The 144,179-nt window shown below is 35.0% G+C and overlaps 1 protein-coding gene across 1 annotated transcript; it reads right to left on the bottom strand.

The window, feature by feature from the left end:
* Window positions 1-59,211: 59,211 nt before the first annotated feature.
* MAG1 (Calcineurin-like metallo-phosphoesterase superfamily protein) lies at window positions 59,212-141,408 on the bottom strand. The gene is made up of 4 exons (XM_089803481.1): window positions 141,231-141,408; window positions 140,737-140,893; window positions 111,347-111,484; window positions 59,212-59,767 (listed from the first exon to the last, which is right to left on the bottom strand). Exons 2-4 carry the CDS (start codon window positions 140,866-140,868, stop codon window positions 59,474-59,476), a joined length of 564 nt encoding a protein of 187 aa, XP_089659607.1. The 5' UTR covers window positions 140,869-140,893; window positions 141,231-141,408; the 3' UTR covers window positions 59,212-59,473.
* Window positions 141,409-144,179: the final 2,771 nt, after the last annotated feature.

The following is a 144,179-nucleotide window of genomic DNA, read 5'->3' as shown; positions in this document are numbered from 1 at the left end:
TGGCACAAAATTTATCACTCGACACTTGTATGCTTGAAATTTACTTGGTCATTGTTGAACTCGACTTGTATAGAAAATACTCAGTTACCATACAATTGATGGACTCCTATAGAGCTTGGTGCATACTTGCTTATGTAGATGAATCGGCCTATGTAGAGTAGCTCAATTGTAGTCATGCCCTTCTAACTCTACCTTGTAAATGACTAATTGTTTAACACTAATAGAAAACAATAGTTAGAGATACCGACTATCTCCCCCTTTGAAATTAGTGCAAAAACCACTTTGTCATATTTACATCATTACAAATTCAATCGAATATAAGTTCTCCCCCTAAGTCGTATGACTTATGCCAAAAATGAATAATAAATAAACAATGTAAAATGAATATGAATCCATTTCCTCTTTTTCAAATATACTTTCCCAAATACAATCCTCCCTTGTTTTTGAACATTTATGTCACAACTGCTAGGGTGGAATGGGTGGAAGCAATCCATATTTTTCAATTAATGTCTTGTGAACTCAAGTGATCATGGGTAGTGCATGATCCCATGTGGTTCTTACTACTCCCAAAATGTGATTCTGTAGTTGTAGTCTTGTAGCTAAATTAATTGAGTTGCTAGCCACTAAAAGATTATGATCTTCTTTGATAAGATCCTGGGCTAATTGTAGATCCCTTTGCATGACCTCCAAATAAGGTATCATCATTGCTTGAATAAAGATCAATTTGGATCTCATGTTTCCATCAACTAATTGAAGCTTGGCCAATGTGCCTTGAGAATTCAGTAGATTATTGTAATGATCTATGCTAGATCCTGCTAACTAAGAAATAATGTTGTAAGATCCCTTCATCTAAGCTTGAATCTGATTTATTTTTGTCTAAAGATAACTTGTGACTCTTAGCATGTCTAAAAAAATGTTGTACCTTTTGAATTAGTTTTGTCATAACCTGTATTTTCTCTTGCAATTGCACTTTCTACTTAGCAATGATTATGAAAACTTTTTCCACAACCTTATTCTCGAATCTTCTTGCAAACCAATCCATCATATTTAATTTGACTCCATATTACTAGCATTGACTTGTTCAACAATGTTTACAAGCTAGGTGATGATTAGAGCTCCTTCATAAAAGTTTTGTATATCAAAAGCATCAGCAAAAATGTTTTCACATCATAGAGTACTTTCCTTTGCTTCTTCTCTCTTTTAACTCTTTTTGTCATTTCTTCTTCACCAAAACTTCTTGTAGCAAAATGGTTTTCTCCAAGGTGAGATTTGCCAAGCCCAATTGTAGCATCTCAAATATTTCATCCAGACTAACTTCAATATCTGGTGAAGTATCCTTTATTGTTCTCTTTTTTCTCGATGAAGGAGTGTTTTTGGTTGGCACTTCTTTGAGAGTTGGTGGAGGAGTTTCACCACTCGGCCATGCTGGTGCATCGATTCTTGAGACAATAATGGTTGCACTCAATTAATCTCTACTTATTCCTTTGTTTTCCTCAATATGAGGTGTTCAAACAATCTTACTATGTGCACTTGTTTCTTTTGCCTCAATTCCTACCTTTGTATCTATGACCCTTGATTACTTGACCTTTGAAGTGTCAGGGGTGTCAACATGTACTAGTGGCATGATTCCTTTTGGACTCAACACACCTAAACTTTCTCCATTGTTGTAATCATCTTCAATGTTCACAGTTGTTTCTGTCTCTACTTCCTTGGTAGATAATCCAAAAATACTCTTCCAAAGCAATTCATCTTGTTGTGTTAAAGCTTTCATTTTATACTGTGAGATCAAAAAAATTCTATATTTAGGAACAAATTTGATCCTTTACTTTACCAAAAATGTGTCATGTTGATTATGGGATAGATCAGGCATAACTCTAACTAATGTGTTAGTCCCTGTCTTTTTCTCTTCTACTTCTACCTACTACCATCTTCTTTCTAATCTCTCAAATAAATCCTTAGGTTTTTTTTTTCAATTTTACTAGGAGATAACTTATGATTAGAAATCATATCCACCATAGCCTCCTCAATTTTGGTTTGGTCAGCATTATCCAATGTGTCTCACTTTACAAATCTATAATTAGATAATCCTAAAGATCCTTGTATATTTTCACATACCTCTTCAATAGATTTAGATAGCCCTTTAGGTGGTCCTCTGACCAATATCCTTCTCTTTGTTCTAGGGGCACTCGGCTCAATAGTCTCTGCTATTCTCTATTTTGCATACTTCTTGGCACTAGTAGTTGCCCTGGTCCTTGGCTTGTTTGGTGGTGGAGAAGAGAGGGGTGTCAGTACTGGGTTCTTCTTGGTTCCTTGAGCCTTCTTGCTTAGTAGAGTGAAAATAGCTAGGGCTTTACCCTTGTCTCCTTTTGTTTCTTCCTCTTCCTCATCACCATTGTCTTTTTCTTCATCCTCTCCAAGAACTTGTGTTTACCATAGTGGTTTCTTTTCCTTTCCTAGGGTGCCCAATTTTTCTTCTACGTCTTCAATCATTCTTTTTTGTTTCTTCTCCTTAGAGGCTATCTTGATATTTATAGTTATTCTTTCTTTAGCTCCCTCATATTTCCCATAAGGTTCAACCTCAGTGTCTATCTCTTCTTTCAATAATGCAACAATGTTTGCACTCACTAGATCACTATAAATTCCATATTCAAAAAATTTTAACCAAGCCTTCATTGGCTTCACTACCTACACAAATGTGTTGTATGTATCTACAAGAAAAAAGATCATTGTAATACATTGTGACCAATTCTTCAGGTATCCTCATCCTCATTTTCATGCTTTTCTTAAATTCATCAAAATAAGCATCCATAACATTTTCAAAATTTGCTCCTAATTAAGTAATGTATTTATTTATCTATCTAGCCATTGGTTTTTCTCGTTCCCAAACAATATCACCAACACCAGGAAAATAATTTTGGATATAAAAGTAAATAAATACAATGAGGGATCCAAACTTACACATTGAATTCTTTTATTTCCTTATAGATGATAGATTCTCTTCCAATTGTACTTTTTGTAGCTTGACGAGATCATATTCATGATCTTTCATCACTATCTTCAATGCTTGGTCCACTGTCATACACAACACAGTATTTAATCTACTTGACTAGTAGAATTTGTGAGCTATAACCCTCTCTGCAAATTCAATTAATTGATCATAAATTTTTAAAATGGTTAGAGCTCGTCCATTCTACTTGACTCCTATTTTGGCTTCAACTTCTTCAAGACTCAAGCATCGCATGGTTTTCTTCTTATCTAGGGTTGGATAGCCTGTGACTCTATGAACCATTTTCTTCAAGATCTCCATGGGTTCATTTTGTAACCAATACTTCATTTCATAGATTCTTCTTAGAACAATCTTAATCCATTCGATCTTGAAATTCTTTGGGAATTCTAGGGCACAAGTTAACCCTTTCCTCTCAACAACTTTATAATCATCATTCAAGATTCCTTCATTTCATAACTTTTCATATTCTTCTTTGATCTCATAGTCTCCTACTTCTCTAATTTTACACATGTAGCAACTCCTAACATTGTGGATCATAATAAATTTGGGTGGTATCAAGGATAGCACACCCATTGAGTCTCCTTTCATCACAATTTATGGGATAGCACAAAACTTTGGTGGAGGACAAGCATTACTCTTCACCAGTTGAATATTACTAACCTCTTGACTCATTCTAATTGTGGATAAAGCTTCAATATTTATTAGTAGGCTTTAAATTCTCTTCTTTCACCTTTAAATTACTTGACATGATTCAGATCTTCACTTGTTCAAGCTTCTTGTCCAAATCGCTATTGAAATCTTTTGCTAGTCACTCAAATCATCAAATTGCTATATGCTCTTGAAATCTATATGCAAGGTATGAGATAATGTCTTCAAAATTTGATATATACCTTCTTTTGATCAATTTAGGGTTTCCATTAATGTTGTGTACTTAGGTAGGTAGAAGCTAGTTGTCTCGGTCGATATTGGTGACTTTTGAACTAGGTCTTTATTTTACAACTCAATTTCTTCTATGTCACTCAATCTCTACCATTTTATTTTGAGGTTCTTAGTTTATGTTGAATGCTCAATCAACATAAAAAAAATTATTGATGCAAGAAAATCCTTTATAAATCATTTCTTATACATCTTTATATATGTAGATATGAACTTTGGCACATTTCATGTAAGGAATTGATGTATGATATATCAATTAAATATAAGTTCCATACATACCTGTCTTGCTTAGTTTAAGATGACATGATCACCTTCTCCATTGGATTGGGTCACCTTAGCTCCATTTGCTCCACTATTTCCACTTTTTGTTCTCTTTTTCCATTTTTGATTCATTTCCTTCTTAATTTTCTCAATGCTTACTTTGCCTTTGCCTTTGCCTTTTGTTTGATTTGTTGAATGTACTTGAGTCCTACAATTCTTGCTTAGATGTCCAAACTTGTGACATTTGGAGCATGCATTTTTAGGTGCGTTATTGTTCTTTTGATTTGTCTAGTAAATTTTTGTCTAAGATCTACATTCGTATGCTCTATGCCCATACTTCTGACAATTAGAGAAATATCCTTAAAATCTAGGTGTAGCAGATGCATTCCTCATTCTTGAGCTACACTCATGTATTTGATGTCCTTATTTCTTGTAGTTAAAATAGTAATAAGTAAACTTAGATTTGGGATTTTACATACCATGTTCGCTTCAACAAATGTTTTCAGTATGAACAAGTTTTCCACAGTGATAGCATGTTGGTTTATCCTTTGATTTTGCATTTCACAGCTCTTCATTCCTGTATGATTCACCTTTCTTAGTGCATGAATGTCCTGACCCATCAGAATAGCTAAATGACTTCATAAGTTCTTCAAAGTACTTCATTGCCTCTTTAGGTTTGTTGAATCTCTCCATAGATTCTTTTTTAGTTTTTAGTTCATTCTTTAGTATGTCCTTCTGTGATTTGAGATTTTCAATTTTCACATCCTTGTGATTCAATTCCTAATTTGCAAGCATTAGTTGAGTCATCATGTCCAATTGTGTATTTTTGATCTTCTACACATTTGATATCATTCCTTCAAGTGTGGTAGCCTTTATTCTTTTGTCTTCCTTATCCATAGTCCTATCTTCTTCATCTTTCTTCTTTTGTTTAGTCACTTCACATAATCTTATTGATTGGATTTCACATAATCTTATTTCTTCATTCAAGATTTTGTTCTTTTCAAGTAGATCTGTAGATGCTTTTTCATTTGGATTGATTGATTCAAACATTCCTTTAGTCTCAACTTCTTCATAAGAATTTTTTTTTATCTAGATAGCAATTTCCTTTCTCCTTTTTAGGGAATCCTTCAAATCCTATCTTTCTTTCTCAAATTTCTGAAGTATGAGTTGGATTTTATTCACTTGATTGTCAATAACCTTGTCCAGTTTCAAATCCTCCATCTCCAAGATCTAATCCCCAATAGTTTAAGGTTCTCTTAGAGAACTAATGCTCTGATACCAATTGTCGATTAATGGAGGTATAAATAGATTAATAAGATACTGAGTGGGTAGGGTGAATCAGAATCTAAAGCACTTTTACTTTTCATCAATTCATTCATACATTCACCAGTTATTCTATGCATGTAAAACATGTAATAACTAACTTGTTGTATGATGTAAATCTGATCTATCACATGCATGAAAATAAATACATAACACAATATTTATTACCCAAAAACTCTCCAAGGTGAAGGTAAAACTAGGGTGGGGATGATTCCCACAAATATTCACTATTACAGTAATAAAGTTAACCTATTATGGTTACACTATTCGATCATAAAATATGATCTACCCTATGAGGGGTCTTCCCTATTAAAAGCTTAAGAGACTGCTAGGTCTCACCTTGTTAGAGGATTTAACACTTACAACAAAACAACTTGGACCCTATTAGGATATTTACAAAGATCTGTTAAGACCACTTTGTTAAGAGATTCACAAAAAAAATTTAACACCATACACTTTCTTGGCTCCTATAGAACTTGGTACATACTTGTTTATGTACATGACTTGGCCTATGTAGAGTAGCTTGGTTGCAGTGATGACCATCTCACTCTACCTTGTAAATGATTAAGTGTTTAACACTAATAGACAACAATAGTTAGAGATACCAACATATTCTTCTTCAAATGAATCATAACCTCACCTCTAACATTCAAATGTTTATGTCTCTTCCTCTCTTTTTTTCTATTTATATTTCAAATTACCATCCTCCAAAAAAAATTCACTTCCTCATGCAAAGTCTTCATGAAATTTGCAAATTCCTTAGCTTCAACATTTCTTTTTATCTCAATGTTCTAATCCCTTAATTCAGCAGTTCCCTTAAGATTCATTCAAGTAACAATCTCAAAAGATGTCCTCTTGGTGCCCCTATTCACATAATTATTATATGCGAACTCTAATTGTACCAAAACCAAATCCTAATTATCATTCTTATCCCATACCAGACATCTCAACAAGTTACCCAAACTTTTATTCAACACCTTAGTTTGTCCATTTGTTTGTAGATGAAATGTAGAATTGAACCTCAACTTTGTATTCAACTTCTTCCAAAGTGTCCTCTAGAATAACTAGTAAACTTAGTATCTATATCTAAAACAATATTTTTAGGCAACCATTGCAATCTTATCACTTCTTTAAAGAATAATTCAACCACATGTACTCAATCAGATGACTTTTTACAAGGTATGAAATGAGCCATCTATTAAAATTGTTCAACAACTACCAAAATAGAATCATTACCTCTTTGAGTTCTAGGAAAACCAAGAACAAATTCCATGTTGATATCTTCCCAAGGCTTACTAGGTACAGGAATGCTGTATACAATCCTAAATTGTGACTAGTTCCTTTTATTGTCTGACAAATTCTGCAACTTCTAACCAACATCTACACATCCTTTTAAATCTGAGGTCAATAATACCTATTTCAAATTAAATTTACTATCTTATCAATTCCAAAGTGTTCAACAAGTGCCCCACTATTCTTCTCCTTCATGATGTTATCTCTCATAGATCCTCTAGGTATACACAACTAAATTCCCTTAAATAACATATCTTCCTAAATGAAATAATAAGTCCACTTATCTCTTACCATCTAATCTTTACAAGATTTCCAAGGTTCTACAAAATCAAGATCAGTTTCATACAAGTACTTCAAATCATCAAAACCAAGTACCTTGACTCTCATCTCTATCGGTAAACTCCTTCTTTGGCTCAAAGCATCAACAAATTTATTTGACTTTCCATGCTTACAATTCAATGAAAAAGAAAAGTTTTGTAAATATTCAACCCACTTCATGTGTCTCTAATTCAACTTATTCTAACTTCCCAAATACTACAAATTTTTATGGTTAGTGCCCAAATATTTAGGAATTAAATAATGTCTCCATTTCTTCAAAGCTTGAATAATACAATAAAATTCCTTATCATAAACTAAATATTTTATCTTATCATCATTCAACTTCTCACTAAATAAAGCTGCAGGTCTTCCCTCTTGACTCAAAATAGATATAATAGCACTTCCACTAGCATCACATTCAACTTGAAAAACTTTACTGAAATTAAGCAAAGCTAGTTTAGGTAATTCTATGACTTTATGTTTCAATGTTTCAAACTCTTTTGTGCTCCATGCATCCATTTGAAATCCTTTTTATCCCCTGTCATAGTCTTAATCATAGCATTACAAATAGAACTAAATTTTATGATAAACTTCCTATTAAAAAAATTGCCAATCCATGAAATGATTTAACTTCTCCAAAATTCTTAGGTGTAAGCCAATCAAGAATGATTTTTACCTTTTTAGTATTTGTCTTCTATCCATTAGTTGAAATTACAAAACCAAGATACACAATCTCTTCCTTTAAGAATAAACATTTCTACAAGTTAATTATCGGCTTCTCCTCTTTCAATTTCTGTAATACTTATTTGATATGCTCGAGGTGGTCTTCCTTAGGTTTACTGAATATCAAAATGTCATCAAGATATAAAATCACAAATTTACTCAAAAATTTCTTTAAAATTTCATTCATAATCCTCATTAAAGTACTTGGTGCATTAGTTAAACCAAAAGGCATAACCAACCACTCATACTAACCCTCATTAGTCTTAAAATAAGGCTTCTATTCATCTCCTTCTCTAATTTAGATATGATGACATTCACTTTTCAAATTTAAAAAAAAATTAAATACTTCACTCCACTCAAAAAATACATTGTCACCCTTCCTAATACATTGTCACCCTTCCTAGGAAAAGAAAATATATACTTCACTATTATCTTGTTTATAGCTCTAGAGTTAGTGTACATTATCCATTATACATTATTTTTAGGTGCTAATACTGTAGGTATTGCAAAAGGACTCAAAATTTCTCTAGTTAGACCTTTCTTAAGCAATTCTTGCATGTGTTTATTTAAATTAGTATTTTCAAATCATGTTAACCTATGTAGTGCTTTATTAGGAAAACTAGCTCCATGAATCAAATCCATACAATGACTTGTTCTTATTATAGGAGGTAAACTATCAAGTACATTATCAGAAATAATGCCTTGAAACTTCATCAATAATGATTCAATCTAGGTGCTTGTTCTAGTTCATCTTGTTTCTCAGCATTTCTAGGAATCAAAGAGAAAAAAACATTTTATTCCTTCACATTTTTAGCAATTTGATTACCTTCAACTAAACATGCTCTAATTGTGGTACAATGATTCTCATCAGGATTTTATACCAAAGGAAATAGTACTTGTCTCTTTCCATCAACCCAAATAGTATATTGATTCAATCTACCATCATGAAAAGCTTGTCTATCATACAACCAAGGTCTACCCAAAAGAATATGACAAGAATACATGGACATAATATCACACAAGAAATCATCATGATAATTTTAGAAATATAATTCCATGAAGATAACTATAGGGGGGCAGTGAATCAATTATCTAGTTATTAAAAAATTATCAACCTTAATAATCCTTAACCATAATAAAATACACATACACGAAAACCCTAGTGAGGATGGTACCCACAAAATGATGTACTAATATAAAAGTTCATTGTAAGAGGATACATCCTATTAGGATTCTGTGAAATACATTCAATACATATCAGTCCCTATTAGGAGACTTTGAATCCCTATTAGGAGATTCTAATCCTGTTAGGACTTGTGCCAACCTAGTTTAGAGTTATAGAAGGCAGAAGGGCCCAATTTCCAAATAGCTTCAAGGGAAAGATCACTAAACTCATTGCCCAACTAATATCTATATTATTCTTTGCAAGAATAATATAATGAACTATACTTGTACTCTCCTCTTCCTCTATCCTATCAACCAGACCAAACCTCTATTCTAATCTTCAATGCTAGATCAACAACTTTGTATCCAATAATCCCTTGGATTGCTTAATCACATTTATCAAATACTATGCTTTTTTTTGCTTGATCTAATTTTTTCAATATCACAAACAAGAAAAATATTATTTCTTTATACCATGTCCTTAAAATAATTACTTGAGTCAGCTATATACCTTTCTCAATTAATTAAATAGGTCCTAAATAAGATAAATACTTCATTAACTCAATCAACACTCAGTAACCAATAATTCTTTCACATGTGCAATCTACATCTCGTGCACTTAACCATGTTACCATGAAGTTGTCTTCTTCCTATACCTAACTGTGCATATCATTATCCTACCCGTATTAAAAGATATAACATGATAATTACAAATTGCTTCTTACATGCTCTATTTTGGAACAATCTCCGCCAAACATTGCATAACTTAAACCTATCTTCATATATGTTCTTGCGTACTTAAATATGTACTCAAGACTCATAGCATAATATTCCCACAACTATGCAATTCTCCAATTGATACCAAATATTTTTGATTTAGTGCCTCACATGTTTGTAGTTTCTACCTTGTTATATTTTGATCTAAGAGATGTTTGTTACTCATATTATTTTTACATTTGAGATGACCCAATGATCAAGTGTTATACTTTGATTTCCAGTATCATGCATGTTAGATTACTATATTGTTTAATTGATCATATATGCATGATGATGCCCTTTTTCAGATGACAGTATGTTTTATGATGATATCTAGTATCTGATATTTGGACATATCCTTTGATTACATTTATATGTTGGATTTTATGCTATGGTTATTTACTTCATTCTTTCTTTGTGATGTTTTATGCAAAAGTGAGTGATGTAAATGGATTATTTTAGTATTATTAAATAAATGGTTAAATTAGGTCATTTAATACCTTTATTTCTTCAGCTATGTTACTATTTGCACTTGCACTTGATCATGTGTTTTAGTGTGTAGGGTTTATGTCCCTAGCAATGGCATGTGGAGATCCACGGGAATTCAAATAGGGCTCATATTTACTTAAGTGGCACTATTTAAGACAGTGAACCAGAGGAAACTAAAGTTTCTTCAAAATGACAAGGAACTATTCAAACTCTTCAAATTAACTCCAAAAAACTTAAATACATAACAAGAGTAAACACCTCAATGCCTCACATTAATCCATTCAAAGTCTAGATGAAGGTAAAAGTCTCTATGTCATACAAAATGTTGTGTATTTCCCAATAGACACCATACAATCTGACAACTAACTCCCAGATTAGGATTTTGCTAACCTTAGATATGTCAACCCCTCATGTTTAGACCCTAAGCTTAGGGTTAGGACTCCTTCAGAGCTATATCCAAGATTTTAGGAAATGTTGTCATGACAACTTTGCAAATTTGCAAAGTTGTTATGAACAACTTTACATCTTTTTGCAATTTTACATTTCTACTATCCTCCCATGCACAATTTGACCCTAATCACATCATATGGTCATAAAAACACTTAAAAACATCAAATATATAATTGTCACTCCATTTTGGAGACTTTGTCAACCTTTAGCCCATGTTGACTTTTCTAGGACTCGACATTAGACTTACTAAAAATAGACCATAAGCATGACTCTGAGAATTCCTATCTACAAACACACATCACACCTCACTTAGGACCTTATCAATAGTCCTTATTACCTTGGCAGTTGGCTAGAACCACCTATAAGACAAATGAACTAGAATATAAACAAGACCCTAGGGTGCTCCTACACCACATTGGTAAGGGTAGATGATGTGAGAATTTGTATCTTACAAATAGTGGAAAACTTATCCTTATTTAATTATTTTGTGTAACACCCACTTATAACCAACCAATCTATGCTTGGAGGGGTGTGTCTCTTTACATCCTTGCAAGATATAAGATGGGATTCAAACTCATTTCAAGGGGGGATTAGACAGATATTTTTATATTACAATATTATCATTTACAGATTACTACAATTATAGAAGCCTTAATAACATTCTATCTAATTGGAATAAGAAGGAGAAGATCATCGATTGACATCCCTCATTCCGCACCAAACATGTAACAAAACAACATTATGTAGGAATCTAGAAAAAATATTGTCATTGATACTTTCCTTCTAGATTAAAACCATAAATAGATTCGCTCTTTACCTAGAATTACTCTCACATGATGGAGAGATGCTTTCTTTACCCTACAACCTTAATTTCTCATTCAACTCTATTTCTCAATACCGTACAACCAAAAAAAACAAAATCATGATCAATTAGTGTTACAAAAGATGTTGAAAGTTTCAAGATATGTTCCAGTTGTGTCGCATTGATGAGTGTGCTATATGCATATTAGGATCTATAGTATTATAAAAACTTCTTTAAGAAGACTAAGATCATCATGTTACCAATATGGTTGCAATTAAAAAAGATTAATTTTAGTGAATGAAGGCATGACACATTTCAACAAAGGAAACAAAACATTACATTTAATAACATCAAAATGTAGAATGTAGCAATAGTCAAAATAAGGAAATCGGCGATAGAACTACAATGTAAATAGTGAAGAATCATTGTTTGTAGCCACTTAAGAATCCATATATCTTTGGTTTCTCTCTTCCCCATCCAAAATGAGATTCAAGCACTCTGAATCGAGAATGCATCTGCAACAACATTCCATATGCATGGACAATAGGTGTTGCTGAAAAAATGCACCACATTTACATTGATGACCTGTATCAAAAATGCAAACATGTTGCATTTTTCAGCCCCACCTGATGTCCTATGCATATCAATTAAGATTTCATATTTAGCTAGAGCCTCCTTCTACATTTCCTAAAACCAAGAGATTGACACGGTTAACATCTAATAATATCTCCATTAATTTGGTCCACTCAAGCATAATATTTTAATTTTTCTTTGAAACATAAATAGTGAAGGATATCCAACATATTAATTGCCAACTTCACTTGAATATATTCTCTAATAAGATCAACTCATAGATAGAAAGAAAAGTTTCTAATGCAGATGCAATGAAGAGTTTAAGTCTTGCTTCAATTACTTTAGATAGCTACGAAATAGAAATAGAAGACAAACAAATTATCAATATTAATTGCAAGATTCTCAAAAAGGTATGTAAAATCATCATAGATTCTAGTTACATTCAATGTGGAAGATTTAACAATGTATAAAGGGCCCTAAAACTGACTTCAAGAAGAGAGGAATCAATCCTCAACTACTTACCCTTGTTTTCCCATAAGAATTTCTTTCTTTGTGGGGGAGAATGGTGTAGGAGCACCCCAATTTTGGCTTGAAAGACTTAATTTTGGGTCATAGATATGGAATAAGGGTTTCTCAGTTAATAATCTCATCATCACCAACCTCAAAACTAAAGCAATAGTTATTTAAGAGATCTTATTGGAAAAAACAAGTACCTTCCCATTAGAAGCTTCAATAATGACCCAACTATTGGGATACCTAAACAAAACCCAACATATGAAAGAAAGTATTTGGCCTAAGTTAGTCAAAGAGGAAAGAATAGATAAGATAAATAGTGCATTGATGAAGAAAAACAAAAAGAAGATTGAAAAAGGGATGTTAACATTCAAGAGTGTCTGATTAGCAATGAAGAAATAAAGAATTTTGTAAAAAAAATTAGGAGTATCATATAGTCAAACCAAAACAGATGAAACAAATTAATATGTCAAAGAACTTAATCTCACGGATGATCACTAGGAAAATGCATTTATAGGAGAAAATATTAAATAATAAGAAATAGTTGATACCAAAGTGGAAAAATGACACATATCTATTCTGCAATATGAAAGTGGTTCAGACCAAACATCATGGAAGTTTCCAAATGTTGAAAGGATTCAAATAAGGTTGTGGGAAATATAAAGTATCAATTTAAGTAGCATGGCAAGGATCTCAAGTATTTTGAGAATGCCATTTCCCCTAATTTGTCCAACTATTTTGTGAACTATGACTATTATTACGGAGTTTTATAAGTCACCATTATGATTAGGTCTCCTATTATTCCATGAATTTAAATGAGATGAACCCTCACATTGGATGGAAATGGATTTTAAGTTTTTTTGAGTCCTTGTGTAGAAAATAAATTAGCATACTATCTTGATTGTGAGAGTGACAGCCATAGTAATATATTGATTCATTAAAGGTCAGATACATATGGTTGGGAACAAAACATTGTGATTGACCTTAAATTGCATTAAGGTTATTTATTGGTTTGAAGTTTTCATTAGGAAGGATTAGATCCTTTCATGTGTCATTTTTATGCCACAGTTACAATATGACACTCAAATCAAATTGCGAAAAGAAAGAGCCTTTGGTTCCCACAAAGTTTGTGCATTCAGTTATCATGTTTGAAAGGGTGCAAGGAGAAAATCTGAATCCATATTGAGAGTTATCAAGTTGATTCAAGGGTTGAGAATTAGGTGAGTAGAGTAATATTATCATGAACTACCTAATAGGCCTTCTTGTTATTGTGATTAGTGAATGGGATAGGAGTCGATGTTGAAATCTGATTGAAAAGATCATTGTTGAAAAAGTAAAGAAGAGAGATTATTGATAAAGAATGTTTTCAATCATTGTTTTGTCACTGATGTCAAACTTGCCATTTTCTAGAATGGAAATTTCTTATAAGATCCAAGTACTATCACTTAGATGATTGATGAGGAGGATTTAATCAATAAGATGTAAAAAAAGCACCTAAGGGAAAGGTTGAGTTATGGTTTTGTAATGAAGTGCAAGGATCAATTAAGATAATGGTAAAATGATGTATTGAGAACATACTTGAAGATGAAGAGGTTGGCCACACTTAGAAACTTTAGAAGAATAAGTTGTAATAAGGTTGTCTGCAAAGCTTGACTAAATTCATCAGTGGGAGCTCAGCAAGTTAGTTCATGTCGAGCAAATTATCAATAAGTGCCAAGCAAATGCAAATTCTAGTGTGTGCCAAGTGGAACAAAAGGAGCCGAGTGAAACTAAAGGTGTCAAGCAAGTTCATGAGCCAAATTAGACATAGGTGTTGAGCATCAGTAAAACTTAGTTGATGTCGAGTGAATCCTTAGTAAATGTTGAGTAACATAGTTCATGCCAAGTGTCAAAAAGAAAATAGTCTCAAGCTACTGCATTATTTGAAAAAGGCAAAGATTCACCAAATCTGAGCTGACAAGTTTGTTACCTTATAGTTTGTGAACCAGATGGAAGATAAGGATGCTTAGCTAGTGGCACACAATTCTAGGAGAACCATTTTTGGGCAAATTCAAGAGGATTCTACATGATGATTCTAGAAGAAGAAATAAGAGAGGGAAGAAATGGGTGGGAAAACTATGCCAGACTTCTATTTAAGAAGTCATAGGTCATGAAGCAAGAGGTTGGTCAGAGTGAGAGCATGAAGTGTTAAGAAGAAGACATTGAGAAGGAAGAGAATTCAGAGACAACTTCGATAGGTGACCATAGAGATGATTGCATTGGCATAATGAGCATGGAAACTCAAGGAGACAAAGCTTGAACAGAAGACAAGCTGTCAGAGTTGTAGAGATTGAAAGCCAAGCAAGTTTGTTAACTAAATTGTGATCTGAAATCTCCAAGTTATGTTGTGAGTTGTATTAGGTCAAAAGCCCTTATTGTTACTCTCTAACAATTGTAACAGTTAGAAAAATCCTATGTAATTAGGTTGGTTTAATAGCCATGTTGTAAATCCTTTAACAAGATGACATTCCAAGTGAATGTTCTAAAGTTCTTTTTTAACTAGGCTCACTTCTAACAGGGTGGTTGAAATCCCTTAACCAGGTCACATTTAATAGTGTGTTTTGTAGCCTTTAATAGGATAGGCCTTTCATAGGGAATCACTTCAAAAGAGTGAGAAAGGAGTATCATGTTATTGGTGGTTTTTCCCAAATTGGGTTTCCACATAAATCACTATGTCATGTGTTGATCTTACATGTTTTATTTTTGCATGTCAATTTACAATAACTTGCTAGGATGAATGTTTAAGCTTGGATGAATGGATAGTTTAAATGGGCTCACTATGCTTAGTGAAAAAGTTTCATTAGGGCATTTGGACCTTGCATAACTAATTCACCCCCCCCCCTCCTCAATTATTCTAAAACATTTCTAACAATTGGTATCAAAGCCTATTACTAATTTGGTTTTAAGGTACTAGAAGCAGAAAAGATCAAGATGCCCAAGAGAGAAGTTCCCAAGCTCAACAAAGACAATTTCGCTACATCAAAAACTTTAATGAAGCTGCATCTTGGATCCATAGGTGATCATGCACAAACCTCAATAGAAGTGGAACATGTTGATCTAGTCGGTGCCCCTAATATAGAAGATATGAAGAAAAAGAAGGAACACAATCAGGCAATGCTAGAGATTGCCTCTGCCCTCAACTATGTTGAATTTGATGACATCAATGGATGTAACTCTACATTCACAATGTGGAAAGCCCTGTCAAACATTTATGGAGGAGATCAAAATGTCCAAAGAGAAAAAAGAGAAACCCTCAAAGGAAAGTTTGATGACATTAGAATGGATGAAGGTGAGAACATTGCCCAATATGCATCTAGAATAAAGGAAGTAGTAAGTGCAATAAGAAGCATGAGTGGTCAATTGGATGATGATACTATTAATATTAAATTCTTAATAACCTTATGCTATTAGAGTATCATCCATTCAAGAGTTAAGATGTGTATGAGGAAACAATCTAAATTTTGAAGGTATAGTGGGAAGACTTACTGGATTTGAGTTATCCAACTTTGATAACTACAAACTTGAGAATGTTGAATTTTCTTTCAAGGCCAAACTATTTTTGAAAGATATTGAAGAAGTGAAACAAAAGAAGAAAGAAAGAAAGACAAAGTAAACATCTAGTGATAGCAGTACAGATGAAGAAGATGTGGAAGAATTGGAAGCATTATTGGCTAAAAGATTTCACAAAGGTAAAGGTAAATTCAAGGGTAAGCTGCCTATCACTTGTTATAATTGCAATGAACTAGGACATATTGATGTAAGGTGCACACAGAAAAAGAACTACAGAGAAGGCAACAAACACAAGAGTAGAAGAGATGATGATAACAAAGATTACAAAGACAAAGGCAAAAAGTGCTACATTGTTGAAGAAGAAGATTCTGATGAAAATAATGATGAGGTATTCTATGTAGCCATGAAGGATTAGTTAGTAAAGAAGAGCCAATAACACTAGTAACATGTGCAAAAAAGAATGATAGATGGATCATAGACAGTAGGTGCTCACATCACATGACAGGAGACAAAAGTAAGTTTGTTAACTTTACTCAGTATGATGGAAATACTATTAGATTTGGAAATTATGCTCCATGTCAAATCAAAGGAAAAGTTTCGATTAAGCTTACAGAGAAAATTTCATGTGACAATGCATATTATGTTGAAGGATTGAACTAAAATTTGTTGAGTGTCTCACAGTTAGGCAATGTAGGATGCAAAGTAGAATTTGGAAACAAAACTGCCAAAATCTATGATATTGATAGAAATTTGATAGGAAAAGGAGATCAAACTAGAAGTAATATATTTTACTTAGATATAGAAGATGTTGCCTATTCTATTGTAAGATTTGACAATGTGTGGCTATGGCATAAAAGGCTATGTCATGTCAACTTTGATAATCTAATTAACATCAGCAAAATGAAGAAAGTTAGAGGTTTACCCAAACTAAAGAAGCTAGAAAATACAATGTGCAAACAATGTCAGCTAGGAAAGATGACCAAGTCAAGTTTCAAAAGCAAAACCTATACTTTGAAGGAAGTACTAGAGTTAGTCCATACTAACTTATGTGGTCCAATAGAAGTGCAAAGCTACAAAGGAGAAAAATATATAATGTTGTTTGTTGATGACTATTCTAGGATGATGATTGTTATGTTCTTAAAGCAAAAATCTGATGCATTTCAAATGTTTAAGTGGTATTTGGCCAGGGTTGAAAAAGAAACAGGGAAGAGTCTGAAATGCCTGAAATAAGAAAGAAAGAGGAGAGTTCACATCAAATGAATTTGAGACATTTTGCAATGACAAAGGAATCAAGAGACAAACATCAACTCCTAGAACTCTGCCACAAAATGGAATTGCTGAGAGAAGAAACCAATTAGAGACTGTGCCAGAACATTGATGATGGAAAAGAATGTTGCTTTGAAGTACTAAAGAGAAGTTGTAAGTATAGTTGTCTACACCTTGAATTGAGTACAAATCAAGAAAGGTACTAATGCAACTCCTTTTGAGTTATCTTATGGTCACTCACCCAATTTAAATCATTTCAAAGTATTTGGTTGTAAGTGATATTTTATAAAAGATTCTAGAAATGGAAAGTTTGATGCAAAAAGTGATGAAGGCATTTTCCTTGGATACTCCACTAGAAGTAAAGCATATAAGTGTTTAAATACTAACACTAACAAAATTGTGGAGAGTGCAAATGTAAACTTTGATGAGCATACGGACGTTCAAGTTGAAGAATCCATTAAACTAGAAGAATACAGAACCTTTGTATATTTCTATCAAGAAATGTCTGTTAAAGAAGAAGTTGTCAATCAAGTTTTGAATTAGCAATAGGTTTCAATTTCAACCGAGTCACAACTAGTGAATGTTGAGCTACATTCAAAAGCTAAGTTGTAGAATAAAGAAAACATTCTAACTTTGAAATCAGTACACATGAAAGAGATGTAGAGCCACCTGAAAGAGATGTGCATAGTGATTTTGAAGCTGAAAGACCAGACATTGAAACAAGAACAGAACCAAGGTTATCCAAATATGTAAGAAGACATTACCCCACTAAAAAAATAATTGGTGACAAGGAAGATAGACCAATGACAAGGAACAGACTAAAACATGAATCATGTCTACTGAGCAAAGTTGAATCCAAAATAGTGAATGATGCACTACTAGATGATGGCTGGTATAAAGCTATGGAAGAAGAGATTGATCAGATAGAGAGAAAAAAAAACATGGACTTTAGTTCCTAGACTTGTTGATAAGAATGTGATTGGTACCAAGTGGGTATTTAGAAACAATCTAGATGAAAATGGTGAGATCACAAGAAATAAAGCTAGATTAGTTTGCAAAGGTTATACACAAGAAGAAGGACTGGAGTATGGGGAAACATTTTCCCCTATTACAAGAATGGAAGGAGTGAGAACTCTACTTGCATATGCTACCTACAAAGGATTTAAAGTCTACCAAATGGACGTAAAGTCTATTTTTTTGAATGGTATACTGGAAGAGGAAGTCTATATAGAACAACTAGAGGGATTTGTTGATGAAAACAACAAGGATATGGTTTAAAAACTAAATAAAGCACTCTATGGTTTGAAACAAGCACCTAGAGCATGGTATGAGAGACTTCACAAATATTTTGTAAAAATAGGATTTGAGAAAATAGATGACAATAGAAACATGTGCATCAAGGAAGAAAAAGGTAAAGATATTTTGATATCTGAGATTCTTGTTGATGATATAATATTTGGAGGAAAAGATGCCCTATGCCAAAACTTTGCTGATCAGATGAAACATGAGTTTGACATGTCAATGTTTGGAGAAATCAAATTCTTTGTTGGATTTCAAGTACATCAATTGAAGCATGGCATAATTGTGACTCAATCAAAATATATCAAGGAGATACTCAAAACATTTGGTGTAGAAGAATCAAAACTAGTTAGTACATGGACATAAGTTATCTAAGAATGATGAGTCGGCTGAAGTAAACCAAACAATGTATAGATCAATGATTGGAAAGCTATAATATGTTGTACACACTAAACCTAACATTGCATTATCTATTGGGATAGTGGCAAGATTTTCTACAAACCCAAGAGAAAATCATCTTATGGTTGTAAAGAGAATAATGAGGTATATGAAAGGGACAGATGATTTTGGTTTATACTACAAGAGGATGAAAAAGTTTGATTTGAACACCTACACTGATGTAGATTGGGAAGGTAATATAGATGACAAAAAAAGCACTAGTGGAGGAGCACTCTTCTTAGGAAAAATATTAGTCACTTGGACTAGTAAGAAGTAAAGTTGCACATCACAGTCCACAGCTGAAGCTGAGTATGTAGTTGTTGCAATCAATTGCACCAATATTGGATGGATCAAGAACCTATTGAAAGGTATGAAGGAGGAGATAACTGAACCTATGATACTCTATTGTGATAACACATGTGCCATCAACATATCGAACAATCATGTGATGCATGCCAAAACAAAGCATATTGTAATCAAGTATCACTATGTAAGAGAATTGGTAGAAGACAAGCAATTGAAGACCGAATATGTCAACACAATGGAACAAATTGGTAACATCTTCACAAAACCATTACCTAAAGATGCATTTGAATATCTTAGAGATAAGTTAGGGGTGCTACCCTTAACCAAGGCTGGTTGAGTAACAACATGATTTCCCTACATCAAATGAGTTTATTGTTGAAATGATATAAGTTGATGCAAAGGATACTTACTTTAGGTTTTTGCTGAAGTAATCAAAGTACCAAAATTCCAAATAAGTCACAAGCAAGGTGACAAAGGGAGAAATTGGAAGTTCTTGTAAATGCTACACTTGCATGTTAAGATGTTGAAACAATTTGTCTTTGGCATTGTTGTCAAAGAGGGAGAAATAGCAAAAACTAATCAAATGTAGTGATCAAATCTAGAAGAAAAGAGGGAGAAATAGTACAGAAATAATGAAGAAGGAGAAATAGAAAAGAAGAAATAGCACAGAGGGAGACATAGTAGAAAAGAAGCATAAACAAAGAAATCAAGATGACAAATCTAAGAGGGAGCAGCTCAAAGAAATTAGTATGTATCAGCAAAGAGGGAGATATCAAAGAGGGAGATGTGAAAGTCAACAAGTTTTCTTTTTGGCATTTGACTTATTGTTTTAGCCTAATTAAGCATTTTTGTTAACTTGGTTGATCAGTTTAGTTTGGTTTTCCATCAATGCCAAAGAGGGAGATTGTTGAAATCTGATTGAAAAGATCATTGTTGAAAAAGTAAAGAAGAGAGATTATTGATAAAGAATTTTTTTAATCATTGTTTCATCACTGATGTCAAACCTGCTATTTGCTAGAATGACAATTGCTTATAAGATCCAAGTACTATCACTTAGTTGATTGATGAAAAAGATTTAATCAATAAGATGTAACAAAAGAACCTAAGGGAAAGGTTGAGTTATGGTTTTGTAATGAAGTGCAAGGATTAGTTAAGACAATGGTAAAATGATGTATTGAGAATATACTTGAAGATGAAGAGGCTGGCCACACTTAGAAACTTTAGAAGAATAAGTTGTAATAAGGCTGTCTACAAAGCTTGACCAAATTCATCACTGGGAGCCAAGTAAGTTAGTTCATGCCAAGAAGATTATCAATAAGTGTTGAGAAAATGCAAAGTCTAGTGTGTGCCAAGTGGAATAGAAGGAGCCAAGTGAAACTAAAGGTGCCAAGCAAGTTCATGTGTCGAGTTAGACATAGGTGTCAAGCATCAATGAAACTTAATTGATGTTGAGTGAATGCTTAATAGATGTCGAGTAACACAGTTGATGTCAAGTGTCAAAAAGTCAATAGTGTCGAGCTACTGCATTATTTGAAAAGTCAAAGATTCACCAAATCTAAGCCGACAAGTTTGTTACCTTAAATTTTTTGAACCAGATGGAAGATAAGGATGCTTAGGTGGTGGTAGGGAATTCTAGGTGAACTATTTTTTGGGTGAATTCAAGAGGATTCTACATGATGATTCTAGAAGAAGAAATAAGAGAGGGAAGAAAAGGGCGGGAAAAGTATTCTAGACTTCTATTTAAGAAGTCATAGGTCATGAAGCAAGAGGATGGTTAGAGTGAGAGCATGAAGTGTTGAGAAGAAGACATTGAGAAGGAAGAGAGTTTAGAGACTCTACTTCGATAGGTGACTACAGAGATGATTGCATTGGCATAACGAGCATGGAGACTCAAGGAGACAAAGCTTGAAAGGAGGACAAGCTATCAGTGCTGTAGAGACTGAAAGCCAAGCAAGTTTGTGAACTGAATTATGATCTGAAATCTCCAAGTTATGTTGTAAGTTGTATCAGTCAAAAGCCCTTATTGTTACTCTCTAAAAATTGTAATAGTTAGGAAAATCCTATGGAATTAGGTTGGTTTAATAGCCATTTTGTAAATCCTTTAACAAAGTGACATTCCAAGTGAATTTTCTAAAGTCCTTTAACCAGGCTCACTTGTAATAGGGTGGTTGAAATCCCTTAACCAAGTTACATTTAACAGTGTGTTTTGTAGCCTTTAATAGGGTAGGCCTTTTATAGGACATCACTTCAGAAGAGTGAGAAAGGAGTAGCATGTTATTGGTGGTTTTTTCCAAATTGGGTTTCTACATAAATCACTATGTCATGTGTTAATCTTTCTTGTTTTATTTATGCATGTCAATTTATTGTAACTATCTAGGATGAATGTTTAAGCTTGGATGAATGGATAGTTTAAATGGGCTCACTATATTTAGTGAAAAAGTTTCATTAGGGCATTTGGACCTTGCATAACTGATTCACCCCCCCCCCCCCCCCCCTCCCTCCTAGTTATTCTAAAACATTTCTAATAGTTTATAGTTCATTTGAATTATCTAATTTCATTGGGTGCTTCATGAGTGGAAGTGAAGTGAGTTTAAATGTCTATGGGATTGGATACCCTAATTGCATTCATGGAGGGAATGGTGAATTTGCTAGATCAATTACCATTGCATAAAATTGGGATCTCCATTACAATGATCTTCTTTAACCAATGAAGTAACACCTTCCCATGGATCATTCAAACCATACCATCATCCAATCAAGATTGTTTGTAACATATAAATAAAGTGCATCACACTTACTAGAAATTGTATAAAATAAATAGACTAGTTAGAAACAACTTATATTGATGATGGATAAGAGTTAATCAACTATAATAACATCTTATAATTACCTCTCACTTTCCTCAATCTACCTTTCCCCATCAAGTACTCCCCTTCGATTCTTTTAATGGAGTTGGGATCCCAAAGGCTATCTACATGGATCGTTGATGCAAACTTGGGAATATATATTAACTAATTTACACAATGGTCTAGTATACCATATATCCCTCAACCATTGAACCCTTAGGATGTGCTCTTTGTTGAACCAAGCCCTTCAAAATTTTCAAGTGTCTCTCAACCATCCACATTGACATAGTTAGTACAAGTCCACACAATTCAATCTCCTCAACTAGATGTATGAGGTACTATTCTTATGCATTGAAAAAAATTGAAGGTAGACACTTTGCATCTCACAGAAAAGTTGAGGAATTTTTCTCTTCCAATGCTTTATGTTTTTTTCATCAATTTATTTAGATGACAACCACCTAGAAGATATTCATCATGCAAAGACATATTAACAAGACTCTACAAAAAATTAAACAATAAATTATAGAAAAAGAAGAGCAAGATGCAAAAATAATATCTATAAAAAAAATCTAACAAATAACACTTCTAACCTCATGTATTTCCTAAGGTCATATAGAGGTAGAATTTACATAATAATAAGATGATATTTTTAATATATTATAAAATAAAATAATGAAAAGTACATAATGTTTTACAAATTTATTGTAAATAGAGAAGAACGTGACTTACCTTGATGAAGGTATGTCAATCATGTGTTTTCAGCCCTAACCCAAACTCACCTTTCTTTGATATGAGACTGCTTGTTTGTAGAAAATCCTATGGGAAATTTAGTTTTCTTTTATGATTTCAAATATGGCATTAGTTTTTTTATGCATTAATAACCAAGGAATGACACTCGTATTAATCCAATTTCCATTGTTATTTGATTCAAGGAAAAAATTCAATGCATGATTGGATTCATAGATGTCATTACAAATTTTGACTAATTTTTATTTGTCACACCTTCTATCCTATTTTCCATTGTGTCTATGTTACATTCTTTCCAATATGCATAGCATCAAACAAATGCACAATTTAGAGGTGCTCATAGTAAGGCAACCTACTAAATTGTATAGGATAGCTTTTAAGTCCTTTTGGAAGTTTTTCATCAATGCCTTGATGACCTTCATGAACATCAATTACATCATTACTAAACAAAAGATAGTATCAAATTTTAATTTCATACAAAAATCAGCATCAAATGGAATGACATTACCTCAATAATTCATTCTATTGTATTTTAATTTGCATATGTGAGGTGTCATTCTTCATGGCTTTGATGTTGTCTCTTCTTTTCCATTGAAAAAGATGTTTTTTAGTAATTTGATACTTATGATTTTTGTGGAGAAAGTGTCTATGCTCATCAAATACCTATTTTCCTAAACTTTTTGAATGACGAGATTTCATCTTTGGACCACAAATTGGACATGCAAATTTTCCTTTGTCTAAAGATCTACAAGATCATGTATAATTGGATGACATTTCTACTAGAAGATTCATATTTACAATTATCACATGCAACTTAAACATACAAAAAAAATGTGTTAGCACTATTACATACCAAAAATATGTGTTAACAGTTTTACATATCACAAAAATGTGTTAGTCCAAGGGCATCATGTATTGTCCATGTAAGCATTTCACAAAATTGAAGTTTTCTTTTGTCAATTAGTCTAGAGATGTCATACATAGTGACCCCATTCCATAACTCCAACAACTCATCAATAAAGGGCTCAATATATACATTCATATATTTCATTTTGTACTTACCTAGTTAAATGAACATAAACAAAACATAATTATTATGGTCATTTTGATACTGTGTTTATAGATTAATTTAGATGACTATTAAATGGAAAAATATTTGGTACAATCATTGCCAACATTATGTGCTCCCTCTTTACAGACATTCAAGGAGGAATAATATTGTTACTAACAAAAATAGGCCAGACTAAGTAAACATATCTCATCTTTCCAAATGGATTAAGACCATATGTTGCCAATGAAAGCTTCAGATTATGAGGTTCTTCTTTAAATGCTAGCCACCTATCTTCTATGTCCTTAAATGTAGAACCATTCATAGGCATTCACATAATGACATCTTGACTTCTATCGTGTGCATGGTAATCCATAAATTGTGCCAAGCTAGTGCACCAGAATAATCATTGCAGATGTGAAATAATGAAAATGTACTGAAGAACCTTGTGAGGTACCTTTTTGGTTATTTGATCTAATCAATATCTACTTATGTGACAATTGGGCCAGTGTGTTGCAAATTCATGTTGTTTATGATATACAATATGATCATTGGGACATGCATGTATTGTTTGATACTCAATTCCAATATCTTTCATAATGGTCGATAATTCTCGGTAAGAATGAGGTAGAATTTTTGGTGGTGGTAACAAACACTCGCCTATCAACCTATGGAGAAAAATTGTTGATATAAAAACATTAATGGTATGCTAACAAAGAAGATGACAAAAATGACACTATACCCTATCATACATGAGATTGCTACATTGGATATACCATTCATAACCTTGAAGTTTATCAACAATAATGCAGTGGAGAGAAGCGTTGTTTGGGAGCCTTGGTACATGGGCTCATATGCCTTTTTAGTTATAGGTATATTAAGGTTCTTCACGTCATCATCATTAGGTGTTACTATCATCGTCTTCATCATCTTCATCAGTTGCACCAATAACATCTTCTTAAATCCTATTCTTTGACACATTATCAGTTGTGCCAATACCAACATCTTCAATTGTTTTCTCTACCTTAGGATCATCTTCTTTCATGGAAGCATTACCTTCTACTTCGATATTCACACCTCCATGTTCCACCAGTTCAAAATCCACATTCACCAAAGGACAAAAATATTTTCTGCCTCCAATGTGATCATGTTGCCTACAATGTCTCTAAGTTGTTGTGATTATAATTCTTTGATTCTTTAATCCCTTGCATTTTTTGCAAGTACAATAACATTTTACATCACCTTTTCTTTTGAACTGAGACCACAATCTAGCAATTGTCACCCTATATTTTTCTAGGTTCATATTGTTATGCATGGACTTTCTTCACAGGCAAATAGTCCGGCTATAAAATTGTATCAAATATAAACATACAAGCATTAATAGCATCATGTATATAATCAAAAATAATTAAATAATTAAATATTACCATCTCTTTAGTAAGGGTGGCATCTAAATAAATCAAATGAATTATATTATATTATATATATAATAAGAAAATATTTCATTAAAAAAATATCACTATATATATATAGATCACAATGGCGCAACAAGAGACAAAATATATATTCATTGTTGAATCCTAAATGAATGAATGATTAGAAAATCTAGGTGGAGGCATAGTTTATAACTTTTAGTTTCCCTTCCATTCCCCCAACTCAACAAAAGCTTCCATTGTGTATCCCCCTAGTTTATCTTTATCATTAATTTATGTTTATGTAAAGAGGAGAGATTAAAGAGCCTATGGTTAGGACACCACACCAAATCTACAAGTTAATTGCACAAGCTACATCTCCAACCATGAGTACAGGGAAGGAATTGCATATTTGTAGTAGTGAATTTGAGAAGTAGAGAGTAAAATGATAGGATTAGTAGATTCATCATTATATGATTCAAATTAATCCAAACTATGAGTTATCATGAAATTAAGGCAATTTGATACATGGATTGTCAATATCCAGTAATGACAACCACAGATTAAATTTCATAGCTTTACTTATTTATATTGGGAGAATTCTATTTTAGTCATGAGGTACCATATATTTCTTATAGATGCTACAAAACATTTGGCTTGATTTAATGTTCATGTAACAAGATAGTAAGATCTTGTAGTAATGTCATTCTCATTCTTGGGAAGATAGAAGTAGTAAATTTGAGTTCAATAGCGAGAAAATTCTTAGTTATTTTTTGTGAATAGAGAAGGTTATACCTAATCCTATATTGTACCAGCCACCTTCAAGTATGGTGTATAAGGATAGTTGTGGATTTTTTGAAGAAACCTAAGAAAAATAACTAACAATGGTAGTGATGGCTCAAAATCGTTATTTCCTCTATGTCCCCCTAATGACCTATAATATTGAAGAGATGATGTCTCAAATGTAGTAGGCATTTTTTTAAGGTACAAACTACGTAGAGCTACACATTGATCATCTTTAAAAAAAAAATCCTCATGTGGATTTACCCCTTGTAAAATATAGAAATTTGCATGTTATTGTAACTTATAGGTATACGTTTTTATAAAATAGCATGGTTTATTCAATATAATAAATCAATATTGATGTTCGGAAAAAGAAAAAGAATATTTATAATCAAATAGGTCAATGGGTTCAAAAGTATAAAAGTTAAGATCACTCATAAGGATTTCACAAAGAAACTCCAAAAATGATACAATGCCTAAAACTAAAATATTGATTGTTCTATTTTGTTGAAGAAAATAGAGAAATCACTCCAAATCAATCAAGTTAGTGGAATTAAAACTAAAGCCAAAACTAGATGGAATGTGAGGATTGTTATCTTAAATGTAACATAATTTTTTGTATAGAATCTTAATAATAATAATAACAATCCTGTAAGAGATTCCAAGTTTTTTTTGAAGTGTTTTAAATGCAATAGTACTCTTCTTGACTACTTTTGTGGGGTAGTGTACAATCCATTATTGGTCTATGATCAATATAAGAACTTAAGTATGATTGCAGTGGCATAGCATGACTAATAAAGGGTAAAATGGTGCTACAATCTGGTAATAGTGCAAAGGAATTGCATATTTGTAGTAGTGGATAGGAAAACTAAATATTCTCATTTCTTCGTAATTTATGATTTTTTTTTTTGAGAAGTGTTCAGATTCTATAGTCTCCCTCATACCATTTCTAGTGATAGGGATATGTTTATCAACATGTTATAGCAAGAGTTTTTTTTTTTTGGTAGGGAAAGAATTGACTCCTAGTACCAATTATCATCCTCAGACAAATGGGCAGACCAAAATTATGAATAAATGGGTTGGATGGTTGTGTTTGGGTGAGTATTGTTATGATACTACCTATCACATGGCTATTGAATATCTTCAACTAAGTCATTGTACAGATATGAAGCTTTGTCATTTATAGACTTGGCCTTTGATGATAGAAAAGTGCCTCAAGATAAAGAAAACATATAGTTAATAGTACAAATGTCATATGGTTCGAGGTGTCAAACCTCAAATAGGGCACAAGTCAAATAGGATGCATGTCATATTTGGCATGTGTTGGTCCCAATTCTAAACTAGTCAAAATTTGAACTTTGATATAGTATTCAATATCTTCAAGATGAGCCATCATATGATTCAACTAATAGATGCAAAGTCATATTTTTCATGATCCATATATATATATATATATATATATATATATATATATGAAGGTCATTTAGATGCACATTCTTGACACATATAGGAAATTGGAGAGAAAGATACAGTTTCAAAAAAATTAAATATCCTAAATTTCTCATTGGCATGTTCCAAAACTTGTTAAAACACTCAATGATTGTTAGTGCTAATGATAGGTGGTGGTAATGAACTTTCACAACTTTCTTCAAAGAACCAATAAGTATATATGGTCTTCATCGAACATTTCAAAAGATTTTAAAAGTGGTATAAAGCCCAAAGGAAAAGATGAGTTGTCAAAGATGTTAGAGGCACAGCCCAAAGAATTTGAAAAATAAATATACTCTAAGTAATGTGTTATTGTTACCAGATTACAAAACTTTTGAAAGTTTGTTAAAGACTCAACTCAGCCTTCTTATATCAATGAAAGTGCAACATCATATATGTCTTAAAATATCTATAAATTATTTGAAATACCAATTGTAAAGTGGTTGGTTTGATGATATTCTTAATGATGTTCAAGATACAATATGTATATGCATTGCTATTCTTAAAATTAAGAACATTTTTACAGTTATATAGGATGGAAAATTCTCACTAGGTCTTCAAGCCATCATGATTGAACTAATGCAACCAATATCAAATATAGATGCAAAATTTGTGCCTTTGTTCCACAATAATTTCAGCTTTTTGGTCCCCTTAGCTAGTATTGATGAGAATTTTTTTTAACAATTGAATTTTAGAGTAATAAATTGGTGATAATGTTTTTAAGTTCTAAATTCTTCATGACTTCTCATTTTGATACCAAAGATCAGAATGTATCTATTGCATTTCATCCTCAAATAACCTTTTTAACATGACCAATTATGAATAAAAACTTGCTTTGACCATTTTCCATGAATTACATCAAATTTGAGAAGGCAAAACTTTTTGGGTAGTTCCTTAGACTTTGGATTTGTTTGCAACTTGACATGTTTTTTTTCATTTCACATTTTGTTACAACAATTTTTGCATGATTGGGAAGACAAGGAGTGCAAGAAAATTTTTGAAAATTGTCATCAAGCTCTTCTAAAATAAGGGAAACTGATATTGGTATATATTGAGAGTTTGAATGAAAGAGAGGAAATGTATATATTCCTATAGTATTAAATATCCCATATTACACAATCCTTTGTTCAAAAAGAGAGGAAATATACATCTTCAAATGTAGAAAAGACAGAGCAAGAACTCTCTTATTGCTATCTAAAATTTGTCTAAAAAGACCACCAAGTACCTTATCAAATTGTATATTCCTTTATGAATGACTTGTGCCCTATTAAAATAAAACATAGAACAATAAACGAGTCAAATAATATTTGTGCCCTTATGGATATACTATAAACTAGTCAAATAATACTAGGAGCAGTGATATGTCTCACCTAATATTGATTTGTTGTGCTTTGAATTTGATTAAACCAAAATATGGATTGATTCCATAGCCAAAAGATCAAACCCAAAGAATTGTCATAATCTTCCATTCGAGCTAGTTATTATTGCAAATTACCCCTGCTCTATTGAATCATAGATTAGGGTTTCTTGACTAGGAACCACAAAAAAATCCCTTACCTAATTGGTGCATGCATGTAGCTGAACCCTCCCACCCACAATCTTTCCAAAACAAAATGAAGTGTTTCACTACTTTTTTATTTATATCTCCGCAATGTCAAAATTTTGACAACAAACTTAAGTGTCAATGAAATTTCAACAAAAAAAACTTATGTGTCATCAAAATTTTGACCTTATCGGGATCATATTAAAAAAAAGTGAATTTGACAAGCCAAATTGGCCTGCCATCAAAAATATTGGTCGAAAATGGAAGCCTAATGATATGGTTTGTCTTTGTAGTTCCACTTCACAAAATATCATAAAATTGTTCTTCTCTATTGATATCATCAATTTCACATCTATATATTACATACAAAGCATGCATATAGAAATAATAATATTAGAATACAATTTTCTTCTTTGTTAAACAAAAGAATAGCCTTTGTACCCAAAAATTTGATCTATCAGCCTTGTGTTGCCTTACATGTTATCAAATATTCAAATTAGCTTTTTCCACTTGACGGTTAACATCTAAGATTTCATCCCTACCTTTTTAAGTAATCATTTTGATAAGACCAAATAATTCCTTAACCAAAAGCTCAATACTCTATCAAATGCCCTATGTCATGTTGTTATACCAATCACTGGAAATCCTTCCAGTACTCATGAAAAACTTAATAAGAACTTTAGTGGTCTTAAAAAAATATTATATATTGTGTATTATATTATATTAAGATTTCATAACCTAATATGCTTCCTATGAAGCTCGGAAAACAAAATTATATGCATGTTCCATGTTTACTAGTATTATACTTAGACAATTTTTTAAGTATACTTACTCCATACTTTATTCTGACTTCTTCTATCTCAAAATTAATAATATGTAGCCATAAATGGCATGCCTAATAATTACCCTTAGCCAAATTTCCAAAATCCCCCTTTGGCATTGATGGCAACATATGGAAAAAATGGTGAAGTATAACAAAACATCAAAATTTGTAAAATTGTGGCCTTGTGAAAATTTCCAAAAAAGTGGATCATCTTACATTCATTATATCATCAATATATACTATCCTCCCCTTTGATGATACTCCTATATCTATCTTGCTAATAACATTTTGCTTACGATATGCATAATAAATTGTACATATTACTTGCATTTTTTCTCTCTTCCCCCTTTGACATCAGACAAAGGTGAGTCAAGTCTTATTTACATGTCAAAAGTTGGTGTTCTCTTCTCCTTCCTTAGGTTGGATGAGTGCTTAGAAGTTTCATACAATCATAAAATAATAACTCTTCAAATTTGCAAATTCTTCATCCTATGAAGTTTTGAATGCATCTTCTATGTTGATAAGTCCACACATATCATAAGTTGGTAACTCAGCTTTAGTATAAGAAAATTTCCGATATGATGACTTAGCCTCCAAAAGTGTAGCTAATTGCATTTGTAACAAATCCATCTTTGGTTTCATATGGTCTCTAAGAAAATTGAATCTCTTCAATAGTCTTTCATTTTCATGCTCCAACATTCTTAACTCATCATTTTCCTTTCCTATCCTCTGATCTCTCAATTATTTTCATATCATTGTTATTTATTTTTTCAATCATATTCTCAATCACATCTTTATTATCCTTCATTTATTTGGTGGTGGAAAGGGTGTACTTGTGTGCCTTACCACATTCAACATACAATTTAGTACCCTCTGAGATACACCTTCTCATCTCTTTGATGCAAACATCAAGTACAGTTAAATCACTTTTGATATCACCACATATTATATTAAAAAGTTTGGCATCATTTTTTATTTGAATTTTTATTTTGGATCCTCCTCAAGAGTTGAAAATTACTTATATCAAACTCTTATATCAGTTTTTATGTCTTCTTTTCAACATCCTTCTCAGTCATGTGTATGGGAAATGGAAGTGTGCTCTATATCTTTTTAACAATTAACTCCAACATCTTTTGAGTATTCTCAATTTCCTTGATTTCTCTGTCATTTTGTTGATTAAAAATTTTGATAATTAAATATAATTTTTAATTCATGTGTCCTCTATGATCAAACTAGTAACAACCTCTATCATATTTTCAGTTAGAGCTTCAAATGGAGATTTTGAAGTACTAGTTATGTCCTACCCATCTCTTTTGCAGGAGTCTACAAAATTTTAAATTGAGTTTCCTTGCATGCCTTCTCTATTCTCTTTCCTATTTCATGTCTCTTCTTTGTGACCTCCTTCTTCCTCATCTCTTCTTCTTTCTTCTCATCTTTTGCTTACGTCTCTTGTTCTACAACTTCAACTATTATATCATTTCTCTCATTTCTTTCCATCTATTCTATCAAACTATTTTTTGTAGCCTAAAAACTTAGTGAAAAAGTGATGTTAATTGGTTGTGACCAAGAAAATAAGGGTGTTCCAAGTGATTTCTTACCCCACAAAAATTATTGGTCCTAATGACCATCATTTTCCTACTCTTCTTTCTCTGCCATTTGATCATCACTTTTATAGTCTTCAATGTTGTCTATGACCAAATTGCTAATGTTATAGTCTGATAGGTCTTTGAATGGACTATCTAATGTGTCAATAGTTATTGGCACCCAAGAAATGTTCAAATTTAGTCATGTCATGGTACTGACATATTGTTTTGTATTAATGTTTTGACTAGTAAAAATAGTAGGACCTTAACTAGGTGCATCATCAACTATAGGTTGCAATTCTGTAGGTTCACTAAGTACTTTAAGTACTACTTATTTTGTCTCATTGATGATCTCCTCATAAATTCCTCCCATGATCTGAATAGGTTTGGTTTCTTCCATAGAAGTGGCTCTAGTTTCTTTAAAATATTTGTAAATGTTCATCATTCTTTACTATACATAATAAATGTTCAACATTCTCCCTTATCTTTTTCTCTTCCTCCATTGCTCTTTGTTTCTTAGCCTCTAATCTATTGTAAATCTCTTGTAGAATGTTTCCATGAATATGAATAAAACATTTCTTAAGCTTAATCATACTACTGCATTTTCAAGTTGTCTATTTTCATTAGGATCATATAGATCATAGTGTTTGTTCAATTGCTCCAAGTTTCCATCATCTATGATCATACTATTCATTCTTATGATTTTAAGTTTCCAACCTTTCATCTCCTTTCCATTGCTACATTCAAGTTTATCAAGATATTCAGTAATCTTGCCTCTCATTTTACATTTCTCTATTGTTGTTCCTATTCTTGATTCTTTATGCCTTTGTGAAAAAAATTAAGTTTGAGCTTCTTAGGTCTTGGTTCTTAAGCCATCTCCTTGACTCTATTAGTCTTATTGGGTGTTTCTTCTATCTTTTCTTCCTTTATCTTTTTCACCAAAATTATTGTAGGTTTTCTTGCTATAACGTATAGTTAACTTCTTGTAGATCTCCTTGTTGATTATGACTATGGTGTAGTATATTGAATATTAGTAACCTTTACCTCATCATGTTACTGTCACGGTTGCTACTGTTGGTGTTTGATCTGATGAAGAGGTTATAGCTATAGGAGTACTAGTAGTTGCCTCAATTGCAAGTGACTTAACCAAAAGTATGTTTGATTGACCATTAGCTCTTATTTGTGCTACTATTTTATTAGCTTCATTCCACTCTTCCTTAGTCATTTTAGAGTCTTTAGTCATTTTTTCAATATTCTTTTCCAATTTCTTCTTAATTTATCAACTTTATAGTTGATCTTTGACTTCACTTTACTACTCATAACTTCACCATCATGGACATTCTTCATATCTCTCTAATTTAAGAATTGTATTTGCATAATTATCTAATATGTGTTCTACTAAATTGTATCCCATATTCAATATAAAGTTGTCCAGTCTCTACAGCCTAGATGTATGTATGGTCAATTTTTACCATAAGACATATTTCATCTTTGTATTTTTCTACCATTACTTCAATATTTTTGAACCTCTTCTTCGTCTTAGTCTGAAAATACTTAACCATTTTTTATATATCCTTTGTTATCCTTTTAGTTGGCCACTTCGTGAAGTAATAAGTAACTAATTCCATTGTTCATTTATCAATAGTCCACTCATAATTAGGCATACTTGGAAACCTACTCATAACTTGAAATAATAAATGGATTAACAAGGATTCAAATTTGAAAGGTGTGTATTTGTTCTTCTTAATCCTCTCAATGTTGTCAATCAATTTTTCTCTTAATACCTCACACATATTCAATTTTCCTCAATCAACAATCATCTTATATGCATAATGAATAAATTAAACTAATATAGAGTTGTACCTTGACCTATAACTCATCTTGTATCTAGTTATTTTTCTTATCAAACTCACATTAGTTTGTTTAATTTGATCCAACCTCGTGTCTCTTTCATCCCAACTAGATCTTTAGTTAACTTCAACTAATTTCTTAACCTTCTTATAAATTGGTACACTTCCCTCATTTATAAAACTAGTCAATTTATGGATTAATTCATTGGTTATCATAATTAGAATATCTCCTACCCAAAATATGTCATCATGAACTCTACTAAGTACTATTCTTCTCCATTCTAACTGTTCAAACTCCTCATAAAACATGTATTGTGTTAGTTTCAGTTGACCTAAATGCTCATAATATTGTTTGAATTTTATTGTATTCTTATATCCCTCACCCATATCCTTTTGAATATAACTATAACCAATTGACTCAAATTTGTAGTGAATATACATGCAAATATCTTCAATGTGTAAAACCCTATCAAAAATTTGCAAAAAAACTCTCACATGATCATATCCCAAAGACACAAAAGAGTGCTTCTTAGATTGATATCTAGGTATTTCCCTTACATAACAAACAACTAGCGTAGCCATGTCTTCAAATATATTTCAAATGCAAAGAAATTTATGATCTCATAGATGAAATACCTCTACTTCACATTTTAGGGCTTTATGGAAAATCACTTCAAATGCTATGAATTTGCTTCTATTTTTTTCTATTATTTGTTTTCACTTCTTTATCATTCAAATGGTGATTAATCTATACAATTTTAACCCTTAAATCCTCTCAAAATTAGATCTTCAATTAACGTGCATAAGAAAAAAGTTTGTCTTCATATTAGTAACCTTCAAATCTTTAGCAACCTCTCATATGATCATAAAAATTTATGTAGCACTGGATGTAGTTCCATAATATCATCCCATGCTAATGATAACCTTGCAAAAATTAATTCCACCATCTTGTTGTCTACTAGATTTTAAGTGCAAAATCCATTGGTTTTGTTTAATTAGAGATAGTTCATATTGGTGTATAGGGTTCAATACTTGGGATTGTTCCCATGTGGTCTTTTGATGAATATGTTTTTCTTTTCCACCCATGTTTTAGTATTTTATTTTGTTCCTTCTCTTACAAATTTCTTATCAATTCTTTCTACTTTCTTCTCATTCTCATTGTAATCATTTCTCAAATTGCTCACGTTCCTTCTTGTATTAGGTGTTCTCATATTCTATGTTATCTTATTAGGTGTCCTCATGTTGTTGTTAAAAACAAAAACATTGTTGTATATCCCAAGTTATTAAAAATTTGACATGCCATAACTTTGTTTCCATAGCTTGGTCCAAACAGATTAATCTACAGTTTGTAATCTCTTGCAATGTGTCCAATCTGGTTTCAATTGTGAGACAAACTCTATTGGTAATGATGGTCTTCATTCCCAAAGGTGTACTAGTTGCATTATTATTCAATTCATGCATTCTCATATTTAATCTTTGATTAGGTTTTCTACATTCACTAGATCTATGTCCATAAATAGATAGATTATAACAATAAGTAGAAAAGGGTTTAGAATACTTACTTGTGCAGTCCTTCTTCATGTGTCTAGGATGATTACATACAAAACATCTTCTATTGAATTTTCTAATGTTAATCTCATATTTTTTTTGACATATGAGGGACAATATACTTAATTCATTTACTTAGTTCATGCCGAACAAGTAATACATGTTGAGTATAAGTTGTTAGTTAGTATATGTCAAGCAACAGATATTTAGTATGAGCCGAGTAACTAGTAAGTGCTGAGTCACTCAAGTGTTAAGCCGATAGTATGTGTCAAGCTATTTTGATGCCAAGTGATCAGTGGATGTCGAGTCATTCAAAAGCTGGGTTATAGTATTGAAGTTATGGTTGATGTCAAGCATCAGGGACTTCAACTGCCAAGTTACACAGTTTTTACATAGTTGTTTATAATGGCACAAACTTCTATGTAAACCATTTTTGGGCTGACTTAAGGATTGTTTTACAATCTTTGATGATAAGGACAAATCTTAATTGTGAATTCCTATGCATTACATGCATCCAATCAGAAAAAGGGGAGAATTAAGTTGCAATATGGGTGAATCACAACCATTAATTCATACCTAATCTAAGTCACCTAGGTCTTCTTAAGGAGGAAAAACCCTAAACTTTTTACAAATGCTTGAGGAGAATTGAAGAGAGTTTGCATGAGCAAACAGAGCATTCATGGTGACTAATATGTTATGAATTGAGTTACATTGTAGAATCAGTTAAAGGAGAACAGAGGGAAGGAATCAAAAGATAGCAGAGATGCATCTTATCAGATAGGATCAAGTACACATCAGTATAGAGGTGATCTAACATCAAGCAATAGAGTGCTAAACAAAGGATCATTGCTAACACATTTTAACAGGTGAACTAGTTAAATCTCCTAACAAAGTAGTCTTAACAAGCTATTGTAAATCCTTTAATAGGGTGCTTACTTCATTGCAGTTAAAGTCCTCTTACCAGACACACTTCTAACAGGGTGTTGAAATCCTTTAATAGGGTAAGATCTAACAATCTTGCAAGCCTTTAACAGGGCAAACCTTTTATAGGGTAGATCATGTTTCATGGTCAAACATTGTAAGCTTCATTGGATACAATTTATTACTGCAGTACTGAATATTTGTGGGTGTCATCCCTATCCCAATTTTACCTTCTCCTTGAAAGGTTTATGGGTAACCAAATATATTCTGTCATACATATGTTGAATGTATTACTTTCATGCTATGGAAGTATGTGTTTAATTTGGTATTTCAATTTATATGCATAGATTGTTGTAAGGAAACTTGGCAATAAAGAATATAACCGTTTCCACATAACCCATAATAGATCTTAAATAAATACGAAATTAAAATCCACATGCAAGAGAATAGACAACATACCCACAAAAATTGTGACACAAGATATACCCTGGGAAACCCTCATTGAGGGAAAAACCCAGCCTCCAAAAGCATCCATCACCATGTATTATTCAGCAAAATAACCATTTTCATACAACCATGGAAGCCTTCATGGCCATAGCCACAACCGAGAAAACTATGTGAACAAGCATGAATCCACACATCCCATGCCATGCTTTCAACCTTCACAAATGCTCCCTTGGCTAACCTGTCAAGCCTTGTCCCGCTCGACTCTTGCCTTTTGTCTTCTCCTTGTCACTCTCTCTCTCTCTACAACAACTACCCCTGTGGCTGCTTATATAGTAGCAAGTCCCACAAAACCACTAAATGGTATTACATAAACCATGTGCTAAAACAATGTGCTACCTAACCCACTGACCCCACATTTAATATTGGGCATTTAATTCTTTTCCCCAATATTAAATAATTACATAAAATATTTTCACAATGTTAAAATACAAATCATCAAGAATATTCCATGGGAATCTTTACATGTTGCACGTCCATCTAGGCACAACATTACATAACAAAATAAAACAATAAAATAACAATATTATGCAATGTGTGCAACACCTATTATCTCAACAATCTCCCACTTGTTGTATACATTGCATAGGGTCAATCCGTAGCCACATAAATGAACAAGGGAACAATCCCTCCCAGCACATCCACCATCATGGATCAAAATAGACCAAGTGCTCCATCCTGGTACCTACAACAAAATCAAAGTATCCAGCATCTCGAACATGAATGATCTTACCTCCTATTATGCCACTCCCACTGGACATACATAGAAGCCATCCAAAGAGAAAACCACCCAACCTGTTGCATTAGAAGATCATAAAATCTTGTACCAACTGAAATTCCAAGCACAAAAAAACCTGATCCAAAGGTAATCACATGAATCCGTAGTTGTCAAAATATCCATAGCTGAAATAGCACCCACAGAAAAGTGCCAAACCCATCCAACTATCCATACCTCAAAGGTATAACAAGTGAATCTCATATCATCGACATATCCAATCTATAACCTGCAATCACAAGCCTCAAGAGCAATATCTGCCACATATATACCAAGAAGCTCCCACTGCAAAAGATAATGTCAAATCTATAACCAATCCACTCACAACATCTCAAAGAAGTGAATCCATGTAGTATCAAGGACATCCACAATACATAAACTAATATCCTGCAAGAACAACTCTCATAAAAAGTCTCCAATGCTCTCCCAAGTTCACCACAACCAACAGAGGAAAGAGAAAGAAATAACCATGTCATCTCTCACATGACATACATGAGCACAAACCAGTGATCACAATCTCTAACCAATCTCAAATCCAATGTAGGCAAAATTGAACATCCAAGAAGATAACCAAGACCGGAGAAACCATGCAAATCATAACCTGTATCATGTCCTTCTACACACACCTCTAGATGTAAACTGTGCAAGTATGATATCCTCCATTAAACCCCAACAAGAAGCCTCAACAACACCCAAAGCATACCATCTAACTAATCATGGATGTAAGCCTCTCACAAGAAGATCAAACTCAATAAACCCATTCCTAAACCAAGGAATAACCATTCCTAATCCAAGGAATATGCCCAAATATAAAACCATCTCCCAAACTCAACCAGCATAACAACATATGCAAATGGAGATAACCAATGCTAAACCATCTCTCAAATGAACCCTCCAAAACTAACTCATGTACCATAGCTCAAGATCCATATCCATGAAAGACAAGCATAAATATAATGCAACTGAGAGAAACAATGGGCTATACCTCTCAAGTAGAAAACCGCTGAGTAGACCAAGAGTGGGGAATGAGAATGCTCATCAAGATACCCAAGTCTCTAACCAAGACTCATCTAAGAACAATCTCCTCTCAAGTCCATATTAGGTGACTGCCCCTCGGACTTCCTGCTGAAACCATCAACCGTCCCAACAAATACCTCTCTAATCCAAGAGAAATCAGCGTCACCACCGTCTCTAAGTATCCATGAGCACCTGTAACCAATCAATTCATGCAAACTCCAAATGCAACATAGCAATATCATGAAGTATCCAGCTTATGATCAGTGTACTCAATACCAAGAAACTAAACCAAGATCAATGTCAAAGTTCCAACCATGGCCTCAGGAACATAAACATGACAACATGATCTTACCATCTCAACTAAAGAGATAACATGCTCCATATGAACACACCATAACATGTCACAACTCTAAATGTGTATCAAGAGTATACCATGACATAATAATGAAACCATCCTCATACCAAGGATAACATGCCAAATAAAAAAGCATAAACCACACCTTTGCCAAGAACCCTGTGAGTCCTCAAGATGCAACCATCTCCACACACCATGAAGAAAAACCATCTCTACATACCAGGAAGAACCAAACCTACACCATCTTGTAGTGCTCTGAATTAGCTTTCCAATGCCTATAAGAACTCTGAAATCCGATATTCTGAGAGAAATTTATGGCCATTTTACTAAGACAGTCTTTTTACCATTTTCAGTACGATTTTTCATTTTTAATTTTTTCAGTGACGAAAATTCCGACGGGATTAAATTTGACGGCCATCATGGGCTGAAACCAAAAAACTCTTCCATTTCCTCTAAACATGGCCAAACTAGGGCATATTATATATCAAAATTTATGGAAATGTTGACCTGGATCCAATGCTGAGGTCTATTTTTACCCAGGAGGTCATTTATGCAAGCTACCCCCCAAAACCCTCATTTAAATGAAACATCCGAAAAATCTTTTTGTCCAACAATTTCACATGCCCAAATCTTTTAACATCCCATCATAATAGCAAACCCAAAACCCTCAGATCTGCAATAAATCATTCATATATCTTGCCATTTCTTTTATCCTCTCATGCATTCCCATGGATTCAATCTAGGGTTACAATAATAAAACCATAGCTCTGATACCACTTGTTGGGCCCATTTACCGTTGCACCAAAAGCCATGACAATTAGTGAACATGGAACACCACATAATTAACCACCTGTGGGCAGGGGAGTGCGTTGCATCACCCAAAAATCTCCCCCTCGATGCGCATACCAGGTGCTTACGCGGGTCGGGAAGGCACCGGGGAGATTTGAACCCATGACCAGGCCAAAACCAGGCTCTGATACCACTTGTAAGGAAACTTGGCAATAAATAATATAACCGTTTCCACATAACCCATAAAAGATCTTAAATAAATACGGAATTAAAATCCACATGCAAGAGAATAGACAACATACCCACAAAAATTGTGACACAAGATATACCCTGGGAAACCCTCATTGAGGGAAAAACCCAGCCTCCAAAAGCATCCATCACCATGTATTATTCAGCAAAATAACCATTTCCATACAACCATGGAAGCCTTCATGGCCATAGCCACAACCGAGCAAACTATGTGAACAAGCATGAATCCACACATCCCATGCCATGCTTTCAACCTTCACAAATGCTTCCTTGGCTAACCTGTCAAGCCTTGTCCCGCTCGACTCTTGCCTTTTGTCTTCTCCTTGTCACTCTCTCTCTCTCTACAAAAACTACCCTTGTGGCTGCTTATATAGTAGCAAGTCCCACAAAACCACTAAATGGTATTACATAAACCATGTGCTACCTAACCCACTGACCCCACATTTAATATTGGGCATTTAATTCTTTTACCCAATATTAAATAATTACATAAAATATTTTCACAATGTTACAATACAACTCATCAAGAATATTCTATGGGAATCTTTACATGTTGCACGTCCATCTAGGCACAACATTACATAACAAAATAAAACAATAAAATAACAATATTATGCAATGTGTGCAACACCCATTATCTCAACAATTGTGAGATGGATGTTTGGTGAATGATTTTGAGGTTGAAAGTTTTAAGTGTTTTAAGCCAGAATTTCAATTTTGACACTTGGTGAAATTTTGTATTTTTAAACCTACTTCTGAGGTGCGCTGGTGTGCCAGGTGCATAGGTGCACTTTTTTAGTGGTGTTCTAGAAGATTTTGAAGAATTTAGAGGTGCACCAATAGTTAACTACTAGTTCTAAAATTAGAGTTTTCCATGCATCGAAGACGCATTTTGACAATAGTTTAACTCCTACAAATGCCTAGTGAAGATGGAGCTTCTATTTTTGGCACTTCCAAACACTCCTACATCAACTAATGGCTCTCTCTTTCTTATTTTCTCATGTTTTCTTTGTTTTATGACATGTAAAGGCTCATGCATCCAATTAATTATATAAAAATGGATGAAGTCCTACTTAGCACTAGTTAGAGAGTTAGTTTGTACATAAATAAATAAAAATTATTAATTTAGAAGCATATGATTGCATACAGATATCTTTCACTCTCAACACAAATTGAGGAGAATATTTCTTATCAATTTAGGAATGTAATATGTATTCCAGGCCACCATTATTTTGATGCAATAATATATGTTGTTGGTACTCGCATTTGGAGTGTAGTGATTCTTTCCTAAGTGTGTTATATTTTGTGAATGTATGTTCATGAAGTGTAATTGAGCCAATAGTTTTATTGGGTTGTTCTGGTTGTGCAATCTTTTAATTTTGGTGTTTGCTACGGGTCTACAAATTTTGGTGACTTACTTAGTTTGAGAAGAGATCATCATATTGTTCCTCCATAGCTTATTGTCTTGCATAAGTACACTTTTTGTGGCTTTGCAATTTGATGAAAAGTGAAACATCTTATGGTTATTGAATTCTCATTGATGATTGCATCGGTGAAATTAAGGAGGTGCTACTCTATTTTCATTGGTTACCTACCAATTTTTTCAAAGGCTTAACTCGCAGACACTTTGTTTCCATGGTTTATGTCTGTTAGGATTTTACTTTCATGTTATTTTCTTAAACTTCTTGTTACCCTACCTTCATTATTTTCCTTTACAAACACTTGGTTAATTTAGGAATTTATATAGTTGCATTGTTAGATTCCATTCATTAAAAAATGGGAAAATAAAAATATATATATTTAATTTTGTGTGTTTCATTCTTTTAAAATAGCAAGCAGATTCTACATCTTATCTGAATTGTTTCAAACCAGAAAAGGCCTCCTCGTGAACACTCACATTTATCTTCAACTGAGCAGATTCTAGTAGGTCATAAGATCACCTGGAACCTTGGAGTTGATCCTAGATCAGCTTTTCAAGAGAGGAGTTTGAAAGGATTCCTATCATTAAGCATCGTGCAAAATGAAAACTCAAGATATTCCTATAGAATGTGTATGTGAGTGATGAACCTAAAGAGATTAATTTTCTAGATAGTGATGATGAAGATGAAATTGAACTTGTTCTTATTAAGAATGAGAGTCTTGCTAAATAAGAAAAGACATTTACTTTACATGTTAAGAAAAATAAATCAAACTGGATTATACATAGTGGGTTTTCACACCACATGATAGGTGATAGAGACTGTTGGAAATATAAGAGGATTAAATGAGAGGGGAGGGGTGAATTAGTTGCTACAAAAATAAATCCCAGATCCCTTAGATGTCAGTACAAAACAACCTCTAAAAATTGAACTCTATTGTTGCTCGATAAATATTCTAAAAATATTGTAACTTAGTAAATATTGAAAATGCTCGGCAAAAACTTAACATGAAAATCTTAAGATATTATTTGTGATTATTTATTACTTTAACTTAGTTGCAAACACATAAGAAAAATAGCAAGAACACATTTGACACCAAGATTTAACATGCAAACCCAATTTGGGAAAAACTACCAATTGCAACTAGTTACTATTTTTCACTCTTCTAAAGTGAGACATGTTAGGAACCAACCCTATTAAAGGTTAAAAAATATACTATTAGGTGTGACCTTGTTAGAGGATTTAATCACCCTATTAGGAGTGGTCTTGTTAGAGGTCTTTGGAAAATTCAATAGAAATGTCACCTTGTTAGAAGATTTACAAGTAGTTGTTATGCCAACTCTGTTAAGAGATTTAGATCACTGCTACAATGGTTAGAGAGTAATAATAACATGAACTGATTTGGATGCAACTGAATTGCTAATTACAAATCTTAGTTTTGGCTTGTATACTTGATCCTTCTTGATCAAATATATCTTTTCACCTTCTCAAGGATATTTTTCTTATCCTTCTTGATTCACTTCCTCTTAGCATCATTAAATCTTTAATTATCTTCCATTTATTCACATTATAATCCTCAACTTGACCTTTTATTTATATCCCAAATCCCTTAGATGTCAATACAAAATAATCTATAAAAACTAAACTTTGTTGTTGCTTGGTAAACACTCTGAAAATGTTGTAACTTAATAAATATTGAGAATGCTTGACAAACACTTAACATGAAAATATTAAGATGTTATATATGATTACTTATTACTTTAACTTAGTTGCAAACACATAAGAAAAATAGCATGAACACATTTGACACCAATATAACGTGAAAACCCAATTTGGAAAAAACCACCAATTACAACTAGTTACTATTTTTCACTCTTCTGAAGTGAGCCCTGTTAGGAGCCAACCCAACTAAAGGTTACAAAACATACTGTTAGGTGTGACCCTATTAGAGGATTTAATCACCTTGTTAGGAGTGGCCTTGTTAGAGGTCTTTGGACAATTCAATAGAAATGTCACCTTGTTAGAGGATTTACAAATAGTTGTTATGCCAACTCTATTAAGAGATTTAAATCACTACTATAATGGCTAGAGAATAACAATGACATGACCTGATTTGGATGCAACTAAATTGCTGATTATAGATCTAAGTTCTGGCTTGTATACTTGATCCTTCTTGATCAAATATATCTTTTCATCTTCTAAAGTATGTTTTGCTTATCCTTCTTGATTTGCTTCTTCTTAGCACCATTAAATCTTTAATTATCTTCCATTTATTCACACACTTATAATCCTTAGTTTGACCTAATATTTATATCTTTCGTATTGTCAAGTCCGCTAGAATACAACTTAGCCTATCATATATTTCCAACAAGATACAAGTTTGTAGAATTTAAGAGCTATGATGGAGGAGTAGTTAGAGTTGGTAATAATGCACCTTATCATACTAAGGGAAAGGATCCATTATTCTTGATGGTAAAACTAACACCGAACATGTATTTTTTTGTTGATAATTTCAATTTTTACTTGTTGAGTGTTGGATAGCTAGTCAGCAAGGGATGTCATTTACTATTTTCTAATAAGATATGTACAATCAAGGATAAGCATGGAAAATCGATTAGCATGGGAACAAGAACAAGAGGTGATGTATTCAATTGAATCCTACTAAGATCAGTTGTTTGATTGCAAAAGTTTATTATAGTTGGTTATGGTATAGAATATTTTGCCACATAAACTTTGATAATATAGTAAAGGTTAGTAATTCAAATGTTGTGAGAGATTTACCTAAGCTTGTGAAACCTACCAACATGATGTATAACAGAAGAAGAGTAATTTTCCTAAGAAGATATTTACTACTCCAGAAAAGTTGGAAATTGTTCATACAAATTTGTGTGGTCCTACAAAGCAAGAACTTTCTATGGTGACAGGTATTTCATTCCTTTCATTGATGATCTCACTAGAATGATATGAGTTGGTTCCTTGAGAGAGAAATATGAAGCTTTTGAATAATTTTAAGATATTTAAGGAAAAAGTTGAGAATGAATCATGTGTAAGAATCAAACATGTTAGGTCTGACAAAGGTAGAGATTTAACTTCTAACGAATTCAATGCTTTTTGTAACGATAATACTATTCGCAGGCAAGTTGCAACACTTAAAAATCCACAACAAGATAGTATCACAAAAAGGAGGAATAGAACAAAAGTGATGCAACTAGAGCGATGTTTCTTGAGGGTAAGGTATCACATGTACATTAGAGAGAAACAATTATTGATGCAACAAAAACTATGAACAGAGTTCGGAACAAGCATGGAATAGGTAAAAATTCTTATGAACTATGGGTTAGGCACACACACCTACTATTAAATATTTTAGAATATTTGGAAGCAAATTTTATATCAAAAGAGAAGAGAAGATAGGGAAATTTTATCTTAGAAGTGATGAAGGCATATTCCTTAGTAATTCAACAAAGAGAAAGGCATATAGATGTTGTAATTTGATATTAAGAAGATTGTTGGGAGTGAAAATCTTAGGATTGATAAGAGATTTCAGATACATGAAAGAACATTTGAATATTCTTATGGTGATGATTCAAGTCAGGCTAGTACAAGTCAGAGATGAGTGATAAATCAGGGTACAAAGTGAGAATTATTCTTTGAGATGGATGATGGAATATAGGTATAGATTCAAGAGCCTAGAGAAGAACAAGAAATAATTAAATATGTTGCAAGGAACCATCCTAATAATCATATCATTGGGAATTCTATCATAGGAGTAATGACAAGAAATAAGGTAAAGGATGATATTTTTTTGATTTCACATATTGAACCTAAGACTACTGATAAAGCATGTAAGGAAGAATTTTGAATAAATGTAATGAAAGAAGAGCTTGAGAAAATGTAAAGGAATAATAAATATGAATTGGTCCATAGACCTAAAGATAAGAATGTTATTGGCACAAAATGGGTTTTCAGGAACAAAATAAATGAGCAAGGGGAAGTTATAAGAAATAAATCAAGGTTGGTATGTAAAGGCTATTCACAAAAAGAAGGTATAGATTTTGAAGAAATATTTTCCCTTGTAGCAAGACTAGAGGTTGTAAGAATCTTTCTACCTTATGCATCTAACAAAAATTTCAAAGTGTATCAGATGGATGTTAAGACATCTTTCTTGAATGGTGAACTTGAGAAAAAAGTTTGCATTGGACAACCTAATGGATTTCAATTGAATGAAGAAAAAGACATGGTATACAAGTTAATGAAGGCATTATATGTACTATAGCAAGCACCAGAACCTAGCACACTAGATTAGATAAACTATTGTCGATTTTGGATTTTAAAAAAGGTAATATAGATAGTAAAGTGTATTTAAGAACTAATTTTGATGGCTTGTTAATCATTAAAGTGTTTGTTGATGATATTAGTTTTGGTGGAAATGATAATGCAAGTGATAAGTTTTATGATGAGATGAAAGATGAATTTGAAATGTCTATGATTAGTGAAGTGAAATACATTCTAGGATTGCAAATAACATAGACCAATGATGGCCTTTTCATTTCCCAAACTAAGTATCCTAAAGAGTTGTTCATCAAATTTGGTATAAAAAATTACAAACCTATTGGAACACCCATGGTAACCGGATGAAAATTGTCTAACAAAGACGATTCACCTAATGTTATGCAAACAAGGTATAGATCAATGATTGGTGGCTTATAATATTTGGCTCGTACGAGACCAGATATTACTAATGCAATTGGAATTGTAGCAATATTTCAAGAATATCCTAAAGAGACACACTTTGCAATAGTAAACTGGATTTTTAGGTATTTAAAAGGAATAATGGGATTTTTCTTATGGTATGAAGGATCTAATGATTTCTTATTGTATGCATATACTAATATTATTTGAGGAGGAAATGTAGAAGATAGAAAAAGCACAAGTGGAGGAGCATTTTCCCTTGGAGGAAGGCGGGTATCTTGGTTAAGTAAGAAACAAGATTGTATTTCTCAATCTATAGCAGAAACAGAATATGTTACAAAAGCAAAAAAAATGTAAACAGATAATGTGGATGAAACAAATGTTGAAGGATATTGATGTTACTTTTTCTAAAACTAATATTATGCACTGTGATAATATAAGTATAGTTAGTAAGTCAAAGAATCTTATTCTACATTCAAAGACTAAGAATATTGCATTAAGTATTATTTTCTGAGAGACAGGATTGCAGAGAAGGAAAACATATTGGACTATGTGATACATAAGAACAGATAGCAGATATACACTAAACCATTGGCTAAAGACACCTTTGACTATTTTAGAGGTATGCTTGGGATAATGGCCCCACCTAGGGTAGAGTAATTGATGTAGCTTTGCATCAGTCCAGTACATTCAAAGTAGTATTCATAGATTTGGACATGGTGCTTGGTTCATGCAGGAGCATCCAAGGGAAGTCAACAATCTTGTATGTAAGGGCTTCGAGCTCAGATTTGCAGACCTATGGTTCGTACAGCTGGTGATGTGTTCAAGACATATTGGGAAACCTCTTCCTAAGTGCACATAATGATTGAAGTAATTGTCTTGGAGTTGAGTCATTTTGTGGCTGTTGGTCATGTGTTCTTGATCAAACATTGGAGATTATTTTTGTGAGCTTCAATCTAAGGGAATTGGCGTGTGCACTCTTGGATTTGGATCATTGGATAGTACAAGGACTTATATCTAAGTACATGAACTCTTGTGTGGTCTTTTGAGTTAGTTATGCATTGTAAACTTGGGGCATGTCCTAAGTATTTAATTATTTCATATATTTAATGTATGATGCAAGTAGGCTTGTGGCTTGAGGGTGTATTTAACATAAGTGTTTATTTAATGTAAGGGTTGTTAGGATGACTTCTGGCTTGGTTTAGTATAATTAGAGGGTCCTTTGGAGTCTAGAGTGATTATTATTCAATTCAGCATGAAGTATCTCAGAGGAGTGAAGTTTAGCAGAGCTAGTAGCTAAGTGCGGGCTTGTGAGCACAAGATTAGATTATTTTTGGATTTTCTACTAGATTAAGGATTTGGGCCAGCTAGAGATTAGATCTTGCAAGGTCTTGTAGAATTACTATTGTAATTGCATTGTATTTGACCATAACCCAAAAGGTCTTATAGTTGGTTATGTTGAATAAAAATCTTATGATTCTATTGTGAGAGTTGGCATATTTGGATCTAAATTTTTCTATTATTATTTATATTTCATTGTGTGATTATTTGCTGGAGGTTAAGACATCTCCTTTGGGGATTCTCTTGCCTTGCACTACATTAGGTGGTATCAAAGTGAAGGTTTGATCTAGTTGAAGATTATCAAAGTGAAGGTTGGATCTGGTTGGAGATTTTTTGTAGAAGGTTTGTAAAGATCTTGGAAGATGCCTCTGAAAAAATTGAACCCTAGGGTGATTGATTATCGCTATGATGTTGTAGAAACCACTATTTCAGAAAAGGTTAGATCATATTTCAATTCAAATTGAGATGGAGTTAATGAAGAATAAGATCATGAGAGTTGTCGTTGGTGTACCTCAGAATGTGGGTACTAAAGATGGATATGAGGAAGCTCCTGAAGACATTGAAGTTGTTGGATCTAGTGGTGAAGACAGAATTGATCACATGGAGAGACCTATGGAAGATAGGTTCAGTCGGTTGGATAGATATGGATCTCAATTGAAGCTAAAGCATAAGATGGATGTTTCTAATTTCTCAGGTAGTTTGAATCCTGAAGACCTAATTGACTGGATTGGTGAAATGGAAGACTACTTTGAGTTAGAGGATATTGGATACCTGCTCAAAGTGAGGTTGGCATAGACTAAGTTGAAAGGACATGTTTCTTTATGGTGGAAAGAATTACATCAAGATAGAGAGGAAGAAGGTGAAATGAAGACCACTAGATGGAGATTGATGGTTACTAAATTTAAGGATAAGTTCATTCCTATTGATTATGAACTTGAATTGTTTAAAAGGTTACAAAATATGAAGAAAAAGGATATGACTATAAAAGATTACACTAAAGAATTTTGCAAGCTAACTATTTGGTCTAGACATAGAGAATTGTTTAAGGAAAAGGTGGCTAGATGTATTAATGGTTTGAGATTCAATATTCAGGATGAGATTGGTATGTTGAATATTGCTTCAATTGAAGATGATTATCGATATGCTCTAAGGGCAGAAGAGAAGTTGAAGAGAAAACATCAAGGTAATTCCCAAGGGAAGGACGTGAAGGATAAATAGATTGTTGAGGGTGAACCAAAACCTGTTGAGTAGAAGAGAAGAACAGTTAAGGTTGCATTTAAGGGTACTTGCTATAGATGTGGTGAAGGAAATAGATCTTTTGAATGTCCCAATACTAACAGGAAAGTTGGTGATAAAAGAGTTGTGGTGAATGAGGTTGACCATTTGGTGAATGAACCTAAGCAGGATGGGGAGAACTTGTTGATTCGAAGAGTGTTGCTTGGTAAGAAAATATTGGAACCTTTTCAAAGAAAGAATTTTTTTCAAGACTCGTTGTAAGTCTAGAGGTAAATGTTAGAATGTGATTGTGGATGGTGGTAGTACTTATAACCTAGTTGCTGAAGAGATGGTTCAAAAACTTGGTTTGGAGAGAATGAGACATCCTTGTCCTTATAGGATCAGTTGGTTACAAGATGAACATGCTTTGGAAGTAAGGGAGCAATGTCTTATTAATTTTTAGATTGGACAGTATGTTGATCAGGTGCTATGTGATATTGTGGGCATGAGTTCTTGCCATATATTACTTGGTAGACCTTGGTAATATGATTGCAGGGTTGTGCATGATTGTGTCAAGAATTTTTTTATTGTTGATAAGGGTGGCAATAAGCATTCTCTAATTCCTTTACATAATGTAGAACTTGGTAGGAGGAACCTAAGTTTTGGTCACCAAGTTCAATTAAGGGATTCTAAAAGGGTTAGAGATCAGCATGAAAAGCATAACCATTGCACGCCAAAGACAAATGTGAAGATGGAAATTGCAGGAAAGGATTTGCAAAAGCACAACAAAGGCAAGAGTGCAAATTGATGTGGTGGAGGACATGTATGTAAAGAACTAGTTTGGGGTTTACATGTTAGACTATGAAAGATGTTCTTCTAGTTGTTAAGAACGTCTTTACTTCGCACCTAGGGTGTCTGATGTAAGAGCATCCTAGGGAGGATAGTAATCATGTATGCAAGGGCTTTGAGCTCAGATTTATGAATTTATGGTTCTAGTAATTGGTGATGTGTTCGAAACATATTGGGCAACCTTTTCCTAAGTGCACGTAATGATTGAAGTAACCTACTTGGAGTTAGAGTCATTTTGGTGACTATTGGTTGTGCATTCCTAATTTACTAGCAGACATTGGAGATTTTTTTTGCGAGCTTCGATCCAAGGGAGTTGGCATATGTGCTCTTCAATTTGGATCATTGGATGCCATGAGGACCTATGTCTAAGCGTAGGAACTCTTATGTGGTCTTTTGAGTTAGTTATGTATTGTAAACTTTGGGTATGTCCTAAGTATTTAATTATTTAATGTATGTTACAAGTGAACTTGTAGCTTGAGGGTGTATTTTGATGTAGGAGCATCTAGTGTTGTAATAGCAATCCTATATCACCCAAAAATATGCTTAGTTTTTATTTTTCTTTAATGTGTCTTTATTTCCAAATACCCATTTGGGTCAAATAGAGATTCTAACTCTCATAGTTCCACTATTGGTTTTCTGGGTTAGTGTTTTTTTAGCACCTTGGGATACGTGCCAATGTAGAAAATAAGGTATTTTGTAATTGAGCCATAACTATGATGAGTTAGAGGGTGTAAGTTGGTGGGATGGTTATACTTGTAATTTAAAACACTCCAAAAAATGAATCAGGTCCAAAGACTTTATAGTTTGAAAGTTATTGCAGTTTCAAGTTGTTTGGAGACCCCTAAGAGCACTTCAAAGTCAGATTTGAGCTACTAAACAGCCTTGTATGGGCCCAAAAATGGGGGATAAGCATATTTTGTTCATGGAGATATAGAGCACTTGGAGAGCTTTCCAGTAATATAAGTAGTTCGTTAATCAGAGTCCTGAATCAAAAGTTATGCCTCTCAAAAGTTGGACTACCATTTCTGGATTCTTCTAATTTTACACCAAGTTCTGACGTGTTTTTTAGAACCTTCCATTTTGGTGGTGGATTTCAAATGACATATTCTAAAATGTATTCCTAACCCTAAACCTAATTTGGATTACTTAAGGTCATTTCTGGCTTTGTAAACACAGTTCTAGGGGAGTTTGGGAGAAGGTACTCTGAGGGTTTTTCTCCAAAATCAAACAACGTTGTAAGCCCCTAGGGCATGTCATTGAGTTTTTTTTCATTGTACTGAATATAATAGCATATCACTTCTAATAATAATATTCTCCTTTTCCTATTGTGTTCATTTTGTATCGGGTTGTGCCCTCATCAGTGGTATCATAGCGGTTTTTCCTGAGTGTGTAGATAGAGCGCCAACTGTGAGGCAGTTTGCACCAAGACTAGGTGGTTGTGGATTTTGATATAGCAAGAAGATGTCTCCACGAAAGGATCATGGTGGAAGGGTCAGAGTTGTTCCTCCTGAGGTTAGAGGCCTCCAGAGACAAGTTCAAGCATTGCAAGAGAAGATCCGTAAAGGAATGAATATTGCCTTAGGCGAAAAAAGTGAGGAAGAAAATGAAGAAGGAAATATTGTGTAGGAAGGGGAAGGAGATGGATAAGTCCTAAACCAAGTGGAGGAGAAGCTTTTGGAGGCCATTGTTAAGCTAGAAAAAAGACCTAAAATTGACGTCAGCATGTTTTCAAGAAATCTAAACCCGGACGAGTTGATTGATTGGATCAATGAGCTAGAGGAATATTTTGAGTATGAGGATATTAGGGACCCTGATAGGGTTAAGTTTGTGAAGGAGAAAATGAAAGACCATGCTAAAATCTAGTGGCAAGAGATTCAGTTGGAAAGAAATAGAAGAGGAAAGGAGAAAATCACAAGATGGGATCGCATGGTGGACAAACTAAAGAAGTAGTTCATTCTTGTTGATTATGAGCTTGATTTGTTCAAGAAGATGCAAGGGTTAAAGAAAGTGTGAAAATCTATCCAAGAATACACAAAGGAGTTTTACCAAGTCCTTATTAGGGCAAAACATGTGAAAGCAAATAAGGAGAAGCTTACATTACCTTAATGGGTTAAGACCTAGCATTCAGGAGGAGGTAAGTCTAGTTAGAATGACTAGCATTGAAGAGGCATACCAGTTTACCTTGTGAGTTGAGAAGAAGTTAGACAAAAAGTTTGATGGAAGGCAAAGAGGGCATAGTCAAGGAGGAAGGGGCAGTGACAGGTCATTTGGAGGCCGAAATAAGAACCAGAAGAAAAATGAAGATGTGGGTACCAATTGAAACCAGAGGAATGAGGATTTCAACCACTCCCATGATCAAAACTTTGGAGATTAGAAAGAAAGAGGTAGAGGACATGGACAAGGTTTAAGAAAAGGAGGCTTCCATGGTACCTTTTCATTGCAATGAAGAAGGTCATCATGCCTACGAATGACCTCAATGACAATGGAAGGATAGATAGGAGAGTTGATCGTCAAGAAAGGGTTGCTCATGTGGATGATGATGCATAGTCATCGCATTCAAAGGATGCAAAAAGAGGAGAGGTTTTGGTTAATGAAAGGGTCTTGCTGAGCGGTGAGACTAAACCTGGATAAAGGAGGAGTTTGTTTTGTACTAGGTGCAAGTGTGAGAGTAAATGTTGTGATGTGATTGTTGATGGTGGGAGCACTAACAACTTGGTGTCAAAGGAGATGGTCTCAAAGCTAAAGCTCAAGAGGGAGAAACACCCCCATCCCTATTGGATTGTTTGGGTGCAGGATGATCATAAGGTCTTGGTTAGTGAGAAATGTTTAGTATAGTTCAAGATTGGGAGTTACCATGATGAGGCTCTTTGTAACATCATCCCAATGGATTCTTCCATTTACTGTTGGGAGGGTTGTGGTAGTTTGATAGGCATGCTATACATGATGGTCATGCAAATACATACTCTCTAACAAAGGATGGAGTTCGCCACAAATTGAAGCCCTTGATAAAGGAGGGTGAAAAGGTATGTAGCAGTGCTAGGGTATGTCTTGTAGATGGAAGAAAAATTTTGGATGGAATGAAACATTAGCATATGTGTTATGCTTTAATTCCTAGAAAAGATAAGGAAGGTAGTAGTGAAGTTCCACTTGAAGTTTTGGGTATATTAAGTGAGTATGGAGATGTCATCTTTGATAATGCTCCAAAAGGGTTGTCACGAATAAGGCAAATCAGTCATCAAATAGATTCAATCCCTAGAGCTAGTTTTCCTAACAAGGTTGCTCATAGGATGACTCCTACTAAGACTGAGGAGCTAAATAGACAAGGTCAAGAGCTATTGAGGAAAGGGTTAATACGAGAGAGCCTGAGTCCATGTGCAGTACATGTAGTGCTGGTACCAAAGAAAGATGGAGAGTGGGGAATGTGTACGCACTCTCGAGCTATAAATAAAATAACCATCAAGTACCAATTTCCTTTACCGAGGATGGATGATCCTATGGACTGCTTGAGTGGAGCTCAGTACTTACAAAGATAAATCTCAAGAGTGGCTATCACCAAATACGGATACAAGAGGGAAATGAGTGGAACACTGCATTCAAGACCAAGGAGGGTCTATATGAGTGGTTAGTCATGCCCTTTGGAATAACCAATGCACCAAGCACCTTCATGTGACTTATGAATGAGGTACCAAAGAAATTTTTGGGAAAATTTGTTATTGTCTATCTGGATGATATTTTGATTTTTAGTAAGTCTTTGGATGAACATTTATTGTACATTCATAGTGTCCTTGAAAGGTTGAGGGAAGAGAAATTGTTGATTAATTTGAAAAAGGGTAGCTTTTTCAAAAGGGAGTTAGTCTATTTGGGGTTGTATCAACTGAAGGTCTCAAAATGGACCCAGAGAAGGTGAAGGTCATCTTGCAATGGCCTAGTCCAAGGTCATTCCATGGTCTGGCTAGTTTTTATAGGAATTTCAGTAGTATATGTGCACCCCTAACTGAAACGATGAGGAGGGATAGAAAAGAGTTCAAGTGGACTACAAGAGCTATAAGGAGTTTTGAATTACTGAAGAAGAAGGTGACAGAGCAACCTATGTTGGCACTTCTTGATTTCAACAAAGTGGTCTAGGTGGATTGTGATGCTAGTGGTAGTGTTATTGGGGCTATGTTGAGCCAAGAAGATAAGCCTATTGCCTATTTTAGTGAAAAATTGAATGATGCAAAGAAGAAGTATTATGTTTATGATCAAGAGTTCTATGCGATAGTTTAGCCCTTAAAGAAATGGAGGCATTATTTGTTTCCAAAAGAATTTGTCTTGTATATTGATCATCAACCATTGTAGTACCTAAATAGCCAAGGTAAATTGAGACATTTGAAATGGGTAGAGTTTATACAAAGCTATACATATGTATTGAAACATAGAAGTGGAAGGTCTAATAGGGTTGTAGATACATTAAGTAGGAGATAGTTGTTGCTGACACATGCAAGTTAAAGTGGTTGGGTTTGATGAACTCAAGAATTTGTACCCTAAGGATCTTGACTTTGCAGAGGCTTGGAAGGCTTGTAAAGAACCTGTTACTCTAAACAAGACTACGTGGCTTCATTACATGATCCTGGATGGTATGTTGTTTAAAGGAAATCAATTGTGCATTCCAAGGAGTTCCATGAGGGAGGAACTTGATCAAGGAGAAACACAGTGGAGGGATGGCAGGACACTTTGGTCAAGATAAGACCATTTCCATTATTAGTGAACATTATTTTTGGCCTCAACTACTGCAAGATGTGAAGAAGTTTGTACAAAGTTGTCGAGTATGTCAAAGAGCCAAAGGATTTAGTCAAAATATTGGACTTTATCAGCCATTGCATTTTCCATCGAAGCCTTAGGAGGACATAAGTATGGATTTTGTTCTTGGATTGTCGAGGACACAAAGGGTTAATGACTCTGTATTTGTGGTCGTTGATAGGTTCTCCAAGATGGCACACTTCATTCCATGCCACAAGACTCATGATGCAATGCTTTGCAGATGTATTTTCCAAAGAAGTGGTGGGGCTACATGGTCTCCCAAAAAGTATCGTTTCTAACAGAGACATTAAATTTGTTGGGTATTTCTAGAGGACTTTGTGGAAGAAGTTGAAGATAGAATTGAAATTCAGTTTTGCACATCATCCGCAGACTAATGGACAAACAAAAATAGTGAATAGAAGTCGGGGCAATTTACTAAGGTGTTTAGTAGGAGATAAGCCCAAAGGATGGGATTTGATTCTACCACAAGCAGAATTTTCTTACAACAATTATGTGAATAGAAGTACTGATGGATCTCTATTCCAAATTGTGTATGGAAGTAGTTCAAGGGCTACACCAGAGATGAGAAAGATGAAGCAAGGAGAGAGGACAAGTGCTCATGTAGAAGACTTTGTTGAACATGTCAAGGACCTACATGAGGAGGTGTGTGCACATATTACCAAGATGAACCTGCAGTATAAGGGTAGAGCAGATCAAAAGAGGAGACCTAAGGAGTTTCAAGTTGGGGATCTAGTTATGGTATTCTTGAGGAAGGAACGATTTCCAGTGGGTACCTATAACAAGCTAAAGATGAAGAAATTTAGTCCTTACAAAATTTTGAAGAAACATGATTCAGGAAATGCATATGAGGTGGAGTTGTCAGATCGGATTCACATTTCTCCTATTTTCAATATTGTAGACTTAACAGAATATCATGATGATGGTGCAGAAGAGGAACTGATGCTAGAGCCATGCCCAATTCCTACTTCTGAAAAGGAAGAGATTGAAGAAATTCTAGATAGTTGTATGGGTCGGAATACTAGAAACAAGCAATATGAAGAATACCTTGTGAAGTGGAAAGGATGACCAGTGGAAGATTCAACTTGGGTATTTGCAACAGAGGTTGCCATTTGAGTTTTCCTCTACTAATAATAAAGTGACAATGTCACTTTTCAAATTACCCTGGCTATTTAATGCAGGAGCATCCAATGGTGGAAGGGCAATCCTATATCACCAAAAATATGCATAGTGTTAGTTTTTGTTTAATGTGTCTTTATTTTCGGATACCCATTTGGGTCAAATAGAGATTCTAACTCTCATAGTTCCACTATTGGTTTTCTAGGTTAGAGTTTTTGAGCACCTTGGGATATATGCTAATGCAGAAAATAGAGTACTTTGTAATTAATCCATAATTATAATAAGTTAGAGGGTGTAAGTTGAAGGGATGATTATACTTGTAATTTAAAGCACTCCAGAAATAGAATCAAGTCAAAAGGATTTATAGTTTGAAAGTTATTGTAGTTTTAAGTTGCCTAGAGACACCCTAAGAGTGCTTCAAAGTTAGATTTGAGGCACTAACCGACCTCGTACGGGTTCGAAAAATGGGGGATGAGTGTAGCTTAGCTTGTCCATATGGATATAGAGCGCTTGGAGAGCTTTCCAAAAATGTAAATGATTCATCAATTGGAGTCTTGGATCAAAAGTTATGCCTCCCGGAAGTTGGATTACCATTTCTGGATTCTTCTAATTTTACACTGACCTTTGACTTATTTCTTAGAACCTTTTGTTTTAGCGGTGGATGTCAAATGGCATATTCTAAAATGTATTCCTAACCCTAAACCTAATTTGGGTTACTTAAGGTCATTTCTAGCATTGTAAACACAATTCTAGGGGAGTTTGGGAGAAGGTACTGTGAGGAGGGTTTTTCTCCAAAATCAGACAACATTGTAAGCCCCTAGGACACCTCACTGAGTCTGTTTTCATTGTATTGAATATAATAGCATGTCTAATAATAAAATTCCCCTTTTTCCTATTGTGTTCATTTTGTCTTGGGTTGTGCCCTCATCATATTTAATATGAGTATTTAATGTAAGAGTTGCTCGGCCGACTTCTGGCTTGCTTAAGTATATGTAGAGGGTCTTGTGGAGTCTAGAGTGGTTATTATTCAATTCAGCATGCAATGTCTCAAACGGGCGAAGTTTAGTAGAAGGTTGTTTGGTGGCTTGCGAGCACAAGTTTAGATTCTTCTTGGAGTTTCTACTAGATTGTGGATTTGGGCTAGCTAAAGATTAGATCTTGTGAGGTCTTGCATAATTACTATTGTAATTGCATTATATTTGGTCATAACTTGGAAGGCCTTACAACTGGGCATGTTGAATAAAAATCTTATGATTCTATTGTGAGAGTTGGCATATTTGGATCTAAATCTCTTTGTTATTATTTATATTCCTTTGTGTGATTATTTGTTGGGGGTTATGACATCTCCTTTAGGGATTCTCCTGCCTTGCATTGTGTGATCAGTATTGTTCATTACGAGGAGTGGCTGCAACGAGCAGAGTTATTCATAGAGCTTGTTTAATGTTTTGGACAATACTATTGGTTGTCACTCGAAATATTTTTGGTTGCAAATTGGCTTGATTCAATGTAGGTACTTTGATGGAGATGTTCGTCAAAGGGGGAACATTTCAAGTTGGCAATTGTTATTTGGCATATTGGCTCATTTGCCATTAATGTCAAAGGGGGAGAGATTCGATGAAAAACCTATGGCACACATATGGAACCTATGGGGAGCATATGGAAAAATTCAACAAGCATATTCTATCAGAGTTTGGAAAGGTTGTATATGTTGAGGATATTTAGAAAATTATAATCGGGTTACTTGGTTACTTTTGGATTCGTGGTTTTTCATCATATGTTTTCATCAATGTCAAAGGGGGAGATTGTTAGAAATAGAGGTTTGGTTGGCACTTGGATGTACTATTTATGTGTTATATTGATGAGGTTTTTTCATTGATGACAACATATGCTTATGTGATCATAATAGACAAAGATTGTGTATTGTAGAATGATTGTTAGCACAACAAAGTATGTATATGACAGGTTAAGCTATGTGAGCTTAGATTTGTGTAGAAGAATGAGTATTGATATCATATCTATGATCATTGGATCTTGAGTTGAGTTCTGGATAAGTTACAATGTTTTTGGTGAAGACTGGTAGCAGGCCAATATATAGGAAGTAACATCAGCAACAATTGGTAGCATAGTTGTATATTATTGGCAAGATGAAATTAATGACAACGAAGTTAGATCATAGTAGAAAACTTTTTCGTGGTAGCAAGGCTTAGAGATTATTCTCGAAAGGTCATTATTGTCAATCAAAGCAAAACACAAATTGAATTGGTTGATTTTTGTGAGCTTCAAAGGACCTATTTCAGCATGTATATTGCACATCAATTAATTCATTGATTTGGATATGTTATCATGAATTTTGTTCTTCACAATTGTTGAAGCATTTAGGCAGTGGGTCTATATGTTTCTTTATCAACCTTTAACATGGTTAGAACCTTCTAATAAGGGTTCAAGGTCTCCTAACAAGGATTGGTACTCTAACAAGGATTGTTGTATTCAATGCACTTCAATTGACTCCTAACAAGGTCACATCCTTTCACAATGAACTTATATATTAGTACATCATCTTGTCAGTGTCATCCTCGATGGGGTTTTCCCTCTGATCAAAGGTTTAATTAGTCAACAAATCATTGTTTTATGGTGTATGATTTTCTCTTATTGTGCATCATTATTTGAATTGTTGGAGTCGAGATTTATAAGTTTCGATTTATATTTAATTTGTCAAAATTGATTCACGCACCCACCCCCCTCAATTGTGTGTGAATTTTACTTCTTTATCCTCCCTCAACCAATATAAGCCTATCCTCATCATAAAGGAGTAGTCACTTATCAACAAATAAATGTGCACATCTCGTCACAAAGTTCCTCAAGGTGTATTATAGAAAGTATTCATGTTACAAATTTACAAAATATTAGAGTAGAAGTCTAGTGAAATTTACTAGAAAATAGAATAGTTAAATTTAACAGTTTTAATGAAGTTCTTTAAGCATAAACAGCAAGTAATATATTATTTCTAAATGACTAGACTCTCCATAATATGTACTTGGCTATTTTAACTTATTTGTTAAAAAATTACCATGCTTCAATATGACTAGATTACTAAAAGAAATAGTAAACAAAATTACATTTATAATTTCAATTATTTTACCGTTAATTTTTATTTATTTTTTACTTTATCACATAAACAATCTAAAAGATAAGATAGGGTATGAAAAAGAAATGATAATTAATTGTAAATATATATATATATATATATATATATATATATAAACATAGAAAATCAATACATAATCTCATTATTAAGAGAAAAAGAAAGGTGTAGATTTATCCAGATGATATAAAATCTAAAGAATAAACAACCTAAAAAATTGAAGTCAAAGCTCTAACTCCTCTTAACATCATACAAGCATTAGGGATCTTAACCAATGTATCTACTTATTAACTCAACTCTTGATTAAAGTTAGCTCGAATCACCATGACTTCACCATCCAAGAAGTTACATGGATAAATATTTCATCTGCACTGTAAATGAATAAATATGTCATCGTGTTACTTATTAGGTCATTCAAATAATTCTAGTCATTTTAGTCTTCAATGGATTTCTTAGGCAAATTAAAAATATTGACTTCAAGCAGAAACGCTAAAATGCTGCAAGCAGAAACAATTAAAAATATTGCAATGCAAGCAACTGACATGGTACAGGTGCTCAGTGGTCTCTACCAGCAACAAGAAAAACAAAATTGTAAAATACGTTGAAGCAATGAGAAAACGTCATCCAACAACACCAGATTTCTCACTTTGGAATAAGCAATTCCATCACTACATGGTACACCTATATCCCATCTTTATAACTCCAGAAAAGAAATTCATTATTTTTTCACTACCATGTATAAGTTATAACAGTTGGAAAATACATCCAGAGCTTTATAAAACTAATTGAAGGTGATTGGCAAAACAACATTCAGATTTCTACCACAAATTCACTTGGAAGTAAGGATCCCATAAGAATTAAAACTGTTCCTGGATACTACAGAGCCACCTGTTGTACTATAAGCACACTTTTCTGCATTCTAATATTTCCAAACAATAAAAATCTGAGATAGAGCATAATACAATAAGATCACCCCAAATCTGTAAGCCCACAAAACAAACTGGTGACTATGACATGGCATTCCACATCATACAAATAGATTTTAAGAGTTAACAAAAAAAACTGACTCTGAAAGGAGAAGCGGTATGTACAAAATGCACAATCTGACTCTCCAAGATGACACTGCGGGCTGAGGTTAGGAATCCCAAGCATGCTATTGAGCTGTTGGTGATTTTTTGAAATCAATTTTGTCAACTTTAACCTCTCCATCAATAAGTTCATAAACATAAACCACTACTCTTAGGCCATCAATGTCCATCAATACAAAACTGGGATTTACATCGTAAGTTATGCTACTGTAGGCACCTGTTGCAGAGCCAGGATTTATCACCACCCCTCCCTCATGCTTGTAAGCTTTAAACTGATGAGTGTGGCCCGTAATAAGAATATCCACATCAAGCTGCCGTTGCAGCATTGCTAAGGAATCAAGATCTCCCCAAGGAACCACCTTCAATGCATTATTCAAAGAAGTCATTAAATGGTGACAAGGAAACTAAAAATAATATTATATTCAATGTAAAAATTTGGTTTGTTTAATTATTCAAAGAAAAATAATAGAAAATAGATTATAGAACTTATTCAATAATATAAACCATTACCAAATCAGTTCCATAATGACAAACTATCACTATGTAACTACCATGTCAAAAGAATAAACAAGGATATTTCTACTCCTCTGGCGTTCGACATGATGTACAACAACTAGCATTTTCCACTCATGTGACATTATGGAGACTTGTGTTGAACTTGAAAATACAAGCTATGTATGTGACTATGGCAGCCAAAAAGTCTTGAGTTGCAAAATGCAGAACTTTATACTTAGCTATTGAATCAAATTGAAACTTATTTCATAATAAAATTGTCTCAAAAATGCTTCAAGTGAATGGCCATTCAGACTTTATGGTCAGTATCAAGAGAAATATGACCAGTCTTCCCCACAAAAGAAAACATTTGGGTCCATGCTTTTTTTACACAGATGTGTATAGATATGTATTTTTCAAATAGTGAGCACTTATTGTTTCATGAGTTGAAACATTATAGTTGAGATCTGATATTCATTTTCAGTCTCAAAACCATTTTTAGAAACTTCTTAATGCAAGCAAACCGTCATCTTTTGCAATCTGAAGAAGAATCTCAGATCTACTTCCACATGAAATATGGACTTCAGAATTGCAAGACAAGGAAGATTCTTTCAATGTTTAAAATTGCAAATCATAGCCAAGAAAAAGATGAGAAAATAGCCTAACTTATTCATTCTAGGCTAATAAAGATGTCAGTATACCATCTCCAAAAAATGGCCTTGATGCTATCAACTACGGTATAGCATCAGAAAGTTATGGCTTTTGGAACCTAGAGGCTTATACCCACAAACATATCATGAATTTGAATATTTGTTTATAACATATTTTATCAATCACAAATGATGGTTAGATGGATTTGTGAAAATAAAACGTGTAGAAAAGGCTTCCAAACACAAAGCTGATGGGGTGACGTTGCAAATTTTCAAACAAATCTCTAACTAGCTACAATATGAATAAAAACACGCATAAATTAAGATTAAAATTCAAAACCATAAAATAATAAACCTCAGATGTACATGGAGAAAACCCTTTCAGGTCAAAAACCTCACATTTCAAATAAGAACTCTTTGTATTTCAGTGAACCGATAAGGTTACAATCCAATAGCAGAGTCAAACTCTTCAACAGGAATCTAACAAACAATCTCTGGCAATCAGGATCAATTTTGGCAGCATCGAAGTACCTGCAGAAAATTTACATACAGAACTCCACTAGGCATCCAGGATAGAGAGAATACAAGTGTGAAGGTAGCTTTTAGTGAAAACTACAATAGATGGGTGTCAAAAACCACTTGGAGCACTTTCCAACCACCTCCAAGCATGCAGATGACAATTGTCCACAAGGTTTTTCTACTCCTAATACCTACCTCAAAACTTGGGTGCCTCATTTTTGCAATAAACAGATATGACATGTGCCTTTACACACCTTACCGCTGTCATAGATGATAGCACTTGCAGCTTTAACAGAATCTGTCATAGCTGACTACTTATAGTTGATTCTCTTACGGCCTATCATTATCCAACTTGGGTGACCTCATTCTCCATGCAAAGATGACCTTTAACACTTGTCCAAACTATCCTAGAACCTAATTCTTACTCATCATAACTTCCATAGGAATTTTTCATTCATCATTAGTAGGCATAACCTCTTACACTCTACTCAAGATGCTGACACATGGCAAAGAATCTCTACTACAAAGACACCTAACTTCCCATTTGGGGACAAAAACATCCTTGTCACCTACCAATGTGACAACTGCCTGCAAAACATCACACTAAACGACAAAATAGGATGTGCAAGAAAACATGGCATAGATATAAACAAACACATTAATTAAATAAATCAATGCTAAGAAATACTAAGTTTGAGACACCTTAATTCCTAAGATCATATTGATCAAAAGGCAAAAAACAAGATGCCCATGGAGACAATAGAGGCCAAGGCTGACCCAGGTGATAGCTAAAACACATAACATTTTGGAGACTATCACTCCTGAATGAACTTTTCAGCCAGGAAAACAGAGCTAATGGCACAAGTTACCCAAGTTAATGCTACAAAAATAAAACAAAAAGAGGTTTATCTAACCAAGAGAACTAGTTTGTGTTTACCAATGGACCAGAGAATTGATGCAAAGTTATAACTAAATCCTACCTCGAGGATTTTGTTTAGAGTATCGAAAGAGTAGTTGAAAGCATAAGAAGCTCTCAAGTCTTCCGCACATGAGGGAAATCTATGTAAATGTTCCAAAATAAAGCAGTTTTTTCTTTCGACTGATTTTTCCACCCCAAAAAAGGTTCCTCAATGATGAATGTTTCTGCTATTTCTACTAAATAGATTTTGTAGTTGCTTTCCTGCACCAGTTCAAAACCTAGGAATTTGTTCGAACTTAAACTATAACTGTTTCTTCATCCACAGAAAATTGAGAATTGTGCGATTAATATTTTATTTATTTTTTCCTGGGAAATATCTACTTGGTGAATTCTGTTTCATCAGTGAACAGTCAACTGCTTATCATTAATAATGTGTCAATTGATCCCAACACCCTTAATTGAATAACCCTTGAGAATATTTTTAACCAGATTTAGCATTCTTTAATATCCTTTGGTTCAACTTTACCAAAAACTGAAACTACACCCTAAGCTATCAAGGATTTAATTAGAAACCACACACTGAAAAGAGGTAAACACAAGGAACTCTATATATTTTTGAATTACAATATTCACAGCGATAGTAGAGGTTCATATGACTTTCATCAACTGATTTGCACAACAATCCACTTTTGCAATAAATATTACAAAACTGAAATAAAAAAACATAACTCCACCAGACACTGCCAAACAACCCAGCAAACAAGAAACTTACACAAACCTAGAGGGATAGCTGGGGGGGGTTCCAACTAAATGAGAACGTCAACCATGGGTGGCAACCAAAGAGACTAGAGGGAAAGGAGATGAGAGGGAAGGCAAAGGGAGTGGAGGAGAGGGGGAGTCGCAGACCAAGAAGGACACCAGCCTAAACAAAACAAACAATAAAAGAGGATAGGGGGAAGACCAAAGAACAACAAAAACACAAAGCAAAAAAGAAAAGGAGCAAAGGAGCGTGCCAGACCGAAGAGGGCAACCACGACAAAAGGATTAACAAGGGGTGAGGGGGACAAAGAGCCAAGAAAGCATCAACTACAATTGTTGTTCTCGATAGTACTTTATTGAGGTTGCAACAATAGGCTTATGGACCACCCATCATATCGATTGTGGTTGATGGGATGTTAGTTGATTTCGATAGCATCCTTGAGCTTCCTCTTGAAAAAGTTATCCTCCTTGGCAAGGATTTGGGCACTCTTCAGACAAATGTGATGTTTGGTAGAGGAATGCTCAGCTCAAGCAGATTTGTGAACTTTGTTATACTTGATGTCAGCACTATGCTCACGATTTCTAGTGTGAAACAAGTGACCTGTTTTGCCTATATAGGGAGCACCAGAAGAGCACACAATTTGGTAGACTCCAGGTTCTAGAAATGAATCTTTGGGGTCTCTGAGAGGAGGGATACAATTTCACAGCCATGAAAGGGGTTTGAAAGCGATGCGAAGGCCCTTTCTACATATGATTTTGGCAATCTTTTGGGAGATGCCATGTACATAACGAATGGTGGCAGCCAATGGAGGAGGGTTCAAAAAAGGTTTGGGGTTGGTGTGGGAAAGATAGAAGGACTTGGCTTGGTTAAAAGCATTGGAGATTTGCTTATGAGAGTACCCATTTAGCTTGAAGACTTGACGAAGATGGGTAAGATCTTGGTCTATGTAGTCCTCATCGCAAATTCTATGGGCTCTTAGGGAAAGGGTCTTAAGGATTACAACCTTTTGGCTGGGGTGTTGTTGAGAAGACAAGTGGAGGTATAAGTCAGTGTGGGTGGCCTTACAATACACCCATTGGCCAAGGGTACCATCAAGCTTCATGATGAGGACATCAAGGAAAGGTAACTAGTTATCCGACTCAAGCTCCTTGGCGAAGGAAATGTTGGTGACTAAGTTGTTGATGTTTTTATGAAACTCCTCAAGTTTGTCAAGCCCATGTGGCCAACAAAAATTGGTGTCATCAACATATCACTTCCACCATCTAGGTTTGAGGGGAAAGGGGTGGAGGGCCATCTCCTAAAAATGCTCCATACAGAGGTTAGCAATGACGGGGAAGAGGGGAGAACCCATAGCCAACCCATCCACCTACTCACAAAAGACATTTTGGAAGGAGAAGAAAGTGGACCGCAAACATGACTCAACCAAATAAGCAATCTCATCACCAACTTTGCACTTAACGATTTGAATAGAGTCAAGGATAGGGACCTTGGTGGACAGGGAAACCACATCGAAACTAACAAGGACGTCATCATGCTCTAACCTGGTGTCCTTAATGAATTGGACAAATGCCTGGAATCTTTGATGTATGAGTCAGAATTCCCCACCAATGACAAGATGTTCTTGGCAAGATGAGAGGCTAAAAAATAAGTGGGCGACCCAATAGTGTCCACAATGGGTCTCAACAGAATGCCTCCTTTATGAGTTTTTGGAACCCTATAGATACATGGGCTTACTTCTTTGGTGGAGAACAATTTTTTCTTTGTTGCATAATCAAAGGAGGACTTGGTCACAAAAGCTTTAACTCTCTTACAGATCATTGAGCACGGTTTGCAAGAGAGGATTCTATAGTTGCTAGGATCTAAGAGCAAGTCGAGCATTTTGGAGAAGTTGTCTTGCGATGTTGTGTCTAGGCGGCTTGGCACATTTGAGGGCAACGACACAATCTTGCCTAATTTCTTCCGCAACATCAGAAGAGAGAGAACAAATTGCATTCTCAATCTCAATCAAAAAATGAATCCAAGACGTTGATGATAAAAAATCACACAGTCAAATCCAGAAACAAAAAATCTCATGTCAAATGGAATGTGGAAATCTGATAATGTTATTAGCAAAATATCAAGTGAATGAATGCAAATATGCTACTAAAACCTTCTAAACAATAAGCATATCCAAAACTCACAACTTTCTTTCACCTTTCAACTTTCCTAATTGCAACTTACTACTTGCATGTTTTGTCAAAAGCTATCAATTGCCACTTAACATTCCAAAATGTACTTTCTAATTTCCTCCATCTTGTGCCTCCAAAACAATTCCAATGTTATTTATTAATTCAACATTAAATCTGATTTTGGTCATTTAATTGTGAATGGCAATATTCTCATTTTCTTTGTCAGTCCTGATTTCCTCTTTCTGGATAACCAGTCTTACCATACATTGTAAGTCTATTTTTAGAAAGGAACTGTGACAAGTCCTCCCTCCATAAGATTTCTTTTTTTCAAGCAACGGAGATATGGATGGTTATGAATCTCTGGTCCTTCCAAGTTGCAACATCAGTAGTCACACCTTTCCATTTGATAAAGTGCTCCATTATGCTTATGTTTCTCAACTTCTCTCTTGTTTCTGGCACCTCTTTCGGAATCCAAATTCCCTTCATCATCTAAAGGTGGTAGATCAGCTGAAACTGCTACTTGCTGTCCCACAACCTTCTTGAGACAAGAAACATGGAAAACATTACATGTTTTGTTGTTCGATGGAAGCTCCAAGTCATAGGCTCCCTCCCCACCTTTCTAGTAATCCTGCAGGGTCCATAGTCCATAGAACCTTGGCTTGAGTTTCACTGCTCCACCTCTCTTCCGCAAAAAAAAAAAATTGTAGTAAATGAGCCAATCAATAACTGTGTACTTGGCATCTTCAATAAACTCATCCAATAGAGGCAAAAGAGTTCTTGGCATACTCTGAAATTATGGAGACTTTCCAATCAGTAGAAACCAAAAATAGAGAACATAGTTTAAGCTTTCTAAAAAGAGCATCAGCAACAACATTTTTCTTCCCTTTTAAATAATCAATATCACAATCATAAGCTTGCAATTTAGTCACCCATTTTAGTCGGCAGTCATTCAAATCGCTTTGCTACAAGAAGCCATAGTTTGCAGACTTGGACACAGAGTACTCAGCAAGCCCAAAATTTTCAACTTGGCAATTACTCAATAACTTAGAAAGTAATAAAAATTAAAATCTCCTAAAGAAACATATTTATTTTGAAAAGTTCAATTACTAAGTGTATTAAATTAAAAACTGACACCGGGAAAGAGAAACCCATGGTTTTATAGCAAAAGCAACATATGAAAATTCATTTTAACTAGTTTTTAAACTGCACTAGCATTTTTACCCACATTTTTTTTGTGCCTATAAAAACGTGACTTAAACTTGAGGGAAGTTGCCCAGCAAAAAAAATAGTGAGTACTCAGCAAACTAAGTACTCAAAGAGTTCACAATCTATGCAAGGAATTAAATCCATTATAATCTATTTCACAAACTTTCTGCATACCAGACTGATGCAAAGGGTTATGCAATGCAAAGTAGGATCTTTATCTTTCTCGTAAATTTCCTTTTGGCACCAACTCTAGGTTGCCCAACTCCTAAGTCCTCCTCAAGAGGACCTAACACACTACAACTTGCATTGGACCACATTCTTGTGTCCTTTCGACATAAACAATCCTATCGCCTTTGTGAGATACAACTTCTCGCATCAAGTCCCTTCTTACTGAATTCTATTATTGTCTAACTCTCTCCCGTTGTGTGCTTTCCTTTGCTCGCTCTTGCCACTCACGCGCTCGCCTATTGTTTGTGTTTGCAACCTATGCGTGAGTTATGGCTCCTAGTGTTCTTGGGTGTGGTTTGTCTAATGACTCTGCTCAAGTGTTTGTTGTGCGATGTCTTCTCAAGTGTTTGTTGTGTTAGCTCTGTTGTGCGATTGATTCTTCGTGTGGGTTGTGGCTTCTAGTGTGCTTGGGCATGGTTTGTCCGCCAACTATGCTCAAGTGTTTGATGTGCGGTGTCTTCTACCTATTTTTGTTGTTCATTTGTGCAAATTTTGTTGCGGGTCTTCCTACTAGGTTGTATAGTGACTTCTGATCAGGTGGTATTCATGCCTGAGTTTGGGGGGATGTTGTTCGACAATTGTACTCAAGGGTGTTCCCTGTTTCTCCTTCTTGACCATTGAATCTTCCTCAGCATTCACAAGATGTGATGAGATGGTAATTAACGAATCATAAAGACAACTAGGTTATGGTTTGAAGTTTGCAATGACGTGTGCTTGGACATTGTAGTGTCGTGCCTTTGTATCACTGTGTGTAGATATCCACTAAGAATGAAAGATGTTTTCATGTAGTGAATACGAGTTCAACCATAGTGGTGTTACAGGAGGGGAATCTCCAGCGTGAGATTTTGTTGGCAGGGTCATCTGTGTGTGGTCTCTCCACTCCTCCCTGTGTGTGACTCCTACTTCTTTTGATTGCCTCTTTGGTCTGCCTCCTCTTCCAAGCTAGTTTGCTCCTATGTCTGCCACAATGCCCATTTCTAAGGATGGTACCCGATTTGAGGAACCACCTTCTACTCTTCAAACTTATCAACAGAAGCCTCTATCGAACACCTCACCACTGCTGCAAGACCTGCTCGACAATGTTGATAAACTAGAAACCAACAATGAACTCCTGAAGAACAAGTTACGGGATTTCCACGCTAAGAATTTCAAACACAAGGCTAAAATTGCACAAATTCTGATTTTGTTTCTTCTGTTGTCACAGAGTTTGCTAGTTGCAAACAACAAATCGACTCACATGATGTACAAGTTTCCAAAATTCAACAATTAAAGGTTGTGTAACTGGAATTGGACAACAATAAGACTTCTTTAAAATCTAAAATGGAATCCCAACTAAAATCATGGGCAACTATCTATAATGGGAATGGCTCCTTGGTTACTGCTCCTCTGGTCGACGTTGAGGCCATTGTCCAATCTAAGCTTATTGATGAAAGGGCAAGGAGAGCTCACGAGCTCAACTTGAAGGTTAGCAGTCTTCCACCAGCAGCTACTACTACTGCTTCTGACACCCTTGATATGGCTTATGCTTTCCTTAGGGACCAGCTTGAGCTCCCCAACATTTTTCTTGACCGAGCATGGATTGGTTATGACTCCATTGTATTTTACGATTTCATTGTCTCATAGATAGACTTTGTGTGCTCAGAGCTAGAAGAAAGCTCTTACCTCTCTCCTCAAGAGGTATATCTCGACAAGGACCTTACAAGATCACAAGCTGCTGAACTAAAATATGCATGTGGTCTCATCATAGATGCCAAACAAGAGGGTAAGTGGGTTGTTATCAAGAACCCCAGGGCAATTATTCATGACTCTCCTCTTCCTGGCTAGGAAGTGAGGTCGGCTACCAAGGCCAAATGATTGTTCTGGTGGCATTCAAGTTGTGTGGGGCCCCATGATAGTTCCTTTCTTGTCTACTGTTGGAATGGAAAAGGTTCCTTATGGCCCTTGCCTCTTCTTTTCATGGATGCTCTTGGTTCAGCCAATATTCTTTTTCTCACAGAGACTCATGAGAGCTTTGCTCGTTCTCTTCATGGTGTTTCCGGTTTTCAGTGGTTATATGTTTTCAAGGACAAGGTAAAATGATCTGGTGGGGTCAAGAGTTACAGTGGTGTTGTGTATTTCGTCAAAGATCATTTCTTCAACATGACCTTCATTATCCACTCTATTTGCCCTGCTAGATTCAAGCGGATTTGTGTTGATCAGGTGATGCCTCAAGGTAGGGATATCTTCATTGGGGTTTGTTACTTTCCCCCAACATTGTTATACTACGTTGTTCATAACTCAAGGAGTGGGAGCCCTTATGAGGATCTTTATGAGCACATCACCATGTATTCCGCTATGGGTGACATCATTATTTTGGGGGATTTTAATGCTCGGACTAGAGACTACCAGACCCCCCTCCATGATCGCGGGTCTAATTTTGTTTGTTCTACAAAGACTAATCCAAGTATTATTGGTTTTGTAGTGCCTGCCCCTAGTTTGCATTTTGTTATTATTGTCGAACTCTTTTAGGCCAATTTTATGCTTGATGATTAGCAACATTACTTTGAGATTATCATATATTGTTTCATATTTAGTTGAATTTATGAGATTACTTGGTACTCTATACTTCATGTATGCATGATGATTACTATAGTGTTTTCAGTTATTGATGATGATTAGTTAGATGGTTTATCGTGTGTGTCTTCTTGTGGATACTTACCCCATACTGCATGTGTATGGCGTGCGTGTATGTTTTCTTTATGTATGGCATTTCTGATGTGGTTAAGGAAGGGAGTCGTAGTCACCTACTAGTTGGGATCTACACGATGCACCACTTCCTGCCATTGCCTATTTAGTTTAGAATATTGTGTTTGTACATGCGTGAATTTTATGCAAATTGCAGGTACTTACTATAGTGTTTTCAGTTATTGATGATGATTAGTTAGATGGTTTATCGTGTGTGTCTTCTTGTGGATACTAACCCCATACTGCATGTGTATGGCGTGCATGTATGTTTTCTTTATGTATGGCATTTCTGATGTGGTTAAGGAAGGGAGTCGTAGTCACCTACTAGTTGGGATCTACATGATGCACCACTTCCTGCCATTGCCTATTTAGTTTAGAATATTGTGTTTGTACATGCGTGAATTTTATGCAAATTGCAGGTACCCGGTATCGACTTCCCTAAATTGCCAGGATGAGTGTACCCTTTCGCATTATCTCAATGGTAAGAGAGGGGAGATAAATTCTTAAGTCCAAATCCTAAACGTTTAAACCATTTGTCCTAGAAAATTAGGACAAGTATCCGAGTTGTTTACCTTCCGAATGTGTCGAATGACGTTAATTCGTGATTATAACCCTTTAGTTTGATCTTGTATGTGTTTTTCTATGATGGGTTTTCGTATTTTGTTTTGTAAGTCTTCGGTGATTTTTTCTATTAATTAAGTCAAATTAAATGATTTAATTAATGATTCAATTTAATGGAAAATTATTATGATATTTTAATATTTAATTAAATTTAATTAATTGGAAAATTAATTAAATAAAAAGAATTAAATTTGAAGATGAAAGTTATAAGTATAAATTTGGAACGTGATAATATTTATTTAATTTAATAATAATATATTTAAAGCTCATTTTTAAATAAATGATAAATAATATTATTATTTAAGTTAATAAATAGTTATCAAATTTAACGTTCGAAAATAATTTTAGAAGTGGAAAAAGAAATTAATTTATTATAAATTCATAATTGCATGATGCGTGCATGAGATTAAATTTAATAAATTAATTTAAAAAGAAGTCAAGTGAAAATTAAATAAAGTTATTTAATAATTTAATAAACATGCATGGAAAAGATAAACGAAAGAAAAAAGAAAAGTTAATTTAAAGTTTGGTGAGCAGAGAGTTCTTTCGAGTGAACGCACAATTAGTGCCCCAGTTTAAGGAGAGAACTCCATATCACAATTTGGGGGGTTCATTTTTGGAGGACCGCGAATTTTGGAGAAGGGAGGAATTTTCGGAAAGGAGAAGGTTCTGAGAGGAGGAATTTTCTCTACAGTTTTCTTGGGCATAGCGATTAGCATCAGTGTCCAGGTAGACGCTTGTGATTATTCGCTCAAATTTAATACCCTCTTTCTTACCTGTCTTCATCGTGTCTGTTAAATGGCTGTCTGGGTAATTCTTGTAACGAATGTTTTTATATTGTGAAATTTTGGTATGCATGTTAATTCTTTCTATGTACAAAGAGATCAAGGAAAAACTCTATTAGAAACCCTCGTTCCGTAGATGAAAGAAAATTAGAATTTAATTTGGGAAGGGTTTGAGTTTGAAAATGAAAATTCTAGATTGGAAAATTCGAATGGTTGTTTGTGTTTCCCCTATCAGATTAAAATCGCAATTGTTTATATATATATATATATATATTTTTTTTTTTTTTTTTTTTTTTTTCTTTTAAATTTATTGGGAAGGAGTATTGTTTTATAAAAAATTTAAACAAAATATAATTTTAAACAAATTATAATTTAAAAAATTATAAATTGAAAATATATATATATATATATATATTATGGGGAGGGGGTTTTACCCACCCCCCTACCTTACTTTTTCGGCGGCCACGGTGCCGCACGGCAGGCCCTGCTGTCGTGCCAGCAAGGGTACTGCCACAGCAATCCCTGTTGTCACGACAGCAGGGCGCTATCGGCAACAAACCTGCCTGCGATTAATAATCGCAGGCATGGTTAAAATGGTAAGTGATTTTTTTTTAATTTAATTTATTTTTATTATGTTATTTAATAAGTATTAAATATTAAATTTGTAATTAATATTACTTTTATTAAATAATTTTTATAAATATTAAATATTAAGTTTATAATTATAATTAATTTTATTAAATAATATTTATAAATGTTAAATATTAAATTTATAATTATTATTAATTGTATTAAATAATTTTTAGAAATTTAATAGATAATTAAATATTAAATTTATTAATTATTAATAGTTTTATTAATAATTGTAAATTTAATAAATAATTGATAAATGTTTATGTATAGTTTTATTAATAATTATTAATTAATTTAATTAAATATTATTTAATTAAGTTAATTGATAATGAAGGTAAACTAATAGAATTGTGAATTTTAATTGATTATTATTAATAATTATGATCTTTAATAGAATTGTAAATTATTCTATCAATAAGAATTATTTTAATGAATTAAATAAATAGATTACCCTTGGATTATTTTAGAAAATTGATTCTAACTAATAGGGGTAATTTTGTTTTCTCTTTGAATATTAAAATGGGTTAACTATAGGGTAAACTCGGAATTTTTCATCTACCTAGACTATGCATTAAAACGAAAACTGAAAACCTTACATTTAACTCCACATTATGTTTTCAAATCAAACCTAACTATGAAACCTACACTTTGTAGAACTGAATGTTGTCAATGTTTTGGGTTTGGGTTGTTCTAACCTTGACCAGTCTTAGGATGTTACCAGAGGCTCAGGGGTTATGTGTTTGTGATGTCATGCTGATGTTTTAATCTCAATCTTTTAAACCCAACCATGGTAATGTGTTTGGTATGCTCTCTGAAGTGTGTTGATCTATCGATTGTTATTGCTTTCCAGTGTTCTTGTGTGACGCTAACGTGAATGTATGACCTACTTGACTTAACCACTTTTGAGTCCTCGACTAGTTAAAATTGAATTGCTTTCCAGTCACTTTGATAAGATTGAGGTGTTTGTTTGCTTTGTTCTTGGTGATGTCATGTTGTGACATGTTTGACTTAACCATTATGAGTCTTCAATCAGTATTATTTTTGGGATGCTTTCCAGTTGCTCGTAGAGAACTGATGTGATTATTGTGAATTATCTTTTGATGCTTTCCAGTCACTTGTATAGGACTAAGGTGATTTTACTATGATTCTTTGATTTGTGCTTTTATGAGCCTACGGTAGGTTATCTACTTGTAATGTCAGGAAGTGGCTTGCAATGGGCGTTGGGGCCCTAAGTGGTTCCCAGGGTAACCCATTGTAAGTTGTTTAATAAGTGAAAACACTACACTAAATGGGGTTAAAATGAACCTAATAAGAGTCTTGTATGTTCTCGCCCATGCCTTGAGTGCTAGTACAGACTAGGATGGGAGTAGAGAGAACACTTGGTTGCGACCTTGCATCCGTAGTATGCCTTGTCAATACGGGAGGATACTAGTGGCCGCATAGGGATCACTAGGGGGTCGGGGTCCTGAGAGATTCCTAGGGTAACTCTAGCATGATTCGTGCGATGACACTTGCCCGCTTACTTAGTAGGTTTCCTACGTGTCTTTGTGTGCCTCTGGGAATTAGATGTCGATCTATCTTAGAACCTTTGAGTTAGATTGCTTTTAGGATCTTCTGGACTTAGAGAGTATTTTTGATGTTTGGATTGATATCCTATTTGGGACTTGAGACTATCTCCTCAGCGCAGTGGAAGTGGGCCATTTAGGTTCCACACGGTCGAGTTGTAGTGCTTTTTACTCATACCATTGAGATTTGTCCATAGTCACCGTGGCTGGAGCATTCCTTGTCTACATTTCCTTTCATTCTATCATTGTATCATTATGATGGATGTTTATATCTTTTACGATGGATGGTTTCATTTATTTTATTGTACTTTGTCTCATGGATCCGAGGAGGATGTATTTCTATTTCTACATATGTATATTCTTTTAGCCTTTCATACCCTGTGACATGTACAATGGATGATTGAGCATTCCGAATTTTATTGCCAAGTGGCATTCAAAACAAATGTATATTATTTAAATGGACTTTGGACTTTTAATTATTCTTTCATGTGGATGTAGTATTTGTTAGACTTAGTATTAATTAAATTTAAATGTGACTCAACGTCTTGGGATCCTTAAGAAATGTAATCTGTTATGTTTTCTTATGTATGACTGTATGTTATTGCTTCCGCTACTTTATGATTGATGTGTATGAATAATCTTTCTTGTTTAAAAAAAAAAATTTGACAAACTTAATAAAACTTTAGGTTAATTCTTTTGGATCCCTTGGCGGGGCGTTACAGGTTTACAGTGGCTCTCAGCAGATTGTAAGGATACCTTCACCAAATATGGTCACCATCTACTACAATTGTGAGTCTTTCGATTTGGTGATCCTGAAAAAGCTCCCTTGCTTCCCAAGCTCTAAGTATTTCACCTATTGGCCCCACTGCGGTGATGTAAGTGTCATTGACTATGCCCTCTCCTGAAACTCCTTCATCCCCTTCATTAGCCACTTCACTAGCTCTCACCTCCCCCTAGTTGACCATGCCCTCCTTAGCCTCTCCCTTAGGGTCTCTGCCACCCCTGCTCCCTCCCCTCACCCCCCACCTCTTCGCGCACTTTTCCTATTCCCCCTCCTGTGGTGGCCCTTGTATCTACCCACCTCTTCCAGTGCCACCCACACCTCCTTTTACTTTACCCAGAGTGACCATGACCTTTTCCTCCCTCATCTTAGATAGCTCCTCCCCTCTGACTCCTTTACAAGGTCTAGGGATGTTTCCTCCATGTTTGCCTCCCTTGCCTCTACAATGTGGGAGTTTGCCCTCCTCTTCATCCCTAACCACACTTCACCCCTCTCCCGCAACTCGATGCATAGCAATACCTGCCCCTTAAATAAATGGTTTGACAAGAACTGCAAGTCCTTACACCACCTAATTTGCTTGGCTTTCTCCACCTCTTCCCTTGGGCTTGCTCATCTTAAGCTTGACTATCACTACCTTCTTCGACATAAGAAACGGAACTTCATCACTTTGCACTGTAGATCTCTTTTCACCTCTCTCCTATAATCTCCAAAGCTCTTATGGCACACCCTTTTCCCTCGCCTTCCATCCCCCCCCCCCCTCCTCCCTTAACCACAGTGCTCTGATCTCTTTCACCTCCACCCTTACAAGATTTCGGGATAGCCTCCGCTCCACCCCATCCCCCCACCTAGTTGCCACCCCTTCACTTTCTCCTACCCAAGTGTGGCTATCAAATATACGAGTTGTAGCCCAGTTGCAAACGAAGAAGGGTTCCAAGCGAAGCTCTTCAAGCTTGGTTTCACTGTTTTGGGCTCCTTTCTCACGATGCTCTTTAACAAAGTGGTTTGTACTGGGTTCCATGACTCTTGGTCGCGACACATCATCTGCTTGATTCATAAGACCGGGTCAGTTTCTAACCCCGCCAATTATAAGACTATCGTAATTGGGCATACTTTTGTCAAACTTTATGCCACAGTGTTGAATGTTATTGTTTCCAAGGAGCTTGATCACTGACACTATCAAGCCAAGGTACGAGCTAGATTCTATATGGATTTTCAACCCACGAACCATATTTTAACTCTGTGTGCTATCATTGAGGAGGTTCATCATCGCTCTTCGAAGGTTTACTGCAGCTTTGTTGACTTTCACAAAGCTTTTGATTCAGTTCCTCGAGCGGCTCCTTTCCAAAGTCTTAGATATATTGGACTTTCCAAGACTCTTTTGATTGCTATCATGAGGTTGTATGAGAGTGTGGTCGGTAGGTTTAGGACTTGGTAGCGGTTCTCAAATCCTATACTAGCACTATTGGGTTGAAGCAAGGTTGACCTCTTTCCACCACTCTTTTTGGTATTTACATTGATGAGCTTTAGTCCTTCCTCCAAGACGTCCCTCCCTGGGAATAGTTGTTACTTACACTAGATTTTGATATCCATTTTTCCCTTCGTTGATGGCGTGGTTCTTTTGGCCTCTTTCCTCGAGCGGCTATAATGGTATCTCAATGGCTTAGCCTCTATTTGCGATACGAGACAGTTATCTGTGAACCTAGAGAAGACTCGGTGATGGGCTTCAACTGTTTGAAGACCTCTCATCTCCACTTTTATTTTCAAGGTCATGAGGTTGAAATCACTTCTCAACTTATTGAGGGTTAAGTTCTTGAGACCCAAGTTCAACTCGACACCTGCTATGCAGGCCCGAGTCCATAAGGGGCTTGGATCCCTTGTTATGCTTAAACGACAGTGCTTTAGACACCACTTCCAAGACACTACGACCAAGATGTCTGTCATAAACCTGAATTTATGTATAAACCACAAAATATGTTTCAAGTATATATACTTTTTTTTTTCTATAAATGTATCAATAGATTTAAATAAGATATAGATTATTTATTAACCAATAAATATAGAAATCATAAGCAAAAATTAGATGAAATTATAGAAGACAACAAATATATATCTATATATATGATTTAATACTAAATATTATATTATTAAACCTATATTGTGAAATACTAATATTATTAAATAAATCAAACACTAAAATATATTAGATAGTACTAATATATATTTTCTAACCGACACCACCTTGCACATATATATAATAGAACACAGGGCATGATAAGGGAACAGTAATCACGGTCTGCACTTTATTCGAAGTCGGAGGTAATAAGAAAGGACGTCAAAAACAGCAAGGGAGTACACGTGTCAAAGCGTTGCAAGGTGAATTGACCAAACAAATGCATACTCCACCATTATTGAGCATATATAATGATTGATATGTTTGAAAAGGAAGTTGCTCACGTGGTAATAGAAACCATTGTAACCACCGTACAACAAATCCGTAACCTGTGACACTACAGGTAAGTAGGTATGTATGTGAAGCTTTCAATAATGATATTGTTTGGAGTCTTTAGCTACACGATGTAGTTTTAGTTATACATAGGAATATTTAGTTATATTAATGGTAAGGAATATTTAGTTTTAGTTAGTTGGTACTATTATTAATAAGTAGTAATAGTATTATTATTAATTTAGTTTATATATTTATAATGAAGGGAATCGCGATTAATATTTATAGTAGAATTAAATAGATATAATAATAGATGTAGATCATTCTACATGTAAGAGAGTATTGATTTATATTTAATATAATATGAATCTATTAAAGGGAAATGTAGTGGATTTGTTGAGAAAATCTTATAGAATTTTAGAGATGACCTTCAAGAATGATGGCTAAATAATTGAGGGTCGTTCTTCGAGAACACTAGGGGTCCTCCCAAAGGATCATTAAGCCTGACTTGAATACTAGCTAAAGGAAGATAGTGGAATAATCGAGGGTCGTTCTCCAAGAACACAAAGGATCCTCCTATAGGTTTAGAAAGCTTGATTCAAAGGATTCCTTGAGAATTATGTAGACACAAGATAACTTATAATTATTAAACCTTATACATTTAATTAGTTTTCTAACAAATTTTATAGGTCAACCTCAGTTAGAAATGATTGAAGTAGTGAGGACATTACAATGTCCTTCCTAGACTCCTTGGTCAGACCTACTATTCTTTGCAGTTCCACTGTTTGGTGGTCCTCTTCCTGGAATCCGATTGGGTTTCAATCAAGAGAGCTCAAATCCTTTTGCTTTATCATACTCTCAACTGTCATAGATCCACTTCCCATAGTATCATCATGGCCGAGTTCAGTGCGCATCCCTTCAGACTTGGGACCATCTTTGATTTTTTTTGTTTATTCATTGGCTTTAAGTCTTCGTAGACTAATTTGAGGGCCACTAAAGATATTCTTACTTGGCCTATTGCTCTTCCAAGATGGTTGCGAGGTTCGATCCTATTGGTAGAGCCCGCTACTAGTTTTCTCAGGCTTTCGCTCCTCTTGGCTCGATTGGTATCTCAATTGACCATCTTTCCCCTTTTCAGTTCTCCCAGGATGCCCCAGGTCACCTCCTTCCTTCTCAGCAAGATTTGAGCGAGATTGTCAGGCCAAATATCTATAGACAGTATATTATCAAAACTTGGACTAATCCACCTGGGTGTGTTTTGCCGAGGATGGCCTTTTATGCCGATAACTACATCAATATTCAGGACGAGATCATCACTCTCCCTGGGTACCTCACTCATCATTGGACCCATGCCCTTCGCGTTTCTTAGGGTACCTTCAAGGTGGTTTTGTGAGGTTTTCACACCATCACCCCAAAACTTTGGGGACCCCCTTTTTCAGGCAAGCCTTGGCATTTTTCGCATATTTTTTTTGGAATTTTCAGTTGCCTTGGCAAAATTTGGAGTTGTCCAGAGGTTTTTGAATTGACGATTTTACACCTTAGACGTCTTGGTTTCTAGGAGGGGATTTGGTTTGTTTTCACCCAGTGTGAAACTTGATTTTCCGGAACATGTAATTTTGTCCTTAGGCCTAGCAGATAAAACAATATTTTTTCGATGGTTAAAATAATATTTGGCAAGATAAATTTGCAAATTTTGGACTTAGATGGATTTTTGAAAATTTGATATAATTGTGTAAGACTGAGCGTTTTCAAAATGAATTTTAGATTTGGTCGTTTTGGAAAATCTTGAAAAGTTTTTAGTGAAAAGAAATTTTTATAGTGAAAATGGATTTAGAGTTTGAATTTTGCGTGCTAGTAAAAGGATTTATTTTGTTAAAAATTGTTTTTGTATTGCAAAATTGAAATTAGATTAAATTGCAAAATCTCATTAATTTGGTTGAAATTTTGCCCAAAGGATTTTAGAAATGTTGAATTGGTAATTTAGAATTGAAAATTGATTTTGGCTTGCTAGATTCGATTTTAATGATATTTTAATTACCAAAATGTTGTTAAATGAAAATTTTGACATCTCTTAGGCTTACCTTGTTTCTATTTTGCAATCTTAGATCAAACGGGCAATTAAAATGGTCAATTTCACTATGGGGCTTGGTTATTTTCATGTTTTATTTAAAACTGGGCCATTTTTGGAGGTTTAATTTGATTTTTTGTTTCCCTCCAGGCAGGTCGGCCCTCTTATTTCTTCATTCATTATTTCCACCTCCTCTTGCAAGATTGAGCAATTTTCTTCTAAGGGGGCAAATTTCCAGCTAAGGCGATTTTTGGGGATCTGATCTTGCATCTTGGCAGCAATTTCTTCTTCCTTGGATGGGCGATTTCTACCCTAGGGCGAATTTGGAGGAGCAGATCTGATTTTTGCAGGTTGGGTGATTTCTGCCCTAGGTTGAATTTGTGAGGGAAACCATGATTTTGCGAGATTGGCAGCAATTTTGAAGTCTGATTTTTCCTCCTAGGGCTGTGATTTTCTTCCTCCAGCTATGGTGATTTTATTTGGTGGAGGCAAAACAATTTAAGGTCTGATTTTTTTGCATTTGAAGGTGAGTTTGGGAAGTCGAAATTCTGATTTAGGGCAGATTTTGCAAGCAATTCATTGGCTAGGGCATCATATTTTGGAGAGGGATTGAATTTTCTGAGATCAGATCTGAACTTCAAGCAACCCAATTATTGGTAAAGGCAGATTTAAGGCAAAATTCTCATTCATTTTTAGAGGTGAAGATTGGTTTTAAAGGCAGATTTTATTCCTTGTTCTTACTTGGTTCGTTTCCCTTATCTTCTTCTTGCACTTTTTATCCACCACTTCATCATTTCCATTGATAGGCTGAAGTTGGGAGATATAAGTGTAGATTTCATCATAGGACACTTGGAGAGGTAGAAATAAGCTAGGCCACCCTAAGATTGAAGTTGGGAAATATAAGTGTAGTTCATTCTAACGTAACAAACAAGCAGAAATAAGTGGTAGTCCCACCCCTAGGATTGAAATTTGGAGATTGATAAGTGTAGAGATAGGATTTGAAGAGGCAAAAATAAGCTAGATTTCATCGAAAGAAAAGTATGGAGATTGATAAGTGTAGTCCATATCATTTAGAATGAAGGGGCAGAAATAAGTGTTTAGGATGGTACATGTTAGTGCAAGCAAGAATCCAAAGGGAACAAATACTAAAAAAGACAAAGAAGACATGATACCTAAGACCACCTTCTTCTCGAAAGTGAGGCGAATAAGTGATACCAATGTTGGCATGATGAACATGGCACAATTGAAGGATAGATTGAAGGAAGGACAATCCCCCATGGTGAAGAAGATCTATAAGAGCGGAATTGTACATGCGGCAGCTTTACCTCCTACCTTGCCTTGTCTGAAATTGGTAATGGAGTGTGCGACCCGGTTTGATATTGTTACCAAGTCCGTCATTTTTGAAGGGAAGACAGTGTTGGCTAACATCATCGGACAAGTGGTTGAAGAAGTATTTAATATTCCCCAATATAAAGGCATGATAGTGGTAATGATGGATCAGGCGACCAAATTATTTCAGGATAATCGAGAGAACTACTTCATTCATCTAAAGCAGAATTGGTTACACGAAGACAAGAAGGGAGTTACCAAGTTGTCAAAGCTCGCCAAGTCAGATTTCAAATCAAAGTATAGCTTCTCAATCGAATCATGGGCATGGCTCAAGGTATGCAATTCGAGAACCGGGTGTATTATTTTATTGATGAAATTGAAAATGGAAAGAGAAAATTTTACTTGGGTTAGAATTATAAGTGAAAATTTAGAGTTGCAACTAAGGACAATACAAATTCAAAAGCAATTCTACATGGAATCCTTTCTTTTCTATCTGATTGCAAGACTATATGAAAATCCTAGACTTAAGGCCTTAGGAATGATTGGAAATGGGTCGGGGCAATGTTTGGTGCATGAGTGCTATCCAAAACTTCATTTGCACAGCACCAAAGATTATAAGATGTTTTATGATGCCTTTGCCATGAAGACAGTAAGGATATCACAAGGGACACCTGCTAGGAGGCTCTCATCGAAAGTGGAAGTAAAAGTTAAGAAGTATGGGAGTTGGTTCATCCAATTTCTGCAATTCACATATATTGGAGTAGCAGGAAGTACAATTTGTCCCAAGAGACTTCCAAGGTACCCACCCAACAAGATAGTTTTGATGGAGTTGGCTAGGCAACTTGAGCATTATGAAAAAATGATGAAACTTAAAGGTGAGAATGGGAATACCTTCTCATTTGGAATAGGAAATGATACTTGCCCCAATCCTATCACCTTTGCAGCTGCGGAGGACTTAGAGTGATATCATCTAGGATGGTATAAAGCAAGATAGGGGTTCAATCCTAATGGTCTTATCAAGGCATCTCACGAAAACACATTCAAACATATTACTACTATAGAAGATTTTTGGGCCAATACACAGGATAACTTTCATGTGAGGAAGCTAGCTTTCTCAAAATTGTCAGTGTGCATGATGAGGACAATCAAATGGAGAGGCCTTGATATTCTCGATCAGCTAGAAGATAATGAAAATGTGCTAAGGGAGATTATAATAGAGTGGATGGAACAAAATTGGGTCCAGTTGATTGGGATGATCATTAGGATCCTTCCTTAGAGGTAGTTACAAGGGCAGTTGATATATACACTAAGTCATGGTACAATGAGAAGTTAAGGTAATTACAAAGTCGGAAGGTGTGCCTTACTTATGAGAAGATGAAACCGAAGGAAAGAGGTCCAGTAGAGTCAGTCAGACAAAAAGGTGGGGGCAGCAGCCAGCAACAAAGAGCAGTTAAGAGCAAGAAGAGAATTTTGGAGGTTGAGAAAAGTAAAGAACATCAAGAACCTCCATCAAAGAGACAGAATGCAACACCGTCAAGGGAGAGCATAATTGAGGCTAGGAGCCAAGGGGTTAATATGAGTGGACAAAGGGTCACAGTAGAGCTGAGCTCTAATTTGGAATCCAATGGTTACAATGATAGTATCGAATACTCTCATCTCTCGAAGAACCAATATGGAGATGATGTGACAGTCACTAGTGAAGAAGAGGATAGGCCAATTGATATTGAGGAAGTAAGCCAGGCACCTGGGGCCATTGGTGATGCTTTGCTTGTTGAACAGAATCCAAATTTAGGGAGATGCACTGCACCACTATGGTTAAGGCAAATGCTTATGCCAAGAGGCAAGGTGGTGACTATCCGAACAGTTGAAGATATTCAAGGGATAGTGGAAAAGGAAGATAGTGAGAAATAGAAACAAATTGCAAAAATGATGGCAAACATAATCAAGAATGATGATGAGGGTCACCAGAAAGTTCAAATTGCTATACCAAAGGTTAGCAAGGCAATGGATGAGATTGCAGCCCAAGAGTATGTGATAGTAGAGCATAACTTGGGAAGAATCACACATGACATAGAATGTGAGGAGATCCAGGAAGGCATGGTTTCAATTAGAGAAAGGAACAAGTCAAGCAAAGCGAAGTACCACCAAGTTATCTTTGAATGAATAATGTAAGCCCACCTACATGATTAACCAGCAAATCACATTAATATAACTAAGTTAGTATCCACAAGTGTAAGGAACCTTGGAGTTTTCTCATGTTCTTCATGAGTATTTACTTTTCAAGAGAGGTTTGAGTGTTTGATATTTCATATCAAATATTCAATTGCTATATGTTATGTAGTGGTACAAAACTGACATCAACAGGTAGGCTCATACCGGCTTCGCGTTCAAACGAACCACCATATTAACGAGGATAGGATTTGCCAACATTACTCTCTTGGGGAGGTGGAGCCGGAGATGCATTTTGTTTTTTAGTGCTTTATTTACTATGAGATCAAAGAGAGATTTCACTACTTATTTAGAGGTTGCGGGAGCCTATCCTCTTTCTTCAGGTATACCAACTAGCGGTGCCTTGCACTTTATATGCAAGAACCCATGTAGCTTCATACTCATATTCAAGAGTCTCAGTGTCCTTTAGGACAGGTTTTTGATCAGCTTGTTATTGCCTTTTTCACTCATGTCTCTCCCCCCAAGGACGAAGAGGCCTCTCCCCTCTACTTCTTGAGCCACATTAGACCCGTGAGACCTTGCAATAGGCACACTCGACAGCACCGTCCTTCCTCCAACAATTCCTCGAGGCAGCCTAGGACCATTACTCGCCCTCGCCTCAAGTTGTATTCTTCAATTTGGGGGTACTTCTCTCCTAGGGGAAGTACTTAGGTTCTTTTTGTCTCTTGCTTTGTCTTCTTGTTCTTTGTCTTCGACATTTTCTTTCTTGTTTGTTTGTCTCTTTGTAGACGTCGTTTGGTGCTCCCTTAGTTGGTTGCAAAGCTGTTGTACTCTCTCCAATCCCTTAGATACGTTTGTGGTCTGTTGTTTGACATTGATAAATTTATCTTATCTTTCCCTTGCACCTAACCCAAGCATCTTAAGATCTTGTCACCATACTTTGCAGAAAGGAGTTGTGGATGTGTTTCATTCTCTCCTTATCTTAACAAACTCAAGTAAACCCTTGGATCTCAACTTGAGAAACCCAATTCACTATTTCGGGTATAACGGCCTAGTAGCAGACCTAATAGCAATTAGCTCTCCTATTTGACCTTTTTGGCTACAAATTACGAACATCCTAAAAAAGGGTCCAAACAAATGCCACTTTTGGATACCTTTTCACTGCTGCAAGAAACAATGCAAATGTGGATTTGGGTTTTGTTTTTTACCAAGTCAACCCTATAGTGCCCAAATTAGGCTTAACTGGCAATTAGTCTTGATTTCCAAAAGAACTTTTTACTAGTTGATTCCCATTATCAAATGGCTTCTTGAATCACCTGTGTATATGCATAAAGGTATTAGAGCCACCATTAGTTCATATTCATACACTTGTTTAGTCTCTCTACAACACCTATTTCTACTCTTCAAGGCTTGTCACATAGTTCTGCCAAGCCTAGGGCATCACCATAAAAATCAGGGTTTGATGGGACTAGACTGATGTCTTTTGCATCTTATTATACACATGGTAGCCTAACATTCCGCGAGGTTTGGAACAATTTGGACAGTGGAATTTCAGGTTTCAATGAATTTGTTTCAAAACCCTAGGGTATTGAGGTTTCAAAACTATCTTCACCAAAACTTCTATAACTTGCTCAAAACTCCACCAAATGGATTCAAAACACAAGTAATTTAAAGAGGATTCAGCGCTCAAACAAATCATGCCCATGGTTTTGTTCTTCCAATCAATATATGTCTGTAAAAGTGCAAGGAAGAAACACTGCAAATACAAAGCAATCCAAACAATTCTCATTCAAATCTCTTCAAATCTTCAAGTTACATCATCCTTTGACCCAACTAGTCTTATAACAAAATTTTACACCTATTCCAACCGGCCCCAATTAATTTTCAAATCAATTAACCACTGGATTGAAAACAGCAAAAAATGTTGTCAGAGTTGCGAAGCAACTTTTTGACACCATTGACAACTTTTGCACATTTTTCTACTAACCCATCAAAGTACCCTATCAACCTTAAAATTAGGCCAAATATCACCAAAGACATTATAAAAGCATGATTGACAGCCATCTACACAACTTGGTTGACCATTAACCAGAGTTGACCAAGTAGGCCCTGATAGGTTACAAACACTAAATTGGCACTATGGCCTTATTAAAATGAATATATCAAGTGAGGGGTCTTCACAAGACCTTACTACATCATACTATATCCTATACATCAAACTCCCACATGGGAACATTAATCCCTTAGGTGCTCATGCACCATACTCCCCCGATTGAAGAAAACTCAAGTCCCTTGAGGCAGGAAGTTGGCAATTGTAGTGCCATGTTTCGAAATGTCCTCCTCAGTCATCCAAGTAGCATCCTCATCAAGCAAGCCACCCCATTTAACAAAGTAGTCTTTGTAGCTTATGTTCCTAGTATTCTTGAGCACTTAGGAATTCAAGATCCTCTCGAGCTTTAAAGGCTCATTTAGAGGAAGATCCTTAATCCATTCAACATCTTCATCTTCCTTGGTACCTGCATTCGCAGTACCTTTATAGGGAATCAAATCACAAAAATTAAATATAAGTGAAATTAATAAATTATGTGGCAAATCAATTTCATAGGCATTGGACCCAAACTTATGTATTATCCTACATGGGCCAATCTTTTTCATCAGTAGTTTAGTTGGTTGACGCTTAGGGAGTCTCTCCTTCAAGTAGGTCATAACCAAATCACCAACCTTATACTGCACATCTCTCCTGCTTTCATCAGCTTTAGACTTGTACTTTCCACATTCTTCTGCAATATCTCCCTGACCATGTCATCGATATCTTTCATGGTGACTGCAAAGTCTTCCCCTTTTGCACTCCTCTTCTTCATCCTATTCAAATCTCTCAATCCTATAATGCCTCTAGGATGCATCACATGCACAATCTCACAAGGACTTTTAAAAGTACTTCTATTCATGGAGTTATTATAAGCAATACTTTGCTTGGTTAATCACCATGTCCCAAGTCTGACCATGTTTTTTTTTCAAGCATCTCAATAGGTTTCCCAAGGAGCTATTGACCACCTAAGTTTCACCATTAGTTTGAGGGTGGTATGCTGAGGTAAAAGACAATTATGTACCCAATTTCTTTCATATGGTACACCAAAACTGCCCTACAAACTTTGAATGCCTTTCAGTGACTATGTTGAGAGGAAAATCATGTATCTAGACAACCTCCTTAAAGAACATACCTGCTATAAGAGAGGCATCATTTGTACATTTGCAGGGTATGAAATGTGTCATCTTGCTATATCTATCTACCACAACAAAAACACTGTCAAATGCCCAAAACAAAATCCATACTTATACTTTCCCATGTCCTGTTAGGGATGGGCGATGGTTGGTAAAGGCCTGCATTTGATGATGTTCCTTTGGCTCTATGATAGATACCACAACTCTCCATAAGCTTTCTGACATGAGATTGCAACTTAGGCCAAAAGCAAAACTATTTCACTTGCTCTAGTGTGTTGTCTAATCCAGAATGACCTCCTAGACTACCATTGTGTGTTTCTCTAATTATATTTTCCCCTATGGAACACTTTGGTATGCAAAGTTGACTTTCTGTAAACAAAGACTATCATGTCACAAAAATTTAGAGAACTCAACATAACAAGAGTTTTAAAGCTTTTCACAAACCTCGTATGCTTCTTTGAAATCAAGGTCATCTCCGTATAACCCCTTGAGAGCTTCAACTTCCATTCTGCAACTGCACTCCCTAAAAGAATCCAAAGAGATGCAAAGGGCATGGGTCTAGCGGTGAGGTAGCAAGGGCAAGCTTCAACTCCCATTCTTCAACTCTTGGGTATGTGGCTATCTATTTTTTATGGTCTTCTTGTTCAAGCTCTGTAGTCTATGCAAATTATCATCAGGAGCTTCAACTCCAATTCTTCAACTCTTGGGTATGGAGTTATCTATTTCTTGTGGTCTTCTTGTTCAAGCTCTGTAGTCTATGCACATTATCATTGTTCCAACTTTATTCTTCACAAGTACGACTAAGGAAGCAAATGGTCTAGAGCTAGGCCTTATGAATCCCACATCAAGAAGATACCTTAGTAGTTTTCTTAATCTCTTCCTTCTAACACCTTGGGTGATAGTATAGAGTACTTATAACAGTTTGGCACCGTATTCCAACTCTATAACATGTTGAAATCCTCTATCTGGAGGTAATCCTAATGGTATATCATTAAAAACTAAACAATACATAACAAGAATTTTTTGTATTTCAATATGTAAATTACCTTGCTTCTTGGAGGAGCTTGTCAGATAAATTATGATTCCCGCTACCCAAGCTACTTGTACTCTTCAAAAAGCCCTCTCCATCCTTTCAACAATGACTACTCCTATTGCTCCATTTAAAGGACCTCTCAATTGAACCTCTTTACCATTAGATCGAAACTTGAACTCCATGGTTTATACTACATATAGCAACCTCCAACAAAGTGCAGCCATGAGACACCTAAAACAATGTATGTTTCTCCAATACCCACTACATAAAAATCATCACATAGCTCATAATCACCCAAATTCATCTTGAATTGTCTATATCAGTCAATTCAAAGCATAGTGAACCCATCTGCAACAGTGACACAAAAGCCTTCAAATTCCTCTGCTGTAAGTCCTCTTCTCACAACAAATCCTTCATCTATAAAGTTGTGGGTAGCCCCACTATCAAGTAGACCAAATATTTTTGTCCAGCTAGCACTTTCCGAATTCTAAAAGGATGATACCTTAGAGCTACTAATAAGACTACAGAAGTGCCTCTTGTGCTGATTTCTTTTTCTTCCTCTCCGTCCTCTTCAGTATCATAAAATTTCTTATTACCATCAAATCAGAATCTGAACAACTTCAATATAATGCACTTGTTTCTTACACAAACATTTGTGTCTTGGAGCACATGGCTCTTTGCAAGTGAGGCAATTTTTTTTCCTTCAACGCTTACTCCTTGTTTCTTCATGCACCTTATTTGTTGCATTTAGCAGATTCTTTGATGATAGGGGTGGAAATGTCTTTATCTGAAAATTCCCCTCATGTTGCCAAGGACCAGGGAGCTTTGATTAGTTACTGGTTACTTCAGCATAGAAATGTCAAGCTGCAAACTTCTTTTGACAACTTCCTACAAAGTCAAAGGTGAAAAATCCTCAACCAAACCCCTAACAGGTCCTTCAAGGCATGTCAAGTACCAAAACAACTTTCTAGAAATCTTCTACATACTTATTGACAGAGTCAGTTTGTCTCAACTTCGACTACTCCTTAAAATACCCTTCCTCATCCTCAATCTCAAATATATATATCATCCTTTGACTAAACCAATTACAGTAATTACCTGATTGTGACCTTTGAGTACTCATACCATAATACCACTAGTCATAAGCTACATCTTTGAGGTGTAAATTTGCATATTGAACAGCATCCTACTACTGCATGGGGTTGAAACTTGAAAGTAAGAAAGTTTGTGACTTTTGCGGTTAGGCTCTCACTGAAATCTTGTTTGTCCCATGAAAGGTAGGAGCTAAAAGTTTACTCAACTTATTCTTGACTCTTGAGCTCTCTCCCGCCATCATCTTCGTTCTTGTAACCCTACCTTCACAACAAGATATTCATCAAGTCTGCATAATATCTAAAGGGAACTGAATTTTTGAATTCATCTTTCAAAATAATATAGGTTGCTCTCGTTGCAACCAAATCTCCAGTGGTTTCATCCATGGGGTTAGAAGGTGGGTTCTGAGTGGGTGCTTCATCTGCAGATAAGAACATACTCTGCCAGGATGTAGAAGAGGATGGCTTTGGGACTCTAGGTACTGCTGAAGTTTTTCCCTTTTCCTGTGTCCACATTGTACCTTTGTAATTTCTCTACTAGTAGCCTTATTACTTCTCTAGTTTCCGAAAAGCTTTTCAGAGTTTGTCTTTGACTATTTTGGAGCTTTTGAAAAAACGTCATATACATTTACTTTGCATCCAAACTATCTTTCTCTCTGTGAGTTTCCACTCCAATCTCTTTTGAGGAAGATCTAGAAGCGCTTACTTTCTCTCATGCTATAAATACCTTCTAACCTAGGTTTCAAGAGCGGAACTTTGACCCCCTTGGCCTACTTAGCAGGATGCTTGTTTGGTTTTGCTCTTATTATTGTTCTTATTTGAGAAGAACACGGATGTAAACAGATTTCTTAGGCACCAAACTCTATAGCTTCCCTCAAGGTTTTATGGATCCAAGCCCTTAAGCCTTTCTTGGACGTGTTAGCAAGGTGCTCAGGGACACTGATCTCTACCCTCTCTTAGGAACGACCTGGTGGCTGGATTTACACTAGCCTCTCCCTGAATACACCTTTGTTCTTTCTCTTCAGACTACCCTGCAGATAAATTAGTAATACACTATATGTAAATTGAAAAGATCATGCTATCTTGGTTATTATTCCAGTCTATGAGAATGCTAAGAAGCAATAGATCACTTTGACACCAAACTCAAGGTTTCCTTCAAGTTTTTGTGGATCCAAGCCCTTAAGTCTTTCTTGGACACATCCTCAAGGGACTTGGGATGCCGATCCTTACCCAATCTTGGGACAACCTGTTGGCTGGATTTGTACAGGTCTCTCCTTTATTGCATCCCTACTCATCTCTTCTAGTTAGAATTTATAACTAATCTGAGCATGGGTGTCAAAGAAATTGATTCTACTTATTGAAATAGATAATATGATGTATTCTAACGTCAGAGATTCATAAATATTGTTCTACAAACAGGAAGTCTTTCCTTCTTAGCAAGTGGTGATGATTCTATATTTTACCTGATTGTATTAGTCGCAGGTTACTGAACTTATTTATTTATACCCTTCAAGGGTACTGTGCGTAGGGTACTGTCGGATTACCACCCGATGATGTTCTTTTTTCTACTTTTGATTCTCCTATCGGTTCACCCTTTCCACAGTAAATACAAATGCTAAAAGCAAGTCTCACTCAATCCTCCAGCCTAAGACACATGGTAGATCTCTGGTTGTAAACAAATGCACTCATTCACTTTCAACCAACACTAGAACTCCTTTTAATGATTCAATTCAGTTTGGCTTGGATACAAGTAACTGTGTCCAAAAAGTATGAACCATGATATCGAGCATAGAGTAACTCATGTAGGGATGGTCGATGCCTGCTCGATGCACAAATTCCAATGCTCCCAAGGCTCAACAAGTATAATTTTGACACCCAAATTTTTTGCACTCTCTAGCTGTAGCTATCAGCAGACAACGATTTCCAAAATTTCACCAACCTTGTAGAGGATTATGTTGATATACAGCTGCTAAAAATAATGCCATAAATTTTAAGTTTCACATCGTATCCTCTGATTCCTGTAGGCTTCACAGGAAAAAATTTGAATTGATGTTGTGTTATCCACCTTAACATTGGCCTCAGCGACTACAGATTTACTTCAATTCGAAGTGGACCCACATTGATCTTCCTCCCCATTTATCAGAAACACTAACCACACCAAAAATGTTATGTGCACATTAGTATTTAGACTCGACTATGCAACAAATATTGTCATTCAATATAGCCATATTATGTACGGGACCCTCAACTAGTCATAAGAAAGCTTATCATGATAATAAGGCCTGAAATATCAAATATTTCCAAAACTATGATCTTTGCCGATATTTTGTTTTCCGCTGACTATTGAAGCATTAAAATAATTCATTCCACCAAATGTTTGATGTCACTATTCAATATAAAGTGTCAAAGATGAATACTTTACTTCCCAGGCTATCTTTCAGAAATATTAATTTGTACCTTCTAATACGTCCTGCGTCAAATATTTTGATTAATTTACTCCATGACTTTAGTCCAAACTGAAAAATTTATTCTCCAACAGCTAAACATGCATGGGTCGAAATATTAATCATCAACATTCAAATAAGCCTTTAATATTTATTTCACACCTCTATATTGTTGACATAGCCAATTTCATCTGCGAAGACACTTTTATTTATTTATTTTCAGGCCAAAATACTTAGAAGATCTGAAATAAGCAGCAATATTACACATCAAATTTTTCAAGGATTGCAATCAATATAAATATTAACGCCAAATATTTCCAGTCAGCCGCACAAATATATTGATAATCTCCACCCATAGTTAATACAACAGATAACCAGGTGATTATTTTGCTCATAATAAATTATTGGTCTACCACCAAATTCTGCAATGTCACAAAAAAATCACATTGGATATTTCCCCATTCAGATTAAACAAACTTCAGAACAAATAATTATATTACTCATTAAATCTTAACAAGAGCAACTCTGACAAATTCTTCTATCAATGTGTCTCATATAAACTTCACAGGCAGGAAAACTGCTCTGACACCATTTGTAATGTCCCTTGTCAAGACCAGACCATTTTCCACTTAAATTCCTCAATTGAACTTTTGCAGACCAATTCTAGATATCTAGTTTTCTGCCCTATATCTTTTTGGATGATTAATATTTCTTTATATACCTTGATATGAGAAGAGATGTGTCTTTTCATTTAATTAATTATATTATTTGTTAGTATTAATTTTTTTTGAAGGCAAAAGTGACGAACCACTATATCTAAATATTATAATAAACTATTTTCATGCTAATATTTATAATAAATAATATTATTATTGACATTAATATCATTATATATAATGCATAACATATACACTTCACTGCATATATTATGATTATTAATCTAAATATTATATTTTATCATTTTATATAATAATATTTAATTCTCATACTTAAGCATTAATATATTATGCAATATTATAATATGATTACAATAAATTATAACTATATTACTGTTACTTTATTTATTATTTATCGATCCATTTATATTTTAATTATATAGATCTTATTTTGACGGAGATATTACACACATAATGCAATCTCTTGCAACAATCCCAACAATCTCCCCATTCAGCGTTGATGGCAACATATGATGTGAGAAAACAAATTAATGCACAAAGATCAAAATCATCAAAAATGTAGGATATAACTTTAAAAGTTTCTCTAACAAATCATCCTCCTACAATCTCATAGCTTGTCTCTCGCTTATCTTCATTTCTTCCACATAGCTATCTCTCCCACTTTGACATCAATGAAAAAGGCATATTTATGCACTAAGTCAAAGAAGCCAAACCAATTGAAGAAGCTCTCAAAAATTAAAAGTCATGCCTCACAAGACTAACTACTCCCAAGTAGTAGCCACCAAGAACAAAAATCCAAAATAAGAATAAACTATTAAGATCACTGAATTGATGCAAGACCATGCATCAACTAGCTTTGATCAGTAGGGACTATCATCCCAAGCTTACTTCTGATACATTCAAAGACATCTTTGGGAAAAGGTTTCATGAAAATATCTGCAATTTGTTGTTTAGTGTTAGTTTGTGGTGACTGATCAGGGAAGTATTGTACACTCTCCATTATTTCTCAGTGGGGTTTGAGGTCGGGCCAAGCCCCAAGTGGGGGTTTGAGGGCAGCAGCCCCCAATACAGCTGTGGGCAATAGCCCACGACTGTCAAGGGTTAGGAGGCATAGTCCCTGGGGAAAAAAAAATGGGGTTATTTTATCAGCTATTTTTCCGCAGGCCAACATGTGATTATTTTAACCCTAATTTTGTAAGCAGCAAAAATCTTGTATAAAATGGCTTAGGGTTAGGGATTTTGTAGAGTGTGTGATGTGATAATAGCTTCTTGCGGTGGTATTGATAATCAGGTTGTAATCACTAGATAATAAAAATATTGGACTCGCTATTTGGTGGATGTAGCCCAGGGATTGGGTGAACCACGTTAAATCTTTCTGTCTTGTGTTCTCTTTTATGTACATTATTATTTTCTAATATTGGATATATTTGCATGTAATTGTTATTTATGTCTCTTTAAATCCAAACATTTAGTAGCCACATATTCCAATCTTACTTCTTTCTCATTCATTCTATCTCTCAAGAAATGATATTTGATAGATATATGCTTCGCCTTTGAATGCAGAACATGATTCTTTGAAATATTAATAGCACTAGAGTTATCACAATAACACTAGTAGGCTCATCAATATTCACTCTAACATCTTTCAGAATTTGCTTCATCCAAACAACTTGTGTACAATTAATAGCAACAACAATATATTTTGCTTCAGCAATAGATTGAGATATACAATCTTGTTTTTTACTGCCCCATGCAACTAACTTCTTACCCAAAAAGAATGCACCGCCACTAGTACTCTCCCTATCATCCACATTTCCAACCCACTCTACATCAATGTACGCATTTAGAGTAAAATCATCATCTTTACCATACCATATCTGAATATCCTTTTAACAGTGGCAACATGAGAATTCTTAGGTTCGGCTTGAAATCTCGCAACAATTCCAATAGCATTAGATATTCCAAGTCTAGTGTGAGTTACATATTGCAATACACTGATCATTGATCTGTATCTTGTTTGATTACCATTAGGTGAATCGTCATTCGTTGTCAATCTTCAACCTATTACCATAGGAGTTCCACGAGTCTTTGATTCATCCGTACCAAATTTCTTCAACATCTCCTTCACATACTTAGACTATGGTATAAAAATTCTTTTTTTTTATTGTGTGATATACAAATCAAGAAAACTATTCATCTCACCTATCATAGAAATCTCAAATTCTTTTTGCATCTCATTTGTAAAATCTTTGCTCATCTTGTCATTTCCACCAAAAATGTTATCATCCACAAATACTTCAACAATCAAGACATTGTTAGAGTTAATCTTGAAGTACAAATTATTATCTGCAGTTCATTTACTAAAACCAAGTCTCAATAAATATTTATCTAACCTTGCATACCGAGCTCTTGGGGCTTGTTTCAAACCATACAAAGCTTTCTTCAATCGGCAAACCATATCATTCTCATTAGCCAAAGGAAAACCATCTGGTCGCTCAAAATAAATTTCCTCTTCTAGATAACCATTTAAAAATGCTGACTTCACATCCATCTAATATACTTTGAAATTTGTGTAAGTAGCATATGCAAGAAACATTCTAACTACTTCAATTCTAGAAAAAAGAGAAAAAGTCCTCAAAATCTATATCTTCCATTTGTAAACATCCTTTGCAAATCAGTCTAGCTTTATTCCTTATTACCATACCACTTTCACTCAATTTATTTCGAAAAATCCATTTAGTTTCAATTACAATCTTGTACTTAGGTTTGGGAACTAAAATCCATGTCTTGTTCTCAATCTGATCCAATTCTTCTTTCATAGCTTTATTCCAACTTCAATCTTTGCATGCTTCACAAACATTACTAGATTCAACTTGAGAAATCAAACAAATTTCATTCCTTGCAATCCTACCTCTAGGTCATAATTTTGTGCTTTCTATCACCTATAATCTAATTCTCTACCTTATTCAACTTTACATGTCTTGGGCTCTTTAGAATTTCTTTTGTAGTAGACTCTTGTGTATTAGCCTATTGTCATTACCATCTTCCTCGACCTGTTCAATTAATCCATTATGACTTTGATTCTGATTCTATGCAACCACAATCTAATTCTCTTCTTCATCATCTGATTCATAACCGCAAGATTTATCATGTATCTAATAGCTCTCATCCACGTTGAAATTAGCTCTTCTAACAATTTTCCTCAACCTATTGTTATAAGTCTTACTCTTGTTGAATATCCAAGAAAGATTCCTCCATCACTTTTAGGATCAAACTTTCATAAATCTTCATCTCTCTTAATATAGCATTTACTTCCAAAGATTCTAAAATATTTCGCACTAGGGAGTCTTACTGGTTCCATGCTTAATCTAATCTGTTTAATGTGTACACTGCAGTACTAACAGCTTTTTTCCAGTACATCTGAGGTACTTCCCCTTCCAACATCATAGCACCTATTGTAACAAGAGTAGTTTAGTTCCTTTGCTCCGCAAACTCATTCTGCTGAGCGATCCAGGGGGCTGCCATATGTCTCCTTATCCCATGTTCCTCACTATAAGCACTAAACTCTCCCGATGTAAATTATGCAGTTCTATCTAATCTCAGACATTTCAACTTCAATCCCATCTCAGTCTCTACCATAGCTCCAAGGATTCTAAAACTGTCAAAAGCTTCTGATTGTTTTTTCAAAAACGTAACCCACATCATTCTAGAATAATCATCAATGAAAAGAATAAATAACTTCTCCATAATAGTTCTTTGTTCTTATAGGACCGCATAAATTTGTATGCACCAAATCTAACAATCCATTTGAAGAATGTCTTGCTTTTAAAAGTAGATCTTGTTAGCTTTCCCAACTGACATTCCTTACATATCGCATTAGTAGGCTTCAACAATTTAGACAAGTTTCTCACAGCATTCGTAGTTCTTGCCTTCCCAATGTTATCAAAGTTTACATGACAAAATCTGTTATGCCATTACCAACTATCATCAATCTTAGCAATCAAATATCTATTCTCTATACTATTTAAATGAAAAACATTGCCTCTGGTTTTGGTTCGTGGTGCAATCTCAATTCCAAAATTATTAATGACTATGCACATTCCATCAATCTGTTATGCCATTACCAACTATCATCAATCTTAGCAATCAAATATCTATTCTCTATACTATTCAAGTGAAAAACATTACCTCTGGTTTTGGTTCGTGGTGCAATCTCAATTCCAAAGTTATTAATGACTATGCACATTCCATCTTTGAATTGTAAGTTGTAACCTTTATCAGCAAGTTGTCCAACACTCAAAAGATTATGCTTCAATCCTTCAACATATAGAACATCATGAGTGTTATTCTTACCATCAAATGTAATAGAATCTCTTCCTTTGATATACAAGGTGTGTTATCACTGAATCTGACAACACCAACATCATATCTATCTAGCTTCACAAATTTGATCTTATCTCTTGTCATATGAAGTGAACATCCACTATCTATCACCCATTCATCTGTCTTTTCAACATATGTAACTAGGGCTTCTCCTCATTCGGGAAAGAAGGATTCTCATCTCAAATAGCAATGAACACAATTTCATCTTCACTTTTCTCAGATTCATCATCAATCACACCTTCACTAGCATAGTAACATTTATTCTGATATTTAGGCTGAAACTTTCTAGACTTATGCTTTGGAAAGCATTTCAAAGGCAATTCCCCTTCATACTCACCTACACCTTTAGATACTCTTTTAGCATTCAAGGCTTCCAGCTCTTCCAACTTCCTTTCCTCTTCCTCTATCTCTTCCAAATCCTTACCATATCTAGATCCATACTTACAAGAACTTGAAGAACTCTCACCATATTCATACTTTTGCTTGTCCTTAGAAATATTAGCTTTAAATGTAGCCTCAACTTTAGGTAAATTGTCACCAAAGTTAGTCATTTCTTGTTGTTCACCTCCGACATTATTCTAATTTCTTCAATTGCAGCAACTTTGTTATCATAAGCTGGTAACAAGGATCTCAAAACCTTTGAGACAATTTCAGCTTCCCATGCTTCTTCTGACACATTATGTCACTTGTTGCACATAGCTACCTGTATTCTCATCTTTGCTCATCCTCGTAGATTCAACTTTTCAAGCTTCCCTTTCAGACTTTGCAAGTTTGCTTGCTTTACATAGGTGTCTCCTTCATGCAATGACTCCAATTTCACCCATATCACATGTGCGTTGTCCAATTCCATGACATTAGTATATTCAAGATTTGATAAGGCACTGTATAATGTCTCCTTGGCTCTCATATTGTTCTTAATTTCCTTCTTTTCATCAGCAGCAGCAGTAGCTCGATCAACATGTTGTAAGCCAGTTTCCAATCAGCACACTGTAACTCACTCAAATTATAATATTAACCTCTATGGTCCAACAATGAGCATCTACAACCATCTATAATTGTGCAAGATTTGATACTCAATACAACACACTGATCCAATCTCCACTAAACAAACTAAGAATATTGTAAAGAAAAGAAATATGTTGACATCAATAACAAAACATTAATGCTAGCACATATAATGCAATCTTCTCCAACAGACCCAACAATATCCCAACAACACAAACCCATCAAATCATATATGTCTTTGGGAGGTGGAATTTAAGATTGTTTGTATTCTCTCTCGGTGAACCTTTACTCCAACCCCAGCCACATGTCCTAACTAGAGAATCTCTAACATTCCAAACTCACATTTGGAAGACTTTGCAAATAGTGATTGCTTCTCTTTGATACTTAGAACCGCATCCAAGTGTTGCAAATGTTCATCCTATGTCATACTGTAGATAGAAAACTAGAAAAAATTTCCCCAAATGTTCACAGAAGTGTGGTTCATGCAAGATTAAAATGTTGATGGGCCATTTGGCAGTCCAAATGGCATGACAAGGAACTTAAAGTGCCATAGTGACAATGGAAAGCAATCTTTTGTATGTTCTTTTCCCAAACACTAATCTGATGATATCCTGAATGCAAATCAATTTTAGAGAAGAATATCGCCCCTTGTAAGTCATCCAAAAGCTCATCAATCCTAGGAATGGGGCATTTGTTCTTATTGGTTCTCACATTCAGCACCGTTAATCTATGTACATGCACAGTGTTCCATCCTTCTTTTTGACTGGGACAACTGAAGAAGCAAAAGGGCTGGAACTAGGACGTATGTGACCCATTCACAACAGCTCCTTAATTGTTTCTTCGATTTCTTCTTTAAAATGGTGGGGATGTATGTAAGGTGTTGTGATAATAGGCTTTAGGCCCTCTTCAACTCAATCACGTGCTCAAAACCCCGATCAGGTGGATGACTAGGAGGAATATCTCCAAATACTGCACTATGTTTATCTAACAAATCTGGATATCCACATGAGGTGACTCATTGCTACTAATCAATTTGCTAGAAATAAAACACTAAGATGCCCATTCCACATCCTTGTGTCTAAAAAGAGCCTCCATCCTCTTTGCACACACCACCAGTGGCCCACCATCAGCCATAGCCTTAAGTATTGATTTCTTTCCGTTAACCATGAATTCCGATTGCATTTGTTTTAAGCCTTGAACATAGCGTTCCAATCATAGTTTTCAAATTCGGTTTTGGCAATAACTCGGCAAAAAAAAGGGCAATAAATTGGCACTTTTAGAATTTCTTAAAATACTCTTAAAAACGCACACATAAAATATACAATTTCTTAAATTTACAGTAATGCTATTTTATTTAACTATTATAATTTATATATAACAGTATTAAGTGTTTTATAAAAGATTTATAATTAAGTATTCAAAATTTTAAATATATTATAATTTAATAATTATTTATAATTTATAAATACTATTAAATAATACTTGGAAGTGTATTTAATTTACTATATTGTATTTATAATACATAAAAAACATTTTTAATTTATATAATTTATAATTTACTGTATTTTGTATTTAAAATCTTACACAGTTGATTACATTTAGAATTTGATATTTAATGTATTTAAAATTTGGTATATTTTAATGTAAATTCAGTCAACACTATTAAAATTTACAGATACCTGGAAGTGTCACTTGCAGCCACATACTATGGAGTTTGTCGTCAAATACAGACAAACCAAATACTTGAATGCAAACAAATACTTCGTCGTTTGTTGAAGGCTGAGACAAGGTGCCAAATGTCATTGCACGGAGTTGTCGACGATGAGGAGCCCGTAACTAAAGAACTTACAAAACCGTTGAATGAAAAATTACATATTAAAAAATATTGCCCGTAACCTGATTGACTTGTCAACGTGTTTTTTTCCTGCATTTTTTTTGTTTTTAGAGCAACAAAATCAGTGAAAATCGCGGCATTTTTTTTGTGAAATCTCAACATCAATTTTTTGCTCGAAATAATTGGCCAACGTGTAGACACGTGAAATACCATGATATAGGCGATATTTCATTGTTATTTGAAACTATGGTTCCAATGACTCCAACTACTTGTTAGTGTAGTTTTTTATTTTTTCTATTTTGTTAGGTTTTTCCTACACTTTTAATAATCTCGCTTAGGTTAATAAAGCATGTCTTATTAGGTGAATGGTTGTGAGGTGTCACCTTCCTACATGTGAGCATCCATTAGCTATCTTGGGAAGATACTTTGCTATCTTTAGTCTGATAGATGGTTGCTCCTCATTGGTTGGTGTTGCCACCTCCTCCCTCTTGCTAGCCTATATAAGCATGCTACCTGGCTTGTATTTACATCTCTTGTTTTTTGCATCCTCTTAATGCTATTTTGCTTCCAGCATTTGCATTACTCTCTTGGAGACTAACTCTATGATGCTATTTTGATTTTGTATCATTTGCATTCATAGTTTAGATATTTACTCTTTGCACTAGTTTTCTGGGTTATTAATCTTTTCAGATTCTAACATGGTATCAGAGCTTTTCTATGTGCAAGAGTAGATTTTAGTTTCCTTATTTGAGAGATTCGGGGGGGCAAATAAACTTTATTTTAGTTTTTTGAAAAACGAAGTATGCTCTTCTCTTGCATCTTTGGATGATCTTGAGAATCAGAAAAGTTTTGACAAAAACAGTTTTTCTTTGGGGTTTCAATCTCAAATCTGACAACCAACTTGCATATTTGGAGTTTTCAATCAGTTTTGCAGGTTCCAGCATGCCATTGATGGACTTAAGAAGCTGATCCAGCATTTGCATGTCATATTTTGGTTGCTGGGGTCGTTTTCTGATTTTTGGAGCCGTTTTTTACTGTTAAAAGCGTCTGATTTACACTACAGCAACATCTTCTGTTCATCAGCAAGAAAAACGCTTTCTGGGTTTTGTTCGCAGCCCCGAAAAACCATCTGGGTATCTTTTAGATTTTGCATGCAAGTTGTATATTTTTCAGAATCGAGCATGCAAAGCTACAGCCATACCCCTCTCCGTTGGCAGCCGCAGATCTGAATGCAGTTTTCAAATGTCTCGTTCTTGCTCATACGGACTCCAATTTTGATGATTCTTGTTATGAACTTGGCTATTTTTTTGTGCTCTATCCACTAATGGAGTTAGTTTTTGATTTTCATGCATGAATTCTTCAGAAATTGCAGATTCTCAGCCGTGACTGTGCACAGTTCTCGTTTTGGAAACTTCGGAGGATCATAACTTTCTCATACGACCTCGTATCGAGGCGATTCTTTTTTTGAAAGTGCATGATTTTTCGAGTAGATCGCAGTGGTGCTATTTGTTTCCTTGATTATTGTGCCCAAGTTTCACTTTTAACATATGCTCTTCATGAGGGTTTGTAATGCATTGAAATCAAGACCTACTTGTGGTTTTTTGGCCATAACTTTTGCATATGGAGGTATTTTTCCGATCCAAAAAAAAAAAAAAAAAAAAAAAAAACGCCGGAAAGCTGGTTCCGAGACGGAGATGCCGGTACAGGTGTTTTTGAGTTTTGATTCAGTTTGGTTGCCTGTTATGGCAGTCAAAGCCGGATGTTCTATTTTGCACTCCAGGAGGCGTATCTTGAGCTTCCGATCTCCATTTTTGGACTTCTTTATATCGCTGGAAAGCTCTTTCTGTGCTCTTTCCAGTGATGTTGGTTGTTGTTCCAGATTCTGTTTCAGACACATCCTATTCAGTCTTTTGCATTTTAGCATTCTGGTGGATATTCTGTTTATTTCAGGTCCGGAGATCGATTTTGTTGCTTCAGTTGCTTCATTTTGGGCTTTACCTTCTATTGTTTCAGCCTTATGTTTTTTTATCATTGTTGATATTCACTGTAAGCATCTTTATGCAACGCACTGAGATAAAATGCCACTCTTGCGATTCAGGATCCTTTTCATCATTGTGATTCATTGTACTCGCACTATTATATAAAGTGCCATGGGGGGGATAGTTGTTTGCCGCTTAGGCCCTCTTTCTCTAATTCCTCATGTAGTGTCGACGACACATGCCTTTATTTGTGTTTGTACCTCAGTCTCGATGTGTTTGGCTCCTGTGTTGTAGGAGATTTTTGGCCCATCTTTTCAGCTGCCTGTCACCTCACCTACCTTAAGGGGAGGATATATTGTTGTTCTAGGTTCCTTTGGTTGATGGTTCGTGCCTTCTATTTCCATGGAGGTTCCTTTGGTTGATGGTTCGTGCCTTCTATTTCCATGGAGGTTCCTTTGGTTGATGGTTCGTGCCTTCTATTTCCATGGGGGTTCTACAGATCAACATTTTGACAGAGTTTTGCGGTTCTTCATGCTTCAGTGATGCTGCTTCTTCATGATCACTCCTTGTTCCTGTTTTAGGGGACAATTTTCCTAGTGGGAGACTTCTTCAGTTCTTCACTGGGTTCTTACCTCTTTTTGGCGGAGGGTTTTTCCCTTGTGGTTTTCTCTCTTTTCCCACTTTCAGAGGTTGCATCTTCTTGCATTGTACTTGGGTACCTAACATGGCCTCGTTGCCGGGACCCGTTTCTACATCCACCTAAGCTTCGCTTATGGGGGGGTGTTAGTGTAGTTTTTTATTTTTTCTATTTTGCTAGGTTTTTCCTACACTTTTAATAATCTCGCTTAGGTTAATAAAGCATGTCTTATTAGGTGAATGGTTGTGAGGTGTCACCTTCCTACATGTGAGCATCCATTAGCTATCTTGGGAAGATACTTTGCTATCTTTAGTCTGATAGATGGTTGCTCCTCATTGGTTGGTGTTGCCACCTCCTCCCTCTTGCTAGCCTATATAAGCATGCTACCTGGCTTGTATTTACATCTCTTGTTTTTTGCATCCTCTTAATGCTATTTTGCTTCCAGCATTTGCATTACTCTCTTGGAGACTAACTCTATGATGCTATTTTGATTTTGTATCATTTGCATTCATAGTTTAGATATTTACTCTTTGCACTAGTTTTCTGGGTTATTAATCTTTTCAGATTCTAACACTACTGTACTCCTAAAATAGCATCACATTACTCAACCCGAGCACATAGAAATCTCTTGTCAAAGTGTACTCTCCCAGCCATATGTTCAGTTGCGGCACAACTCAATTACTACTTAATGGAAAACCATTTGCGACAATAACACTAAACCTAGGGAATTCCTCAACCTGTAGTCCACGCTTGCTCACCAATCCTTCACCTATAAAATTGTGTGTAGCTCCACTATGGTAAGCATACCGCCCTCTGCCCTTTAAGGATAACTTTTAGTCAAAAAGGATAGCGGTGAGGTACTCCCTATAACATGACAATATGTGTAATATCTCAATCAGCAGTATCTTCCAACTCAATCTGTTGAGGTTGAATATCTTGCACATCTTCATCAATGTTGCCCTCCTGTTCATTTGATTCCTCATCCTTAGAATGGAATTATATTAAATATACCATGTCTTTCCCAAGACAACAGTGACCAAGTTCCTACAGTTCTTTCCAAGTGAAACATAATTTTCTCCTTTGCAATTTATTTCAAATCTCTTGCTCAATTTTGGAAGGTAAGTTTCTTTGCTGATTGAAACTCATATTCTTTGGGTGATTTGAAAATTTCTTATCACATTTCCAAGGGCTGAAATCTTTATTTTGTGGCTGATAGGAAGGTGTAACTTCTAGGTCTATAGCTAACCCAATAGCATCTTCTCATGAACTAGGCCTATTTATCACTAGGACCTTCAACCATAGTAACACCGCCTTGGGGGATGGGGGGACGACAAAACAAGGGGACAAGTTTTCAGGATAGGGGGACAGGCAGGCCTTAATTTGGGAATAGTGGGGGGACGGTGGTGGGGGACGGGGGGGGTTGTATATACTATACATGTGGTAGTTAAAATGTTGGTTATGAAATGATGTATTGCAATATAAGATATAAAGATGTAAAAGAGTAAATACTTTAACATTTTATTGAATTGGAACATCGAACATTGAACATAAAGAGTCAAATCAGCAAATAGTCAACACCGGGACATCCCCCCATCCTCGACCGAGGTGGCCGAAGCTGGTGGCGCCACTGGGGACAGGAGAATGGAGTCCCCAAGTCCTCGATGCATACTTGTCTCTAGGACGTGGACCAAAAAAGGGAGGGGATGAATCCCTGTGTTACTATGCTTTCAACTAAAATCATTGTTACATAATCAACCTTTTGTCAAACTCTTCATAAAGATGAAAAATTGGCATGATCCTAGGAAACAAGTTTGTGGTGCCACCAATCATATGCTTCTCCTTCCAAGTGCATAGTAGCGAACCGAATCGCCTTTTCTTCTTCTATGGGCTTGAGTGACAAAAAGGTGTCCAACTTATGAACCCATGATCTAGCAGATATTTCTCTAGTTTTCATTGAAAATGGATATTGTAATTTTGCTCAAGGCATCCTTGTGCTTTACCAATTGGAAGCCCTGTCCAACTTGCCCTCTAGGCCCCCTGTCTTGCCCTTTCAAATGATTTTTGGCATTGCCCTTATGCTGGTTCATGAATTGATTTAAATTAATCAATTGCCTTACATCAGCTGAAAGTTGCATATATTCATTTTGAGCCTCTATAGTATTATATGTGATGTGCATTCCTTCTACCTCAACCTCAGAAATCGATTCTCTTTCAACCGGACAAGGTATAAAAGTGGGATGCAACGGTTGACCAGACCTTGTCTCTACTGTTCTCACATTAGAGGTTGCTCTATCTTGGTTCTCACGCCTTGCTTCACTTTTGTTATTTAGCTACTAGAACTTCCAGATCTCATATGTCCAACTTTCAATTGTCCCATTGGTGTGATCATATGCTCCTAGAATTGTTGCAACATCTATTGTTGTAGTTGTATCTGTAGCTCTTGTTGCTGTTAATACCATTGGGAAAAAATTGTCAGGAAATCAATAAGTTGATTATTTTATTCCCTTTGTGGGCTGCCCTCTCTTTTGTCTCTCATCCTAACTTCAGCTGGGTTAATTTCAACGTCTTCTTGTTGCCCCAACCTACTTGTGTTGTATCTCAATTTAAATCCACTTGGATACATAGAACCACTTTAAAGTGGCATACATCGGATTAGGTGCCAAAAACAAACTTCAATTACGACATGCAATGGAAAAGTTGTGGTAAGCACTCAAAAGAAAACCTGCAATTGGAACCCCCACAAGTTGGCAAGGTTTGTGGCTCTAATACCAATAAAATATTCTAAGCTATTAATCCAAAATGGATGTAAACATGTTCAACCCATAATACAACTTCTAATTTAAATCAAGAAAGATGCAAATAGAAAGTGAATATCAATTGCATGAGTAATATAGATTTCCCTCTTTCATAAATTCACAAAAGCAATATTCGTCTGGTTATATTGAATTTATTACAAAGGGAACTTAACAATGATAGCATGTAATGTTCATACTACGATCAGTTTTCTCTAACAATATTGATACCTTAAGAGCCAAAAACTATTGAATCAAATTGCTAGTTATGGCACAACCTCTATGCCTTGACATTAACACTATATGAAGTTGTTTCTTCACTATTGTTGTCAGCCTCAAATATCACTAACTCATCACTATGCACATATGTTGATGAAAGATCTGCGTGGATTTATCCAATGTTTATTGCCTCCAGATATGAGACTTTCTCTAGGGTTTGCATCTTGAGAAAGATTGGAGTGATCAAACTTGCGAAGTATAAAAGAAGATAATAATTACAGGATAACTCATCTCTACAATCGAATTCCTTATATCCAATTCCCAGTGCTCCAAAAAGGCAGATATTCACATACTTCTAAATTGTAAGACCGCTTCAAAGGAAACATTCTAATTTGCACTTCCAATTGTCTGGTCTAGAAAGCATGTGATTAGGCTGTAGAAACTTCGATAGAGGTGGCAAAAATAAAGCCAATAGCCACTTAGAACTGGGCCCCTTCCTACAAACTAAAAATAGGCAATGTTCCATTATTAAACTCACTAGCCTATGGGACTCGAAAACAAAATTAGGCATAGAAAATTTTATTATTTAATAAACGAAAAACACCTATATGGAACAGCACATTACATACTTAGCCAAATTTTCATTTAATCACTTCTCAATCGAAATACAAGGAGGCTTAGGAGACCGACGGCAGAAATTACCAAGAAAACAAAAGCTGAAAAGCCAAGAAAATGAAAAAGGTAGGGGATCCCCATTTGCAATGGGGCAATGTGTGAAAAGGTCACAACAATACTCTTCAAACTATAGTACTGTTTCCTTCTTGATTTACCTGAATGGGATCAGTCTTACCCACACCCCACTGCTTTCCTTTTTGCTTTCACATATTTTCTTTCTTCTCTGTATCCACCTGACTTTTGTTCTTTGAATATTTTTTTGGGGAACCCCCTGGTTCTCTTATAAGATGAGCATATCATTTCGTCAAAGGAAAACCAAGACATCAATATCTCATATGTTAATGTTTTAGCCTAGAAATAGAGATAAACAGCAATAAAAGAGCATAAACTATACATAAAACACTCAATACATTTATTCTAGGAGAACCCTTCCACATGAAGGGAAAAACCTAGCCACACCAACAAAAATGACTTTTATTGATTATAAAATATTCAACTACATGGTTTTCCACTTGATTGATTTACAATATACCAAGCAATCATATAAATCGATTGCATAAGACTCTTCGTCTTACACATGAAGGTCTCTTTGACTCCCAAAAATAAGACCCTTCATATTTTCACATATTCAACAATTCACATTGCTTATTCGCGTGACCTATGACACATCTTTTTGCATAATATTAATTTAAATATAATCAAAAATATCTCTTTCAGTTGAAGATGACCATAATGGTCATAACAAACATATTTCTATCTCATAAAATCAGAGATAAAGATCAATATCACAGCTACAAACTTTAGCACTCCCTCTTAGGAAAAGAGATCATTTGTCAAGCATGTACACATAGCTACACCTAAAGGTGATAGACTCACATAACATAATCCACCATAGTTACTTCATAAGCACAAAGAATGGAGTCACACACATGACTTTCACCATGCCTACTTGGAGAGGGTAGAACGAATACTTTTATCTCAAAACTTCTCCTAGAGAAGGATACATTTCCACCATGCCTACTCGTAGAAGGTGGTCCACCGTACCTACTCGCAGAGTGTGGAACAAGGGCTTTCACCTCAAACTTCTCCTAGAGAAGAATGCATTTCCACCATGTCTTTTTGCAAAGGGTGATCCATTGTACTTACTCACAAAGGGTGGAAAGAGGGCTTTCACCTCAAACTTCTCCTAGAGAAGAATACATCAATAACTGAGATTTTCTCTTAACAAAGACTCCCTCTTCGCAGGGACAACTTTAATAACTGAGATTTTCTCTTAGCAGAGACTTCCTCTCATCAAGGACAACTTTAATAAATGAAATTTTCTCTTAAACTGAGACTCCCTCTCAATAGGGACAACTTTAATAACATAGTTTCTCTCTTAGTAGGGACAATTTTAATCACCACAATAAGATGGCTAACTATTGCATAAACTTGCAAAGGGTTGGACATCTCCCTCTGTCACATAATCTCCCTCTAAAGTTGAATAGTCTCTCTCTCTAAATATGATCTTCCCTTTTTAATAATGTGCCACCAGTTTAGTATCAAGACTACAAACAACATTGCATAATCTCTCACCATCCCATTGCATCTTGCAACCAAGAGAGATTCATAAGATCAATTTATCATAGAGATCAATGCAAAAATATACTCCATCTCCAATTGTATACAAACATCATAGAATACTTATCTCTCTGAATTCTGATCTCAAACACACATACACAATATTTGAATAAGTGCTAACCAGTACTCATGATAATCATAGAACTTGTTTGAATAGAATGTGTTGCTCAATAAAGATGTTACCATAAAGGAAAAATAAGAACCGACATCTTCCAGAATAACCTATCAATCTTCTCACAGGCTCAACAATACGAAATTATAATCGACTCAATATTTATTTCTGAATGAGATAAAGATGCCACACATCCTCCGAATTTCATCAAAACTGTAAATTCTTAAAAAAATCAGACTAACAAGATGGAGTACTACATGTCTGGAGAACTTTGGGGAATAGACACAATTATATAGCTCAAAGTTCTATCAATGCAAACAATGAATTAGCCTTCCATAGTTTGACAAAATTTTGTATAAAAACTATAGATAGCATAACATTTAATCAAATTTATATCAAGAACTTACCCTAAAGAAGAATAAAATTGTTTAATTTATAGAACTAAGGTTATAAAGGATAAGTGTACCTGAACAGATTGAACTTTCTTACATCAAGAGAGATGGAGTTGCTCTGCTTTAGATAAGTCGGGCGTGATAAGGGGTCATCATCGCAAAGGAGATCCTTCACAAGTGGTCATGCCCCTCCAAATTTCCAACTCATCAACTCCTTGATATCTCCTTCTCCATCACAACTCACATTTTCTCATCTCTTATTATGTTAAGGGGCTATGCACTTGCTACTATGACCTGGCTAAGGTTCGGAAGATCTGGCTCCACTAAGAAAGACACGCATTGTATCTCTCAAGCTATATAGACCCTTTGCAAACCTCCTCGTCACCGCTGCCAAAAACATAATCCTAGAGTTAAACTATGAATGACCCACAAGAAATAACTGATATAGCTAAACCTTAAAACTCAATATTTCTAATGACATATTGTAAAGAGCATTAAAAAAAACCGTCACTGGTATGAAAGAAACTGACAAGCTTTAGTGTCACCGATAGTTCGCCGTGACTTCAACACATTAAAAAAAACTGTCAATCCATTTGAACAAGATTTTTATACAATTTTAATAAACACAACATGTTGATGTTGACCGCCAACTATAATCATCAAACATCTATGTGGCACAAGGATATATTGTTCTACGGCTCTACCGCCTTGCAAACGTTTTCCTTCTGGTTTCCTTTAACGCATATGGTTATAAAATTTGGTCAGGTTATAAAATTTGGTCAAACAAACAACCACCTCCATGATATCATGCATTTCAAAAACAAATTTCATTCAAAATTTTGCTCTAATTATTGTTCAATAGCATCTTCGAAACAATGAGAATTTGTGACAAATTGGGCCGTTCTTTGGAATACAATTTCATTGCACAAATAGCACCTCTTGACCATCGTAGTTAGAGGGAATCAATGGAACAATTGCACTAGGATTGGAATAAGTGGTGGTCATGCATCCAAATCCCAACTCCGTCAAGGAGACCCCCGCCCTCAGTAACCTTAGGAGGAACCTTCAAAAACATGACTATGTCTTCTGTCGCCCAGATCTTAGCCAATTCCTTATGTGAACGGTTAGCAAAAGTCATCCCGACCAGTCTTGCTCATCCAACCACACCCAACATGAGCATAGCAAAAACCCCTTTGCATCACTCGCAATTCCACTCCATCTATATCGATGCATAAGAAATTACAAAAGTTCTCTGCAAAAGTCACGCAATCTCAAAACATTCCAACAATAGCTTGAACCTCTACACAAAACAATTCCAAGAATAGATTCCACGACACTCACAAACTAGTGTTAGACTGACAGCGGCTCCAATTAGTTCTTATTTAGAGCCTAGCGTGGACAACAATAGCACAAAACCTGATAGTTTCCAAACTTCACAAAAAAGTCGTAGTGATGTAAAGATGATCTTTCTCAACCTGAGCTTCCATTACATAATCTACTAATATTGTCTAAAGGTGCTCTTAACATTCAATAGAACTCCCGCTCTGTTAGCTCACACACTTGTCAATTCTCTTTGATTAAACATGTTTGGTACAACTGCAAAGAGTCCAATACCATAGAGAATCTTGGTGCATTGCTCACATGATGCCAATTCAGAATGAAATGCACAAACTAAAACTCATAATTTGCAAAATCAACAATGATGAGAGAAATGTTCCTTTAGATGCGATGCCTTCTTAGTACCCAAAAACTGATGCAGAAACTGCATGGAGCACTACCGAGGCGGTGCAATACTTGTACTGACAGAAACCTAATCATTCATGGCATTCATCGCTATCTTCTAGTATCATACTCAACTCACTAATAATAACAAATGACATCTGAAATAATCCACAAAAACGAACCATCAACCATAACGAATACACAAAAAGGGAGTTATTGTCGCTCAAGGCGAGATGTGAATGATCTACGCTGCATGAATCCAAAAGAACAGACCATCTATACATTTAAACATCTGACAATAAACATATGAGGTAAAAATACTTTATGGCGAAAAACATCAGTCCCCACAACAACTCCTCAAGTTGGAGAAACAACAGAAAATATAAAAGAAACTCTCTTATTGCTCTTATCCAACAGGGGATTCATGAGGGTTGGGAGAATAGACATGAAGGTACCCCTAAGCTTGTGAAAGGGATGCATGGTAACCCAAGTGCTATACTGAAAGAAATTGGGGTCATGAAGAGCCAAATCCAAACACTTGGCAGTGACATGCAGGAACTTAGGAAGGTTGTCATGCATGTTAGTAAAACTGCACATGGTGAGCGCACCCTCGGCCAACATATTGACAGGCTCATGGATGTGGTTGGCAGCGCTGAGGATGTTAAAAATCTTATGCAGAAGATTCCACAACTGGAGGCTAAGAACAAGGCTATTGATAGAGACTTCAATGCAAATTAGGAGAAGGTTACTATGATGGAAGCCAAGATGTGCAACCTTGAGAAGTTAATTAAGCAAATGGTTGACAATGTGTCTACTCTGTTGAAGAAACTGGACATGGATAAAGGCCAGGACTCTCCTCCGGTGGTTGATAGCCAAGGTCCCAGCAAACGCACTAGGGCCCATTCTAAAAAGACTAATGATACAGCCAAGAAGGATGAGGTGAAGGCTATAGCGGAAAACATGCAGATGCTAGCTGATCAAGCTCTGGACCCGATTAAGGCCACGTAGTTGGTTCTTTTCTGTCTTTTGTGCTGTCCTTTTGCTTTCCTAGTGTTGTTTCTTTGCTGTTTTTTTCAGCAGTTTTGTCTGTGACCTCTTGTGTTTCTTTTTGGAGGTCTATTTAGTTTTTGTTCCTAAATGATCTATCTTTTCTAAGACTGTCCTTTTGTAATAAGGTTTCAGGTCCTTAAAACCTGTTTTTACTTAATCAAAACTAGGGTCTAATACCATGTTAATGTTTTAGCCCCGAAATAGAGATAACAGCAATAAAAGAGCATAAACTATACACAAAACACTCAATACATTTATCCTAGGAAAACCCTTCCACTGGAAGGGGAAAACCCAGCCACACCAGCAAAAATTGACTTTTATGGATCATAAAATATTCAAGTACATGGCTTTCCACTTGATTGATTTACAATATACCAAGCAATCATATAAATAGATTGCATTAGACTCTTCATCTAATACATGAAGGTCTCTTTGAGTCCCAATAATAAGACCCTTTATATTTTCACATATTCAACACTCCATACGCATGCCTCTTTGCATAACATATGACGCATTTTTTTTGCATAATAAACTAAATATAATCACAAATATCTCTTTCAGCTGAAGATGACCATAATGGTCATAATAAACAAATTTCTAGCTCATAAAATCATAGATAAAGATCCCTATCACAGCTACAAACTTCAACATCATAAACAAACTATAATTCAATGAAAATTATGGTACCATCGAAGACACCATCTCTGTCAAATTCATTAGTGAAGATAGCAAAGATATATCACTTGACATATGATCGAAGTTCAACCCCTCCAGTCATTCTCCAAATTCTTCAATGCAGGAGCGTAGATCATCCAAAGGTAGATACCCCCAAGGAATCTGCATATCGAACTATACCTGAGGAAAGACCATATCAGACTCTGGAAAAAATACATTTCTCTTGGACCAAGAAACCATCTTTGTCAGTTATTTAGGGAAGATGGCAATGAAATATTTTTTGGCCTCTAACGAGTTGTTCTGCCTTGTTCTTGCCCACCATAACCATAACCGCATCGATATCCTTCTCAAACTTGGATAAACTCAATCTAGCCACCATATCTTTAGAAAATTGAAAAAGGTGGTAGATTCCTCAATTTTGGATCATGAAAGGAATCCCAGCCACCATACAGATTACAAGGCAAAACAAAGAAAAAAAACAGGAGCAGAAAATTGGAAGAGAGTGCAAGCATACATATGCATGCCCGAGTGCACACACACACGCACACACATATATGAATGTGCGTGTGTGTACCAAGCTCAAACCCAAACCAGCAACATGGTTAAATATGGATCCAAAGTCTACATCTGATCACTTTTTTTTGTTACAGTAGTTATTCATGATTTGGGTAGTGTAGTTGCTTATTTAGATGCCTTATCATCACTAACAGAGATTAATTGAAAGATGCTGTAAAGGCATATTTCAATGCTTTTCTCAATAGTTTGGTCTTAGACTATTGTATTATTGTCTTGGGATAAAAATCTGAAAACTGAAATATATGCTCTTCTGTCACCAAAGAGATATGCTGGTGATCGATTGGAGAATACTTTTAAAGTGGATGATTGCAAGGTAGAACTCTAAAAGAAACAAGGCTCAAGTTAACAAAAGATTAAGAAAAAACACTAGATGAGACTATGGCAAACAGATTGGTAGCCTAATTTATCCAACACAGTCAGAATTCAGTCTTTATTGAGGACTGTTCAAAGTTCTATGATATCATTGAAATTGACAATTAGTAATTACATATCTGCATATGAAAATTTGTGGTCTATGAAAGCTATGTAAGCAGGTTCTTTGAAATAGGCCCTATCTGTAAAAATATAGTTCCTAGTTCAGTTTCAGGTCCGGGATGGTTCTCAGTTCACCTAGAGTTTGGCTAGGGCACCCTGTAGGTATTTACAGGAGATTTTCAGGTTGTACCCACGGAGAAACCTAAAATACAATACAATATTTAAATGCTGAATATTTTCTGTTTAAGGAAGAAGAAAGATTCAATCAGTGACTAGAGTGCTTGGATGCATTTCTGGAGAGTCCAAATCCAGAGTCCTTACCAATTCTGTATACAAACGATCCAACCCTCCCCTAGGGGGAGTCTGTCCCTTGAGTCTGATTTAATACACAGCCAGCCATTGCTGAACCCAATCCCCGGAAAATAAAACCCACGATATTGCAAAACCTGACTTCCAATTTATTGACTCAGATTGAACTATCAGCTTGAAGATAAGTTGTCTAAATCAAGGATGTTTAACTTGTTTCAGGTACAATCAACAAATGAAAAAAGCTTACGGTAAGGTCCTAGGATTATTTATCTATTATTACATGACCATTGTGGGAAAAAAAAGCCAAAGCCACCCGAATAAAATTTATTAACTGTTATGAAAATGAATCATTACATATCAGCAGAGTAAATATTAAGTGCATCAATCAAAAAGTTTACTAAGTTTTGACCAGCAAAGCCTACTGGGACAACAATTAATTTTATTTCAGCATTACACTATTGAAGCAATGATCTAAAAAGTGTCAAATAAACTGAAATGCTCATGCAGGTGATGTTGATGTTTTTCTATAGCAAAATTAGTGAGAGTTGTAATTGAGTCCACATTATCCTTGCCTAGCATTTCAAGGCAATTGACATGAAATTTTGATATAGCCCATTTTCACTTTCTGGAGAGAAATCAGCACACTTTGATCTTTTAAGCCCTAAAGATTCTCCATATTTCAAAGTGCTTTTCCACAAAGTAAAGTTTACATTTTTTTAAAAGTCCTGTTACTCATAGAAGCAGAAACCTTTTTTCCATGTATTACTGGGTACCAAGATGCTCTTATTCACAAAATATAAGATGCCTACATATACATATACATATACATATACATACATACATACATATACATATACATACATACATACATACATACATACATACATATATATATATATATATATATATATATATATATCATCACTCAAAAGTGTAAGTGAGTTTAAAATGTCAAACCTGGTGACCATGGCAAATGCCAAGCTTGAATTGTCCAATTGTCAATGTTTTGGTTTCTGGATAACGTGGGTCCTCGTCATACTCACCTCGAGTCACATGTAAGTCAGGACAGAGACTCTTCAAGTAGTCATGAACTTCCTGTTCATTAAAAGGTCAGCAACATTGCAGTCTGAATCGAAAAATAATAAATATAAATGAAGAATTGTGATTTTGCTTAATTGTGATAGTATGATCTAGCTTTGACACACACAAAAAGCATCCATTTCTGATACATTTCAATTGCATGTAACATTCTATTAAGCCCAAAATTTACACATAATGAAGTCGTGTTTCTTGATAGTAACAACAGAGTTCAAAATGGTAGATAGAAGTGAGATAATTCGGGGTATATAAGGTAGCATGGTATTGGCATGGTGAGGAAAAAGTGTACAAGGAGTTTGATTACCCAGGCTTAATACAGGAAAAACTAGATAAACACGTAGAAGCTAAAAACATGTTTTAACAATAAAATAGATTGAAAAATACTAATCGTTAAAAATTGTAAAGGATGAAAAAAGTCATTCTCCTGTGACTATTTATGTAAAAAAATACAGCTTGCCCTATAATAGTAGGGCATTCTGTTGTCGAGCATGGCCTACCACTTTACAATCAGCCCAATGGTTTTTCCCTAAATCTTTACTAATGCATAACATAAAAAGAATAAACCTCATTGCGGTTTAAAACTTGAACTTGTTTTAAAAATCATATCCAAAACCGAACTTAAGGCAAAATAAAATACTCTAATACTTAAAGAATTTCAAGTCCACCTATGTTTTGTATTTCCTACCAACTGTAAAATGAACCAAAAAAAATAGGTATGTCAAAAAGAATGTCATAACCTATTTTCAGAACATGGGAGCCAAGGAAGGATTAATTGAAGAAGATTTGTCCCATTCCATTGCAAGAGGGAAGGGAGCATGCAAACTAAAGAAGGATCAATGGAACTAAGGAATGATAATTTTCTGGTTCCATCAGAAGAGGGGAGGAAGTATGGGAAATAAGGAAGGATTAATGAAAGAAGATTGGAACAGGAAGGATGGATTAAGAGTTATTGCTTCTTTCAAAGGGTGGTAATTAAGAAAGGTTGGGACTATTTTGAAGGACATGAATGATGAAGTGTTGTGACTCTTTCAAAGTGGGGTAGTTAAAAAAGGTTGTGACTCTTTCAAAGGACATGAATGATGAAGGGTTGTGACTCTTTCAGAAGGTGTTAGTAATGAAAGATTGTAACTCTTTCAAAGGGCATAAAGGATTTAGTGTTATGACTTTCTCAAAAGGATGGTAAATAAGAATGGTTGTGACTCTTTCATAGGGCATAAATAATGAAGGGTTGTGACTCTCAAAAGGTGAAGATTGTAAAAGGATGTGACCGTTGCAAAGTGCGGGTGTTGTAAAGAGGTCTCTCCCCCTCTCATTGGAAGATATAAAAGGGTGAAGGATTCATTTGAGGAGAACAACCAAGGGAGATGAATTTGGAAATTATTTATTATTCTCAAAAGCAACAATAAAAGTGATGACTCAAACATTATGGAAGGTGTTGACCCTACCAACAAGAAAGTGTAAAGAAGAACTCATTCCAAGCATCCAAGGATCACCTGTGAATCATCACTCATGAATCCAGCAATCATTAATCCCTCATGATATCAATCAATCAGCAAGATCAAGCAATCATTCAATTAATATCAATCATCACTTTGCCTTGGGATCAAGGAAGCAAATAATTCAGAATTCAAGGATCAATCGGCAATCACCTAATCTTCACTCACCAATACCTCAAATCATCAAATCAAAGGAATGCATTCATTCAATCAATCAATCATCAAACTGGAATGTTATATTACAACATAATCTCTCATTTATTTAAGAAAACCAATAATACACTGTCATGATCCCAACCAAATTCTGATCAGAAATTGTCTCATGATAATGAGACTCCACAATTTCTGAAATAATGAAAATATGCCTTCATGTCAACGTTAATAATCTGAAACCATAGTTGTTATCTGTTTGATCTAAATCACTATTATCAGAAATTAAGCATCCGACATTGCTCACGACCTGTGGATGCCGGTCAAACTTTTTCAATGAAGGAACTTGATAGATATATATATGACTGTTCGATTTTCTATGAGGCCTGATATTCCACAATCATCAATCCTTAACTATTCCTTAAGCACAACAACTGCAATGCTAAAATTAAGCATAGTAACTGGAATGGTAACAAAGGGTCACATCATTAGAGGAGGCGATGGTTAGTTGGGAGAAGACAACTCTCTTGAGCTAAGGATTTCAACTCATTGTCTTTACCCTGATTTCTGTATAAGGCAAAACATTCAGTTAGTGAAAGGCATCGAATGGGACTAAATAAAAGAGTCATGCAAAAGGCAGCCATACTAGCAGCAATAACTATATAATAATATATATTGTGGACTTGCAGTGTTAATTACATATTGTGGTATGGGTCTCCATATATAATAGATAATTCAGTGTACATTTGTGTACCTTCAATTTAATATGCATTTCATTCCTATTACGAAGTGATTGGTAAAATACTTGCTTGTTATTAACAAAGACCGAGAGTTCTATATATATAAAAGAATAAAGCGATGTTTCCTTAAGAAACGATTGTAAAGAATAGAAATATTCTATTCTAGCTAAAAGAAAGCTAACAGCTAACTACAGCTAACTAAATATTAGAAACATTCTAATATTTACAATAGATTACAAACAGATAACTATTAACTAATAATAGAAGCTTATCTATTATCGTAATAATTCCTGAATCGGGATTTTTTTATGGGAGTTATGTATGAGATACTATGTATATTTATACTCTATGACTGATGTAACCAGCCCTTGTGGGGCAAATGAGAGATTACAGGCAGGAGAACAGTGATGGGATCACCTTCTAAGCATGCCACCTCATAGTATATGACCAGGAGTTGCATGGGGGCAAGGAAGGACAAAGGGGTCTGTCTTTGGGCTTAGGAAGGATGAACTTTTTAGGCACCCTGTTGTGAATACTCCTCATGACCTCTATCATGGCATATGAATACACAAGGATGTTCAATCATTGGAGTAAGATACAAGTGGAAAGATTGAGTAGAACAGTGATGGGCCACCTCACAAGTACCCACGCTCGTATGGATGATATGGGCCACATAAGGCCAAGAGGGATAGTATACCCATTCTTGGGCCTAGGGTAGAGGGTCTCTCATTCTAACTCATCCCTTCTATGCTGAGTCATCTTAATAATTTAATTTAAGCAATCTAGAGAGTTGATCTACATTTTCAACATATGCATATTTCTAACTGAAGAAATCTATTTACGAATTATGATTAAAAAAGACTTCTAACTTGCTTTCATGTTCTCAATAAAAGTGAAAGGTATCTCTAAACCCTACGTGTTTTGAAATTGTAACCTAGGGCAAAATTTCGGTACTCGTAATTTGGGAACATTACTCCAGTTCTAGCAATAAGGATGACTAACATCACGGATTTAAGGCCTTCCAACTTCTAGGAAGTTATAGAATAGTAGGTTTGGTATGATGGCATGGAGGAGTACACCTCTATTAGGACAAAAGATGTATGGAACATTGGGCCAAGACTAGAAGAGAAGTCAATAGTAAGATTGTGGTGGCTCTATAAAATCAAGCATATTGCAAATGGCAACATTGAAAAGTGTGAAGAGAGCTTTTGGGTGAGAGGGCTCTCACAAAAGGAGGGAGAGAACTATGCAAAGATTTTTTCCCAATCATCAAATACACTTCCACTAGAACAGTTATTTCTTTAACTTTAGTTGTGGGGTAGAAAATACATCAGATGGATGTTAAGACAACTTTTCCTAATGATCTCATCGAAAAAGTGAATATTGAGAAACCTTGAGGCTTTTGTAAAATGGAAATGAATCCCATGTTTGTAGGCCAAGGAAAGCCTTTTTTGTACTCAAACAAGCACCCAAGGCATGGTATTGGCGGATAGATGAATGTCTACTTAATAAAGCAGATTATATTCTTTACTACATAATTGTTCAGACAAATATGCTTATTTCAAAACAAAAAACAATGGCATGTTCATTACAAGTGCAAAGCAGCTCACTATAGGGTGGAACGAAGACTTATCTATTGAGTTTGAGATAAAGAAAATTGGCCTAATGAAATACATTTTGGGTTTACAGGTTAGAGAAAGACTAGGAGAGATCGTATTCATTTTAGATCTTGAAGTGATCTTGAATAGAGAATTGTAGTCCTTCGACCACTCCAATGATCACTAACATGACGTTCGTATCATCTTCAGATTCGAAGTTGATTGAGCCCACATTGTACAAGAAGCTAATAGGTTTGTCAATGTGTTTATGTGGTTTCTTTGGGAATATGTACTTCTCCATTGAGTTATAACAAGCGAGAGATCATAGTATTACCTAAGACACCATTAAAGTGCTTGAGATGAATGCAACTAGAAAGAAGATGACTCCTACATGTTTCCAAGTACAAAGCCATGCAATGGTGATGCAAGAAGGCATGGGGAATCTTTGTGTGATGTTGTGTGATGTCCCCTTCCTAATTATCTCTTGAATTTTCCCTAGAATCACAAATGTAACAAATTAGGGTTAGGGTTATATCTTACCAAGTAAAATATCTCTTCAAATAGTGTGCCTCTAGATTTGAATATTGCAATCATCAGACGTATATATATCGTCCATAGCACATGATACTCATATAATAGATCTAGCACCATTTCAACACATTAGAGACGAAGCATGATAAGCCTTCTCGAAGCCATCCCACGCTAAGCCCAAGAGTAGGACTTTGGCCCTCTTGGCCTCGATGACAAGCATGGACATCCACCTAGGGTCCCTACCTAGTGGGCTTCTTGTACCTTCTTTCCCTATCCATGCTTCATCTCCTAAGATTTAGCCATCATTATACAGTCAAAGAGGAGATCATAATGGAGGTTCCTTGATTCTCCTATCCAAGCCTAAGAGTGGAGCTTTGGCCCTTTTGGCCTTGATGTCAAACAACATTGACATCTACCCAAGGTCCCTACCTAAATGGCAATCCTCATGATTCCCCTTTCCCTTACACCTCCTTCCATCAATAATGATGGTGCTTTACTAACATGCATTTGACATATGCAATATATATATGTGTGTGTATAAATGTATGCATATAAAATTATTCATTGGAGTTAGTAAAACTGCATTATATACTTCGGTTATGAAAACTACTGGGGAAGAGACATGATGGGTCTTCTCAAAGCCATTTCTACACCAAGCCTAAGAGTAGGTGTTTGCCAAAGCCCTCTTGCTTGGAAGATTATACCAGCTTTCCCCAAACATGTCCCATTTCCCTACAAAAAATTGTCATCTTGTGGAATCATGCAAGGCTACTTGACTCTGTAAGTGCCCTCTTTGTCCTAGGTTGCAGTGGCCTGTTACATCCCAAATTTTGACCTAATTTTAAATTTATTCATAGCTGTTAGACTGAATGGATTTTTCTTTCATAATCAAGTGAAGTAGGTAGTTCTTTATATATGTTGTATTAATTGTTTAATGAAGATGGTCGTTATCCATTATTTGTCATGTGATGTTTAACAATTACTTGATTTTGGAATTATGGTTAATAATAAAATTCTTTTAAATGTTAATGTGAAAATTATTATAGAACTTATTATTGTGGAAATATTGCACGGGTGATTGTAGGAGAAGATGAAGGGGGGAAGCATTGCTAAACAAGATCAACAGAATGGGATACTAGATTAGTCCAATCATCAGGTTGATGGGTATGACCTTAAATTGCCTTGGTAAGGACCTAGTGACTTGAACTTCAGGATACAATTGAAGGACCCGCATGAGCTATTAAGTAAACATTTTAAAACATAAAATAATTTAATATAATATAATACATACCTCAAAAGAGTTTGATTGATCTTTCCACCACATAATTATAATAAATACCTATGTACGTAAACATAGATATAAGAATAAAGTGACACCATAATATTGTTATTTCTTTTATAATAGTACCATGTCACCTCCTAAATATATCTCCATGCATATAGATAGATATAAACCATAATTATTTTGGATTTATAACCTTTAAATCTTTTCCATCTTTATTTCATTATTTTTGCTAGAAAACTTAATGACACTTGGCATATTTGATTGGCGTCTAAGAGCCAAGACTCTTTTTCTTATGTTACGGCTTCTTGGAAGCCAAAGAATCATTTAACCTTTAATATATCATGAGGTTGAGAGAGATAGAGGATATACAAATCATATTTCCGATTTCCTTTCTCAATTCCGGCTTCCATCTACCACCCGATACCTCTGCAAATACCATCTGAAATCTCTACATCTATAACATTGCCAATCTCTTTTTTGCTTTGTATTAATCTTCTTGCTAAAGACGTGATAAATTTTACATTGGATTTTGCGCCTGAAGATCATTTCGAGGAAGAGTTGAATCATAGCGTCTAGCTAGACTCCTATCTTTCTAGATTATATCAGGTTATGTGGTCAATCATGTTCCAAGTATTGCTATATATTTCTTTATCAGTTGTTACTGAAATCAGATTACCATAGCAATAAACTGTAGTTATATTCATCACAAGTATCATCAATTAGTTCCTCTTTAAAAAAGAGCTCTTTATGATATTATGAAATCATGACTTAAATATGCCACTGGGAATCAGAATCAAATGATATTTCTGCAAGTTTTAAAGAACATATTCTTTCAAATCACAAATTGTTATAAGCTGGAAACATATAATATTCATGAAACAGTTGAGAATCAACAAACAAAGCTGATTGCACTAAGACTCTCAGCACCTAAGACTCACCAGCTGTATAGCCATGGAAAAGGTGAAGAGGTGAGATGGAATCTGCAATGACATGGATGACATGGAAATAAAGTCAGATATGATACAATAAATCTAAATAATTTTATTTAATAGCTCATGCTAGTCCATATTGTTGTTCCCCTATTGTCAAGTTGAGCGGTGGTGATCGAGCCATTAAACCCATCAAAAAACCTTGGCCAAGTTCATTTAAAGGCATGTTTGTCATCTATAATCACTTGATGTTAGTGGAGCCAGATATTAAGACATGTTCGTCCATAACTATGCGGACATTCTAAACACCGGAATGCTCGGGTGGCTGGACTAAAAGTATCCCAAGCTTGATCCAGAAGTAGGGAGGGCCTTTCTAATTCAATAGATTCTGTGGGGATAAGTATGGTCTGAGGTTAGAAGGTTAAGCCTAAGTCAATGCTTCTCCTCTTACCAAAAGCCGAGGCTTGCGCAACCAACTAAAGACTCATCGGATATTACTTGTACGTTCTTCTTTTCATGTTAAGTATTTACTTTACTTGTATGTAGGGAGAGATAGTAAATCATTATTTCAGTTGATCATTATTACAATTATTTTCAGTTAATCCTTATTATAGTTATTACAGTTGATCATTTATACAATTATTCCAGTTAATCATTAATAGAGTTATTTCAGATGATCATTGTTACAGTTATTTCAATTAATCATTAATATAGTTATTTTAGATGATCATTGTTACAGTTATTTTCAGTTAATCATTATTATAGTTATTACAGTTGATCATTGATATAGTTATTTCAGTTAATCGTTTTTATAATTATTTCAGTTAATTGTTGGTAGTTAAATGCAGTTAATGTCCTATGAAAAGGAATTCAGTTGGGGAAAACTCTTTATCGATCGTCTTTATTTTGTTATGAAAAACTTTTTGTTACATGGCCCTACTAGGATGGCCTTCTTATGAGCCCCTCACCATCTTTCTCTTACACCTAAGTCCCTCTCTCCGATAAGGTGGGTTTCAGACAATCAAGCCCATCCTATATTCTACTATGAGCATCCATCTAAGCATCATCTATTATTCATGTGTACATAGATATAATTATACCACAATTACTTGTAAGAAAGAAGGATGTTGCAGATGGCTGATCTAATATAATCAGTCTATCAATCTGATAGTAATTTCTTAGATGTAAATGTTGATCATTCTCTATGAATCAATTGTATTCCTTTTAGGTCCTCTACATGTTGATTGCTTAGATATTCTTGGATGTTTGTATTTGTTGATGCACGGGACTACTAAATGTTTTAATTGTTGGATGATTAACACTTGATTCTTCATTCTTTTTAGTGTATAATTGATGAATGATCTTCTCGTGCCTTATACTCTAATCTGCCCTTTAATGAGTACCAATTGTTGTGTGAGTACTTTTATTTATCTCTTGATTCACAGCACCAAGTATCCCTTTCAATGCTTGGAATGAATCCTCCTTTATTGGTGGAAGGGTTGCCACCTTTCATAAGGATTGAATCACCACTTTTCCTTGTTGCCTTTCGGGATAATGCATTATTCCCCAAATTGATCTCCCTTAGATGTCCTCCTCAAATTAAACCTTCACCCCTTTATACCTTCCAATGTGTTCAAATGGTCACAATTTCCAGCCTTCACAAGAGTCACAACCCTTCAACATTTCTACCCTTTGAAAAAGTCACAACACTTCACAATTGTCCCCTTTTAAAAGAGTCACTGCCCTTCATAATCACAACCTTTTCAAAGTCACAAACCTTCATAATAACAACCCTTTTGAAAGAGCTACAACACTTCATCACTGCTTCCCTTTGAAAGAGTTACTTCCTTATTTTGTTCACGTTCGTTTCTTTTTGCACTTATCCTTCTTTGGTTCCTATGCTCCCCTCTTTCTTCCTTCCTCCATATCCCCTTTCAAATGAACTCTCATCCCTTTATATCTTAGGTTGAGGGAGTCATAACTCTTCATTATGAATCTCTTGACCTTTCATTAACTTAATTAAGTTGTAATTATATTATATTTTATTATTATTTATCTATTTGTTTATTTTTACATTTAAATTTTATTATTGTTATTTATTATTAAATCCTATTTCAAGAAGGGGACATTACACTTTGCAATTGTAAGTGATTGTGTACCTTTTTGTATGACTCTTCTTTGGTGTTGAATGAATTATATTTATGAATTTTCATTTGCAAGCAGATGGAAAAATAGAATGCGGAATGACAACAAGGCAGTTTCCAAACTAGTAGGATTTTCCTCCTAGGAAAGGTCTAAAGACCCTTTTATATTTGTAATGTTCTAGATTTTATCCCAAGGTAATATAGTCTAGGAGAGCAAATTTAGAAGTGTAAATCCAATATATCTTGAATGTTTTCATGTTTATTTGGTATGTTTTTGAAGATTTTGCAAGTCTTTTCAATCACATTTTGGTGATTTAAGTGTTAATTCTGATTAGTTTGTCATCTAGACAACTATAAAATCTTTGTAAACCTTTTGCAAGATATCTTTTCAAATTACAATAAGGAACATATGGACCTATGCATGGACAACTAAGCTATGCTCATCCATTTATCTGCTCATTTGCATGCATAGAACCTAGCTTGTGTGGAGTTAGAGGTATAGTATTTAGTGGTATCTTCATTAAGGTAGCATAGCTAGATTTAGTTCATTGTACCTTTTGATTTATATAACCTGTGACTTTGTTGACTAGATGATTGAAGGCACCCATTCACTTCCTACTCAACCACCCATCACACCAACACATTCAAAACACTTAAAATTTAGTCTTCACTGTGTATTGTGTTAACTTAGTTTCATTTACTTTCATGACTAGATGTCCACACATACATTAACAGTTATCAAAGTACAATCCTACATTTTATACGGTTGTTTATCTACTCAATGAAAGTGCAAAACCTAGTATTGTCAAAGTAGCATACAAATAATTAATGCCAGACAAATAGGAGTATAATATGCATTAGACATTGCTCATGACAAGGCTTATGCCCATTTCTTGTAGTCAATATGGTGTCCATTTCTTGTAGTCAGTATGGCACCTTAAGGAAGCCTCCCTTAGCCAAGAAGAGTCTAAAGTAGGTCTTAACCACCCTAGCAAATCAATCCATGCTTCACCTACCTGATCAAAGTTTGAGGTCTTTTGCCTGGAGTTTGACACCTATAGCACTCATTGGAAGCCTATCTTTAGGGATTTGGGAACCAAGAACTTTGACCACCAAAATTATCTACATATAGTTAGATTAGGTTATTATTGGGTTAGAAAATGTTTTAGATTCCTTGTGCAAGAGATGTATATGCCTTCAATAATCAATGGTTATTACCTAAGTCACAGGATATGTCGAATTTCATACATGAGATTTGAGTTTTAGTGAATTTTTACCCTTTCTGAACATCACCCGAATTTTATAATATTTAATATGATATTGTTATTTAATATAATATAATATTATTTTACAATGACGTTGAGTTATTTATTTAAATCATTTAGCAACGTTAAACTATTTTGACAATTTTGTATATACATTACTATATTTAAAAATACATAAATATATATAACTTAAATTTAATGTTGATTTTTTTCCCAAACTTTTACCCTTGCTGACTTTCATTCAAATTTATGATCGATGAACTTGAGTACAAATTCAAACCTTGACTTAGATTATTACTTTTACAAGTAGTGGGTGTCGTTGCACCAAAAGATTAACCTACCAATGTTTGATACCACTATACTTATAGAATCTATAGGAGACGGTTAACCATGTCACAAACCTTGCAAGGGACACTAGCACATTGCCAACAACTCCCCCCTTCCAGTGTCACTCATCGCAACTTGTGTAGATTTGAACCTGTGACCAATCTCTAATACCCCTTGTTAAAAATTGTGGTCGTCATTGCACCAAAAGATCAACCTATCAATGCTCGATACAACCACTATACTTATAGAATCCATAAGAGGCGGTTAAACCATGTCAGAAAGCTCGTGAGGGACACTAGCACACTCTCAACAATTACTTAAATGAATAAAAGACAGATTTTAATTTTGTTGAGAAATTGGTTCCAAGATGTAATGGCCCTTGGTTGTTTCATTTCTAGTAAAATAATTGGCCAAAATTAATTTTAAGATTTTTAAGTAAGAAATCTATATACCTTCATTGGCAAGAGGAGGAAGTTGGATCAAACAAAGCAATGTGAATTCTTTAACAAAATCAAGGATGCTAAGACTCACAGGTATTGGATTTTGTAGCTGTGATAGAGATTTTATCTCTAGGCATTAATACCATTATGGTCACCTTCAGCTAAAAAGGACATTTATGATAAAATGTAATATTAAATATAATGGCATGTCTCATTCAACATGCGTTAAGGCATGGAAATACAAAGAGTTGTATTTGAAAATAAGAGTTATGTAGAGACCTTCTATTAGTATGTGAAGGTACCTCCTTATATATATTGTGTCAAGTGAAAGGGCATTGTACACTTGAACATTTAATAAATAAAATGATCTTTTGTTGTGTGGCTGGGTTTTTCCCTTCATTCTTGAAAAGATTTCCCACCCTATCTTCTAGTATCTTCTGGTGTTTGTTTTAGTGCTATTTTTCCCTTATTGTTGTTTATCATTATTTTTTTGGTAAAATCCAACATGGTATCAGAGCTCAGCAATATAGAAGTGTTAAATATGTTTCAGCTATGAGGAAGATCAGCTCACCTTTGGTGATTGTCTTCAATTCTATTTGGAACTAGATGCCCCTTCCTTTTTGAGCTTCTATGAGATTTCTCTACATTTTATTTATAGGATTTCATTATTCTTACATGATCAGAGGAATTATTTTTTTGAGAACTTAGGCATATTATAGTTATCTAATTCTTTTATCCCTTTCTAGAAGCATGATTTTGATTTACAATATCATGATGGTCTCATGGTCTTTGACTGGCTAGAGGAGTTTTCAAGTATAATAAGCCATTGCTTGGCCCATAGAGATTAAAAGGAAATAACGATTGCACCATGTTGGAGTTGTTGCCTAGGATGCAAAGTGACACGTTTTAGCCTGAGTCTAAGGGACATTGTCCTCTTGGAACTCTGATACATCTGCTTGTGAATAACCTTGTTGTTATGAGCTAAGTTCACATTCGGGCTAAGTTTTGTCAGGTTGGGAGTGGTGTCGTCTTTGTCTGATCGTTGTCATGAGTTACATGATAGAGAGAAATCTTCTCCAGCACCGCTAAGACAACATTACTTCCTAACAGTCCTAACTCCTAACCAAGTGTGATTCTTTTTTGTGAGAAAGTTATGGGCTTCTTTGTGTAACCATCACAAACAAAGGCTCCGCCAAGAAAAAGACGTTATGAGAAGTTATTTTGATACACTGAAATGGACGACGACATGATCACCGTCGCTTTTATTTCATTATTGAATTCAATATCATGGTGCTCATTATGATGGTAGACCTATGTTACCCTAGGTTTTCAGGACGGGGGGACATGGGGATGGGGAAACGAGTTTCCAGGATGGATTTTTTTCCTCTCGGAGCAGGGGACGGCAAGGGACAGCAGTGGGAACAGCTATATAAAAAGTAGGGAAATTTTAAAATATACAAGAAAATTTTAAATATTCATATAAAAACATGGATCACGCATGCTTATATAAATTATAGAACCTTAACATATAATGTTTGTGTTAAATAATTTAACTTTAGAGTTCACATGAGAGTGGAAATCAAACAAATTATCAAAACTGAAACATTAATTTTAAGGGACAGCCAAGGGAAAGGTTTCCAGAAGTTTCCGAGACAGGGGGACGTGGGGACGGGGTCAATTTTTGCCAGAAATGCGTCCCCGAGTAACATAGTGGTAGACGTTTGGGTGATGAACTCTCAAACATTTTAAGAAGAAAAAAAAGAGCCTATTTTTTCCCTCCGTCGTTAAGGAATTTTGGGATGGAAGATGATGATATGCCACATAGTGGTCTATGCTAAGGCATGCTTTGATTTTTTAGCTTCATTTGTATTTTGTTGAAATATCATGCTTTGTTCGTTTATTTGAAGCTTCATGTAAGTTGATGTCGAGGAATTTGGTGGTCAATTTTTTGTTGAAAGAGAAGTATTTTGGAGCCGCGGGGAGTCTGAAATCTCAGCTAGTTCTCTCTTATGTTCATGTATGGGTCCTCCTCATGGTCATTTTTATTAACGATGAACTTTGTGGTCTCCCGTCTTGTTACTCCACATAGAAGTCTCCGAGAGGATATGTTGTATCTAAGACCGTATGTCTACCGTTATTCAAGATTTTGATTTTTTTGTGTTTCTCCTATACGTTTATTCTTCATTATCGATCAATTTTATTTTGAGTCATCATTATGTGATGTGATTATTTGTTTAGATGTGCAAAGATTATTGTTGTATGTATGATCTAAGTCTATGTTTCTTCTAGTGAGGGTGTGTCTATCGTATCTTTGGATAGGATTCTAAAAAAATTTTTGTGTTATTTATCTTGTAATAAATTCATCCAAGTCATTTGTGATTATGAAATTATGTTTTGTGATACTGACCGGAAGCAATTGACCACTCTCATATATATGAAGTACTTCGGACTGTTTGGGATACCTGCACCATTTGCCAATTTTTGTACATGCTCTGATGGGACAAAACTGGTGTAAAACATGAAACAAGATTTTGATCAACAATCAAGCATTGATAATTGATCAGATAAGTTTTATTGGTTTTCCATGTGAGCAATGCTCTATACATTATTCTTATACCCTTGAGTATAGATCATAAATTTTTTACTAGGAATAATGTTAACATTGATCTCTATATTTCTCTTCACTAAAGGTTTATTCTATTGAGAAACAATGGGATGATTACATACAAAGTCATACAGATTGTGATTCAGAGGGAGACCATATACTAGAAATGTGATTCAGAGGGAAATGTTCAACTTCAAAGGGAGATGTTTAGCTTCAAAGGGAGGCTTCATAATTAAGAGGGAGTACTTATGGAATCCCAATCATTCTCATATATGCTTGTAATACTTATGGTATTTGTATACTTCAAGACTTAAATGGAACTGAGTCTTGTTTTCTTATGCCTATTTCTATTCTTGTGTGAATAAATAAGATTGTAAGAATCAGCTATGATAACTCTCACTCTAGGAAGTGAACATCATGTTGAGAGAGTCCACGATGACATCACATTGCGAGATTCTATGATAAGAGTTGGATGTCATGTTGACAGATTCCATGACAGTTCGCGTTGAGAAAGTTTGTAAGTAAAATCTTACTTGTGATTCTTACAAGTCTATCATGTTGAAGTGATTCCGTGATTATTAACTGTTAAAGGTGATAGTGTCGTTCAGCTTGGAAAACTATATTCATGGTCAAGTTTGATAGTCCTTCCATCAGAGATCTGACTGATCACTCCTTAAAACAAGTATGCTACGGTCAGTTATCTCTGCCCATCGATCTAGCATTAATTGTGTTCATGATCGATCTGATTTTGTTAACTCAAACTTAACACTAATGAGACCTGTGTTATGGTTAACAATCGAAAATAAATATGCCTCTTGGGAACAAATGCAATTGAACCATTATGTCTTATCCTTGGAATAGTCAAATCTATATGCCCTTAGCATTATATATATTCGGTGGAAAATGCAAGAGATAGCACCACTGTAAACTACAAATCGTTTTATCTCTACATTCGATATCCATTGGAGGTCAAATACCATTTCCAGAAATTACTGTTCAAGATCAAATATCATCATAGCATTGAGATCGCTGATCTATACCTGTCAAAGAAGAATATATCAGAAGTCTGAAATAATCTACAGTATGCTACTAAGTTTACCAAGCATTCACATGGTATCACAGCCAAGTTAGGAAAATCAAAGGTAAACTTGAAAAATCAGACTACCTACATTGATAGAGTTTTGTCACACCTCCACCATTCAAAATGACAAATCCAATCTAATTTGAGGATCACCTTGAGGGAGACATAAACTTCATAGCATGGAAATTAAGAATCATGATGATATTAGATGCGCACAAAGTAGATTCATATGTGAAAGATAAAAGGACAGAACCACAAGATGAGCCAGAAAAATCCCAATGGATTGAAAATAACAAGAAAGCTATGAAACTAATAGTGGATTATGTGAGAGCCCACATAGTACCAATACTGGCAAAACAAATGACAGCATACCTCATGCTAAAATCTCTAAAGAGAACCTTTGAGATAAATAAAAGAGGCAGACCTCTTGCACTCAAAACACAGCTGAACCACATAAGTATGAATTAAGGAGAATCTGTGCTGCCTACTTCATGAGAATAATAGAATTGAGGAATCAACTATCTAGCATTGGGCATGAGATAGAACAAAGAATTATCCCTTATAGCTCTACGTGGATTACCAAACTCATGGGAATAATTTAAACAGGGCATAAGTGCAAGGTCAAAAGTCCCTAAATTAGACCGCCTAAGGTCTGACTATCTACAAGAAGAAGCGAGGCAGTTACCAAAAGGAATCAAACAAAAATCCATAAACGAAGACCTTGATGTTCTGAATGCTAAACATCATAAGAAGGGAAAGAAGAACTTCAAAAGGAAGACAAAATTTCATGTAAAGGGCAAGGAAAGGAGAGATGCTTCACAAGTTCAATGTTTTAGATGTGATGAATATGGACATTATGTTGCCAAATGCCTTGACAAACTTAAGAAACAAGCATCCTATGCTAAAGTCTGGAAAACATATACAGAAGAAGATTCTGAGAAGTTTCTATTCTATTCAGCACTATCAAATCATGTATCAAATAAAGTCAATACTTGGGTGATTGATAGTGGGTCCTCTAGACATATCACTAGATTCCAAGAACATCTAGATACTATGGTTGAAGAAATTGAGGAAGAAGTAACTATCGGAGATGACTGTGCACATCCTGTAAAAGAAGTAGCGACCTGTAACATCAAATTAGATTTTAGCATCACTATCCAATGACAAGATTTATTGTTTGTATCAAGAATTAAAAGAAACCTAGTATCTATATATGCTCTAGAAGATAATGGATATAGAGTCACTTTCATGAATGGAAAAGTCTTGGCATGGCCAAAGAATGCTACTTTTAAGAAGGCTAAAACAATAGGTGTACAACATGGATACCTATACAAACTTTGCATTGAATCAAAACAAGCATTCATTCATGAAACCCATGACACAAATGAAATATGGCATAGACAATAAGGGCTTATACATTTTTGAGCCCTAACATCTATGGAAAGTAACAGGACTTCCCAAACTAAATACAATCTATAATGGAACATGTAAGGGGTGTGCATTAGAGAAGAACACTAAGGGATCTTTCCAAAATAGTCTAAGCAAAATTACAAATGTATTGGAATTAGTTCACTCAGATTTATGTGGACCTATGTCAACTCCGTCAATGGGAGGGTCTCTATACTGTGTAATTTTTGTGGATGACTTCTTCAAGAAGACCTGGATCTACTTCTTGAAATGCAAAGAGTCAGAAGAAATCCTTAAGAAATTCAAAGAATTCAAAGCCCTAACAGAAAACTCATCTAGAAAGAAAGTTAAAACCCTAAGAACTGACAATGGGCAAGAATTCAATTGCGAAATCTTTAGAGAATTTTGTATTAATCTCGAGATTAAGAGGGAATTCACTGTACCCCATAATCCTCAACAAAATGGGGTAGCTGAGAGGAAAAACAGAACCATTGTTGGAGCTGCAAAGTCAATGATGTATGACCAAAATCTTGATACTTCATTTTGGGCAGAAGCATCAAGAACAATTGTCTACATACAAAACAGATGTCCTCACTTACATCTAGATAATAAAACACCAAAAGAGGCATTTACCAGGATAAAACTTGATATAAGCCACCTTAGGATAGTTGGATGTCTTGTATACCTACATGTACCTAAAGAGAAAATGAAAAAATTAGAACCTTTCAGGAGAAAAGGGATTTTTGTAGGTTATAATGAAACTTCTAAAGGATACAAAATATACCTACCCGATCAAGGCCAAGTAGAGTTGAGCTGAGATGTCACTTTCGACGAAAACATTGCTTTCAAAAGATCTAAAACCTCAAAACAATTAGAAATTCAGGACTCACCTGAGAACATGGAGGAAGAACCTTATTCTGAGACTTAGAGGGAGCAACTAGAAGAAAACCAAAATGAAAACCATACTAGTCTTGAGATTCAAAGGGAGAAAAATCCTAATGGTAACAAAAGGAAATAACCACTTTGGGCTAGAAAAGTTGTTGAGTAAGCAGAAAACTTTGTTACACCAAAAGGCACTTTTAGAGAGAGTAAGAGGCAAAATATATTATCAAACTACATAGCACCAATGAACAAGATTTCGCAGAACCTACTAGTGTAACTAAAGCTCTTAAACACCAAGTATGGAAAGATGCCATGATAGAGGAGTATCACTCCATTCTAAAAATGATGTGTGGGATATAGTACCCAGACATAAAGGGAAATCTATTCTCCTCTAAATGGCTCTTCAAAATTAAACATGTTGCAGACGGCAGTATAGAGAAACATAAGGCACGATTTATTGCAAGAGATTTCTCACAAAAGGAGGGAACTGATTACGAGGAGACATTAGCACCAATTGCCAGATCTACATTTGTTAGAGCAGTAATAGTCATCATTGCAGCAAAGGGCTAGAAAATACACCAAATGGATGTAAAAACGACATTTTTGAAGGGGACTATACAAGAGGAAGTCCATCTAGAACAGCCTGATGGTTTTGTGATTCATGATGCAGCATCCCATGTATGCAAATTGAAAAAAGCATTGTATGGACTTAAACAAGCTCCTAGAGGCTGGTACAAGAGAATTGGCAAATATCTTACAAGACTAGGTTTCTCTAAAACTGGAGCTGATCCAAATCTCTACTTTAAGCTTATTAAAGATGAGATGTTAATATTAATTCTATATGTTGCTAACTTGGTGATTATAGGAGAAGATCACCTAATTGCTCAATGCAAAGAGGATTTGGCTTCAAAATTTGATATGAAGGATTTGGGTCTACGACACTACTTTTTGGGATGAGAAGTTTGGCAGAAACCTGATGGTATCCTTCTAAATCAAGGGAAATAGACTATTGACATTCTGAAAAGGTTTGGAATGCTAAAATGTAGGCCTATGTCCACACCCATGGAAACAAATTTACACAAGTTGAAAGAAGCAGCAGCTGAATCCAAATTTGTAGATCCTACCCTCTACAAACAAGTCATCGGATTCTTGATGTACTTTGTCAACACACGACCTGACATTTACTATGCAGTGAATGCCTTAAGTCAGTTTATGTATGAGCCACGTGAAATACACCTTGTTGCTGCTAAACACATTTTGAGGTACCTACAGGGTAATATTGGATATGGACTCAAATATAAGAATATTGATCTAGACTTACATGGATACTCAAATTTGGATTGGGTCGGAAGTGTGACTGATCGAAAGAACACATCTAGCTATTGTTTTAGTTTGGGATCTACCATGATCTTTTCAATAAGCAGAAAGTATTCTGTGGCACAAAGTTCTATGCAGTCGAATACATTGCAGCCACATTGGGAGCTAGAGAAGGTGTATGGCTTCGTAAGTTGATTGTGGGATTGTTTGGAAAGTTCTTGAAACCTACTACTATTCATTGTGACAATCAAAGTTGCATCGTTTTCCATGATCGTGTTTTTTTCCCGAGGATCTATTGCAAATGTAATAGCATTGCCATTATATTCAGTATGTGTTCTCCAAATGGCAGCGACCTCTTATATATCTATAAAAGTGAGTAAAGAATAGACATGTCCCTTCATGGGACATGTCTGTTCGTTAACATAATTACAATTTTATAATTAATTTTATATATATATATCCGAGTGAAGCTACAAAACATCAACACTCCTTCTTAGCTAGGGAGGATAAACACAGGACATGTCTTCCACCATTGGTAATATTAGGTATGGTAAAAATTATATCTTTGATCAAAGGATATCTGTCGTTTAGATATCACAGTTGATATTATGAGTATTGGCCTCCCAGAATATCAACATCCGATATTCACCAAGTACTCAAATAAGGTATGATATCAACATTTGACATCATGAGTATTGGTCTCCCAGAATATCATAAGATATTCAACAATTACTCAAAATAAGGTTTGATATCACATGTGATATCAAGAGTATTGGCCTCCCAAAATATCAAAGATATTCACCAAATACTCTGAGTAATGGTCTCCACGAATGTTGAGATGCAAGAGATTCACCATTTACTCAATTTATTTGATCTCATAATACAAGCTATTGTAAGATCGTCACCTTACAATAACTTCTGCAAATACAAGTGATGATCATTTGGAAGTTGTCACTTCCTCATGATATACACAAGGGGTAGGTCCATTAAATCACAGTCACAAGATATATTCATGAATTACAGTCCTCTTGCCTACTCCAATTTACAGGAGTATCCATCTCAAAATGGTTTACTCCCTCTGAATCAATAAGATCGAAATCACAGAAGGTTAACTGAATAACAGCCTTAGTCTTCTCCCCTCCTCATCCAATGATGTTTCTGTTAGAGTGTTAGACTCCCTTTGAATCTAATATTAATCCTCCTTTTCCTGTAATCACATTCTCAAAGGAAAAGATCAAGGCAACTTATCTTGTATAGAAATAAAATCACATATAATGATAATTCTCAATAATAATATTATAAGAACATTTAGAAATTTGATGCTAAACTTGATTCATAGTCAATTAATTCAATTTCAATAATCAATGTAGATAATATCTAATAAATTGAACATATGTATGCATATATACTTCATCTTCTCTATATATGCTTTAATCTACATATTCAACATTATTATTATTAACTCAATAGAAATTATAATACCAACTACAGTTTAAAAACTTGGGAGTGTTATTACATATGTAACTATAATGATATATCCCCTTATTACATGAATCTATTTCTAATCTTATCATTATGTTATTTATATCTCATAGAAATCATGAACTCAACCTATAATATTTGTTTAGGGGATAAAAATACAAATCATATTTTCCTATTTATAATTAAAAATGCTATTAATTTCATATAAGCATTACCTAATATACCCTTATACCTTTTTAATTCTGATTAATACCAGTCCTTTATTATAATGTGCGCTGTTATTCATGGATGCTGCTTATGGCTTGGTACCTCTTTCATTACTTGTGAAGTCTTTGCTTATCCAAATGCATACTCTATATTTGCTCATCCACGTCACAAGCAATCAATCCATGTGTGATAGTATCCAATGTCGAGGCAATGACTGTCCGTTTACTATTTGACCTTGTATTATCCTTGTATTGATCATCCGGGTAAGCAGCGACTGATCCTGTGTAAACTATTTTTCCCGCAACCAAGCCAATGAAGGATTTTATAGTAAACTATTTGTGTCTGATCTGCACAGACTGGAATCGTTTCGCTTATTAATCTTGATTTAAATTGATCAATTCGAATTAGACCCCATTCCAGCTAGTGGTGGTTAGGGATAGGTCAGTGAGAAGAACAAATTAATAGGAAAGCAAATTAATGGTTTATAAGTCGATCCAAGAAAGTCTGGAACGAATTTGCCAAAAGAGCATCAATCAAGTAGGATAGGCAACATCAGCCCCATCTCTAGGCAAATTGCTACATCAACAATATTACATGGATGTTTTCCGCATAGACCATTTACATGGATGATCTCAGTCTGCAGAATCCACTGGTCCTGTTGTTTGTCCTTTAATTCCCTACTTGTGTGGTGACCAACCAACCCAGGAGAAGTCTTGGTTTTAAAGCTTAAATCATTTGGCTTCCTTTTGGTATTGAATCTCTTTTTCTCCGTTGAGTCAGATCTTCTTGTCAGATACAAATCTTTGTTCATGTTTATCTGCAATTCCAATATCGATATTCATCTCCTCATCATTAGTGATTAAAGGCATTACACTTGTATCTGATCTGAACCTCAAATTGTGGCATCATTAGTCAAAGTCAGTGACAACCATACTTGCTTATTGCATACTCTTTTCAACCCTCATCATGCACACCACTTAGTGATGTACATGGCATTGAGGAAGGTCTTTTAATAATTTAGTTGCAGGCATCCTGTTCAATGTTCCTATGCCATGTTTGTGCTTTCATACATTTGCAGCGTGGCTCTGATACCATGTTATTTTACCCGAGGATCTGTTGCAAATGTAATAGCATTGCCGTTATATTTGATATATGTTTTCCAAATGGCAGCGACCTCTTATATATATAAGAAAGTGAGTAAAGAATAGACATGTCTGTTCGTTAACATAATTACAATCTTATAATTATATATATATATATATATATATATATATATATATATATATATATATATATATATATATATCCGAGTGAAGCTACAAAACATATAGAGATCCCTTATCACTACATGAAGGATATGGTTGAAAGGAAAGCAATTCAGTTGGAATATATTTGCACAAATGATCAAACAACAAATATCCTTACCAAGTCTCTCTCCAATGTTAAAGTGGAGTACCTCAGAAAGAAACTTGGTATGGTTGAAATGTAATTCATTGAGACTAAATCTCAAAATTCGTTCTTTTTACTAATATTTGTTTTTAAGATGTTTAATGTGTAAACTCTTTTTGACATGTGTGTGACTCTATGACTTTATGGGCCTCACCTATGTATATTACTGAAAGGTGACAATCTTTCTGATAATGTACACTTTTATTCAACATTGTAAGGTGACGACTATACAATGTCTACTATCATGCTGACTTGATAGTTAATATGTCTCATACTAATTGATCGATATCATGCTGACATGATATCTATTGCAAGATCAATTTGATCCTAATGAGATAATCACGATGGACATTATGTGACGTATTGTCCATGGACATGCCATGACATATTATGGTAGACATCATGCGACGTCGTGTCAATGCACATACCATAACTAGGATATACAAGTATCATGCTGACTTGATATTCTGTACACTCCTTGATATCACATGCTAGGTGATATCTAAAACTATTCATATCTTGTTGTCTTCCCTAGCTAAGAGGGAGTGTTAAAAGTGATAGTGTCAGTCAGCCTAGAAAACTATATTCACGGTCAAGTTTGACAATCCTTCCATCGGTGATCTAAATTGTCATTCCTTAAAACAAGCATGCTACAATCGGTTATCTCTACCCATCAATCTAGCATTAATTATGTTTGTGATCGATCTGATTTTGTTAACACAAACTTAACACTAATGAGACTTGTGTTATGGTTAACAATCAATAATAAATATGCCTCTTGGAAACAAGTGCGATTGAGCCATTATGTCTTATCCTTGGAATAGACACATCTATTTGCCCTTAGCATTATATATATTTGGTGGCAAATGCAAGAGATAGCACCATTGAAAACAACAAATCATTCTATCTTTGCACTCGATATATTGGAGGTCAAATACCATTTCCAAAAATTATTGTTCAAGTTCGAATAACATCATACCATTGAGATCGCACATGTCTACCTGTCAAAGAAGAATTATATCAGAAGTCTGAATTAAACAACAGTCTACTACTAAATTTAAGGAGCATTAACTGTTAATGTTGTAGCTTCATTTGGATAGATTCAACCATGATATCGATACATTGTATGACTGATTATTATGATTAATAACCATTAGACAATTTGTTTGTGTATGCGTGCGCGTGTGATCTTATAATAACTATTTTCTAATTATTAATCATAAATATTAAATTAATGAATAAACATGTCCCTTTGAGGGACATGTCTCTTCTTGTCTTAAACCATTTATAAATGCAAGAGGTTGCTGCACTTGAAAAACACATACTGTAACAGGCAATGCAATTAAATTAGCAAGCTATCCTCAAAAATAACATGGTATCAGAGCAAGATCCCTCCTAGTCTATGAGATATTATAATTAAAAAGAGAAAATAATTTGATAGTTGAAAATCATGGTGAACGGCAAAGTTGTAATTTCTGGAGATTAAGAGATGTTTTCTTAAGGCTTAATCTCTAAAATATAATATTCGCAGTTTCAATTAATCTGAAGACAATGTGTGCATAAGATTTTATGAGATCAATATAATTTCTTATAAGAAGGGTGAAAAAAATTCAGTTTTATTATTTATAAGTATAATTACTAACGACGACAGTTGACGATGTTGATGTATAGATAAGTATTTGTTTTCCTTGAGTATTACAATTATCTATTCATTATAGTCTCTTTCTTATTTGTATTTTCAATGCGTACTATAAGAGCTATTTGCCTTGATCTTTTCTTTTTAGAATGTTCTAGCAGAAAAGGAAAAAAAAGAACGGGAAGGGGGGGGGGGGGTGGGTGTCTAACACTTCAATCAGAAGCAACATTGGATGACGAGCTCAAAAGATTGATATTTAGAGGGAGTCTAATACATCCGTCTGAAGAAGCAGATAGAGCATATGTTTTAGTTGATCCTTGAAGATCTTGATCATATTAGAATTAGAGGGAGTTTTGACTTCATGTAAGTTTTGGTATCATGCATGTGCCTACATGATTTAATGGGCTTGTCCCCTACGTACATCATGAGGGAGTGACAACTTCTAAATGATCATCAATTGCATTTGCAGAAGTTATTGAGAGGTGACAATCTCACAATAACTTAATTTTCTATTATGATAGATATCTTATGATGTCTATGCAAATCATGATAGATTATAGTTTGTATAGTGGATTTTTTATGGTACGCAGTATGAGAATACATGTGCACATACCTTATAAACATTTTTGAGTACTTAGTAAATATCATGTGTCGATATTCTGGAAGACCAATACTCATGATATCAGATGTGATATCAAACATTTTTTACTACTTGGTGAGTAATGTGTCGATATGTTGAAAAACCAATACTCGTGATATCAGATGTGATATCAAACCTTATCAAGTACATGGTGAATATATGTTGATATTCTGTGAGACCGATACTCGTGATATCAAAATGGTGAATCATATGTTGATATTCTGCAAACCATTATCTTATTTGAGTATTTGGTGAATATCATATGTTGATATTTTGGGGGACCAATACTCATGATATCAAATGTGATATCAAAATGTTGAATATCTTTTGATCAAAGATATTACTACATTACATTGAGGTAATATATGGTCATGTGTTTATCCTCCCTAGCTAAGAGGGAGTGTTGATGTTGTAGCTTTAGTCGGATTGATTTAACCATGAGATACATTGTATGACTGATTATTATGATTAATAATCATTAGACAATTTGTTTGTGTTTGAGTGCGCGTGCCAGTGCACATGTGATCTTATAATAACTATTGTCTAATTATTAATCTTAAATATTAAATTAACGAATAGACATGTCCCTCAAAGGGACATGATGTCTCTTCTTGTCTTAAACCATGTATAAATGCAAGAGGTTGCTGCACTTGAAAAACACATACCTTAATAGGCAGTGCAATTACATCTGCAAGAGCTCCTCAAAAATAGCATTTACATTAACAATGAGTAAATTGACTCTCTTTGTGTCATGTTGAGAGATTCCATGACAAACTCTATAATGAAAGTTGGTTATGCTTCTTGCAGGGGTTTCATGTTGAGTGATTCCATGAATTTTATTGGATCCATGATGTGATTAGATTTTATCATTGACATTTTGGTTGCAGCCTTGTGTGACTATTCAGCTAAAGATCTCTCTCTGGCTAAGAGGGAGTGGTGGGGTTTGTAGCTGCGATAGAGAACTTTATCTCTGGGCGTTAATACTATTATGGTCACCTTCAGCTGAAAAGGACATTTATGATAAAATGTAATATTAAATATAATGACATGTGTCATTCAACATGTGTTAAGGCATGAAAATACGAAGACTTGTATTTGAAAATAAGAGTTATGTTTTAAAAATTGTAGAGACCTTTTCTTAGTATGTGAAGAGTATCTCCTTATGTTATATATATTGCGTCAAGAGAAAGGGCAGTGTACACTTGAACATTTATTATCAATAAAATGATCTTTGTTGTGTGGCTGGGTTTTTCCCTTCATTCTCGAAGGATTTTCCCAAGGTATCTTCAGGTGTCTTCTGGGTGTTTGTTTTAGTGTTAGTTTTCCCTTATTGCTGTTTATCATTTTTTGGGGTAAAATCCAACAACAGGGGTGGGTACTTTCACCAAAAAAAATCCAATTCATTATGTGGTCACGGTGCTTTGGTTTTGCTGCTAAGAATGCTAACCATATCAAATGTAAATTTGCAATATCCATCATGTCTCTCAACCACTGTGGCTTTTCCCTTTCAAGTTTAATATGTTTTCAAATTTCTCTTTGATGGCAATTTGTGGTATGAAATTGTACAAGGAGAAGAGGTTTATAGGCAATGGAGGTTTGTAATATCCTAGACGGAATATTTTTTATTATTTTACATATAATGATCAGCACAAAATGATTAATCATATAGCTCTGTTAGGGTTGAATGTATATCTTTAAGTGGATGGATCCTGAAATAAATCAACCATTAAGTCATTGAAAATCTCTTTGGAATATTATTAGACAGTTCTTAGATTCATCATTAAACCTTTGACTTGTTCAGACCCTTAAACATATAATGAACTACAGAGTTTTCTAATATTTTATCATTTTCTGGAATATATCACTCTTTTTATTTGCAGAAAAATATACAACATGCTGGGTAAATATTCAATAGGCATAATTCCACCTTGACATCATAAGGCAGCTACTAACCTCAATATGCTGCAATCACCTTTAAAATCATCTATTAGCAGTAAATAAAAATAAACTACCCTTCTTTCAGAGTTTATCAATTCCTTCCAAAACTGTGATTAATCTTCATTTGATACAGCAAGCTATTCTAGGCTATTAAATTATTAATGCCATGGATATATCATAAAATATGTCAATAACAAAATGCTAGGTCAGCATTTGCCAAAGTTTGTCCCCTAAATAGCAGTAGTGTCAATTAATTTTGTGCCTTCAAGAACGCAGCAGAATAAAATAGATACAAGAGTCATAGGATATGAAGTGTCTAGGGTGAAACTGAATGTATATTGAACTGGCTGCAACTCCTCTTTGGCCAAACACCCTTCTTCAACATTGTAAGGCAGAAATTAACAAAACAGCAGCACGAACAAATATGAATATGATCCTAAGTACCAAATCTGCAATTCATATTTCTAAAGATAAGGTAGTTTCTACTATATTATTCGAATCTGCACAACAGTGATCTCTATGTAAAATCACTTCAAGGAACTGTGGGTATTCATCCTCCAATCCAAGGCTAGAGGGATTTTCTTGTTGGGTCAATTGAATTAAAGTCCACAGCTCCAACAAAGAGTACATTTCAAAAAAAAATTGATTGATCAATATATCTCCTTATCCTTGTTTGGCATTTCTTGAATAGAGTTTTCCTCCAAAAGGCATAACTCTTCAATTTTCCGTCGTGACCTTTGATTGATATTTGAGAGGAATTATGCCATGTCGATTCTCTCCAACCAATCTTCACACCACAATGCAATTAATTAAAAGTGTTTTTCAATACTTAAATATATATTAAATTATTTAAATTCAAATCTTGGCCCCATGGGCCCTAATTTGGGAAGGTAAATCTGTACGCCATGGTAACCAAGAGATGCATCTCTGGTGATGAAAATGTCCCCAAAAATGTCTTGATGTGCAGGGCAAATCACATTAAAAGGCAAAAAAGGAAAGCAAATAAATAAAACCTGCATAATGTTTCAAGCCAATATTTTGGATGATAGAAAAATCCATTCAAGGTTATAGTGATCGGATCTACTAACCGTGTAGACTTTATGAGAGGGGCAAAAACAGTTGTATGACTTATTTCCTGTCATTCTAATGGTCTAAAGAGAAACTACCTTTGCTATTTACTGCTCTTGTTTTCAAGTTCTACACCATGATATTTTCTGGAAATTAATTAAGTATATTAAATATAAAATGGCACCTCCAAGTACCCTTGTCTCCTAGGGACCGCATTATAAACACATTGTATCTGATTTCATCTTCACAACTACTCATGTGAATTAATGCAATCCTGAGTTTGAGGACAAAGCTCCTTGATTGCAGTACTTCAGATCAGGACACAAATCCTTCCTCTTGCTTAACCATTCATCTTAAGGATTGCAATTGTTCAGCATTCTCAGGTCACCGCTTGAGTATTGGTAGTGACATATTGTCCCCATGGTTGTCTGATGCTCATTGCTATCTTCTATTAATTAACCAGCTTGGAAGGGTTAGTTGATGTGTTTGTATGATGGTTGAATACAACAGCACAGTGTACCTATATGATTAATTTCAATTGCTCATCAGGATTTGTTGCAGTAGTGACACAATGGATAAGTGATTTAATTGTAATCTGTAACATCCCCATTTTTGGTTGTTCTAGCATTGCAATTGACATTCATCTTCCTGCTTAGTGTCAGCTTTGACAGAGAGGTTAATTGATGTTACCCGTAAGCCCAGATGGTCTAAAGCACTCATATGAGACTTTCTGAAGTTATTTCCAGCCTCTAGTATGTTCTCCAACTTCTTGGAGAGAGCATCTATTTATAGTAAGTTGCCTGGTCAGGTGACTTGGGTCTGATTCTCATTATTCATCATCGCTGTCACTCCAATGCAATCAGATTTCAATTCTGATGGATGTGGGTAGAAGTGCCAGTTCTTTTCCATTTCAACCTGTCGCTATGGTGCTTTGGTTCCATTGCCAAGAATGATAAAATATCCAAAAAGCAATACTAACATCCATCATGCCTTTCAAATGCTATGACTTCTCTTTCAAGTTTAATATATATTTTTAATCCTCTTGGAGGCCATGTTTCGCATTAAATGTCAAAGGGGATGAATTTATTGGCAATTGGTGTCTCTCACAATAATGCGACCCAAGCTCAAATGACCCTGCTTAAATAGAGTGGCACATGCATTAATAGGCATGTGGTGAAATTTCACTGTAGTAATTATGGGGTCCCTTTGAGAATGGATCTGACTGTTGGCCAATCAAATCTATTGCTACTCATGTTCATGTCTCAAAAATCTTTACTTTAAGTTTCAGCTTACATGGCTTTGGAATAATTCCCTTCAGAACATTATGATGGGTTGGTGGCAGGAGGGGAAGCTTGCTTATGGTACTCCAATGTACCCATTTGTCAATTAACTTCAATTTGTCGGGTAGAAGATTAAAAAGTGGAACAGGCTGTGCTTTGGAAACATCTTCTTGGCAAAGGTTTAAGCACAATCTCGGGTAGATGCATTACTTGCCAAATCAGAGATCAAGGCCTTTGAGCAGAACTGTATGGAGAGGAGTCAGTTGCAGTAAAGGAGTTGGAGGAATGGGAGCTTCAGGAGAAGATTTATTGGAAACAAAAGGCACGAGTTGATTGGATTTAAGAAGGTGACAGGAACACGACGTTTTTCACAACACACTGATGGATGGCAGATATGGTAATGCTATATTTCTCTCATTTCCTCTGAGGGTGTCCCTCTCTCCTCTGTTACGGTGATTGCTCAACAGGCCACCAAATTCTTTGGGACTTCCTTTGCTGAGAATTCTCTACCTGCCAATACGATTCAATGCTTGATTGTTTTACGTAAAGCTCCTATAACACAACTTGGCTATCAATACACCACACTACTGTTGGTCAGGAATCCTTCTGCTCAACCCAATTACTCATACTGTGTTGATAATTACTTTTGCAGCATTGGAAGTTTGCAGCATTGGAAGCAAGGGCTATGTTAAGAAAAGAAATTCGGGGGGTAAGTCTTGCATATAATTATTCATAGATTCAAAATTAGAACTTATCTTCAACTCCAAAAATCCAGTAAATCCACTGAATTGACCGAAAAATTGTACCACAAATCACAAACACTCTGCTACTCCAAATGAAATGTTTTACTTGCAAATGAAGGTTTGTCCATTACTTTTAGTTCTTGGTGACTTCTTTCAAGCTTGCACTTTACGGACAAGACAAAACATGGAGACTCATAAGAACTCGAAGACTCCCTATGATTAGAACCAGTTTAATTCGTCCATAATCTCTTTCCAGACTTAAAATTGTATGACTAATTAGGCCAGTCTAATAAACATTATTACAGTGTTGCGTAATCTCTGGTTATCTCATTTAATGCAACATTTCCATGGTCGTGCGAGAAACTGGAATGTAAATTTTGAAACTGGAATTATTTGTGTTCAAACTTATCCCTGATGATGGATTCAATCGAGAGACCCGAAATATCAGACAATACTAGGGCTACCAAACTAATGCCAGAAGAATCTTGCACAAACAATCATATCTAAGGACAAAACAGAAGATAGAATTTTAGTTGACCAAAAGTAAAAAACACCACTGCAATTATATTTATCTCAACAAAAAGGGTTTGATAATAAGTAGGTGAATACCTTGATGCAGAGATTTCCGGGACTGATAATGTGCTGGATTTTTCCTGGAACGAGCATAGATTTGAATTTCGTTGGCAAATCAGGCGCCCTATGTGGAATGTGTAGATCTCCCAGAGCTAAGACTAGCACCATCTCTACTTGGTTTGGCCTCACCCCACTGCTCATAATGAAAAAGGTAATGAGTTTCTATTTTAGAAAGCCCAATAATGAAATAATGAATCGGCGAGCTTACAAACTCAAGTTATATAATAGAATAACCTAACTGAGTTAAAACTAAAGTTTTTCATATATTAGAAAAACCTAATTGAGTTAAAACTAAAGTATCAGACAACAGATATACAGTTCTTGAGCTTTAATTTCCAATGGAAGTTGCCAAATCCACTTACGAAAATATATTAAAAAATCAGTGTAGCTTTGAAAAACTAGTATTAATGTTCGTGTAACGAGTTTAAAAGCACATTAAGAAAGGAAGAAACACGAAAAGAATTTAATACCTAGAAAGGATCGAATTGCTGAGACTTTCGAAACAGCTAAATCCTTCTTTGAATCTGCAAATGAATTTCTAAATAGTTCGCTGATTGCTTAAAGATTTGCCCCCGATCTGCTGCGGACAGAAGCAATGAAGATTTGAACCCGCAGACCTTTGATGGGACGACTAATCTGAACGCAGAGAAAACTAAACGATTTCGTAAATAACAATTTTAAATCATAAAACGTAGCTAAAATGGAAAAATAGATTTGAGTCGCATCACGGGGATGCTTCATAATGGAAAGGGAAGGATGTTTATGTTTTTTTTTCTAAAAAAATATTGAATATTTTTTAAGTCTAAGAGATTTAGCTAGGCTTTCTAAGTTGCGACTCTTGGTTTTCTATCGATTGTATTTGTCTTATTGTAAAGGGCAAATTCTAAATTGTGACTCTTAGTCTTTCAATTGTTGTTTTTAGTGTGGTTAATTGTGAGGAGCTCGAATAAGCTTGTAAGTCTCATATGTTGGTCCCAATCGATACTGAGAAGGTGGGTGAATCAATACGTTCACTTCTACAAAATCTATAAGTTAACATAGCTACTTTTAACACACATTTTGTTACTACCACCTTAATTATTAAGAAAATGATAAAATTTATGCAGTAAAACCATACATTATCAAACACAGAGCATACATCCATGACAAATACTTTTATGTGGAAGCCCTTGGTGTAAGGGTGGAAACCATGGTAGGAGTAATATACCCACTAGTCATTCATTGCAATAAAAGGGTATTGTAATCAAGGCTCGCATTTGTTCCTTTTGAGAAGCACCATGTTAGGAATGTCTATAAACTGGTAGGATTACAAAAGTTTAATTAAAGTGATCAAATTTCCACAATCCATTGTATTACATTGATTTGTTTTTGGATTCGATTGTGTAAAAAAATTTACCACCAACGCTTTGAATCACACTATGTGATCCACCATTAGGATGAAAGAGAAAAAGAGATGCAAAACAAAGTGAGTTGTAGATGTTGACTGACCAAAAGATAAAGAGACCAAAGAAAGAGAGATTGCATGCACACCATATTCTCTATTATTTTATTTTTAACCTACGTGTGTGTGCAATGTCTCTTCCCTTGGTCCCTTTAACTTTTGGTTAGTTAGCATCTGCAACTCACTTTGTTTTGCATATCTTGCTCTCTTTCATCCTGATGATGGATCACGTAGTGTGATTCAAAATGTTAATGGTAAAAATATTTACACAATCGAATCCAAAAACAAATTAATGTATCACAAAAGTTTGTCAAGGCTACCTTATTAGAGGATTTCAATCTATTTCTGAGAGATACCTTGTTAAAGGTTTTGGAATTACAAGTCTCCCATGTTAAAGGCTTACAATAGTTGGAATGGTTAAAAAGCAAACAAGATTCTTTAATCTCTGTGAAATCATGGTAGATCCTCTGTGAAATCCTCGAAGATTCTTTGATCTCCTTCCTTTGTTCTAGCTTGTTGAACTTCCTCTATTCACTTTCTCTTCCTCCTTGTGTTTCTCACACCTTTCTATTGTTACTCTTTCTTAACAATTATTTTGGTTTGTCTTCACAAATCTCTACTTCACACATTTACATCAACAACAATGACTTTGTCTTCCCTCTTACCAACAGTCTTCTCTATTTCCTTGCCAACCAACTTTAAAATGAAGTTCAGGTGATCTTTAAATCATATTCATTATTTACGAATGGAAACCCTAGAAGATATTCTGCTCAAATTTGAAATTTGAAATTTGAATTGCACTGTGAGCATAGTCACAAGACACTTTTGACTACCTACCCATAGATACCTATACTTGTAGGCCAATCTAACCATATGTAAGTTTACATCTAAACTTGTGACCTTGTGTGCTTCAACTGTATTTTGTTGCTTCTCTCAGCATGCATGTCATGTCGTATTCAAACCTTCCCTTGTTTCGTCATATCAATGGTGACTAGGTTGTGACCATCAAACTTCCACGTCTTCCTTTACTCTTAAGTCATGAACGGTATGTCAATCTACTGGTGGTTTCTCTTGCAATGCTTCATCACTTTTTGTTAACTAGTCGCCAATCAATGACAACACTTGATATTTGCTCAATACTTGAGTTCTCTACTCACCACCTTGTCTAGTCAATGTACCTTAGTCCATTAATCTCCCCTTTAGCATTGATGGAAAAACCTTCACACACACACACACACACACACACACACACACACACACACACACACACACACACACACACATATATAATTATAACAAGACTTACAATGGTTTGTAGGTGTAAGCTAACCTATCTGCATGTTGTCTATTTTTGGCCTTAGACTTTTCAAGTTTACTCCCTCTTTTTAATTGCTTCCTTTTATGTTTTCCTCATCACATCATTAGTTATCTTATTTTCTTGTCATCTCCCCCATCTCTTTGCATCTTCCTAGGTTTCTACTCCCCATTTCTTCTTCTCCCCCTTTGCTTGAGGTATCTTTTCCCTCTTTATTTCTAACCACTTCTCCCTATTTTGTTCTTGTTACTTCTCCCCTTTTTGTTGTTCTTGTTACTTCTCCCCCTTTTTGTCATCAATGGCAATCAATGGTTCAAGGATACATGAGGGTTTTCTCTCTAGGTTACATTCTTCCCCTAGGGTGTTTATTTGTATTCATCTTTCTCTACAACTTCTTAAAGATATCCTTGTTCTTTCTCTACTTAAGTTCAACAGAGTCTCCCATAGCTCTAGCATTTGTCTGAGTGTCAGTACTACACTCCTAAGATCTATTAGTTGCATGTAGACTACATCATCTATCTTTTTTGGTGGCATGGCGACTTGAGTATCCATTTCCTTCAAATTTGTATTGATGATCCTTGTCAGTGGGTTTAGAAAACATTGTAGCTCCATCAATTGGATAGAAGGTTTCTCTTCTTCTTCTTGTATTTGTTGTATCAAATA

The sequence above is a fragment of the Cupressus sempervirens genome, chromosome 10, assembly GCF_028749045.1.
Source record: "Cupressus sempervirens isolate cs-2001-9-10 chromosome 10, ASM2874904v1, whole genome shotgun sequence".
NCBI lineage: Eukaryota > Viridiplantae > Streptophyta > Pinopsida > Cupressales > Cupressaceae > Cupressus > Cupressus sempervirens.
The sequence above is the reverse complement of the archived record's forward strand: the minus strand, read 5'-3'. Positions and strand labels throughout refer to the sequence as shown.

What these genes read in the sequence shown, in the direction of transcription:
- MAG1 (XM_089803481.1), bottom strand. Translation starts at nt 140,868, where the DNA reads ATGGTGCTAGTCTTAGCTCTGGGAGATCTACACATTCCACATAGGGCG. An exon ending in CCGGAAATCTCTGCATCAAG is followed by an intron (nt 111,485 to 140,736) that starts GTATTCACCTAC and finishes TTTAATGAACAG; the next exon opens with GAAGTTCATGACTACTTGAA. An exon ending in GCATTTGCCATGGTCACCAG is followed by an intron (nt 59,768 to 111,346) that starts GTTTGACATTTT and finishes AATGCATTGAAG; the next exon opens with GTGGTTCCTTGGGGAGATCT.